The 120800-nt window shown below is 38.6% G+C and overlaps 5 protein-coding genes and 1 long non-coding RNA gene across 12 annotated transcripts; 3 read left to right on the forward strand and 3 right to left on the reverse strand.

Annotated features, from left to right (window-relative positions):
* The first annotated feature begins 497 nt into the window (after positions 1 to 497).
* LOC129363966 (uncharacterized) lies at positions 498 to 4381 on the forward strand. Its single transcript, XR_008606370.1, has 3 exons — positions 498 to 587; positions 4127 to 4177; positions 4255 to 4381. It is a non-coding gene; the product is annotated as an uncharacterized LOC129363966 (long non-coding RNA).
* A 9832-nt stretch (positions 4382 to 14213) lies between these two features.
* Positions 14214 to 35834, forward strand: hnf4b (hepatic nuclear factor 4, beta). 2 transcript variants are annotated; one of them, XM_055036626.1, is made up of 10 exons: positions 14214 to 14510; positions 16547 to 16712; positions 17601 to 17695; positions 19510 to 19616; positions 20893 to 21024; positions 21191 to 21278; positions 21355 to 21507; positions 22732 to 22992; positions 23101 to 23182; positions 23374 to 35834. In XM_055036626.1, the coding sequence occupies exons 1-10, from the start codon at positions 14423 to 14425 to the stop codon at positions 23411 to 23413; spliced, it is 1212 nt and encodes a 403-aa protein (XP_054892601.1). In that variant the 5' UTR covers positions 14214 to 14422; the 3' UTR covers positions 23414 to 35834. The 2 variants fall into 2 exon arrangements, with proteins under 2 accessions (XP_054892601.1, XP_054892602.1); XM_055036627.1 differs by having other exon boundaries at positions 22735 to 22992.
* Positions 35835 to 36338: 504 nt separating this feature from the next.
* On the reverse strand, positions 36339 to 51605 carry crispld2 (cysteine-rich secretory protein LCCL domain containing 2). The gene is made up of 15 exons (XM_055036955.1): positions 51493 to 51605; positions 48558 to 48879; positions 47491 to 47609; positions 45272 to 45404; positions 43364 to 43479; positions 43030 to 43130; positions 42230 to 42412; positions 42079 to 42139; positions 41928 to 41994; positions 41716 to 41846; positions 41397 to 41440; positions 41201 to 41273; positions 40873 to 40948; positions 40311 to 40441; positions 36339 to 37914 (listed from the first exon to the last, which is right to left on the reverse strand). The coding sequence occupies exons 2-15, from the start codon at positions 48825 to 48827 to the stop codon at positions 37863 to 37865; spliced, it is 1557 nt and encodes a 518-aa protein (XP_054892930.1). The 5' UTR covers positions 48828 to 48879; positions 51493 to 51605; the 3' UTR covers positions 36339 to 37862.
* A 3326-nt stretch (positions 51606 to 54931) lies between these two features.
* usp10 (ubiquitin specific peptidase 10) lies at positions 54932 to 77164 on the reverse strand. 4 transcript variants are annotated; one of them, XM_055036699.1, is made up of 15 exons: positions 76935 to 77164; positions 71439 to 71507; positions 71179 to 71224; positions 70760 to 70819; positions 67380 to 68603; positions 63931 to 64022; positions 63714 to 63823; positions 63559 to 63617; positions 63363 to 63466; positions 62940 to 63039; positions 61019 to 61199; positions 60187 to 60352; positions 59310 to 59454; positions 59089 to 59154; positions 54932 to 57947 (listed from the first exon to the last, which is right to left on the reverse strand). In XM_055036699.1, exons 1-15 carry the CDS (start codon positions 76953 to 76955, stop codon positions 57760 to 57762), a joined length of 2631 nt encoding a protein of 876 aa, XP_054892674.1. In that variant the 5' UTR covers positions 76956 to 77164; the 3' UTR covers positions 54932 to 57759. The 4 variants fall into 4 exon arrangements, with proteins under 4 accessions (XP_054892674.1, XP_054892673.1, XP_054892677.1 ...); XM_055036698.1 differs by having other exon boundaries at positions 67380 to 68606; XM_055036702.1 differs by lacking the exon at positions 70760 to 70819.
* Positions 77165 to 79052: 1888 nt separating this feature from the next.
* marveld3 (MARVEL domain containing 3) lies at positions 79053 to 82176 on the forward strand. 2 transcript variants are annotated; one of them, XM_055036341.1, is made up of 4 exons: positions 79053 to 79214; positions 80375 to 80617; positions 80711 to 80802; positions 81200 to 82176. In XM_055036341.1, the coding sequence occupies exons 1-4, from the start codon at positions 79060 to 79062 to the stop codon at positions 81808 to 81810; spliced, it is 1101 nt and encodes a 366-aa protein (XP_054892316.1). In that variant the 5' UTR covers positions 79053 to 79059; the 3' UTR covers positions 81811 to 82176. The 2 variants fall into 2 exon arrangements, with proteins under 2 accessions (XP_054892316.1, XP_054892317.1); XM_055036342.1 differs by having other exon boundaries at positions 80378 to 80617.
* Positions 82177 to 82834: 658 nt separating this feature from the next.
* phlpp2 (PH domain and leucine rich repeat protein phosphatase 2) lies at positions 82835 to 119055 on the reverse strand. 2 transcript variants are annotated; one of them, XM_055036338.1, is made up of 19 exons: positions 118641 to 119055; positions 116555 to 116835; positions 113559 to 113692; positions 105295 to 105485; positions 103696 to 103821; positions 100522 to 100676; positions 98828 to 98974; positions 97729 to 97959; positions 96056 to 96258; positions 95839 to 95899; positions 94095 to 94190; positions 93076 to 93231; positions 91314 to 91514; positions 91005 to 91167; positions 90774 to 90904; positions 90360 to 90473; positions 89325 to 89519; positions 89020 to 89251; positions 82835 to 88934 (listed from the first exon to the last, which is right to left on the reverse strand). In XM_055036338.1, the coding sequence occupies exons 1-19, from the start codon at positions 118854 to 118856 to the stop codon at positions 87663 to 87665; spliced, it is 4305 nt and encodes a 1434-aa protein (XP_054892313.1). In that variant the 5' UTR covers positions 118857 to 119055; the 3' UTR covers positions 82835 to 87662. The 2 variants fall into 2 exon arrangements, with proteins under 2 accessions (XP_054892313.1, XP_054892314.1); XM_055036339.1 differs by lacking the exons at positions 105295 to 105485; positions 113559 to 113692; positions 116555 to 116835; positions 118641 to 119055 and adding an exon at positions 103928 to 104001.
* Positions 119056 to 120800: the final 1745 nt, after the last annotated feature.

The following is a 120800-nucleotide window of genomic DNA, read 5'->3' on the forward strand; positions in this document are numbered from 1 at the left end:
TGCAAAAATAATGAGCACAAAACTCAAGAGAAAAACTAAAAGCATTTACTGAGGTCACTAAAACACCAAGGCAGTAAATCTACCTAATCAGACAGCATGATACCGAAGCTGTCGTCATAAAAAAGTAAATACACCATACACTTTTGGAAGACAAACGTTAACTCTTGGATTTTCTGCTGACACACGTGTAGCTTGCAAAATAACACTATAAATACATTTCTAGTCCACTGATATAGTTTGCTTTTGTTCATGACTAAAAGATAAACACTTATTTTAGAAGATTGTTGCTGACCTATTTATAAGGAGAGAAAAACATAAAAACATTTCCTGTTAAGAGAAAGAGAAGTAACATAATATGAAAGAAACAGAAAGGTGATGAAGTGGCAGACTTGTAGCTTAATTGTAGCCTGTACCGTGAATAATGACGTCAGCTTTCTGCGTCATTTTAGAATTGTAGTTTGTCTGTAGTTGAAGCAATGAGAGCGGAAGAGCCTCGTTTGGATCAGCATTTCTCTGTTCGCAGTGGACGGTGGTTGTTTGCAGCTTCCGGTAACCTTCATAGCATCAAACTAGCACGTTGCGTACCGGTATGTCATGACAACTCAATACCACGTCTTTATCGCTCTGTATCAGCGCAGCTACGGGCAGACTCGTCGCCATAGCAAGAACGCCACAAAAAAAAAAAACACTCAAATATTTCCCACACAAAGAGCAGAACATGCAGTCTGATGCAGTAGTATGGTTTTAGGCTGAATGGTTTTGTGATTATTAATAAATGATTGCTGTGGTAAAAGGAGAAAATACAAATATATCGCTGCACTTGACTTTACTGTATGGCTAGCTCCATGGCTAGCTCGCTGTTACTGTCTCTTGCTCTGCAGCTGTGGAGTCACAATGTCTGGGATCATGAGCGCCCCCTGCCATGATGCAAGAGAACTGCCCGTCCAGCTCGAATCGGTTCTTTCTGAACCCCCTTCAGTATAGAGGAGTATTTAAATAGGAAATTGCGAAAATTAAGCGATTTTGAAGAAACAAAATAATCAAAATTAGTTAAGCTAAATGAAAAATAAATGCTTCATAGCACAAACCACAAATATAGCAATATAAATTATTTTATTATTGTATATTATTTTTCCATGGCATGATGACACTTGCCTCCCCTGACCGCACATCACTGGTCATAACCAAATGTTAGCGATTGGGTAAAATTTAAAACTTCAACTTGATGCCTCCAGCAAGCAATCGTTTCTCTATAGCCGAGGATCCAGACGAAATAGCGTAGAACAAGGCTGGGTTTCACCAAAATAGCTTAATTGTGTTACTGATATGATTTTCAATATCAGCTTGTAATTCCAGATATTTTGTTATAGTTTTATTTGTGTAGTAATCTGTAATTCTGTGAAAAGTTTTACCTGAGATCAAGTATTTCAGTAGGCCTATATAAAAAAAAAACTTGCTTATTAAAATTGACTGAAATCTGTCTTCTTGAAGTCATGACTGCAGACTGTCTTGTCTGTGAATTTAGTTTATGTTCTCAGTACTTACGACTCACCAAAGCGACCAAAACTCAACCAAATATAATCATTTCTGTTTTCTTTGCCACAGCAGCAACAATGAGCCCATTCAATCCACAGAACACAGTGACTGAATATAACTGGGGGAAAAAAATGAATGAAAATGTGTCTCCGTTTACCCTGAATCGATATCTTGCAGACAATGCATCCCTTTCTTCTTTTCATAATTTTACATGGTAAATTTCCTGAAACACTAATGAGAAAGAATGGAAGAAAAGCGAAGCATGAAATAGCTTGTGGGTTTTGTCTCCTTCCTATTCTCCTCGCTCCGTGCTAGAAGATGGTATTTTTATTATTAATTTTATTTAATTATACCACGAAGCTCTATTTTTTTTTTTCTTTTAGACTCTCCCTGTGCCGTACTCCTGCTGCGTGAGTTTGTAATTTAATAAAGCTTCGTTTAAAAGAGAAGTTGATTAAAAAATTAAGCTCTGGTGATCACCACACCTTCAGCCCTCCCCAATTTAGGGAAAAGACCTGATATTTCCCATTATTAAAATGTCGGGCAGAAATTATCACCGCAGGACAAGTTAATGCTTTCAATACAATCATGTGACAATGACAGCAAAGCCCACTGAAGAGAGAGTGTCCCACTAAAACATTCAAAAAGATAGGAGATTAAACCATTTCCCTGAAGGTCAACCAGTTTTTTTCACCCACTCCCATCATGCCTGTCAACCAAGAGTTACTTTTATACGCAATTCCTTCTGCTTTTTCTGACAGCAGGTGACTGCCAAAAGTTGTCTTACATAGCTGTACAGGAGATTTTTTATACTTCTGCATTCTCATAGTGAATGATGACACAGTTTGCAATACTGGATGGAGATGAAGGGAAAAAGTCCAAGCAGCATACTGTCCTTTCCTTGGTTTCTCTGCAGAAAATTGCACCAACCGCCTTATAACTTCTATTTGGACAAACTCTTTGAAATACAATCTCCTTAAGTTTTCCCATCTGTTCACCACACTGTACACATGCACATAAATTTGTGCACAAAATGTGCAAGCTGTCAATTTTTATTTAAGGAGAAAATATATAAAAATAAATTTAATCTCCACACTGAAGCTTAAAGAGAAATACATTCTCGCTGCTGGAGAAACCTAATCCACACAATTAAAGTTGGAAAATTATACCCTGGATCTAATGGCAGTTTTGAAGCATAAGTTATTGATTTGGAAATGAAAACCTGTACTCTTCAAGGTTAAATCCAGTCCACCCTCATTATTACTCTGTCCTTGAGAGGCCCGCACCAGGGCTGCGGCAAAGAATCGAGAGGACTGCTTTAATGAAGGTGAATTTAATGGGATTTAATGTTGCTGGGGGCAATGGAGCAGCTGAGATATGGTTTTAACAAAGAGCAAGGGACCACAAGTAAAGGCAGGGGAGCAGCCATTTTCCCTTTCTTTTTATTTATTTCACATTTGGCTGAGCAGAGTAAAAGCACCACATTCTCTCCTCCAAGAGTCACTGCTTTCATTCCTGCAATCATCACAACCAAGGCCTCAAGCTCACAATCATAGCATTTACACTTACTGCAATAGAAACACCCAACTTAATTGGTAGCTTCATGGTGTTCAGGTCAGTGGCAAAAAAAAAAATATGACCTTTAAAAAATAAATGAGGGTCAAATATTGGGCCATCAGAACTGAAATGTGTGTTTTATCTTTGCAGAAGTAAAAGAGAAATGTTACAGACTGTGTACAGAGTACTGTCATTCAAGATAAATATCATGATGTACTCTACACTCTGCTTCATACTTAAAAAGATCCTAAAGAAATCTGGCATGAGAGGAGACTCAGTACTGCAGCAAGGCCTGCCTTCAACAGATTTGGACTTTCTGTACTTCAACAGTTTTTGTACAGTCCACTTTAAAATGTCCTAGAACCATTGATCCAGTCAAAACAGCTCTTATGCCAGCATCTGGTGGCCTGGAATGTAAAAAGTATGAGAAGCATATTTTTAGGGCAGCAGCTGTTAATTATTTTTGCCTACTCCATCAAATAATCATTCACTTAGCAGAAAAATGAAACATACAAATGCTACTCCAACCACACTTTTTTTGAAAAGCTTTTCTTGTCCCTGTCCCCCTGTCAAAAATGTGAATCCTCAACATTCAGTCAACTTGGTAATTTATTTTTTATATATCAGAAACAATTTCCAAAATATTTCTGTTAACACTCATCTCAACCTTTTAAGAGATGAGCTGTCAGGACCTCTGCAGCACCACAATAAACGCTTTTCTCTGTTTCCACACTATGCTGCAGTTTAGATCAGTGTAAAGAAAGAATAACCTTAAACTTTAATTTTCAAGCACATGTTTTGTTGATAGCCTAAAACTTTTGAATATGTTCTTAATAAAGCATTTCTTCAGAACTAAATCAAATAGGTGAGTGCCTCAGATAGTTTAGACTGAAAATGTGAAAATCCACCGTCTCATAAAACTAGACCAAATTGTCTGTAATTATTATTGTAAAGACCATTTAATCTGTGACACAAATTATTATAAGTCGTATTTTGACCCTGTCTGTACTTGAGATTCAGCATCATTTTTCAGAAAAACGCCTGCACCACTGAGTCCAAAACTGAAGCCTGATTGTGTCAGCAGGTAATGACTTTTCAAGAATCCCCAAAGTTGTTGTTGCCGAGTTTACTGTAGCGTATCAAAACTGGTCTGTTTCTTAGGTTTTCTCCGTATCATGTTCCATCTCCTTCAATTACACTCAACGTACACAGAAGCATGCAGGGTGACACATGGGTCCTAGAAGAAACCTGATCGCTGAACAATATGAAGTTATGCAAAGAATAAATCATAAAGGCAAGTGATTTTCGATCACATATTCTAAAATTAATCAAATGAGTCATAAGAAGTGCTGACGTTTTAGCACTTCTTATGATCTTGCTAAGCTGATACGATCAAGTTGTTTGTCTGAAAGCCAGATCAAAACTGTGAAAATTTCTTAAAAAGAAGAGACTGGCAAACTTTTTTATCTACTTTTATAAATACTAATTAACTAATAAACACCATTAATCAGTAATGGTGTTTGGTTTTTCATTAGTTAAGACAATTAAAAGCTTGAGAAAATTACCAATTTTAAAAATGGCCCTATCATGGTATTTTATTGAGATTATATCAAAATGTTTAGCTTGTGGACATTTTGGTGACTTTGAGAAGTCAAACATGATGTGTTAGTAAAGCAACAGAACCCTCTTCTATTTGGCGTCGTCAACTTTTGATTGATGACGCTCAATCAGTTCAGACATCTTCTGCACAGGAACAGAGTTCACACTTAGACCTAACCTTAGAATTGGCCAACTGGGTCAGGAAGAACTAATTGAACTTCCAAGACATTGCTGCGTCAGATGTCCTCTTATCTGACGCTGCATTAAACTAGGCTGTATTTATGTAAACCTGCATGAATCAAGTTTCTTTGGAGGTATGCAGAAACTGTTTTGGGGCTTTTCTTTTCAAAAGTGTGGCTAACAGAACCACTGTTTGAGTTCTAAAGTCAGGAAAGATGGAGGTGAAAACGACATGGGAAAAAATGCAAGTCAGTTCTGCGAAAGTTACCCATGTGAGCAACAAATGACAGCTCTCAGCAGGTGAAAGTCCAAAGAAAAACATGGATAAATTACACAAAATTAATGTATTGTGGTATAATTAATGAACCAAAGGGGAAACTTAAATACGGAAGAAAAACTTAAACCAATAAGCAAATCCCATTTTCTCTCCATGATTCTAAGATCATGGAGATTTGCAGGTACCCCTGTAAACCTGCTCCACCCCTTTTCCACTACCTTGTTCAGCCAAAGAACTGGAGCAGCTGGCAGTGCGGTAGCTCAGAAAACAAGTTTAAATCAAGCCAAACACCCGTAAGAGTGCAAACTAAAATATGTGCACTTACTTTAGGATACACTATCATATGATTTTGTAAATTAATTTTTTTTTACCAAAAATAGTCTTATTACTTGTAAATCAAATCCAACATTTAAAGAAACCAAAATAAAGATAATGAAATAAAAAGTTGTCTATTGTAGCTGCATAATAATTAATAGATATTACCCGATTTGTATGGATGTAACTGCAGCTGTCACAGCAATCCAGGAATCTCTCCTGATTGACTATAATTGCTTCCAAATCTCAGTTTCAATTCCCCTCTTCAGTTAAGATAAATTTAGGAATTTTTAGGTCTTCTGGGGGACTGATAAACACCTACAATATTTTTATATTACATGAATAATGTACATGTGTACATTTGCTGGGTAAGTCCATGTAATAATGACCTCAATATTGTGTGTGGCGCCGTCTTGACACGGTTGAGAATAAGTCACTTGGCTCTGTTGTTAACTGTGTGGAGATCTCATCAGCACAGAACCCCATTTGTCTCACGTAGTTTGATCTTTCAGCTTTTTTAAAGTTAATGGAAACAAGATGTGCTTTCTGTTTCTAACATTTAAAGTTCTGCTTCTTCTATAACGCCAGAAACTTGACAGGTTTAAACTTGTTTTGAAATTTTGTCTTTCTTCATTTTCCTCTTCCTCTTGGGGCACAAAAAACGCCTGTAAGGATGAATCTGGAAAGGAAGCGCCATGATTTCATGCATGAAGTTTTTCTTTTTTTTCTTTTTTTTTGTATTATGTAGTGTCTCTTAGAAACCCACAGCAGTTTCATAGATAAATGTTGCTCTGCCTCCATCTTTATTTCTTGTCAAGAAAAGGATGCTTAATTCCTTTTAAAAAAAAGCACTTTTTTTTCTGTCTCTGAGGAAGAAATGAATTTACCTGAGGAAAAGGTTAGGATCCCATGCCCCCTAATAGATATGTTTCATCTTTTGACTGGAATATCTTTAGTCAGACGCTTCATGCAGCCATCTACGAGTCTCTGACATCGTTCTGAAATACGTTTTTTCCCCTCTCCTCACTATCAGCTCTGGCGGTTTCTTACATGTACAGCTGGTTTCAAGCCACCCTGAAGCATCTCATTGAGATTAAGATCTAGGCTTTGACTTGACCCTATGATATTCTATTTTTCAGTTCTCAGCCAGTCCTTGGTGAATTTACTGGTATGTTTTGGATCTTTGTCAAGTTGCAGGATCCAGTTCAGTTACGGCTCAATTTCGTTTTCTCACATTTTCCTTAAGCAACCAATGATACAGAGTAGAATTTGTGTTGGATTTTATGATAGTGAGCTGTATTGTTTAAAATTAAAATAAAATTTATATTATTGTATTATGAAAGGCAGAAGTAGACAATTATTGGCTTAACGGGTATTGTTAAACATGTCTTGAGAATTTGGAAATCTTTGGTTTTGATTTTATTTTTCGCGTAAAGACAACCTTAGATTGAGACAAACAGCATTATAAAGATTGATGAGACTTAGACTGAAAATCACATATTTGCATATGACAGTTTTTTCATAAGAGTTTGGATTTCTATGTATTTGTGAGATTCTAGCTATTCTCCCAAAAAGCATTGCTGCAACTTTTTGTCAATTTTTTTGTCAGAACCAGCTACTGGTATCTTCCCCAAATTGGCCGTTCTCCATGAACTGCCCCTGCCTCAATCGGGTAACAGCGGCCCTTTTTCCCTTTTCTTTTCAAAACTACTAAGAAGAAACATTGACATGTGATAGACAGGAAAGCTAACCCCAAGTAGCTCAATAAAGACTCATGACACACAGTGAAGGACAATAAACCAAGGTTATTAGTGTTTGTTTACGACACAAAATTAGTTTCCTACCCAGATGAAGAAATCACAGTGCAAGGTGGATATCCACTGCAGTCATGATCAAGATGAGGCCCTATGAAAAGTGTACTTTTGTTTACTTGTCGTTTGAGCCTCAAGAAACTCATGGCATTTTTCATTAGTATGAAAAAAAAGAATACAGAACCACGTACGACTCTAATCACCACTGGCTTTGGGGTAGGTATATGTTTAAAATAGATATACTGTTATTTTCTGAGAAATCTTGTAACTTCCAAGAAGAAACTCTTTCCAGATTTTCTTCCTTTTCAGAAAAATGTCTTTTTAATTTATAAGTGGACTTTGGGAACCTTGTCAGTGCGAGTTAAGTTTTTGGAAATTGCTAAAAAGCTGTGATAGCTGTAAAACAAGCCCCGCTGTTCACACATCTGCATTTTCCATTTAATCTTTGACTTTCATTGGTGCAGTCTGTAATCCCTCAAATGTGACTAATGGGAAACATTAAGCACAGGTTTGGGAACAAGTGGATTTAATTATAAGACTGGCTCACAAAAGAGCATGGAAAAAGAACGTTTTTTAAATCATTCTTCACAGTGCTCTGTTTTCCTTTTGCTGGCAGCTGAGCACAGATCCACACATTAAAAATGCATCAAGCAGGAAAAAATTATCTAGATTTCTCCACGGTGTACCCATCCAACAGTCGTAACTGAGCATTTAAAGTCAGAAACAACAATAAGGTCGTAAACTAAAACCTAAAGCATTTTTCCACATTCATATTTTCATAAGGAGTTAAAAATCGTTTATTCCAGCAGTCAACTCAACCTACATCTTAACTTACCTAATTAACAGAGTCAGCCAAAGGGAAACGCATAGTTAGGGGCCATAAATTATCAGGGCCTCCAAAAACCTAAAGCTCTACTTAGGTCTAGATTTGTTCATAGAGAGTGAGCATTCGTAATACATTTGCCAAAGACTGAAACTGATTAAAATTAAAATGTTTAAAATTTAAAATGCCTCATAGATGTGTGTTGTACATGTGGAAAGAACTTGTTTTTAGGTCAGCTAGGTAATATATTGAATTTCATCCGTTTTTATTTATTTATTGTAATAGTGATGAAAGAAAACTGGAAGTTGTGAATCCAACTATAAATCTATATAAATTTGTATCCCCAAAAGAAACTTGTGTGGGCACCAAAATTGGTTTTACGTCTTGGGCACCCATCCTTGTAAATCGAACCCTACTGGTGATTTAAGATGACCTCTGCAGCGAAAATCAAGGAAACCATTGTGCAGAAACTCCATACAAAAAAACATTGACCAGTTATATTCCCCTTACAGTTATGACAGTTTGTAAAATCGATTCTTTCAACCCATAACCACTGGAATATCGACCAACACATTGATATGTATTGGTGATGCCACTTGATGAAATGTAATGTTTGTTGCTTCCTAATGGGTAAGTATATGATGTTTTTATGATGTAAAGCACTTTGAACGTCCTTGTTGTTGAAATATACTATACAATTAAACTTCATTGATTGATCCAGCAAGGCAGCTTACAGTAGGATGGTCTTGAATTCAAGGTAATCTACTGATTTAACTCCGACTTCTACTTTTTCCAACAAGGTAAAAATAGACTAGTTTTATGTTTATTGCCAATGATTTGGTGAAGCGTAGTTACAAAGAGCAGCTGGACATAAAATGAAAATGTGCTTTAAATATAATCAAAAGAGGTGACATCTGTGAGCTAGATCAAGTTGTCAGCTCAAGATGTGCTGGTGCTTCACATGTGATTTACCTGCTCCTCTTTCCAGCTTCTGCTTCATGTTTTTCCAGCCCCTCCATCACTTCAGCATGTCCCTTGGGCTCTGAGGTCAGAGACCCTCTCCTTAATTCCTTACATGCGGAAGAAATGTTCAAAAGGGGTTGAGATGTGTTCACCATGAGCATTATGACCACAGTGGGATGAGATTGGAGCACGAACACCAAAATGTACGCGATTTACCCGACTGGTCTACTGTTACCACTGCCCAAATGCTAAGCATTGGCATAACTGGAGCCAGTACAGCTAAGTCCAGAACTGTTGCAAATATTTACAGAATATTCACATTCCTGTTAAAAGTGGATCCTAATGGCAGCAATCTCACCCATTTGGCAAAAAACAGGAACGTTTTGGGAAATAAGTGCACAAAAACTGTCTGAACCCAATTTCATTTCATAGAGGTCCTTACTTAGATGTACGACTGAATCAAGGAGCAGTTAGCTTACTCTTTGTATTGCATCACTACCCAAGATTTAAAAGCATGAGGAAGCATTTAGTTTGAGGCAAGTTTTTAGTGGTCACTGAAGACCCACTCAAAGCTGGTCATTGGTGATTAGGCAATGAAAGATGTTTAATTAATGTGAAAGATACTCCCAAATCTGGAGAAAAAAGTGTTTCAGCAAAACACATTGATTAATTACATCTAGTAATTATTAGAATTAATTAAAATTAATTACACGCCGATGTCTATCCTCATCACTTCATTCAATTAAAACATGAATGAATTATGTGTCTACCTTATCACAATTAAAGAGGACAGGGAAATAGTGAACTTCCTTTCTCCCTTTTGGTCACCATAAGTGAATAGACTGCAGGTTTGATAAAAATATGTTGTGGAAACTTTAGCAGAGCGGAAACTTTAGCAGAGCGGATGCTGAAAGGAAACGAGATTTTTGAAGTTAGTGAAGTAAACTCCTCCACTTTGCAAACCACAAACCAAAGTGAAAATGTTCGACAATCCTGAAGTATTATGCTCCTAAAGAGACAAGAGATTGTGTCCTGTGGGATTTCCTAAACAGGTCATCCCTGAGATTCAGGACAGTCTGAGGTGTCTGACGGCATTGGATGGAAACAAAATGTTCCAGAGGGAAGAATGGAGGATCGGTCAACGCTATCAATACTTTCATTCTCCAGGAACTACCTGCATAGACTCATGACATGAGCCTGCAGTGCATTATCATGCACCAGGACGGATCTGGGACTCAAACCCACTAAATTTCTGTCTTGCTTACCATTTCATTGTTGTCCCTATAGTGCAGTTGTTGGTAATTTCATTAGTGCCATAACAGCCGACACTGACCAACCACAACTTCTGCTCCTGTCTAACTGACCGGATCAAAATCCCAGATGTTTATCTGACCTATTGCTATTCAGACTAAAAAATGATCGCATTCAGTGAATGCACCATCCAGCTTGACTGAAAAGTCCAAAATGTAGCTTGTAGTTCCCAGGAATCACCTCTGCAGACATTTGATATACAGCATCTTACATTTTGCACGCAAGCTCCACATATATCTCCAGCCAGAGACAGTTTAATGTGTTCAAGTAAGACTTTATGCAACTAGAATTGCAGATGTTTAAAATGAAAAACAAATGCATGAACCATATATTTTGTAAGTAATCCTAATCATTCAGAATGAGCAGAGAGAAAAATATGATATTTTTGGGTATGCTGGCGCACATACTTAATGTAAAGCTAAAGAGGAGCCTATCAGGTTCTTGTTCATTTAGGCTTCAAAAGATTTGGGCTTTTCCAGATTCTCACATTTTTTCAATCTAATTTTAAGTGTCAATAAATCCTACACTTTCATCATCAAATGACCATGCAAAGGTCAAACTCTCTTGATGTCAACATGATTCAAAAAGGAAAGTAGCAACTTGATGCTCCGAACGAAACAAATGAATGTCAAACCCTCCACAAAGACTTTAAACTCCTCATCAGTTGTGTTCAACATGTTTGTTTTGGTTTCTTTTGTTTCTATTGATTATAATTAACTCTTATTATTGTTATTGTTATTGTCAAATAAGTTGTTGGTTATTGCTATATGACTTTTATATTTTTGATTTCTGTTCTTTGTACATTTGGTGCCATTTCCCTTAGATCAGAGTTCATTCTTTTTCTATTGGTTAGAAGTGTCTTTGTGTCAAGTTCAGTTTTCTTTTTTGTTAATTAATCACCTTCATCCAATTTGTCTTTTCCCTTAATCAGGACTTTAAGGGAAATTTGTAGATGTGTTGGTCACCTTACAGCTCAGAGTCATTGTTTCAATTTTAGCCAAAACTTTATTTGCATAAACATGTGGGCTTCTCTTTTTCTTTATTCTTCTTTTTTTTTCTTTGTTGTTTCCTTATTAGTTTCCTCTTACAGTCCAAGGACTTGTGTGTGCAAGTGTGAGTAATTGGGTATTTTGGCTCTTTGCAAGAAATCAATGATGCCTTCTGCATTTTGGATCCTTTCTTACATCAATTTGCCATCTATTGCAACATTTTCATAACGTTACCCTGTTCTGTTTCCTCATTAATGCATGTTTTTTTTCCCGTCTTCTGTCCAACTTTGATGTTCTATCTTTTTGGCTGAGAGCCTTGAACTCTTAGCAACGATGTAAAATCCAAGTCAGGGAGTAACAAAGACGAAATTTATGTCGGCCATTTACGGCTTGCATGGGTCAATCTGGAAAAGACATAGGCACTTTCAAATTTTTATTTCCAGGTTAAATTAGTTACATGTATAACAATGTAATAAGAGCTTAAGAAGGAAAACACTTTTGAATGCTTTTGAATGTATTTTGGATTTGTTGAAATTAACATGAAGAGGACCTGGACAGGTTGCCCCAAGAACTTTGACATTATACAGCCTGTATGCAAAATTTTGGTTGGACATTTGATCACAGTTTGTTTGCATAATTGACCAAATTGTGAATCTTCTGGTAAGAAATCAACATTAGTTATTGTAAATATGCTTTCCAGAAGGACAGAGGTCACAAGCTCGAAATATCTTTTCTAAAAGATATTTTATTTGTTAGTTTCATTTTATATAAAAATGTTGGGAAGTTAGAATAAAATTCGGGAATTGTCTTCATTTATCAGCTCTATAGACCCAGTGGATTTTCATAAAAGCTGATGAGAATTTTTGTCCTATTTTACTGTGAAGTTCTACTTCTAATGACTTTTGGTTTCTGTACATGTTAGACAATTTTAATCTATCAACTTTTATCTGCAATTTCTTAGTTGATTATTTAATTTTGATTAAGTTTGTGCATCATGTAATCTGCTTCTTTGGAAATAAACTAATTTCCTTTTTCTCTGTTTTACTTTCTTTTGGAAATGATGAGCACACTGTTGATGTTAAATTGTTTTATAATCGCTCAGAGAAGCTTCAAGTTGAGATAGGAAACTTGGGGAGACATAAAACACTACTTCCTGTCTGGAGAAACATGTAGATCAAATCAAAAGGAGTCAAATCTCAATCAACTATGGGTATAAATAATTGTACCTCAGCTGTGTGTAGAGATAATAAACCCTAAATTCTTCAGATCAGATCAGAAAATAGTTGTAAAACAGAGACAAATTTGGATGCATAAAGTGTACTCTGTCTCCCCCTAGCGGACAAATTTAGACTTATTTTTTGCTTTTTGGGGAAATTAATTTGGAAAATTAGAAACTGGATGAAACAGAGCTCTTTTTGTTTTAAGTGAGGAGTGTTGAACTGAGTAAAAACAACTCAGACATTCAATCTGTAGGAGCTGAAAATATCTGTGTTTTGAACTCAGACTCCAGATATCACAATATAACGTACATTTTTAGTCTGGTGTGTTTTGGATGCTAAAAGCTAGACAATCAGTATTCATGGGTCACTTTATTTCTTCGTTGATAGAACCTCACAGACCAGAGGCTCCCATTTTGCGGCGCTCTTATGACTTGGTGGTTTTTACGATCTATCAATCACCTAAATAAAGCTCGACTGCCTGAGCCACTGCCAGGGGAGGTCTGACCTGCAGCCTAGCATGACATTGAAGGAAAGAGTACCACTCACCCAGGAAATCCTATTATACTAAAGTATGATGGATTTCATCACTTGGGAAGCTCATATGTGGAGTGACATATAATTTGTTATAATTTGTGAGGAAAAAAATCAAAATAAAAAAAAAAATAAAAGAGAGATCAGTCTGTTAAACTTTCTTGTTTTCATTTGCTTTTCACTAAATAAATGATATTTCTATTGATGCAATATTTTGGGTTTTGCCGAGCTTTTCATTTTTAAATGAATCTTAAAATTTGTTAATTCTTTGCTGAAGCTTAATGAAAATTATTTGACTGTTTTCATGCAATTAAAAAATTGTTTTTTATATAGCCAGTTTTTAAATGCCATAAAGATCCCTTCCATCACAGCAGCAAAAATAACTACAACTGCATTATATACACCTGTCTTAGCCTGCAATCTAAAGTATTTTTGTAGTTGTAATCATGCATCTCAAATTTGAGAAAAAAAGACGAGTTGCTTGAATCACAGCAGCCAGAGACTCCTGTGTTGATCAATTCGAGCAAAGATGTGCTTATGAGTCAAGATTAACAAAAGCTTTTCACTATCATGGAGCTAAAATACCTTTATCAGTGGAAGAAAAAGAGAAAGCTATCCACTTTAAACAAATGTCACGTGCACCCCCTGCAAGGAGGCATTTTGTCATTCCTCAGAGATAAAACAAAAAGGTTAATCAGACATCACAAACGCTCTTCTCAACAGTCTAATGCCATATTTGTTTGTTTGTGTAAAAAAAGCTCCTGAGTGTGATATTGATTGCTCAAGCGAAGAGAATCCCAGTAAGATTTTCAGCTAAAATTCAATAAAAGAAAACATCCCAGTAGGCAACCTTTGGATGCTTGTTTGACTCTATTGATGTTTTAAAATCCTACAGCAAAAAACAACAACAACAACAAAAAAGACCAAGAGTCGTCGAGTTGCCTCATACCACCGACGGCTCTTTGTCACATATGTTTATCTGCTCCTTGTCCTCATGGCAACTCTTATCTGTCTTCGAACTTTCCCCTTTATTTGTGCAACTGATGAGAAAAAAAGTAAACAGACCAAATTTCAGCACTAAGGTCAATGAAAGCAGGACATCGCAGAGGAAGCTTCTCAGTTCGGCAAAAGAACATTTGGAGTCGCACTATAGGTCGAGATGCTCCCTCAGAAGATTAAAAAAATAAAGGAAAGAGCCTGATTTGATGATTAAGACCTGTGAGAAAGAGGCACTGAACTGAGTGAATAACCTCTCTGACGCTGGTCGAGTTTTGCAGATCAGGCTTGAAACCCATCAAACCATCTGAACCATGAAGCTTCCTGGGACAGTCATTCTTGCAGCAGCCACTGAAGACTTTAACAGTTCCCTGCTGATTCCATTACCAGGAAATGCAACAGGTATGATCATTTATCTAGACAAACGTGTAAACTTCCTGAGTTTTCTCAGTTGGAGTTTCTACACAGAACCATGTTTACTATCAATATTCTTCGCTGCAATACACAATCGAGCCTAGAGCATTTCTACTCACAGGTAAAATCTAGTTTGTGCTTTTGCTTGAAATATGCAGAACACTTACAAATCAGTTGGTGACAAAATATTCAAACTTTTTTTTTTCAAATTTTCCTCACCTTGCAGCCACAAGCGATGCATTTTGTTAGAAATTTGTATTACAGACCAACGCAATGTAATTTATGATTACAAATTTGAGGTGAAAAGAATACATTGTTCAAAACAAATTGTTGCAGGTGTATTCAGACTAAAGCCTCCTCAGTCAAAACTTTGTAGAGCCTCACTTTGCAAGTACAGATGAAACTGTCTATTGGAAGGACTGCACCACCTTTGCACAACTAGAAAATGCACATTTTGCCAATACACCTTTGCAAAATAGATGACCGAGAAGTTAATTTTCAAATCTTTCCAGATATTCTCCTTTGAATTTGTGTCTGTTCATTGGGGTTTTTGAACACACTAATATGATTCAGTCTATCCCACTGTAGCGTCGGCTGTATGTTTAAAGCTTTTATCACAAATTTAACAAGTTCTCTTCAAATATTGTCTCATTTATCGCCCTGGCGTCTCAAAGCCGTTTCTCTGTCCTGCTGTTGAAAAGTATTTCTGCAAGTTTATGCTGCCAACACCGTGTTTCACGGTGGGGATGCTGTGTTCAGTGTGACGTGTTGTTTTCCTCACTGCTGCATTCTGCATGCATGAGCATGCCCATTTCATCTGACATGGCCTGCTTGCTGTGTTTCTGTGGTCTTCATGGAGTTTCCACAGAGAAGCTGTAAATGGTCTCGTAAAATTGCACACAAATGCGGATTTTATTCACTGATTAGGTGATGTATGAATGCAGTTAGTTGAGTGGCTAATTTCATATGCTAACAACACTCTTTAGCTGTGAAAAAAATAAATAAATAAAATTTTCCCCCACTGCAATTATACGCTAATTTGTGTTTGTCCATCATATAAAATAATAACAACCAAGTTTGAGACTGAGACGTGGCAAAAAGTTTCAGGTCTATGAATGTTTTGCAAGGCAAAATTCATTACACATCAACATGTGATTTCAAGTCAATATTAGTTTACATTTCATAAATCTTCAATGATCTGAAAATCCTTCTTCCAATTAAGCCTGTGCGGAGCTGAATCAGGCTCTTTCTCTTCTGTCTTAAGTGGAATGCTTTTATCACCAGGCTGCTCTTCAAATCCATATAACTGCGAGGCGAACGTATTCTAATCTCTTAATTCAATCTAACTGATCTTTGACCACAGAAAGCCTTTTCCTTGTTAAATCGTAATCCCCAGCTGCCTCATCTGCTTAAACGAAGTGTGCAATTTGCAGACATTATTGCCTGGGGTCTGTAAAGACTCCACAGCAGCAGTCAAACACTGGCAGCGTGCGCTTCAGAGCAACATGGAAGGGAGGTCTGCCTGCCCGTAGTAAAATTAGCCAAAGGAGAGTGCTGGACTTTGCTTCACATTGACCTCTAGCTGTTTTAATTAAATGGGGAGTTTCCTTCTCCTCCTGAGTAATAACTGGCAGAGCTCCTCAGAGGGCCCTTGGCATTCACACTGAAAGCAGTGAAAAGTCTTCAAACTGTATAACCCTGCTTTTAATATCATCACACTCAACCAAACTGGACGATAAAACAACGGCCAGGTGATTCTGGTGTCCTGCATACAGGTGTTGGTTTCCACAGAGGGGAGATCAGAAATAATGTGCCCTAATTGATGAGGGGGATTAAGAGATATTATCTCCATCCTGGAATTTGTTTGGTTTTAACACCAAACAGACTCCTGATGTTCTCAGGAGGTTGTGACAGAAATGCCTCTGGAGCAAAGTTGTTTTGTTTTTCTCCCTTAGGCATATTTACTATAAGTAGCTCAATCATTAGCTTGGAATTGTTTTTCTCTCTTATCTTATGATCTGCAGATACACCAGAGTCCCTATTGTCAGCTTCCCAGTCCTATGGTGGTGGGAGTCATTGCTTCATATGTGCAGACAGAGCCACGGGTAAACACTATGGTGCATCTAGCTGTGATGGCTGCAAGGGATTCTTCAGGAGGAGCATTCGCAGCAACCAAACTTACAACTGCAGGTAAGTTTCATCACACCAAAATGTTTGCTTTGCTGCAGAAAACCCAGAATATCCTCTGTGAAACCATGTCAAACTCTGATTGGAGGAGTCGGGGAGCCCCACTTCATATGCTATAAAAGTTTCATAAAGGCTTTAGTGGCTCCAGGAGGAAACTGGTTAAGTTTAATAAAGTGTCAAAGCTGATGTCACTGGAGTGAATGTTGGAGACTTTGAAAGTAAAAACTAAAGTGTCATTGTACAACATCCAAGCGGTCTCTATATTTTTAATGGAGCTGATTACATAAGTAGCCCTGAAAGAACAGAGGCATACATGAACCCTAGAGAAATTGTGAATAATTGAAAATATAAACCCATAAAATCAAATAAACTCATACTCTCCATGACCAAAGCTGCTTTAATATAACACTTGGAGAAATGGGAGATGGAACACACTATGTTTGAGCCATCCGTACACAGAAATAGCTCAGACATACGTACGTGTATATGTACGTATGTACGTGTAATAAACAGACAAAAGGGTTTATTTGCGTAGCTCAAATATCCAAACATAGATTTCATCTCATCCCAAACAAAGATTTCATCTTTTCAATGTAGTTGATATGGCCATCATGTAGAAGCAGTTACTGTTTTTCCTTGTGATCCTATAGTACAGCACAGGACTATCCAAAGCATGGGAAGTTGACAACTCAATGAAAGCTTTCTGATTTTCTTAAATCAAACTTTGTTTGTTTTTTTAACCAATTGATGCCACAATTGTTACCTTGATTAATTTATAAAGTGTCTTGTAAAATGAATCTGCTCTATATAAATTAACTGAATTGACATGAGAATGCCGTTGTCTTCACTTGTAACAACTCTAAATATGCACACATGTTTCAACAATTTCAGGTTCAACCGGCAGTGTGTTGTGGACAAAGACAAAAGGAACCAGTGTCGTTACTGCAGACTGCGGAAATGTTTCAAGGCGGGAATGAGAAAGGAAGGTCAGAACTTCTTTTTAAAAAAGAAAATAGACAAATTGCCTTCAGTATTCAGACAGCACATTTTAATTAAACCACAAAAGCTTGCATAATTGTTTCCTATTATAATTCCCTTGTTTAAATGTGTGTGTTTAAATCAATTAAGATTTGTTTCAACTGAACAAAAGGAAAACGTTTTGATCTTTAACATGTTATTGTTCATCTTTGTCAGTGTGCTTGTGCGCATTGCATATAATCAGCCTCGTCTTTCACCGACTGACACATATGCAGAGAGAAAAGGTCTATTCTCCACGCATGAATAATTAAAATTCCTTAGCATGGACTAATATTTGGTTTGCATTTTCCGGAATAATGTTTTCCCAGCACTCTGAAGTGAAGGCCAGAGGCAAAAATTTAAATCTGTACTTCTCTAATTTGCCTGATTTCCATAACATGCTGCAACATTACTTCTGAGTTAAGCTCGAAGCACAGCTGTGGTAAAAGCAATACACAAGTCTCCAGCATGGCGGAGTTTTATACTTCACCTCTGAGCATGTTGTAACCATTTGCTCAAAATCTGGACTTAACTGCTGACCCGCAAAAAATCCTTTAGAATTAAATAGAAACTGTCAGTAAGGCTCAAAGGTGGCCAACAGCTCATTTACTTTCACATGTAGCTTGATTAATGTGTTTTCTAAGCCTCTGATGAATGATTACTGTGGGATGACGTTGTGTGTTTGACTTTGTAGACTCACTGAAATCAGTCTGAGGCCATTCAGAGTGCTGTTTATAATGAACTGTACATAAAAAGTAATCAAGAAATATGATATTGCTTCAAGAGCAGCAGGAGCTTATGTAATTAGCTGTTGAAGACGACATGTTTAAAACAATTACACATCAGAACTTGATTCAAACACTATCCGCTACTATGTGAAGCATAATCATAACTGTTTAATATCTTACAGTTTCTATAAAAAGTATTCACCCCTTTACGTTGCATCATTTCAATAAACAATGTCAAAGTGAAATTTAATTCTAAAAAATAATAACAAAACAAAAACTATGTAATTGCATGTCTATTCACCACCTTTAAAGTGTCTGATGTAATTCAACAGACGTCCAGTCAACTGATCCCAAGAGTCTAGAAATCACCTGGCTAATTATACCAACTGAGTGACATTGCAGTTACAAATTTCTGTCAGTTTTCTGGAAGTGAACAGCTATTTGTCGATTCATCATTTATACCAGCTTACAATGGCAGGGTTGGGGTGGTGTCCATCTTTATCGCTTGTTGGATGAGAGGTAGAGTATCTGCTGGACATGCAGAGCAAAAATAAAATAAAAACATACACTACAAACAACAATGCACACACACAGACACTCATCCTATTAGAGATGTTATCCCAACATGCATATTTCTGAACTGGGGAAAGGCCAGAGTACTGCATTGGGAGAACATGCAAACTTGACTCCAGGTCTAGATTTGAACCCAAGACCTTGTTGCTGCAAGCAATGCTGTTGCCTGAGTTCACACATAGTAGTGATATCTGTTTTGTTCAAAAATAATGACAGCTGTCTCACACAAACCTGGCAGGCTGTAATAATGCACAACAGCGTATATATGACCTGCTAGAAGAAAAAATTGAGTAGTTTTATAAAAGGAAGAACTTTACTTTTGTGGTTTATGTTATTACCCAGAATCAACAGCATCTTAGTGTAACCTGAGGATAGACAAAGTTCAATAAGGAAGCTTCTTTTACAGGGTGTGGAAGACAGAGGCTATATATGAAGGAACTAATGAACTTTTCTTAAGAAACTCTCCTTGTTTTGATATCCAGCTGTTCAGAATGAGAGAGACTGCATCAACCCCCACAGAGTCAAGGGACAACCAGTAGGAACTCTGTCCATCAACGTGTTGCTGCAGGCGGAGAACAGCGTGCAACAGGTAACACACTGCTTAGGCTCTCAGATTATCTGTGATGAATACTGATACTTCCCTATTCGTGACTGCAAAATGATCCCTTTCTGTTTCTGAGAATAACTTAGGTGAAGGTCAGAGATGAAAAAATCTTGGATTACATTTTAGACAGACTCTCCTCGGGTTGGATTTAGTTACTCCTAATTGAACTAAAGGACAAAATTGCACAGGGACCTCTTCTAATCATGGCCCATTTGATGTACCAAGAGGTCTGGCATTGAGATCTTTTGCCTTCAAGTACATAATAACAACCAGATATGTGTTTTTAACATTCAAAAGGAATGCATAGGGGGGGGAAAACAACTAGAAACCCTGAAGGTTGATTTTGAAGAATACAAGCAGTTTTCTTAAATACCAAATATCATTTGAGGAATGCAACATTTTTAACAAAAATCTACATGTAAAGCAAACACTTTCTTTTATTGTCATTATTATCAATGTATGTGTGAAAGGAGCTTATGGTGTGAAAGACGATCTTTGTTTTCTGTCTCTCTGTTCTGGGTTACTGTAGGAAGATGACAATGTAGCATGACATGCTAAGAGAAACACCAGTCAGCTCATGGTCAAACTTTTTCCCACTTAGACCAGGTTAAACTGATTCTTCTGCAGGCTTGTTTGCCCACTGACAGAACAAAAAAAGAAATCACTGAAATATTTCTATCAACTCAACAAAAGCTCATTTTAATTAGATAACTTGTATTGTAGGTTATTCTAAATCCATATTTACCATTGGAATTGAAGCACTTGCAAATGGTAGCTCGTCCCATTTGTAAGTAAAGCCTGGATTTGACTATTTTTATATCCTAAAATCTCCTGCCGTCACAGTTCTCCTACTCAAACCAATTAAATCAATGCTCAACTCAATCCAAATAGGGAATGAATGGAAATAAATGGCACTGAATCAAGCAAACCTTAATTAACTTTAAAGTGATTTAATTTAATAAGAACAATTCATTGGGCATTAGATGGCAATTTAAAAGATTGTATTGTACAATGTGTTCAATTGAAAAACTATGTGGATTTTGCCGTGTTTTTAATGAGAAAAAGTTTAAAGGAAGTTGACATTCTCTGGCGTCTGTTTTTATTTTCTACTTGAGCAAGAAAGCAGATTTTGAAAAGATTGAAATAAAATTATATTAAAAATAAAGCTGCTGTACTTGCGTAAGTGTTAGACCCCTTGACCACTGTTGCATTGTGCAGGGCTGCTTTTTGTTCTTAGCTTCTAGTTCTGTTCTCACCTCAGAGTCATAATATCAGCCCCAAGAAAACAGCCTGTGTGGGAGACGTGTTTGAATCAATGAAGCAACAGCTCCTCCTGCTGGTGGAATGGGCCAAACATATCCCAGAGTTTTGCAGCCTTCACATAGATGACAGGGTGAGAAGAGCTTTCGTTTATTCAAAGTGCTTTGATACTAAAAGATGCTGTACATATATATGAAGCAGAATCAATAAACAATGGCTTCGCTTACAGGCTCAGTGAATCACCAAATTACAGCAGCTTCCATTTAAGATATAAAACCTACATATATGTCCATTTGTAGGTAACTCTTCTACGAACCCATTCTGCTGAACATCTGATTCTGGGGGCAGCAAGACGATCGCTACCTTATAGTGACGTCATTCTTTTAGGTAAAATAACCTGTTTGAACACCATCCATTTCTGCAAAAATTGTTCCAATTATGCATGTTTTGTTTTCTTAATCAGGCAACGACTTTGTGATTCCCCTGAGAAGAGCTGAGTTGGAAATGTCCAGAGTGGCTATCAGAATCCAGGAGGAGCTCGTCAAGCCTCTCAGGGAACTGGACATCACAGACAAAGAGTTTGCTTGCCTCAGAGCCATAGTTTTCTTTGCCCCAGGTCAGGCCATACCTCTCTAAATCTGTGTTATAATTTATCTACCAAAACTTTCTGTGGCATCACAAGAACTGAATTCATTATCAGTTCAGGTCTATTTATATTCTTGCCATTTTTCCCCAGATATCCTTCTGAGTGGTGTGGCTAAACTGGATTTTAGGAGTAAAACATTTGGGTATATTGAAGTTCTTGACTTTCAGGCAGATTTGGCTGCCTGCTGAGATTAATGACATGCTGATCTGAGGTCCTTGGGGTAGAAGCAGAGTGAAGACCCAAAGAACGACGAACGAATTGCCACAAAGATTTCTCTTTGTTCAACAAAGTTCTTCTGTGGCAATGATTTAAACATATCATCCCTTAATTCATAAACCTCACAGCAGGATAACACTAAACTGTGTGTGTAGATTTACTGATAAGCTTTTAGAAAATCTTTTAACATTGTTCACAAATATAAAATATATTCCACTGATTTGCAACTGGAGACAGTTTTGATCTTTCTATTGAACAATCTTTTCCATTTATATCAAAGTAAAGGACACTTTTGTGTAATTCTCGGGATTTGGATTTATTTATGTGCAACACAACTATATTTAGAGATAATTGAAAATTTAGCAGAAAATAGTGACTATAAGTAATAAATGCATTGTTCAATAAGATGAGATCCACCACTTATTAACAGTCAATTAAATACTGCTAATAAGTATCTGACACACATTAATTCTACTGATTATTGAGAATGTATTAAAAATTGGGCATGACCTTTTAATAAAATACAAATAAAACCACTCTATCAAATTACTGCTCCTTTAAGATTGTTTCATTATATTTTAAGAGATTGTCTGTTTCTTGGTTGGTCTTAAATGTAAGCATCTTATGAAGCTGGGTCTGTTATCACTTTCAATCATTCTATTGAATAAAATCTCAAGATTTGACAAAAATAAAATTGGATTCATTTACAACTTTCTGATATTCTCAATCTGTGAAAGCACTTGGATGTTAAGATAATATTTACATCTTGAATCAACTGGATCATGATGTTATTTTGACTGGTCTGACATTTTAAGGAGACCTGTAGAAAAAGCTCTCAAAGTTGAATTCTCAAATTACATGTTTGTGTGAACCTTAGCAAGTTAAACTTTTAAAGTAGTTCTATAAAAATCATTTTTTTTCTTTTTTGCTTAAATCTCTTATTACACCTAAGTTTAACTATCCTGGTATTTTCTCCAGCAGACTGTCCAAGCCTGGAGAACCCTCAGGTGGTCCGATACTTGCGTCTCCAGGCCCACGTTCTACTAGAGGAAGTGACATGTGATCAGAGAGGAAGGCTAGGAGAACTTCTGCTGACTCTTCCTGCTCTGCAGAGTGTTTCCTGGCAGATGGTGGAAACGCTCCATTTGGCGAAGCTGCTCGGTGAAGCCAGACTGGACAGCCTGCTGCAGGAGATGCTGCTTGGAGAGGGAACGGCAACAAACCAAGGGCAGAGTGCCGGTAGGAAAAAAAGCACTATAATTATAAAATTAATACTAAAATTTCTCAAATGAACGGAGGTCTTCACTTACAGTTGGATTTGTTACGAATGTTTCCTTCGACTTTTAGGCAGCATCCTGAACTGTGAGCGTCAGAATGACCTCAGAGCTTCTCCTGCCACCTTCACCTCTGAGCTCCCGTGCTTCAACTTGTAAGTATCTCTTAGCAATTAAATGGAAACAATAGGTGATAATTTTATTTTGTCCAATAGTCTAGTTAAATTCACCGTTTAAATATCAACATAACAAATATGCCTTCTTCTATATAAGTATTTTCTGACATTTGTGGTTACTTAACACTGAACTCAACACTAAAAGCTGTGACTGATGATTTTTCTGTCAGGTCTTGCCGTCGTCCTGCTGCCCACACAGACTGGCACTGAGGTGTACAGACATGGAGAGGCTGCCAATGTGCCCACATTGTACCAGAGGTCCATGTCCGCTACAAGTAAACACCTAAAGGAGCAACAATTCAACTGAAGGATGAGAGGAGTCGTGCAAGGCTTTCAGAGGAACACAAGCAGGCATATAGAGACTCAACCACAAACTCAATAATGAAACGAAAACACCTAGAAATAAACAAGTTGCTTACTCCAGCTAGCATTTATTGAACTAAAGTTCTAAATATATATACATATATTACTGTTTTGAATACATTTGAAAAGTGAAGTTTCAATCAAACAAGTGAACTGATAAGAATAGAGAGGAAAAGAGTATTTCTGATATTGGAGTCACTGAACTGAAGTGAAGTGTGGTGTCCAGCAGAGGGCACTAAATGCTATTATTTGACATTTTCAAAAGATTGATTTTATAAATGAACACAACAAGGAAATAGTTTACTTTTAAATTCCCTTAACTACCTCTTTATGTACCCAAAACTGACAACACAACTTCTCTTTATTCAAAGATAATTCTCTTGGTCCAGAAATTGAAGAAATCTGAGTCTTCAGACCAAATGCTAGCAAATCCCACTCTGCACTGAGGAGCAGAGTGGGAAGGGGTGCTCTGCGAGGTGGGAAGTAGGCTGGCGAATGTAGCTTTGTGGAAATAGGCTGATGAGAACAAGCATTTAGGCACCCTTGAATGGTTTCCATAGGATATTCAGGAATTTGTCAAACATGCATGAAAGAATCAAAGCAACACTCCAGGTATGTTTTTGATAAAGGAATAACATAGTAGCATAATATAAAGCTCTAAAAAGTCAATTTTAAAGAGGAACAAACATCTATGGTAATCATAATACATAATTTGAGAGTTTGAGCTCAGGGCGCTAGCAGTTTTAGTTTGTAGTCATTATTCTAGAAGAAAAAAGCTCCTTTAAAGTAAAATGAGCCTTTTAAAGTTTATATAAATTGCATTGAGACAGAGAAATATGACCAGATAAGATCTGTGATCATTCAGCAGCAATGCAAAAGAGCAGGCACTGGAGCTATTTAAGCTTTAAAAGAAGAGCCACACGTGAATAAGAAAACAACATACCAAATCTTTCTTTTAGGAGTGCTGTAAAAAGTGCTTTACTGTCAAATAAATGTTGTTCCATTCAACTAAAGAAGACTGAAAAAAGCTTAAATGTCACTTCAACTTCAAACTAGTTATAAAGTGAAGACACAAACATCATCCTGTTTAGGGTTACTGCATCCTTTTTGGGGTTTAAACAGCATTACTACAAGATGTCTGCAAATTGGAAAAGTTCCCATTAGAGGGTCAGGCTTGTTGATTCATCTCTTAAAGCAAAACTAACTGAGGAAGTATGGCTTTTATTTTGAAGAAACATACAAAATGACTCCCCGTCTTTTATTAAAAATTTGATTGGACTAACTCTTTTAGATTGTTATTCTGGTAAAAGATCCAATGGGGACCTAATTTCAGTTTTACAGTACAGTGCACCAAATTTCTTATTTAAAATTGTATGGTGGTCATGCACTCTAACAAGCCACAGCTGTTTGTCGTGCAGGCATTTAAAAGATTAATGCAAGTTAATCTTCAGCCTGTCCAAGGTCAGCTTGGCCCCTCAATGTTACTCCACCCCAATAAAAATTGTGTGAATAGTTTGTGCTAGTTTGCCTCGCAAACATTTTTGTCAGTATGACAAACATGACAAACAAATAGGGAATGAATTTTTATTCATTCCCTATTTGGATTGAGTTGAAGTAGCTATTGTCTACTTCAATAGTCATATGTAAGCTACAGCCCCATCTGGTGGTCAATAATTTTAGAATTTCTTCTTTTATATTTTAAAAACATTTAAGATTACATTTGCATGAACACAGAAGTTTACAGCTGTTAAATTGGAAGAATATGGGAGGGCAAGCTTCACTCAATTAGTTTAGATTGTAAACTCATCTCTGTGAAATAATTATATTATGGTATTTTCCAGTTGGCCGTAGTGAAGAATGACTGCAGCCACAATTTATACACTTGTAAACGTCGGCTGACATTTTTACAGGCAGGGGATTTTGATTAAAATACATCAACATCAGAGTTCACAGACAACAACGCCAACCAGAGCAATCTTTGAGCTCCAAATCAGTGCTTGGATTGCAGAGTTTAACATAAACTGACCACTGCACTGACCTGCTGGGTTTGTTTGACCAAGAGAGTTCAGACAGAGGAGTGATGTAGGCATGGTGAAACAGCTGTGTTTGCTGAGACAAGGCAGAGATGTGTGTGTTGATTTTCTCTTCTGTAGCCTTCCAAGAGTTTCACAGTGCAGAATTTGGGTCAAAATCCAAACAATATAATGAGTAGTTGTGGTGTTTTAGAGCAACATAATGATATATGTGCATTAGAAAGCTTTACAGTTGTGTGACGAGTGTCAGCAAAGAGTGAAAGGACGGAAAGCACCTGTGTACACCAACGCAAAGACACGTCACTGGGACAAAACTGCAACCCAACCACTGTTTGAGTTCTACCATTGCAGACAAGCAGAATGAAAAACACAAGGATGCATAACAAATTTCAAATAATCAACTAGTAGATAATCATTTTGCAAAGCATAATATCTTCAAAATGCACAGTTGTGTCCTCATGACAATTATTCATAGATCAAGACAAACAGTTTCTCAGTGTATTGAGAAACTAATGGTGAATTTCCTGTTACAGAATGGGTTCCATGGGAAAACAGGCATAGAGTCAAACTGGTTTCATTTTTTCCCCAATGGAAGATACCTGATCCTGTGGAGAGGAAAGGAGCATCAGTATCTCAGTTTGTCATACAGCTAAGCAGAATTTTTACAGGATTGAATCGTTTTTGTTCTCACTTAAAACTTCTGCCTGATACAAGATAAAGACCCAGAGCAACTTTAGTTGAACCTGGCTTTCCTCTGATAATATTGCCCCTAAGCAAATATGCACAGCGTACTTTTGATGGCCAGCCCTATTTCAACACTAATAGATGCCAATGTTAGATGACTACCAGTGAGTTTTGGACACCTACCAAGAAAACAAAAAGAAAACCCAGGCTTGGAAACACTTTTGCCTTTAATATAACATTGTCCAAAAAAAACAAAAAAGACAGAAACATGTGTTTGACAGAGTGCAAGTTTTTCCATAACACTCAGCTGTAATTAAAAAAAATGTCCCTTCAATATATTTAGCACATCTCACATTTTCTACACTTCCACATTAGATTGTAGGATCTACCAGAGGCTGCATTGCAGATGGTGAAACTGCACTGAGGGCAGCATCTGCCTTGTATATAAACTGATTGGACAATTAGTCTCCAGCGTGGAGAGAAAAAAAAAACTTTCCACAAACTTGAATCTTTGTCAATTAGACATTTTTCCATGAGAGCCTCAAAGCTACAGGGAGCACCTCAGAGCTTTTGTTGTCAACATGAGTCTTCTATATCACATCGTCTGAAATGCATGTGTTCAAATCATTTTGTTGCTGGGTTTTCAGTTTCAGTTTATTCTGCTTGGTTGAAGTATTGTTCACTTCAATTCCTCTTTTATTTTAGGAGTGTTTCTTTTCTCCTATTTTAGTACCTGGGCTTTTCAGTTCTTGCAGTATTATTCATTGTTTCCACCTGCGTCTTGTCACCTGGACAGTGTATGCATAACCTTGTCTTTCCCTCTCTCTTTTTTTTCCATCTATACACTTTGTCTTTCAGTCTAATCTCAAGTGATGTTATTTTGGCTGTTTTAAAAAGTTTCTATTGTCTGTCTGGGTTCTGCAGCACATTCAGTTCTTCTATGTTGATAAAAGCCTCTTGAATCCATCAGTCACCTGTCTCCCATGTTTGGACTTTTTATAATTTCTCCACGCATCAGTTTCACGATTGACAAAACTGCGTCAGTAAAAAATAAACTGCATGTCAAACTGCGTCCATAAGAAAGTTAAGGGATTAAATAAATAATACATTTTAAAAGTTTGTCATCAAGAGGTTTACCTTTGTATCAACTTGCAAAAGCAGCCATGCCAACAAATCCATGACTCTTATGTCTTTAGTGAACGTCTGTTATGCTTATTGTTCAAATATTTGCTGTCGAGGACCACTGCAAAAAAAATCAAACAGAAGTTTTCAAGAAATGCAGAAAGGTGTTAAATAGTTGATTGTCAAGCTGAACTTGTTACAGTTATATTGTTGTGTTTTGCAAGAAACTGAAAGCAGGTGATAGATTGGCCTCCATCAGGGCACATCAGAACAGAAAAACCCACAAAAGCACCACAGCTGTCATCGCAAAGCAACAGCTGGGACCAACAGAAACTGCTAGAAACAGACAGACACTGATAAACAACGTGCTTTAGACTTAAAATGTGTTGACTTTTTCTTATTTATTGGTGCATATTAGATAAAGAACATAAATTATATTCTTTGCCAATGAAAAAATATATTAGCAATAGAGCAACTATTTCTAAGAAAGAGAAATCTCACAAATATCTTAAAATACCACAACTTTCTTTCCATTGAGAAAAACTGCACAACACCCTCACACCCACAGCACCTAGAGACTTGTTTCTCACTCAACAGAGCTCACTGGTTCCAGGAAAGCATCCCAACTAAAGTAGCATTTTCAGGTCAACTTGAAGATGTATTGCGTCAGCAGGCCTGTTAGGAGAGTCTGTTGGTCAGCAGTTTTATCTCCCTTCACTCCCTACAACAGGAAAACACCACACTGAGTAACTGAGACAGTTTGCTAAGACGTCAAGCTGCAGCCACCACTCCCAAAATATGAATTATGGTTTGTGGAGAGACAGGTTTTTTTGTTTTTAGTTTGGTTTTGCTACTCCCCTTTTTGAGCAGAGACTAAACCTAGCTTTAAATATAGGTTTTATTACAAACACAACTATCCTTTAACCCTTTACTATTATTGTCGGTAAACTATATTTCTGGAGTGCGTTTTATGCAGTCCTAACAAATTAATGGGCCGTCTTGACAAGAAACAGGCCATGTTGAATAAAGTCCAGATACACAAAGAGAAACATTCCTATAGAGTGAAAACATTTTTGCACAATTACACAGAAAAAGCAAATATACATTTATCATAGCTGTCTAGAATTGTAATTTGTCTACATAAAAACAATGCCAGCATGAGCCAAAAATAGAAATAATGTTAGGTGTTTAACAATAACTAACAAGGTATGGTCTTGTGTTCAAATAAATAATGAGGAAATGAATCTAGCTAAAAGAATGTGTCTTTTCTTTTGTAAAACCTACCAAAACGCTTAAAGAGGGCACCAACACTCAACTTATCTGGGAAGCAAACCTTTCCCAGACCCCATTCATTCCCACTGTGTGAGAAGAAGCTCAGAGGGAGTTTCCAGGCCCTACTACAACAAACTCACCGTCACCAGCTTGAACTTGGGCTGTGATGCTCAGTCTGACATTTGTCTTGGCAGGAGGAGTCAGTGCCAGCATGACAGCAGATGACATTTAAAGCATGGGAAAGGCAGTCTCGGGGTATTAAGAATTCGAATTGGCAACACAGAAATAGCAATGGTTGGCCATGAAGTGGTTAGTGAGGGACCAAAGTGAAGAAAAACCAACAGCGGCATAAAAAAAATAAATAAATAACGAGTTCTTTGATAATGAACAATATGGAGAACTTTGAGGTTCAGGAAAATCACAGGAGGAGTAGGTCATGGAGAGCATAGGCTGCGTAATGGAAGAATCCAGCAAGAAACAATGACAACCAAAAGCTTAAATATTAAGACAGGGCTGGAAAATGACAACTGAACCAGATGAACTAATCAGAGGAAATGAGAGACTTGGGGCAAAATGAAAACTTAGCAAGAGAGACTAGCATAAAATGGGCTTCCAAATCAATCTGAAACTATGAGAAATCGAATCCAAAATATAAAACTTTAGTAGCAATAATAACTGAATATGGCTATTAGTAATGTCAGATCATTATTTCCAGCCCAAAACTCATTTAAAAGGTGCGACAACAAGCAAAATGCCATTCAATAGTGCTACATGGAGCATGAAGCACAAAATGACTATATTTCAAGAAATTTAACATCACCTTTAAAAAGAAATACAACAAACCAACAACCAGCAACCACAGGAAGATTAGAGCCAGTAAAGGTGAAATGTCAAACAGCCTCCAAAAACATATTTCCAGATAGGCTCCATAACAACTCTATTTATCACAATCGGTGAGCACACACACTTATAAAAAGCTACTTCTACATAACTACGCTTGAATTTTAGTGCAAACATTGATGCAGAGTAGACTGTAGGCTGGAATGCACAACTTTAGTCCTTTCCTGAACTAAAACATCAGTACATGGTTCTGTCAAATTTCTATAAAAACTGAAGTTCATCTATTGATTGATTGATCCTGAATGCACGTCCATCAAACTTGACAGGAGCGGCAGGCCAACAGGGTTTCTAGGGCCATTGAAAGAAGCTCTTTCAATCCGTGCATTAGTTGCAGAAAGGTTGCGCACTTTGATAGCACCAAGTGTTAAATTCCAAAAGCAGTCTTATATTTTTGCCCACTTCAGCATTTTAAGTCCAGATCTATCACTGCACTTTCACTAAGTTGCTACTAAAACTAGCATAATTCCGGCGTCCACACGTTCTTCGTTGTCAACACAGGTAATAACAAATCAGTCAGTGATGATGGATACAGGTCATTGGTTGAAAATGGTTCCAAAAGTTTAACTCAACATGGAAAAGCATCTGATCCATACCCTAATTTAGAAGGTGGCAGTGATGCACCTAAAAGTTGTTTGCCAAACCCCATAAAGAAGAAAAGAAGAAGAAGAGAAACTCTACATTGAATTCAACCATGCCCAACATCAAAATTGGGCATGGTTGGGCATAACATCTGTGCAGAAACCGTGAATCTTGCAATCTTACAACTCTGGCAGCAAGACCATTCTAACCATAGACTCGAACAATAATAAACTGTGACATAATTAGAGAATCATGTAAGGATTACAAAAGAACCATAAGTGCTAACAATTAATCGTCTCTGTATGAAGAGAAGAAAAATAATGGCACCTGCCTGCAGTTACAGCCCCTTAATGAACTATGTTAAATCAGAAAACTCTAAAAGAAAATAGTGAGTTATGTATTCACAAACTGAAGAGAAATTACAACATCACTCAATGATTGAAGACTTAAAGGAGAGGTAAATGTTTTCTTACAATCGCAGACAAGACATGAATCAAGTAGAAATATTTCCAAAGTATGCACTCCTTCTTAGAGTCACCTAGTCAAAACCCTTCAGCACTAGAGAAATAAATACACCAAACACTAAATTTATTACTTTTTCTCAGAAAATATACTGTAATTCTAATGCTTTAACAAAAGGTAAAAGCTGTTTTAATTCTCTTTCTTCAAGTCAGACTGATGCTTCACATCTGCCCTGCATACTGTTTTCAGTTCTTTATAATAAATGGCTGCCACGCAAAGTTGAGGTTAGTAGCTATAGGTGGGGAATCTCTTTTTCTCAGAAACAAGAATTGTCAAGTTAATGTGAAGAGAGTATTCCAGAGTCATTGGAAACAGAAATTCTTGAGCTCTTTAATGTTTACTTTCCACCCTCCAAAAAAGGGAGAAGAAGTTCGTAGTAAGCTTTTTTTTATTTCTTTTCTTCCCCCATTTGCTTACTACACTGGAGTTGTATTGCAAATATGCATTCACTGTCACTAGAGCTCACATAACATCTGGCAGAAGATGGCAAAATGCACAAAAGTCTAACCAGGTCAATCAGAATTACTTAATCATAAAGTGAAAATATTAGGAGCAAATGATACCATTTTCTTATTTATTCCTTGACAGTATCCATTACAACTTTGGGACTGCAGATAAAAATCCATCTAAAACATGTATTAATGTTACTGTTTTTTTCTTCATCAAGTATTCTTCAGAGTAAAAGTCCAACACAGGAGATTGAAATGCGTTAGAAAACCTACTATTCCCTATTTGTGCAGAGTTTTGTCTAAAGTGCAAGTAGTAAAAACTGACAGCAGAAAGATTCCAATGAAGTTCTGCGAAGGAAACCTCTGCAGTAATAAATCATACTTCTCCATTAATTAGTGTTGGGTTTTGTTTTGTTTTTTATTGTATAGTTGTGAAAAGGAAGTACGCATTTGCCTTGTAACCTTAATACATCAAATGTTCTCCAGCGGCTCCAGAGTTTCTCCTGGTTTAGCTCTTACACAAGCCGTCTGTCGGCAGAGCTTTTTAAACAGACAATACCACTGGCACTCAGGCTTTGTTTACTTCTTCTGAACTTTCCGCTTCTCTTGCTGTTCCACTTGGAACAAAGTGCCGACAAACTCTTGTGCTACTTATTGGTCTCATCTTTTTATCATGGAGGACAGAAAAGGCACAAAAGAAGCAACCATCCATTACTGGTGTGTGATTTTGTGCCATCTTCACCGTGTGATGACAGATTCCCAAACTGGGCTATGAGTGAGGCCTTTGTTACAGCACCTATAATGAGCTTCTCCATCTTTACACTTTGCTTCTGACAGCCGGTTTATGTAGCAGTGCAGCATTTTATGAACTTATCGCCAGACAAATACTAGGCTAATGAGGCAGCTTTGCGAAAGAGAGCTATTTCTGACTTCAAGGAATCCCAAAGCGTTCAGTGGAAAAGTTTAGCTAGTTGTATATTGTGGAGAAAAAAAAAACAAAAAAGTAAAGACTGGAGAATTGCTACCCATGGTTGAGCATTTCTGTGCAGAGCTAAATTTATGATTAATTTCTCAATCAAAGTGTTTTAGTGCAACCCCAGTATTCATATAATTAACAGTTATTTTTCCAAATTGCCGACTTTGTACTCAAAACTGAACCCTATCCTTCAAATACTTGGTTGAGTGTTAGGAATGTGCTAAATTATTGTGACCCTCTGTGAGGATCAATGTTGAAAATCACAATAGATTACAAGACTTGCAGCTTTTCGTTACTTTTTTCACATTAGCACAAGTTTAAATATATTTGAACACGGAGAAGAGAATGTCTTCTAAACTAAGGACTGTTTTATACCACGGTACACGGTTCTGATCAAATAAATCTGCAGGCATTCAACATGTGGATCATGAAATGCTTTTCCGAGAAGCATAGTGCATCTCAAGAAAGAAAGAAAAACTTTCTGCGGGACCATACCCTCAACTGCTATATGACACGTTTATATTTCCAGTGTCAGGAAGCGTTTCTGTGTCCCACTTGGCTGAATACACTCCATCAACAAAGATTACTCATCATTTCCCTGAAGAAGACTCCTTGCTTTCCCTGTCTGCTTTCTTTTTCCAGGAATAAAACTAATTCCCAAGGAGGAAACCAGCCCGTGACAAACTCTGGGGGATCTAAGACTGACGACAATATGCAGATTATCTATCAAAATTAAAAAATGTAAACATCAATAGGGATGGACTCCTTTCTTGGAGGATTGTTAGAAAAACATCCATGAATGCTTTGACTATCTCATTTAATCATTTGTTCAATGATTTTAGAGATTTTTAGCTGTCAAAGGAAGATTTCTCATTTTGTGCTTAATGGGAATAAGACATTCATTAGTCATAACTCTTGTAAAAGTAGCATCATTTTCTACCAAAGACTGGTTGATCTTGGAGACGTTTTTGTGGTTATGTTAGAGCAGAAAATTTATTTTTTTTAAACTGGACAGAAAAGATGTTGCAATAGAAGGGAAGAATGCTGTGTCAACAACGTTTTGGCATGGAAATTTTGTTCAAGTGATCCAGAGATGATAAAAAACACAATAATCAACTACTTTATGAGACACACTCACTTTCCTTTTCCATCTTGGGACTTCTGTCTTTATTGATCCCATATCCCTTTGGCTTTGACCCTGGACGAAATCGGTCAGCAAAGCTTGGTCAAGAAACAATCCTTAAAATAAACATAAATGTGAACAGTACTGTAAATGTTCTCATCAGACAAACAGCATTGTGAAACGTTTGTCTTTTTTCAATCTATGCATTCTGTTCCTTCTACTTTTACAACAATTGTTTGATTAACAAGCAGCTCAAAACTCGTTACTATCAACAACATTTTTACTCTGTTGGTCCAGGATCAATTTTATTTTAAAAAATCAGAAATTCCTCCACTTGGACTGTCTTTCCTGAACATGCTCTTCTATTTTATTTTATTTTTTTCATCACTTCCTTATTGCGTGAATTCTGCTCCGTATGTCTTACAAGTGACCCAGATCTTGGCTGTAGATCCCGTTTGCAAACTGCACACAAACACCACATGGCTTTTCCGCAATAACAATGGAAAACTCCACATCAAAGCTCAGCAGAGGAGAATTTAGGCTTGATTTATTTAGTCTTCATGAAAATCCATTTCAGTCACAGAAAAACTGTGTTGAAAAATTAAGTTATTGTAAAACACAGCGAGATTAAATGACTATAAATCCTCATTTTTTCCCTGTCTTCTTTGTTTGGGATTTTAATTTGTACTAAACAGAGTCAATATGCCAGAAGACCATTAGTCAGCTTTTTAGCGGTCTAGACCCATTAATTCTGAGAAAGTATTTCCAACTAATCAGCCATATTTTAACTGTGATTCAAAAACAAAACATTAAAACATGAAAAAATTTGGGCATCAAAGTCTGTATTTAGCTTAACAAACATTGGTTTCTGTTTGGAGAGGTTTTAGTTGGTAACAGATTATTCTTGTTATCTGTTGTACCTCTGTGAGATGTTCGTCTGCAGAATAATTACTCTGTAGATGAAAACACAGAATTTGTCGATCTCAGACTGTCCTACAAGGTTTAGAGAGAATAAATCGGTATTTTCAGACATAAATCCTTTTCACGTCCTAAATTCTGTGGAGGACCTCCCAAGATCAACAAAAGATCTTAGCAAATAAATGTTTTCTGCAAACTCAAAGCAATATAATTTCTATTTAAACTAAAATTGGCTCTATAGTGTCAGCCAAGATAAAAAGTCAACGATTTGCTTCTGTCAAAATAAATAACAAATGGTTAATCAAAAATATTTTCTACGTTCATTAAAGTCTAACTTATCAAAAGCTTCTGACCTTGTCTTGATTTATGCTAGTTTGAGGAGTAAAGTTTGGGAAAAGAAAAAAAAGTTTTCAAATCTGACATTTGAATGGGTCAGATCCTCAGCTCAGAACCGCCTTCGCTGAAAGATCAGAAAACTTCACTAAGGCTCAGATCTCACCGCCTCCCAGTGATAGAAATCCAAGCGTGAACGCTGTTTTCTGGCTTGAAACCCATTCTGTAGTCAGAAGGGAGTGGCTGGTTTACATGACCCGTTTAGTCAATGTTGGGTAATTTACCACTCTAGATCTTTCCAGAACCAGAAACTGTACGAAGGGGTCTTTTCATGCTTAACCCCTTCTTAGTTCAAGTCAACAACTTCTCTACTGTGCAGCTGAACAACTAATCATGGAATATTTCAGAAAAATGTTCCTTAATTTCAGTGGTAGAAGAAAGTATATACTTTGAACAAAACATTCCAGTGTCAAAGTATTATTCCTGCATTATGAACAAACAGGGATTTAACCAGTCTTACCACTACAATGGTTTTAGTCACAAGAGTCGAGTAGGAAGTTTTTCAAAGTAGGTAGACACAGCTAAAAAGTCAGATTTGATAATTAAATGAATTTATCGGAAACTTCAATGACCAGACCAGCTTACTTAGTTTCATGTGGTGTCTGGGTGTTTCAGACATGAAAGTGTGCTGATTCATACGGTCAAGAATAATGACTAAATCTTTTAAAGTTTTTATTGGGATTTGGACAGTTGTGTTGTTCAGTAACTTTCCAAATTTGAACACAAGCCTTGATTGGCAATGTGTGTCTTCAGAAACAATCCAAAAGACACTGAAAAACTCAACTTAATACAGCTGAAACAGTATAAGCTAGGACAATATTCAAATATGTAAACAAAAGATTGCGTAAGCAAAAGTCCAATATTTCGCAACTTTTGCCTCCACTAAAACACTGTAATAAAAAGCACATTTTGAGACAGAAGAAACTAAGGCTGGAAAAAAAGTTTTTTTCATCAAAGCTATTTGGGGATTTACATGGGAATACAAATCTTTATTTTCTCTGACAATGGGAGTAAAACAGTCATTCCACAGCTGTTTATCAGCAACATGTCAAGGGTCCTGTCCAACCAGGGCTTAACTGAATCTGAACATCTGCCTTTGTCAAAAGCCCTGCAGTAAGAGGGGTTACTAGAGTATAACTCGACTCTTTCCCAGTAAGCTGTAAATGAAGCAACAGCATGTACATATACTGTATTCTACAGTTCACTGCTGAATAGAAACTGTATGTTGGCATATGAAATTGACAATAAAGATGATTCTTTCTGTCTCCACTCCTTTTAAGGAGTTGCTGACTGAAATATCTGCTGGCAGATTGTGTACTGTTTGTGGTTTCTGAAAAGTGATCGCTATAGCTTGCTGATCCCGTCCTCTTGGATCTGTGCGACACGAATGTGGTCAGTGATACCGCTCCAAAGACAACAATCAGATCCTGGGTGGCCTTCATCTCAATTTCATTCAGATTTCATGTTAAACAGAAATTGGCGAAATACTCTGGACAAAGTACATTTAATAATCTTATGAATGAAACGCGCCACTCTTTGGCTGATGAAAGCTTGAGTTCTAGAGCACCGTTGTAGAAAACTACATCTACAGTACAGTGAAACAAATACATTTCAACTGCTTCAGCTCAAAAATTGTATCTTTACAAAGGTTTTCAATATCGGAAACATTAATTCCCATTTAGTCCTGGAAACCTGGAGGAAATAAATCAATAAAAATAATAATCAATAAATCAATTTCAGTTTTAAAAATGTATCTTGAAACATCTTTAATAAAAGCATAAAAACATACTGATCCTTTTGTATTTGTAGAACATATTTTATTTTCATATTGTGCAAAAAAATTATAGGACATCTGTTAAAAAACAGCACAGAAAACAAACAAATATACATGTTTTAATCATAGTTTTAGAGGATAAAATTTAAAAACAAGGATCATATTATTTACAGTTGCCGTATTTTACAAAACTTTCATTAATACAAAATCTCCCTTCCAAAAAAACTGCTGAGCAAAGCAAAAGGACTGAGGTAGAATAAAGAGATAGAAAGACATGGCATACATGGCTGCAGTTTTTCCAGATTCTCACTCTGACTATAAATACAAAAGCTTTTCATCTACATTTAAAAAAACAGGAGGCACAACAAAGCTTAAAAGTGCTTTAACATGTCTACTGTGCTTTAGGACCGTAACTGAAAGCAAAAGGCCTACAAAACAAAATGTATTTGTTTTAGCAGTAATTTGAACAAAGACGCGTGTCCTTTTCTAGGATAAAACAAATCAGCACAGTAGGTATCTTCTCTAATTGTGCTGCATAGCACTAGTTGTTCCTGCAGTTCAATGTCACAAACTGTTACGCGTCCTCATACCATTAACATACAAACGTCTCTGTACCTGAACCATGCAACACATTCAATTGTCATAAGTGGGGGCAGGGACAGCGAAACATTTTCATAAATACATCAAGAGGCATCATAAAGGCATCAAGAAATAATCAGAGAAATAAGCAAGCACTAAACAAGACAGAGATATTGGAGCTCATCTTATAAAAATGTATCTGGTGTTTGATATATTCCCACAACTTTATTCTTCAGAAGCTCTCCTTTCCTGTGACTAGCTCCCACACACAGTCTCAACTTTTAAATGTAATTTATACTTGACGTGACGCGACGGCAAGAGTTTTAAGATTGTGGTTTGAGCCTCTAACCCGGCTAATGGGGTACAGCTTGGGCCTTAAGAATTTTCATTAAATATTTAATCTAACTTGGAAAAAAAAACATAAAAAAGAAATTCTTGTGGATCAGAAATCTCTGTTTCTGTTATTTGTTGGTCAGAAACTAAAATGTTTGGCAGCTTGTCCTCTAAATGCTCAGCAGTAGAAAATTATAACCCAGTTAACCAATAAAAAAAATAACTAATAAAGCATTAACAATTTAATATATTGTAAAAAATCATTATGTATTCTGGACAGGATTAAATACAGTGTGATCAGTATACATTCTTGTGTATGAAAACCAACATATATATTTAATATGAACATTATTGTAAACTATTTCTGTGTACCTACAATATTTCAGCACCAGCTGTTCAATTCATAATAAAATCTTCTGTATTCACAGATTATGTAAAAATAAGGACCATCAAAATACAATATGCCCAGATGGTGAAGAAGCATTTCTACTGGAGATTACAGTGATAAATGGTGGGACAAAGGAAATGTACATATTTTCAGACTCCACTGCACAAGAGTCATTGTATCCAACCTGTGGGCACTTTCTGCGTTTCCAGACCAGCTGAGCAAACTCTGTTGGTCCTCAGACTTCAAAAGTGTCACACCTTCACGGCAAAGAGTCTAAAAGAGCCTCCGTCTGTGTTGCTTTGGCTGAAAATGGACAAAAAAGATGTGTTATCTTTCCTGTTAAGTAAATAATGCAATCGTTAATTAGCTAGCGAAAGTGTCCATGCCTTTATACCCACAAATTTGTATTTTACAGAGATCAGATGAGATACATTTTCTTTACAAGTAAAAATCTGTGGTGTTGTGTTTGTATTCAGTCGACACGCTTCCTTAGTTTGTAGAAACATCTTTTGGCTGCAAGTGGAGAAGTTTCTCAAGTTTTCTTTTTGAACAGCTTTGCATAGTTACAGACTGGAAATTTTGCCAAATTCTTTTACAAAATTACCCCAAGTTCAGTCAAAGCTGTGAATATTAATTTTCAGACTCCCCACAGATTGATAAATCAGCCACATGTGATGAGTTTTGGTCTTTTTAATACATGAGGCTGACTTGATCTCAGCCTTTCCATTGTGGCTCTGACTGTACAGTATGTGGTTCTGATTAATGTTGTTGCCTCAATGAGTTGAAGTCATTATTAATGCATATGTTGTATTTTAATCTAACTTCAGGTATGAATACAACAGTCAGAGGTGAAGTGGATTTTTCCCTCATGGTTCAAATGATCTCAACAGCAAAATCCATCAAGGAATAAATCACGAGTTGATATTTTTGGTTGAAACCGCCACGAAACCTGCTGTTTCCAGAATGACTCACTGCCCCAGTATTTCTAAATACGAGGGGGTTTTCTTTTGGCTCCCACATGTGCTCAACTCATTGATATTAATTAGTTCATTAGCAGAAAGACCTTGAAGCTGTGCCACGATCAATAACCACGATAGGCTAGAACTACTGGAGTCCTGTAACAGATAATTGTTCGTACGGGGAAGCTGGCAGATTGGCTGACAGCGTCTCCATTCTGCAGTAATTGGATAGGCTGTAATTACATTCACAGCAGCACAGAGCAATCTAAACTGCCCACGCTGCCATGATGTTGGCACATGGCATTAACTCCTCCTCAGGCACTTACTGACCTCCTGTCCCAATGCCCCAAGTGCGGCCTTCACAGCTCTGCATCGGGTTTCAAACAGCCAGACTTGGATTGTTATTACCAATTCAGCACTTTGCTCAGTCAGTTGAAATCTATGGGTAAAGTAAGCAAAGAGGCAGTGTGTGGCCTAACCACACACCAAACCACACCATCACTCTTGCATCCCACATATGCCAGCAGCGCTGACCACGAGGACTTTCTTACCTGAGTTAGTCCACTGGAGCTAACCAAAGACATGAAAGTGATTTGTGAAGCATAGCGTGCAAGCAGAGAACCCACGACATTGGCTATTGCAGCGGACATCAATCACCCAGCTTCCTCGGACATGGTCTGCTTTGTCTTGTTAAATGTGCTTGTTGGTTTCAATAATCATACGAAAAACCTAAGCGAATTAAATTTAATTTCAAATCTTGCTAAGCATTGAACAAGATCCTGAAATACTTTATTCATCTACTAATGCAATTTCAAAGTGTTCAATCTCATTTATGAGGAAAAAACTAACATGTCCAAAGTGGGGCTATACCTTTGCTTGAAAGGGGACAATTCTGTGGATATCATGCAAAACATCGTCACCTTCCTAAAGCACTGGCTTCCTCTTTCAGCAAGAAGAAGTGACTTTTTTTTCCAAAATCTCTAGGATTGTGACTATATTTATTTTCTAGAAGGAGTTGCAAAGTGAAGCATTTACAGTTTGGCTTTGCAGCAAGAAACTCCTGGGTTCAAAACCCAGCCAGGACCGTTCCAGTGTTTAGTTTGGATGTTCTCTCTGGGTATGTCGGCTTCCTCCCACAGTTCAAAGACGTTCATGTTAGAAGAACTGACATTCCTGATCACTCATTAGTGTGAGTGTGTGATTGAATTATTGTGTTGCTCTATGATGGACTGGTAACCTTTCGTCCTGTGGAGACTGGAACAAACCAGACAGTAACCCTTCAAGAACTGAGCAGGTGTGAAAAATGGATTGACAGACGAACGTTTTCTACCAGAAGTTGAAGAAGGATTCAGAAGTAGGGATTTGGGATTTTAATGAGAACATGGGAGTATTTTTTATCTTTTTTATTGTTATTTGTATTCATTTTATATTCATTACAATACAAAGAACAGAGAAGAAACCCATGACAGGAGTTATTTTTAATAAATTAACTTTAGTTTAAAACTTCTCTGAATGTTTTCACAGCCAAGGAGGGCCTATAAGTTCTCAGTATGAGTGTTTTAGCTATTGTGTTTTTTAAAATTCAAACTAAATTCTTTATTGTTTGATTTAAATTGCAACTAATGAAACATGATGCAAATTTTTTAAAACCTTTGTACCTTTCAGAAATGAATAATGAACCTCAATGGGGTAAATATATAACTACAATTAGTCTAGTAAACACCAAAACAGCGAGGTTACCTTTCAGACTGGATGCCATTTTTTAGGACTCCAGTGTAACTCTTTCTTCTTTCCAGTGGCAGAACATCAACAAAACCTCCTTCTGCTTTGATTGCCCCTGCATGGATGGCCGATTTGCAAATGCTAGAGCTCTGTGAAGAGCAGAAAAAAAGTGGAAAAACCTTGGCACTTCAAAAAAAAAATACTCATACACACAGAAGGAGTGTGCAGAAGTCTGGCATTAGCGTAACAAGCCATAAGTTCTTATCAGGAGAGAGTAATTATTCAATTCCAATCTAAACACAGATCACGCTCTCCACTCATGCAATGATTCTAACCAGAGGTTTTATATTCCATGTTTAACCAACATTTAGTCTCCTTACCACTGCAGAAACATATCTGAGTGTCCTGTTTTGCAAAACATACTTTAACCCTTTGTTTAGTTTTGACCTGGAGCTCTTACTAAGTCTCAGAAGGACCAAGAATATACAAACAGCCCACAGTAAAACTAAAAAACTAGCAAACTTTTGGAGCTCTTTCAGCTGAGTTTATGACCACTTTGTAAATATTTATTAATACTCACATCTGCATAGATGTTGTTTCCGACGACAGGCGACCAATAGGATGGCTGAGTCTTACAGCTGGCTGGACAGATGATTCTGAGGACCCCAGAAGTACATAAACGTTATGGATTATGTTGCATTTAAGAGGAATAAGTGGCCACATTAGGATTTACGATCACATCACACATTCAGTAACGTAAGGAAAACTTCTCTTCAATCTTATAATTTAGTTGTATAATGTGTAAATATTTGCAACAACATAGGTTTTCAAAATATCTGTTAGAGGGCGTTAGACCATTTTTAAAAAATCAGTTCAGTAAAACAGCTAAAGCCAGCAAATGGAGGCACCTGGGACAGTGTGAGAATGGTCGTCTATAAGGGCAGATTTCCCTCACTGTGGTGTAGCAATCAGCATTATATTCTGTCAACCAGAGAGAAAAGATTAATGATAACACGGTATTAATACACTCTACAATATGCGCCATACTTGATCAATTGTTCTGACTCTACACGATTCTTTCCTAAAAAATATCGATTTACTCACCTTCCACTTTGACCACCGTGAAGGAGTTGCCAGGTTTATATTTGCTGCATAACAAAAAGAAAGATGCATTAAAACACTTTCAGTTCATGAAGTACAAAAGCAATGAAAAAAAAAATAAGTTAGCAAGACAGATCTGTACAATAAATTGTTTTCCTAGTAGTTATTTGAGTGCTTCTCTCAAGTTCATCAATGGTTGATGGTGATTCGGTCCATCCTATTTTGTTGGTGCTACTCATTTTACTCCTCATTTATTTTTTCTTCAATTATACACATCTGTATTTAATTTAAAAAAGAAACTAGAAAGAGCAGGTGTGTCTACCTGAGAGACTCGACTCCATTTTTTGTGGATCTGACGAAAAAAGGCAACTTGTCCGTCCTCGTTATGTCAACCAGCCCTCCATTGTTGTCGATGACCCCAGAATGGATAGCAGCTCGGCAAATACTTGATTGCTGGAACAGTGAGAAGCGGACTTTAAGAATGCCTTAATGTTAGAAATTGTTTAGAGATGTTTCCAGTTTTGAGAGACTCACCACATCATAAGAAACAGTCCCCCAAACTTTCCCTTTTGTATTAAGACAATTTGCTGGACAATTGTGTCTGCAGAGGAAGAACACCGGCTCATATCAGAGAGGAAGTGTGCGATAAGGGAATAAATAAGTAATTATCGACTAATATCCTGACCTGTTGCAGGTTGCTCCTTTACACTTATCCCGCAGTCTAGTCTCGCACTTAATGTTGTGAGCTGCAATAATGAGTCAACACATTCAGATTAATGAATGTGTTGGTTATTAATACAAAATGGTTATTAATATACAATAATTCCTGTGTCTACCGAGGTATGGATTGTTGGGAGTCTTTGGTGAGGACGTCCTTGGGGTGGCGGTTTTGGGAGAGGAGGGTTTGGGTGCAGGTTTCCTAGGGGTTCTGGGGGTGGGTTTGGAGGTGGTCCGAGGTGACAGTGGTACCTGAGGCTTTTCCACCTCGTTCATGTCCTCCGTCTCCGAGCGCTGAGAGTCTGGCAGCGATCAAATACGTAGATGTTAGGTTGAGGCATTCATTACAGAGAAAATATGCTGGGAATTAAATTTAAGAGTTTTCCTAGTTTGGGTTTTAATTGCTTAGTGTTTTTCTTCCTGCTCTGTTTATCGGTACCTGTACGTCAAATATCTACGTGTCTAAATATCAAATACAATTTAGTACAGAGTTGTGAAGTGGAAGGAAAATGATACATGGTTTTCGAAACTATTTTATGAACAAAGATTGTCAAATTTATGCACAAATAGGTTTTTACTTCAAGCCAGTGTCTTTTAGAAAACCAGGAGGTATTGGACATTACAGATGGAAAACATTTTGGGCTTTTCTCTAACAGATTTGATCATCTGGAGCCCAACATCAGTCAAATTAGACTTATGTTAGTGTAGCACCTATAGACATTTATTTTGAAGTCTAGCAAGCAAATTTCAATTAAATGTAGGTCTTGGATGGTTAAGTGCTCAAGTCTTGCCCTTCTCAACTCCTACAGCGACAACATCTTTGGTGTGGACTTTGAGTTTACTTGGCAGAACACCAACAAAGTAGCTCATAATACCATTTTTAAAAGTCGTTTTCCAAAATTGCAGAGAAACGTCTCACCTTTGTAGCACAGATTATTTCTACATCCTCCTCCAAAACTTGGAGGACACTGAGAACAAGGGCGACCATGTTGATATGGTGCCTCTCCGATCCAGTTTCCCCTGCGCAGAACCAGATAATTAATTATCAAAGTGTGGTGGCTTTGTCATTACTCCAGGAAACTCCCAACAAAGACAATCACTCTAGTAATTTTGCTCCTAAATTTAGATACTTTTTAATCCACACCAATATCAAAACATAATATATTTAACATTTGCTAACCATGTACAGGGCAATGCAAGCAAGTCTAGAGGTTGTTGACGAACAGCGGACTGTGGAGGAATACTGATCTTACTTTGGGGAATAGTTGCAAACAAGGTAAACAGCGTTCTCCCATATTTCTCCCCACACGTTCATCCTTGGACACACGTGTACAGCACAGCCCACTCGGTTCGTGGTTGCCCAGACCAGCTGAAATGAGGGAAAACAAATACGCAGCCAAAGTTAGCACTGGCATTCTCTGAATGAAAAGACTATATTTCTAGACTGACATTTCTCACACTCATTAATTCAAGAGGAAACACTTAAATTGACTGTTTTAATTAACGGGGCCACAGGGACCTGCTAGGGCCTCTGATTCTGCCTTAGGTTGGTGTGAAGTTTGCGTTAGGCTGTGAAAAAGGAAACAAATGTATATTTTTAATATCTCAAATATGGTTTTAAAATGGTCTGCTGAAGTTTCAATTTCAGAAGATATATGAAAAGAGCAGCTGTAGAGGTGTTACGGATAAATCACGTCCCATCAGAGGGAAATAAAAAAGCTGCATATTCTAAAACTTCTCCTAACACCTCCCTCTCAAACATGTGCTCCCCTTCCTCAGGAATGTTGGTCCTTTTTTTTTCTTCTTCTTCTTATATGCTTAGGAGCTGCTGGAAGCAGTGAGTTAGCACACAGACTGACGTGTGTCTCCAACGCAGCACAATGCAATCAAAAGGTAGCACTGGAGTGCAACAGCCTGGACGGCAGATACGTCAACCAACAGCAGACAGACAGTTAGGTGATGGCTCAGCTCCTCCTGCTTCTGTCAGCAGCATCTTCAAAGGAGCCCAGGTCAGGCAGTGCAGGATGTCTGCTGGGTTTGGAAATGACTGCCAGATGAAAGTGATCAAGTTTCAGGGTGAAAGCAAAGAAGAGAGACTGAGCCTGTTTCCGTAAAGTCAACCCGACATCTGTGAGGCTGACTCGGCCAGCTCTTCTGTCTATGCGTCCTGATTCAGTTTTAAATTTTCTCATTTAGACATTCTTTTTTCTTTAGGGTCTCACATTTTGTTCAGTGTTAATCAGGAAATGCTGGTCCAGATAAGCACGTGGTTATACGACGCTGCTAAGAGATTTCCTATCAAATTGTTATGTTCACAGGAAACACTGACAATATGAGTCTTCGCTGTGACAGGGCGTGGCATTATTTAGTTTCTGCCCCAAACGAGTTGTTAAGAGCTTATTTTGATTGCTTATACTCGTTAGGGAGCAGGTGCAGCCTCTTTCAGGCGCCATCTGTCCCACTGCACCCTGCTGATGGTGCTAAAGTTGGGAACTGCTGCAAAGCTTTAAGACTTTTGATAATATGCAGTCTAAAACCTAAAACGCCTGGAGAACTTAAATCGCTATACTGAAAGGTTTTTTAAACACAGTCAATGATTCATGGAAAGCATTATTCTGGACTGAAACAAGAGTGATTACCACAATATGCGGACCAGTAAATTGAGGACTAAGTAATTCTATATAGACAAAGATTCTTTAAAATACCATAATTTTTATTAAACATGTGGAGTTTGTTTTAAAAAAAAAAGTTATAAAAAAGAGCACAGCTAAAAGTTAAAAGAAGTTGGCATATTCTCAGGTTAAGACGGAAGGAGCCAGCATGGATAATATTTATATTGTTATCATCTAAAGTTCAGGCCAAAAGATCCACAGAGCACTACAAATATTTTCAAACAACTCCTGTCATAAAGGGTTAAACACATCAATAGTGCTTTAGTTCCTATTAGTAATTCTATATATGTTTTTTTTCTAGCATAACCACAACAGAAGAAACTAATGATGAATAGATCCATCCCAGTTCTTGAGTTGTTTTCCTGTAAATCATCAGGAAGGTCACAGACTTTTTGTACTTAGCACATCTCACCCTCGAGCCGGGAAGCCAGCTCATTCCATCCCGTCAAGGCAATAAGTTATTTGTTAAGAGACAAATTACTCATCTACCTGGGTGTAGTGGGTGCACATTGGCCCTGAGCAGCGGTCAGGGCACCACGGGTTGCACTCTTGAGGGTAAGGGTAGGTGTAGTCCTTTACTTCGTCGTACCACGCCTGGACATGGAAGGCAGGTGAGCGGTATCTGTAGGGCCAATGCACACACACACACACACACACACCCACACACATACGCACACACGCACACACACACACACACAAACACATTTAGAAAAACAGTAGGCTTAGTCACAGCCGGTCCAGCTTCCTGGGGCAAAAGGGAAATATCTGAGAGAGCTGCCAGGTGCTTTGGCTCAGACTTGAGAAACACTGCATAAATCTCTCCTCCTTACCTCCCATTACTCCGCAGAAGATGAGTCCGAATTTGACCTGGCGCAAAGAACTGCAGACTGGTCCCACATAACAAGGGGAAATTGAATCAAGTTGGGGGGGGAAAAAATCAACGAGAAGTAAACTTAAACATGGCACCATCGCCTAACCAATCAGTTAAATTCTTATAAACAACTCTTGAAAAGTGCTGATGGAGGCGAGGAGGAGAAAAAAAATTACTTTGTTGGCAATGAAAGAAAAAAAAAGGGGGATATGGGCTTGAGAGAATCAGAGCAGATTCCTGGAAAGGCACCTGCTGCGATATCCATGTGTTGTCACACAGAGGCCAACTGTGTCGGGCCATTCAAAGACACACTTCCTTGCCATCGCTTTGGTCTTCCACAGATCTTGGATGGATTTCAGGTCTGAACTCAGCCTGGGCCAGTCATAAATGTTGTTATTGTTCACGATCCAACATTTCAAGACCACTTTAGTGATATGTTTCAGATCACTGCCATGTTAGAGGGCCCAAAGGTCACCAACAGAGGATTTTTGCAGATGTTTAACTCGGTTGGGCATATTCATTTGGTCCTCACGCAGAGCCACATAAAAAATGCCAATTCCTGATAGCAGCAAGGTAGATAACCAAGACTGGTGTCCATGCCACCGTTTCCCCCTAATAGATATGTGCAAAGTGGCTTAATATTTCCTTCTGCTCACCTGGAGGATATTCAGAGTGTTCTGTAGTTAAACATGCGAATATGTAGCTGAAATATTTTTGGTTTACTGCACTATTAACTTTGCATATGCTCATAGACCTTGGATATGTATTGTTTGGTTTTGTGACTGTCATTTTCCTCTTCCCCATTCTGAATGTTTGTAGCTTTTAGGAGGTTCTGGCCAAATTTTAGACCTGAATCAAATCAGTTAGTGACGAGACCTAAAGACAAACGTTTGGCAACAAAACCTTCCAGGCTCGATACCTGCTCACCATCACAAAATGGTAGCAGTCATAACGCCAGTGGAAACTTGTAGCAACGCTGATGTATTTACACGCTGATGTATTTACACAGATTGTTTTGGTTACTTTGCAGGAAAAATAAAGGCTCTGCCTGTGATTACTGAGAAAAATTATGGATCATTTTTAAATATGACATTATGATTTTCATTTTTTCCACCATCATGTCATAAAAGTTTTTATTTTTAAATCTGTACTGTCCTTACCGAGGTTACGTTTACTAAAATATTTATGTCTGGACAAAGACTCAAGAATCGTTGGCCAGGAAAGTGACATTTCCATCACTGCCCAGTTAAATGTTCTCTTGACTAATCACTAGAACCAAAATGAACTACGATACAGATGAAATCAGAAATTATATGAAACGCGGTGCCATGCTTAAAAAGTAATGACAACTGTTCACACAACTCTCTTTGTCTTAGTAATGAATTCAACATCAGGGAATTACCAAATAATCAATAACATGCTGTATCAGCTGTTATTTCTTAATATTAAAACCTTTTGAGACATTGTAAAAGCAACTTTTATACAACATAAACTCCAAAAAAGCCATTTAAACAATCCATAAATCCAGATTAGCTATGGATCTCTTATTTACAGTTTTATCATAACTGCAATTTTATGAGTAAAATTATTCATCTATCATTTAGTATTATTATTAGATATAGCTGCAGTCAGAAGACTAAACATATGCATTGTGACTAATTCAGGAAGTTTAATGCTTCATATAAACTTTTACCAGGATGGAATGATTACAGAAATGACAAACCAAAAAGAGTCAAGTCAACTGAGTCAGAATTAGGTGATATGAGTTGCATAGCCTGCATGAACAACAACCCAAAATGAATAGGACATTCATCCAGATGACAGGTTTGAATCTCACCTCCCCCAGTGTACTGCCAGGTTTTGTCCAATCGACATGAGGAGGTCTTGAGGTCCATGGTCCCACTGACACTCTTCAGCCCAGTGAGTGGCTGACCTCTCCAGCTCATCGTCCCAAACCTGCATGCATGAGACACAACGCAATTTGTTTCACAGATGGACAGATTTTCCATAATAATATGTTCTGATTTTGCAAGATTTCAGCCTAAATCTTTTCCAAGACCTTTACCAATGCACTTCCTTGAGAGATGACTGAGCTGGACACAGTTTAAATGTCAACCTGTAAAAATGTTTGACTTCAGCTCCAATAGAGTCACAGCTGAATTAGTGAAAGGGAGGAGAGAAAAACAGACAACACCTGACTCCAACAGTGAAAAGCAGTGAGGGCTCCCAGCTGCCTGGGCCCTCAAAGGACATCCCCTCAGTAAATTTCCAGGCTTTTGGTGGTCACTAAAGCATGCATACACCGAACCCCCAAGAAGCCCTTTACCAATGCAAACACACACTGCTTGTTCCCTGGAGTACGAGAGAGCAGAGAGGCTCTACAGACACTTGCCTCCACACCATGACCACATTCCCAAGACACACAGCTGCTGCTGCTGCTGCTGCTGCTGCTGCTGCTGCTGCTGCTTCTCCCAACCTCAAACAGCACCGACTTCTGAGTAATCCTCTGTATGTCGCAACAATAATCCCTCTCCTGCTTTACCCAGAAATGTTCCACGAGTCCCTGAATTTCACCGTCGGCCTCTTCCTCTCTCCCTCGCCCTCCCGTGTTCTTCACAGCTGAGCTGTTTTCAGGTAAGACGCAGTCAGCATTAAAGCGCTCCCTGTAAAAGACTGGCACAGCAGGCTGGCAGCGGGTCAGCCTTTATGACTCCATGTTTCCAGCAGAGAGAAAAGATTGTTTTTACACCACCTCCATTCTTTCTGGACAATTTAAAGCCTTTTAAACCCCTAATTACGAGCCTTGTTATGGTGTTTGTTTCTGCTGACGCTTCAATTTCCAGGAAATTAAACTTTTGATCCTTTTTTTTTCTGCTTAATTGGCATTTATGTGTCACATCTCACCATGTACTCCATGTTTGAGGCGGTGGGATAAACGCTGCCCCTCAGCTTGTTGTGCAGCTGGAGGATCTCCTCCCGGTCCGACCAGAGGATGGCTCGCCTCGTCCTGTTGCCAGCTGTGGAGCTAACGCCGTTACGGTCCGCTTCTTGCTCGTAGCGGCTCAGCAGGTGCCGCAGTTCCTTGGAATCCGGCAGGAAGAGCGAAGACGAGTCAGTGACGCAGCTCATCAGGAGGGAGAGGAAGAGGAGGCAAGGCGAAGCAGAGTGGGTCATTCTGATACGCAAGCTGTCTGGAGTGATAAACCTCCTCAGGAGCCCAAATAACCTGGAGAGTTGACAGAGACGTGGCACATGTTACAACATATGTTTAGACATGTCATAAACTCTACCAAGAAACTGTGAAAACTAAATCTTCTCTAACATCAACTTCTCTCCATGAGTGGATGAAGCCAGTGCTTACTCTTTCTCTATAGTTTCCTCAGTGGTGCTTAGTTAAAGTGAAAAAGAGAGCATTTAGAAAACAATGGGCATTTTTTACTCCCTCCATGGATTCTTTGTGGGATTTAGGTCAGTGGGTTGATGGTAAATCAAGTGCAATGATAGTACAACCATCATTAAAGCAGATATTTGTGCTTTTCCTGACTAAATGTAACCAGCATCTCTGTTATAAGAGAGAATGTGAAGCTCTAATATTTGCTGACAAACATTCATGACACCTTTGGACTTGTTAAAACACACCGACCATCTCAAGCTGGTGCAACAGCCTCCCAAGTCATCTCTGATTAGGGAACTTCACTCTCTACACCTCAAGCAACCCTCTTGATTCTGTGCCTCTCGTTTCTTCCTCCAGAGTTGATTTTCAAATGAAATGCAAAATTAACTACAATCTGAAAACTGATTTAGTGAGTCAGTAAGCAACCGACCCATCTAATGGAATTTGCTTTACAGTCATCTGAAGGCTGCAGCTTTCTCTGGAGATTGTCCACCAATGTCTTAACCGAATTTTTTTTCTTCCATTCAATTTTCTATCAATATTCTTTGCCATCTTATTCGACAATGAGCAAAGTGGCTTGCCCTCTTCCTACGTAACACTCAAGTTTTGTGGACAAACAAAATCTGGGATTTTGAACACATGTGAGCCACAATTATTAAAGTGACCAGATAAAAACTCTTAGAATATATCACTTCGTGTGAAATGAATCACTATGCAATATCAGGCTCATGTATTGGAGTCAATTCAAAAATGCTTTATTTATCCTAAAGGGCAACTAAATGTTGCCATAAGTCGTTTGAGTATCTCTGAAGAGTCATTGTGGGTGGAGTTGTTGTGGGAAGGATTTCCAGTAACAGCCAGTCTTGCAATAAATCTAAAGAGGCTTCTGACTGAGGACTGCTGCTGTATGACTGTCGTGACAATCTAACAGCTCAACATGCAGGCAGCAGAGACAACATTCCTCAGCAACATGTTGGCGCCAATTGGATGACACCCATCAATTGTTGTCGAGCACTGCTAATCCACCTCATTTGCTTTTGCTGTTCCTCGTCAAATCTCTGTCTGGCTGCATGGTTAGAAAACCTGACAGAGTCAGCTAGTAAAATAAATTTTATATGATACTGTATTCTTAATAAAGTGACTGCATTAAGTTTAGTCCATCTAGAGAAGATCAAACTGAACACGCTTTAAATAGAGCTGGATTCTTTCATAAAAATGGAGGCATACTCTGTTTTAAACAAGGCAGTTTCATGCATGAATGACTGTATTAATGCACATGCATGAATGACTGTATTAATGCACAAAACTGTAGTGATCAGACGCAATATTTCTACAAAATTTGATGTTCACAAACAGCTTATCTCTGAGTTTAAAAGCCTTCAACAGAGTTGCACTTAAAGCAGCGTAATATGACTTTCTGTTGCTAATAAAGTTTAAAAAAATGATGATGACAGGATGGATTTGTGGCAATCAGAGAAGTGCTCTGACTCCGGGGAGAACAACCTGAGATTAGGTTCACAAGTTTTAACCTGAGTGAACCGTGTTTGGGCAGAAGATGAAATTCTCCCGCCAGGCTGCAGCCACACAGGAGGACGTCCAAAGACTAAAAACTAAAGCAAACATCACAAAGTTTCGTAGAGAGGGGAGGTAGTCAGGCGGTGACCAGAGAAGAACAAAAACAAATAAATAAACTAAGTTTCAGCTTGCACTGGTTGCTCTTATCCTTGAATCCCTTCACCCTTTTCCCTGTGGCTGAAAAGGCAGCTTGAGGTCTGGCGCCGGCTCTGTGTCAACACGCCGTGCCAGCTCTGGGCACTGAGACCAAGCCAACGGGCAGCCCGGGCACCACACCCTTCTCCTCAGCCTGTGCCATGTCTTCCTCCCACTGAAGCCCCACCAGCTTCTCTGTCTGGGCCCTTCTCATGGCCTTCATGAATTTTATACCACAGTGACAGACAGAGCAGGGGACTCAGAAGAGAAGTGTGCACAACTCTGTTATGGGAGCCACTTCTGGGCTGATCCAAGGAGGGAAGCCTGCCTTAAGAACAGCTGATTCAGCAGGGAAATTTAATACAAATGCATGTTTATTTTTGCATTTTCCACTCATTTCATATACTTTTTAAACGTGTAAATCAGTTTCATTTGATGCTTTTCCTTAAAACAAAAGTTCACTCATCTTTTGGAAAATTAACTTAATTTACAGCTTTAGTCAGCAGCAACTGCATGGCATTTTTCAACATCCTACAGAAACATTGAAATTCTCCATACAATTTCCACCTGGTGGCAACAGAAAGCGGCAGTCCGTGTCCAACAGCTTTCATTTGCGCACACGCCAAAAAATACAAAAGTTGGTGTTTCCAAACTTAAGCGCATCTCTCATTCAACAGCACTGCAGGCACGACGCCAAACGTGAGCAGACATTGAAAGCATAAAACCCTCACTCACCTCTGTCTCTCTGCAGCTGCTGGAAGATATCGCTCAGTCTGCGCTGGAGAGTTTCCTTATTAGAGGAGCGGGGCTGCGCTGGCTGCTGTTGCTATTTGGCGACTTTCCTGAGGCTCGTTGGAAACTGTGTTGCCTCTGTGAAACCGAGCGCCTTATATAGCTAGAGACGGAGACCCCTGATGAGCAGAGAGAGAAAAAAATGACTGTGTCTCCTCTGCGCCCTCCCCAGCCTCCCCCTTGTTCTTGGCACACAGTTCACTAGTGTCTGGGGAGAAAAAGGAAAAGAATCAGAATCTGTGAGTGAGCATGCTGTCTAACAAATCAGCAGCGGGCAGTTCTATTCCCCATCACTAAAACTTGATTGCAATTGAAAATTAAAAGGATTTATAATACAGGAATATTGACCCACATACTCAGATACTTGTGTGAACTGCTGCATTGTTTTGTGGGATGGCAGCAGGCAGCATGTGGTTGTGTTAAAGTCCTCCAGGTTGCTTCAGGTCTTCTTGCTTTGTTGGCTCTGGTTTCCTATGGCCCTCTTGACAGTGCGCCATAGATTCTCTGAGGGATTCATGTCAAATAAAGCAGTGATGCCATTACCATTAAACGCAAGAGATGCAGTGGTTGTAGCCCATGTCTGGGATACATTTTTGCACCATAAAGCACCTACTTGAATCCATGTCCTGAACTCATGAATAGATTTCATCCATTTGGCTATGCCTGCTGCTTACGCACTTTTGTTTTTTTTTGCTATATTTTTTCCTACCACTCCTGTATAATTTGCTGCCCAAGAGAATCAAATAGCCAAAGAATAATAAACTTCTATAGTTTGGTTTTCACGTAAAAAACTAAAAACGGAGAGTAATTTGTTATGTTGCTTTTGAATTATTTTCTGACACTTCCATAAATGTTTGCAATATTGGGGGGGAATCATATCTGCAACTGATTTGACTGTATTCCTCTACAGTCAAACTCATTGGAGGGATGCAAGAAGGGAAAGCAATCTTGGCAAGAAAATAAAAAAGACAAACTCTTTATATGGCTCACAGAGACGAGAGTTGGGCAGAATAATAAAAAAGGGAGATGACCCAGTTTCGTATCACTCCCTGCATAAGGCTAGTAGATGTGTGACCCAAACGGTTCATATTTTTCCTCTGACATCTGTTTGCTTTCCTTTTAAAACAGACTTTTATAGTAGCGTGTCCTGTCCTGGTGATTGCCATTGAACTGAAGCCTAACCTTTCCTTTCAATACAGACTCGGCCAAATTGTGGCGCATCAGTTCTTTTAAACATCATTTGGAGACGGTAGCAGGCAGCGGTGGGATAATTTGTTGGTCAAGTAACCACAACTAGATGGTTCATTTCAAGAAATCTAGTTAAACATGGCTCTGACTGCGCAGTGTGCAGTTGCTAGTAGCAGCAAGACGGTCCTGGGTGTTTGCCTGTGCGTGTGATTTCACCACAATCCAAAAGCTTGGCTGCTAGATCTGTCTAATTTGTCCTTAACTGTCTGTGTCTGTTGTCTCGTGATGGACTGGTGACCAGACAGGGTGTAACCAGCCTGTTGCCCAATGGCTGCTGCAAATGAGCACCAGCATCTCCCCTGACAATGGATGTTCAAAGCATTTTAAATGGGACCATGTGCACCATTTTATAAGCTTTCTTTCCAATGTTTATCGTCTCATTGAAAAAATATGTTAAATGCTTTTGTCCTCTTTTGTGACACCATCTTTTGAAAGCCAGTTCTCGTCAGAACCGCATTTGGTCTTTAAAGCATCCTGGCTGGATACAAACCAAAATGTGCTCTGAAGTAACCAAACGCATATGAGCTGGACGGGCTTAACACTTGCGAAAGAGCCTGGTGACAGAAAAATGTCACGCATACCTGTAACTGACAAGAGGACGCGACTGAAAATGACCAGACCATGCAGAGGAAGAAACCCAAGAAAAATCACTTCAGTAACATGTTAACAGTTTAGATATTTGGTTAACATATCTTAACAACTAGACCTATTTAGTTGTTGAGTCCTGAGTTAGCAGGTTTTGACAGCTGTTCAAAATTCTGTTGAAAAACTTTATTTTATGGTGCTTTTTTTTTCCCTCAGAGCAGTTATTCATTTCTCAGCTCCATCAGACCCGATAAATAATTCAATCCAGGCCAAATGGAAACTTACAACTTTGCCCTGAAGACACTAGAGAGGTTACGCAACTGAAGCTTCGTCTTGTTTATGTAGCATTTCATAGTAACCTGGGATCCAGAATCCTGTTTTATAGATCCATTAATGGCACTACGGTCATGCAGGTTTGTAAATCAAATGTTTAAAAACTTTGGAAAGAGATTGGATCAGCGAAATGAGTGGTTTTATGATAAAGGGCCGTTAGGGGTTTGATTCCAGTTTAGCCAAAAGGTGGAAAAAAAGCATGTTGGACTTCTTTAGCAACTCTGTAAGTGAATGACCCCTAAGCCAGAGATCTAGTCCTGTATTTTTAAGTCCTGTAGGTTTGAGATACATCTGTGATCCAGCACCTCTGAATCAAATGATTGAATTACCTTTTCAGTGTACCACCAAGTTTGACCAAGGCCTGTTAACGAGGTGTTCATTAGAAAATGTTCAACACAACCACATTTGAGTTTAGATCAGTGTTCCCCAACCCTGGACGCACACTGCCCTGCTAGTTTTAGGCTTTTCTTTGCTTCAACCAGCTGATTTCAATTGATGGCCATGAACAATTACACAGTTATCCCTGGTCTAATATAAGGCATATTAGACCAGGGAAACGTCTAAAACGTTCAGGACGGTGTACTTTGAGTACCAGGTTGGAAAACACTGGTTTAGATATCTATATAATGGTTTACCAAAAAAAGTTTCTAATCAAACGTACTGAATTATGCCTGTATGTTAATAGTTCCTCATAACTGGAACAGTCCAACCATCAGAAGTGATGCATTTGTTTAAAGTCCCAGTGGACGTTTCATTGGTCAAGGGAAAAAATAAACAAGTATGAAATGAGCCTGAAGGAAAGAACATCCAACAATGCTTGGACATTAACACAGGTAGGAGTCCAACATGAAATTTTCTTCCCAAGCCTGTAGGCTCAAAAAAAAAAAAAAGAGTACTTTTTTTATTTAAGTTAAAAATGATAGAATTGGTTAACGTTTTAGGCAGAAGCTAGAGCTAAACGAAGGGGACACCTATAGTAAGGAAGTAATACCACCATGGAATATAGCGGCACAGAAATGCCTTGCTTTGCAAATTTTTCAGGCACGGGTCTGCTTCCCATTACAGCAAAGCGAGCCGAGCTCAGCCACAACCTCAACAAATACTGCGGGCCGAGAGGCAGCCAGATCAACTTCAGGAGGAGAAGGTATAACAAAGGACAATTACACACAGACATACAGGAGGAAGGTAATTAAAGATGTGCGGTAGACCAAGAATCTACAACATTTTGGTTTATTGTGCACATTGTGTTGGTCAGTCCAAGGTCTAGAAGCTGCAGAAGGGTTTCTGTCGTAAGAAAGCCAGGTACTCGTCAGACTACACTTGATTAGCTTACTGCTTTTTGCACAATCCTTTATTGAACAATAAACAAAATAGAATGCTGAAGGCTTCAAATTAATGGACAGCGTTTGTTTCTGGATGAAGATCCCAACAGTTCCCAGCAGACTAAAGTGTTCAGAGCAGACATTGAAAAGGAAAGAAAACAAAAACAAAAAAAAAGACGCTTTTCTCCAGCACATTTCTTAACCAGCCAACAAGACACCAAGATACAAGTGTACAACAAAAAAATTCAAGGTGTCCAATTCAAGTTCCCAGAGACACATTCTTTTAATAAAAGAGGGGGTTAATACACAAAACAGTGTCGATTTTCAGCCAAATAAAAGCCAGCAGCACAACTGAACTATGTGAAAGATGGATCGACCGTTTACAGAGCATTCCACTTCCTGTGTGCAATTAAGACTAGACAGAACCTCGAATGGACAAGGCAAATGAAAGGACTTCAGAGTACAAAGTTGATGAAAGGCAATAGGGGCAGTATAATGTTGTCCTTTGGTTTACCTGGAAAGTTTTGACTTCATAACCTACAACGTAACATTGAGCAGAGCAGACATAAAATCCAATAAACAGTTTTTGGAAATATTAAAATTTAGTCAACCTAAAGTGTGTGATATTTAAATGAAAGGGCATGGTAAATCATTTCAAACACGCGCATCTCTGCAAGACTCAAAATGTATGCTACCCTGCAGCAAAGGTTCTGAAAAACATCAAAACAGTCTGACTCGTATACCTTTCATAAGCAGGCTGATGGACGTCCAAAACTAAGTCCAGATGAAAAAGGAGAAACGTTTAGACTCCAGAATCATGAAAAAAATATTTGATGTGTTGGTCTGTGAAGATGGCACTTGTGGCTGGAATGAAATGGGTTTGGAGTGAAAATAATAATAAAAAAAAAAATAGACAAAAAAGGAAATAAATATCAAGCAAAGAACTATTATCTTTTATTTGCTGTGCTTTAGACTTTAATTTCTCTGAAAACACCAATTCCAATGCAAGCATTTTTTTTTCTAAAGGGAGCAAGAGCAGTACAACATCTAATTCATGACACAAATGAAAGACAAAAAAAAAAAAACATTTTAGTAAAGCCAAAATGGAGAAAAAAAAATCAGTTAAATGAGTCAGAGCCAAAAATATTTAAAACAAACAAACAAAAAAAAACATGATCTCCATTTGTGCGCATGTCCAAGGTTTCTATTCAGAACTTAGCACTGATGTAGTCCTAAATTTCCCAACGCGACTCACTGATTCTCTGGAGATTACAACCCCCCACCCCTGAAAAACCTCAAATTTCTTTGACTCTCAGAGATGTGATGTTAAGAGTTGCACATGGAAATGGGAAAAACGCCACTGAGCCCCGACTTACAACACAGTTGAGGGGGAAGAAGCATTTGTGTGGCTCAAAACTACACGTTTAAACCAAGCACACAAGTGGATACCTGACAAGCAAATAAAAATAACCCATAAGGAATTTATTTAAAAAAATGTCAGCAGGGCAGGTTTTGCAGTGGAATCTGTCTTGATCATTTTGCTTCTTGTCCAGAACAGGAACTGCGTTTAAAAACTGGGAACAGTCCTTGAAAACCTGAACTGTTTTCTGTCAACCAGATCAGTTTTTCCGTCTTTTTTAAATTTGCTCTTTTTAATACATCTCAGTCTAAATATTTGTAAAATATGCATTTGCCTGTCACATTGTAGTCATCAGTTTATTCTCTGTGCACAGAAGCTTGTTATTAAATTCTAAAGCGCATTAATAAATTCTTTTCAACAATATTCTAAATCTAAACCCAAATCCCATAACAAGGATCGTTCAAAAACAAGGAAGCCGTTTCCATCCATAGCACCACCTCTCTCTTTTTTTTTTTCTTTCTGCTTTTTATGGCTCAAGTTGTACCTAGGTTTAAAAGCATCATAAAAGTGAGAACATGGAAGAGGAGGAAGAGGTGGTGGCTGAAGAAGAACACAATCTGGTTGTTGGGGGAATGAGACTGGTGATACTGCTGGTGCTGGGCCTTTTCGAAGCACGGGGGCAAACAGCAAGCTTTGAAACTGCTGCAAAACCATTAGGCCGACAGTTCTCCTTTGCTAAAAGGCAAACACTGATATTTTAGGTAATTTTCTTTAAAAAAAAAACAAACAAAAAAAATTATTTGAAGAGAATTTCTCCTGCAGTCCACTCGCAGCGTATTGGTTGATAGTTCCTCCTGTGTGAGTTCACTGTTCGCCATCAGAGCCAAGCTGTGGGCTTAGTCCAAGGAGAGTCTCAGGTCCCAACCTGCACCTCTGACCCCCACCTGTCTGTCTGTTCAACAGTCCTTCCTTGTTGCTTTAAAAGTGAAACATAAGATGACAAAAAAAAGAAAGAAAAACAAACAGCAGTGGTGAACAGAAAAGAGAGAGCAGTCACAGGGAAATCTTTGTGAATGCAGCTTGCTTCTCTTCTTCTGAAAATTTAAAAAAAAAAAAGAAAGGTGACAAGGAAAAAGGCGTTGGAAAAGCTGGTTCTCTGGAAAGCGGGGACAGGAGGGAAGAAGAGGAAAATCTTGCAAGAGAACAAGTCGGGCAGTGTTCCTGTTCATTAGTTTGGTGTGTTTTTGTGTTGTATGCAGAAGCACTTTATTGTCAGCAAGTGCATTTTGAGCATGTTTGCGGTGTGTGTGTGGGTGGGTGTGTAGGTGTTGTGTGTGTGTGTGGAGGGGTGTGAATGGGTGTCTACAGCAGGTCGACGCGGCGGTAGTACAGCAGGTAGGCGGTGCGCTCGGCCGTCTGTTTCAACACCTGGTACTGGTTGATGACCTTCACTGCCTGGTCGTCGATGCGCAGCCAGCCGTTAAGACCAATGTGGAAGACATCAGTGGTGTAATGGCCGCCTGTCGCACTGTTTCCATGGTGGTAAACAACTGCGGGAAACATCAGGATCCAAGTTTGAGTTGGTTAGTTCAGATGTTTTTTTGTTTTTTGTAAACAGAAAAAAATGTTTTGTTAGCAGATGTCGTCCAATTACATCACTTAACTCCTAATATTTTGCATTACTAACGATGTAATTGTGAGTCTTATAAAGATTAGAAATGATCAAACATGCTAATTTTTAAACCTCTTCAGTTTATTTTTCATAGAAACAAAATATCTTTTAATAGGGTTGCACAATTTTTTATCAATTTCAATATCTAATCCTAAATTTCCACTAATTTTCATTTAAAGGGGTAGTATGTGTTTTGCAGCTACCTAGTATAACTTTGTAGCACAATCTAGAAATTGCATCAGCTTCAATTGCTATATAAATGCTTTAAAACTTGAAATTAGGCCTCTGTCTCTTTAAGAAGTTTCTGCTCTTTCCAGCACATAATCCTATCAACATTTCTCTATATTTATTTGTCAGACTGACCAATAGCTTTATATAATGAGCACAGCAGATTCGCAGTTCCACTAAGTGTTTTGCTGCTGCTGCTAGTCTGAAGGAGTTCTGTGGGGAGGGGGTCTCTGTGTGGCAGAACCTGGGCTCAGAAACTGTAGCTCGAGGGATGATCTTTGTCCAATGGTGGTGCTATGTCCATCCAGGAGTTTTACAAAGCAATGATTGCCCCGGGAGATTGAAGAATTTCTCAAAGGTGCAGCCATAATGAAGGCAACACTTCAAGTACGTTTTGATGAAAGAATACCGTTATAACATGATGTATGGCTCATAAAAGCTGATTTTATGGAGTACTGCTCCTTTAACATTGTGCTTGACCTTTCCCATTATATTCCTAAAGTTAGACTTGTTCACATGCAAAGTGAATTCATAACAATTGGACGGTAGTGGCCAGAAAATATTGAATTCCAGAAGGTCCCTTGTGATTCACACTGATACAAAGATATCTCTTAATGATGAGCTTGTCAGGATTTGTTGTTTGAAAGATTCCAAACAAGTTTTATGGGGGCTGAAAATGCTTAAACATTGTTAATATAGAGTGGAAGTAAATATTGCTACCAGTAGTGACTTACAGAAAAACATTTTGCAAATAATACAGCAATGTGATCTAAACAATAAAACCAACAAACCTGCAAAGAGCCTGTAAGTTCTTTGGCCTTTCAAAACTTTGCTCCGCACTCCAGAGGATAAGAGATCTGAAAGCAAAGTTAACATAGGCATATTTACAGATAAGACCAAGATGCTTAAACATTTGCATAAACCTCAATTAAGTACGGAGTATTATCCTTATGGCTCAAGTTGAAAAGTTTAATTCAGCAGAAACTTTTGCAGAGTATGGGTCCATTCATACCTTTGCTGATTTCCAGGTCAACGGGGTAATCAATGTTCTTTGTGAGTTTCTGGCAACCTCCAGTCTTTTCAAAGACAAATCGCTTGAGGTGGAGCACAAGCACAGGTGGCAGCTCTTCCAAAGTTACCCTCCGACTGATCTCAATCTGACACAAAGAAAGAGAAGGAGTTACGTGATGTACAACACAAAAACCATATCCTAGAGTTTTATAGGTACTCTAGGACACCTAGCTTAAGACAATAAGATGATTTTTTTAGAGAAACGATTCAAGTACAGAATAAGAGGAAGGAGTCAGAAATCACTCAATGCTGTTTTTTTAAGTACCAATACAAACAAGTTGTGGATCAAAGTTATTTAAGCACAGAAGGACCAAAAAGTTTATTATTTGGTGCTTACAACGTTAAATAAACCAATAAAGATGCCTGTGGTGCAGTGAACAGATGTGATGCACATGTTCACTCCATCAGTTAGTTAAGCAGTAATGTTTTTCAGGTTTTCATTTTTAGCAGTACTTGTGACGTCCATAAAGGCCTAAAGCAACTAGAAAATATGTAAAAGAAAACTTTTTCTCCTCCAACAAATTACAAAGTTTTTTTTCTTAGTTTGGGAATGTCACTTTTTATTGAATGCATGAGACTTCAAGCACAAAAACTCACCATATGCTGTTAGATTTTTCAACAAATATATCACTAAATTCAACGCAATCCATGTGAGCCTATTAGAAAAAAAACTTTCCAAAACAACAGCAGCAGCAAATGTTTTTGTTCCCTTTATCTGTAACACCTATTACTGTGAGATTCCATGTCACTGAAGTAGAACTGCAGTCATATATAATGTTCAAGTGAGAGCTTCATAAGCCACAGTATTATGGATCTACCTCTTGCTTGGTTTTGGAGGTGTAGCCTTGGACCGACTCCCGGGCCACCAATGTTTCAAGAGCTTCCTGAACTGTGCGGATCTTCTCAGACTGGATGTCAAGCTGCAGGGTGAAGAAAGGCTGCAGAGTAGCCGACTCTTTAGAGTTTTGCTGATACACCACAGATCTGTAAAGAAAATGCCAAAAGGCACATTACATCAAAATAACTACAAAGTTTAATTGTAGAAAATGTTCAGGCCAGGATATTCTTGAAAACTACAAATGCTTCCTGTAATACTGATATTTATAAGGTACAACATAATTGTTTAATGGCAGCTTAAACATTTTGTGGGTAGTAGTTTAATAATAAGTGTTGTAGCAACTCAAGACCAATCAATTACTCTCACTGATGCATTAAAGAATCCGTTGATTACAGCCAAGCTGCGTTGGTGTGCAAAGTACGTCTAATAAAAACCCTCCTGAATTCTGTCTCTCTTTGGCCACACAACCATTTCTGAGAAAATAATCTTTTCAGACGTAGTAAAACAGTGTAAAAAAATGTGTTAGACCAGAACTATACAGAACATATCATTTGGGTGGCCAAAAGTGATAGTTTCACGTTCCAATTTGTCCAAAAGTTAAGACTTTTGTTTTGTGGAGGGCAGCTTAACGTCTTGCTGTCGAGACTTCTCACCACAACGAACTTCGGAGGATTTAAAGTAAAGCCTGGAGATGCCAAAGCAATTTGTAGCGCCACCCTGAGTGTTGGTGAAAACCAACATGATTGCTACAGATCCAGACCACGGATCAGAAGTTTGAGGCATTAGAAAAGCTTCTGAACATGTTCATGTACCTGATGTGTCCACCAAAAATATCAGTGATGGGTGTGCGGACGAAGTCAGCTTGACGTGTGACTGAAGTCTTGTTTCTGGGACCCACTTGTTCCCACTCGTCCTCACTCCCTTCTTCCTCCTTTTCGGCTCCATCTTCCTCACCACCTGGCTGCGACTCCGGGCCGTTGGGTGTAGGGGCTTCTGGAAGAAAACAATGCAAAAGCAAATAATAAATTAATAAGAGATGCTTTATTAATTCTCACAGGGGAATTCTAAATATTACAAACGAGGCACCTGATTAAATGTAAAAAGTAAAAAAAAACAAGTTGCCCTGAACTTTTTATAATGTCCAACCCAGTGTTAACTTACTAGTTTTTATCTTTTTATCGGAAGATAAAAACCCCAAAAACTAGACGAAAAATTTCTAAGAAGTTTAACGTAGAACCATAAACCTTGCCTGGACGCTCCATGAGAGAACTCTAGCTCACTTTTTACTTATTCTTACTTCCTTTTTTCATTCCAGTTTTCTTTCAAATGAATACAGCCCCGCAAAGGATGTCCTGATCTGACCCCAGGCATAAACTTTGGGTACTCATGAAGTATTTTTAAAATGATCAATATTCAAATCCATGACATAAGCCCCAATATACCTTTAATTTGCTTATAATCTATGATTATGCCAAACGAGCAATCTGTGACGCCCTGTTAAGAAAACCAGTCCTTAGTAATTATAGCCTCCAGAACTGTTTGATTGATCTCATGAACGTAGGTTTTCTTTTACAGTCCAAGCATTGTTTAGCCTTGAAATGACAAAGAGAGAGATTAATTTTACAATGTCCTCTCTCCTGCCTGTGCTCAGATACAGAAGAGGGACACAGAGACCAGCTGGAACATGCAACATGTTCAAAGTGAAGTGCTGAAGTAGGAGAGCCTTTTCAAGAAACATTGTTCACAGATGAATAACTGGAACTTCACTGAAACTGAATTATCAATGAATAAACAGAGTAAAAATGGTAATAACTGCTAATAACCGAGCACTTGTGAAGCTTGCTGTGCCAGACTGCAGCTGAATCGGCATAGTATTTTTCTAACCTCCATGTTGGAGCAGCATAATGAAGCTGAAGTTCAGAAACCTGGGTTGGAAGAAAATTTCTCAATTTCAAGAGAAAAGGGGGAAATTGGATAAGTTATGCAATTTTCCAATTGGTTGTTGGCTGGTGTAAGAAACCATTTAACTTTTTTCTATTTTGGAAGGTGGAGGTATTTGGATGAAATTTTATTGGAACCATTTTAAAATTTGCAAAACTTACAGAAACCTTTAAAAATGTTTACACCAAAAAGGTATAAACCATTTATTAGATTTTTTTTATTTGTGCGGATTTTTACGTATGTCCGGTCAGTTATAAACAGAAAATGTAACATGGCAAAACAAAGCTAAAAATCTATGACAACTTGTAATTTTTCATAAAATTAGAATAATATTACCAAATAATAAAATATACATCAAATTCTATTCAAGCATTTTTTTTATCCTGCCCCACATTACTTGAGACTAGGAAAACTTGAAAAATCCATTATATTCGTTAACTAACTTTTCAAGACGATGCAAGAAAATCAGTGCAGTTTCTGAAACTTTGCAACCTTTCATTGCTAAAAAACTCAGACATGTGTTTTACATTTAATATTTTGTAGCGAGAACACAATTAAGTTACAAACAAATCATTTATATGAATCCTGCTTTGTTTTTTTTAAATACACCATCAAACTAACAGATCAGTAACATTTTATGCACCTCATGCAGAATATTAAAAGTTATACAGCTTTCAGCTGGACACTCAAACTGGTAATGATGTTTCAAGAATGAGCTCAATAAACCACAACTGTTTAATTTCTCCAAACTTGTGATCCAACTTCAAAAGTTAGGCTCCAAAAGTTGCTTACTCTCTTCCTGAGGCAAGATTAGCTTTTTCAATGCCAGCATCTCCTCGTGAAGTCCATTGAGGGTAAACCCAAGATACTCCTCCGCGTCTTCTTGTCGGCCCTAAAAAATAAAAAAGGCAATAAAGAACTCCATCATTAATTAAAAAGAAAAAAAACACTGAAAATACCTGCTGGTAGATTTCAATAAAAACCACAATGTGCGCACATTAATTTGTTGAGGTAAACGGACAGGAGGTGGACATAGGATGAGTCGTTAAACATCAAAAGATCATTTTGAGTCAGCTTGTGTAACGAAGACTATTTTCAAGAGTTATTTGATTACAAAAAACTGTCTCTGCAGTACTGCCTGTTCCAGACAAAATGTAATCATTGACATCAAACTTTGACACATTGCTTCGCAGAGCCAAATCCAGCACATCTCACCTTCTCAGAGAGGCTTGACTTGATGAGAGTGAGGAGTTTGTAGATATACGTTGGCTCAAAAGGTACACCAGGCCGAACATCTTTTACAACCTTATCACCGACAGCTGTAAATACAACAAATAGAGGAAGAAAACATCAGCAATTCTGAATGCAAAATGATACCTAACCATTACGTTTGCACTGGTTAAAATCTTACTTTGCTGTTTGGTTTTCGATGGCACAGGCATGTTGTTGAACTCATTCACCAACCTAACACTGTCAGAGACGTTAAAATGAAAGAAAAACAATGAAACTTCAAGGAAGATGACATTTAAAACCATAGAAAACTCAATTTGCAGAAGACTGTCTTACAAGTTGTCTATCATGGGTGTGGAGGTGCATGTTCTCTGTGCTTCATTGTGCAGAGGAATGGACTTCATCAGGTGATACATGGGCGGGCAGGCGATCAGGGCCTGAAGGGTCTGAGAGCTCAAAGTCAGGGAGATAAACAGACTGAAGAGCAAGACACAGAAAACAATACTGCCAATAGAAAACTATGGACGTTAAAAAAAAAGTAGAGAAAGGATACGGCATTGATATAGCACCAGTTCCCCTTGTTGATCAGCCCCCTCGGCTGCAAAGACACTGGTTTATGTATCAACTTCACATTCTCAATAATTTCTGGGGATTCAAACAGAGACAATATTCTTCAACAAGCAGTTTCATAAAACTACAACCAACCTAAAACATACAGCTTCATGTTATCAGAGCAAGGGGTAAAGTTACAATTAAATAATAACAATGGAATAATGTTTTCATTTCTAAACAAATGTTTCCCTTCTTATTCCCGTCTCTGGTGACAGCATCAGGAGAGACCATCTGAATAAGAGCAGGAGTTTTCTGTTCCACGCCTAGGAAGGAGGACTGTCATTGAAAAAAAAATACAGCCTCCATGGTAACGTGGATGGACTTTACAACAAATGTACAAAATAAAATCAGCAATGGTTTAGGTAAAATTAGTGATAAACACACCAGACAGATATAAAAAGGAAAAATATTATTTTCTAAATCAGGGTCCGCAAGCAGTGGCACTTTAAAAATTTTGGCTAAAAAATAATTGGTGTTTTTCAAAATAGATATATTAACAAATGCATATTTTTGTAGTTTTCTCAGTTTTCCAAAGGAATTGCACTGAACATCGACAACAGAATGACAAAGTACCAGTTATGTTTTTAAATCTATTTTTCTTGTCATAAGTTTGTTTAGTTATATTTTTTGAAATTACTTGAAATTTCCTGTAGTAAAATAATTATTAAAAAAGAAAGCAGTCTTTTCAAAACTTAAGTTTGACATTTGTGGCTCCCTTTGGATTGTTAACATTTCAGTCACCTATTAAAACTTGTGATTTGTAAGTATTTACTTTAGTGGTGCATAGTGTTAGAAACATGTTGGGTTTGATTAACTATTTTAAACTGACCCATACAAGTAGTTTCATTAATTAGGGATGCCCTGATATAAAAGTTTGGACACATCTCACCATCTTGTAATGTTGTACCTGATAACCAACATTTCCTGATATTACATGTATGCATTACCACCCCATTTTGACAGGATCAAGAAACCAATAGGTCGACTTTGCTTCTCTGCTTCAATTAAGACACCCAACAATCCTGTGCTGCATCGTCAGCTCCTTCCTCCTCCCAAAACGCACACAGCAACAAAATGGAAATAAAACATCAGTAAAGAATTTCACTTATGGAACAAGTACAGATATGTACAGATACCAGTGCTAATATATTGTGCACAATTAATCTGTTATAACTTAAGCTCTACAAACTGGCAAAGTGAATGTAACTATGTCCGACAGCGGAGTAAGACATATCTTTTAATCTTTGCTGAATCACCCTGAAGTTGTAGTCCTTGCTGAAAAAACTAAATTGTGGATTTATGTAACATTTAAACCAGCTGCATCGAGTCTACAAACAGCTGGTCTGTGGCTACATGTTGGTGAATTACAAGCAGATTTGCCTCCCTCTCCAGAGTAAAAAAAACAACAACAAAAAACACAAAAAGACAAAGTAATAAAAACGAACAGACTAAAACGAACTTTATGCAAGGGGTTCCAGCTGCCTATAATCCCATTAGGGGCAACAACATGCCTGCAAAAATTTTACCCTGAAAAATACAACATGAACTCATTATCGACCTTATGTAACACGTCTCCAGTGTTTTAAAACGCTTTGCTGTAGACCGATGACTGCAAAGCAAAGATAATCCCACTCTGCATAAATAAAAAGATGTGACGGCAATACATCCACTTATAAAACATTTCCACGTTAAACGTATTGTTACTATAAGTAGGAGTTGCGAGACACTCAAAATCTCTGTTGTAGTTATGCTGCTCCAGCAATTAATCAAATCCTATTGCAACCTAACATCCAGACTGGTTGATCTTCAACAAGGGAGACATTTAACAGAAGTGTTGCAAGATATATTTGCACTGACCAGATCTTTGTCTACACTGCTAGAGTGAATTTCTCCAGATACCTGTTCAACTAAATTCCAGGGTCAAACTTCAAGAATATTAACTCTGCGTTCCAAAATAACTAGATAACAGTTAAGTTTCCCATAATTAGTTTAAGACAATGTAGATATTTCCATAGTGCAATTGCTTATTATTGACTTTCGTAAGAGAAAATCTTTTAAAAAAATAAAAAAATAAATCTAAAAAATCTGTGGCATTAAAAGTGGTATGGATTATTTTTCCTTAGATTGGTAGAGTTGGAAATTTTGTAGAGTTTACACTTCCATTCTAATAAGAACAATCTTTTTATCGAAGATTTGCTATTTTATAAACTCTGCAATTAAAAAGGAGCTGAAACCACTTCAGATGCAACTTGCAACACTTGTAATTTGAAGACAGTCGTTGTTGAGCCACTATAACTCAATCCAAATACTCAGCATTCTAAAAATGTGAAGATTCAGCTGGCCGTGTAAGGCCTGAGGTCAAGTTTCCCTTAAGAACCTTTATAAGTAAAAATGTTTTCATGTTCAAAGGTAATTTGTTTCTATTTTAAAACCAAAAATGGCAGAACAGTGTCATTAAATGTGTTTCTATTAAGTGAACTGGATTGTTGTCTGAAAAGCCAACATTCCTATTTGGATCAATAAAGCTTACTACAGACCAGATTACTTTGCTACAAGAGATACACAAAATACTGGCACCAGTTTCTGTATTGACCAATGTTAAGCTATTCTTTGACAAATCGTTATTGATACGGTCCCATGTTAATAATCGATTTTTTATGTCCACCTTGCTGCTGTTTGTGTTTCAGGAGGGGATCGGCCCTGTATGTGTCCGATAGTGAAGCCATGCATGATTGCGGAGAGCTTAACTGAAACAAATAAGCAATTTTAGCATTGTGGTTGTATTTTTAAAGTGTTAGAAAAATAGAAAAATACACATAATATAAATACTGGTAAATATCAGCCATAAAGGAATATTGATATTGTTTCAGAAATTATTTTTAACCCATTTATCACACCCAATTGCATCTAAAGAACCTGAAACTAATCTATATTTTAGTGCTAGAATAAAGACAGTTTTTAAAAAAGTGTTTGGAGATAACAGAACAAAATGCTACCAGACCACAGAGAATTTATCCACCTTTGCCAACTCAGTGTGGAAGCTCTCCTATGCTCACAGGGTGAGGCCCAAAAGGCACTCCTGACTACTTCTAATGACCAAACTGGGTTACAACTATAACTCATGACTTATCTAAAAAACATGTAGCTGACAGTGCTGCCATCTAGCGTTCATTTCTTTAGTTGTGGCAAAGTAATTTCATCTCAGATTTAAATTAAAACGCACATTTTGAAAGAAACCAGTTAGTATCCTCATCTACAGTCAGATTTTACATCATTTCAAAGAAGCTAGGGAAGAACTACAGCAAATATGTAGAATATTAAGATAAAAGATACGAAACAATATGAGAACTGGGTTTTTCTCTCTTTTTTTCCCCCCCTTACACAAAATACCTGCGAGTTTTGGGGCCATTGGATCTTCCGAAACATGGACAGGACCTTCTTTAATCTCCCCAACCTTTTCAGGTTGCTCTGGCATTGCAGGGGAGGGGGAAGCAGCTTCCACAACATTTTTCACCTCTACAAAGGCCTGAGGGCTGCCAGGCAGAGGCTTTGAGTTGTGGAACAGGCTAGCCCAGGATTTGGGAAGATTGGCAGTGGGTGCAGCAGCAACTGCAGGAGAGCTCGCCTGCTCTGTTACTAAAGGCTGGGTCACAGAGTCTGGGCTGAGAGGCTGGCCCTGCTCCCCACTGTCACAGTCTTCTTTGTGTCCATCTGAACTGACAGGAGTACTGGGCTCTTCTAGCCCATTGGCCACTCCGGTGTCTGCTGCCCGAGTTCCCCCTAGTTCAGTAGTCGTAGTGGAAGTCAAGGCGGAGGGGGCGTCTGCAAGAGCTGAGGGAGGAAGAGGAGATTTGGAGTGGGGGCTGTGTGGGGCGTCTGACAGTTCAGGGCTCTGTGGAGCTAAATGATCCAGCTGCTGATCTGCAGTCCTTGATCCCTCTGTCATCTCTCTGCTTTGAGAGGAGGATGAAGAGGAGGAAGTTGCATTTTTAGCGTCGGATAAAGAGGCAGCTCCACCTGTTAAGTCTAAAGAAGAGTCCTCAGGGCTATCACAAGTCCTCTGATTGGCAGTGGATGTGGGGGCAAACACAGATGCTGTTGATGTTGCATTGGAAGCAGGTCCAGGGGTGCCAAGTTCATCTGCTGACAATGCTTTACTGTCCACATCCTCAGAACTGTGGTGTGAGCCTCCAAGTGCGTGTCCATTCACCAGTGCTGTTACCGGAGCACCATCAGCTGCAACACCGCTGCTGGCGCTTTCACCAGCTGATGGGTCCAGGTAGTTGTAGTACCCAGGCGGTCGCTTTTTCTTTTTCTTTCTCTCTCTCTGTCCCAGGCTGCCGGGGAGTCCGTCCATGTCCTGGCAGGACTGGTGATTGTCCAGGGCCGATGCCTCAGAGTCCGGCCCGTCCAGCGAGTTGAAGTGGCTTCCGTCAGGGACGTCAGCCACCGGAGGGGCTGCCTGCTGAGCCTTCGGAGCCGCCTGGCAGCCCAGGATGAACTCCGGGGCCTGTGGGTTGAGGTTGCTCGACACCCTGTAGAGAGGATCGCTTGCTCTAACCGGCTTGGAATCCATCACCTCGTCAACCCCAAACTCAATGTGCTGATAGTCTTCTGCTGCAGGAATCAAGTAAGAATACAAATCACCATTATTAGTTTGTCAAAAAATTACTTTGCATATTGCTATTTAAAATATATATACATATATATATACGTATATTTCTTCAACAACCCCTAACTCAAATTAAGGCTGGACAATAAATCAATAACGACATATATGTAGCAATGGACACCTGATCAATATCAATCAATAATACATCTGATAGACTATTCAATATGTAGGCAGAGGAAAGTCTTTAGCTGCTCAACCTCTCAGCTAATCCATGTTGGTGGAATCAACAAACTCACTCACTCTGTGGTTACCTAGCAACTCACTCACTCTGTGGTTACCTAGCAACTCACTCACTCTTTGGTTACCTAGCAACTCACTCACTCTTTGGTTACCTAGCAACTCACTCACTCTTTGGTTACCTAGCAACTCACTCACTCTGTGGTTACCCAGCAACAACTTATTGAGTAACTTACGCAGCAGCCGTTTAAAGTTTTGCCACCGTAACTCAAAACTGCTTCAAAATAAAACAGCAGCATGGAGTGAAAACTGTGGATAAAACAGGAGAAGTCGTGCCACGACAGGCACAGGACATGTGCCTATTTGTTTAGATATTTGGTCTATTAAGACATTTAAAAAACAAAATGTTTTTGTTAATTAAAATCAAAAATATTTTATGTCGGTCATTATCGATGGACTGATATGAATTACTTATATTGTGATACGTTTTTCAACCATATTGTCCAGCCCTGTCTCCAGTATTTTAGAATGGTCCGTTACAATGACTTGCTACTAAAATGTTTCACTGTCACTTTAAACATCTATCTGTTGTCTTCCAGTTTATTTTGATATTGCATTAGCTCTTGCTAATGGTGTTGGCTCCAGCTACCATAAAAAACATTTTTGTTTGCTTCAATAGATATGTCGACACATGCAAACGTTAAACCAGCTTGCCTAAATCCAGACGTTTTGAGGGTCTCCCTCATTCGAGTTTACAGGTATTCACCATTGTGGGACAATAAATGGATATTTCTATCGATTCTTGTGTTTTGTTTTTAGACTCATCCTCTATAACCTACTAACATCCGAGGCTCACCATGCATTGGAAAAGTTAAAAAAAAGAGGAAAAACATCAACCTCAGGAACTGGAAAATATAATAAAGATATACAATTTCTGAAGTAATTATAAAATGTTACATATCACAACAACTTTAAGGTTAATTGGAAACTTACAAACTATTTAGGGATAACATGTTCATCTATGTGTGGATTCCTTATATGTTCCATAGATGCAGTACCCTCCACAATTAGTGGCAACCCTTGTAAAATTGTGTACAAAAGTTATTATGGGTACTTAGTGACCTTATTGTTTGCTTAATTTAAACGTAGTGAAATTATGCTGGAGTAATTCTTTCAATATCTAACTTGTTGGCTGCAGAAAGAAAAAATATATATATAAAAAAGCTCATTTAAAAAAGTACATTGAATCTTTAAATATTTCTAAACAGCATTTTCAAACACAAACTCAAGCAGCAATGTAAAAAAGTATTTAACTGTACATAATGCACAAACAACTTTCCTGCAAATAAGAATCATTGTGCAGCAAGAGGTGCAAAGGTGAATATAAACAGGAAAAATTAGTAAAAGCAAATCAGAAACTCATTCAAGTGACTTATCAGCTTGTAGGTCACTAAATATAAATTAATATTTTGCAAGCGTTAAGAGGGCATTAAAGAGCAGATACCTTCTCTGTAAGGATTAGAGGATATTCAGTTAGTGTTGAATCATTCTTCATTAGAGTAAACTGCACTTAGTTGTAAAACTGTAAGAATTCAGGGATTCCTTTAGAGACGAATGTTAGCATCGCCAGAAACCATCACTATGCCCTTAGTAAGTAAGCTGTGATTGTTAAATTTGATCAAACTTCAATTTCATTTCAGTTAATCTGGAGCCCTGTTGCGGTGCAAAAATGCATTAAATGCAACAGAAGATACTTTAGGTATCTTGAGCATGCAAAGCTCTACAGAGTTTACCAACAGGCAAGAGAAAGGATAAAGATGCAGTTTAGAAAGCCACCAGTTTTTGAAACGTGGACTTTTAGTTCTTACAGACAACGTACAACAACCAGTCAAGCCACAGGGTGTGAGCCCTTTTAACTCACCGCAAACCTGCAGTCCCATAGACTCCATAATAAATGGCACAGCAGGAGTGCAGTAACTTCCTAAATAATCAATACAAATCAAGATGAGGCAAATGTTATGTGCAAATGGTCAGCGCTGAAATAAAGGTGGCTGCTGTAACATTTTTAATTTGGTGCTCCAAAACATCAAGAAATAAACTGTGTATGCTAAAAATTATGGAAAGATTATTATTTCCAACTGTTGACAATCTACTCCATGAGTATTGGATGTATAAAATCAAGAAATGAATTATGAAGCCTGAGCTTCAATCTTAAACAATTTAAAACATACATTTGAAGCTAAAAGAAGGAAAACTTTTGACTACGGAGTAAATATTTAGATCCTGCAACTTCCAAGAAAAATATATATAAACATCATGTATTACATGAAAAGTACATACCTGAAGACTGACTAACACACTGAACTTTGTCATTGAATGGAGGAAGCTGTAAAAAGTAAAGTAAAAAGTGAATTAAAAGGAAATCAAAGACATTCCAAGAATATTTTGCACATGACAGAAAAAACTAATAGCAAATAAGAACATGCTAATTATAAATTACATCAACAGTTATTACAATCTTTGCAATTTAATTAGATAGTTTTCATTTTTAAATTGTGCACAATTTAAACATTAAATTAAAACAAGTTATTTGTTCTTACCTCAACATAAAATCGAGGAGTCACAAAAAACTGATTGATCTCATCAGGGCTGAACTCCCCAAAGATATACTGTGGGAGACAAATCAATAGAACTATTAGATAAGATTTATATCCCATCATCTAAACATATTTGCAACAAAAAGCAAAACTGCCTAATAATTTTAAAAAAAGTTTCTTTAATTCTTAAAACAGGACAGGAAGGATGTTTAACATATCAGTTAACGGAAAATGCTAATAATTTGCAGACCATCTGATAATTTCAGCCTCGTTAATAGGAGTCAAGTTTGAATTGTTATTGCTTAATATCAGGTAATTAGATTGTTACATAATCTGTCATCATTCAGCAAAACCTGTAGTTGTTTCTTGCGCAAAGGTAAATCAAATAATAAAATGCTGAGTCACAGTCTTCTACATAAACCATGAACCCAGATCAAACGGACTCCAGATGAGCCACCATAACAAACTCGTCTCTTACACAGGCGAAAGATGGGACTCTTCGTCAATTCATCGTCTTATTGCTGAAAAATTTTCAGACAAATTTCTTCGGACGCAAAATGTGTTCGACTGAATATAACAAAGGATAATTCACCAAATACTTTACAACAGCAACACACTGTCAATAATTACTAGATGAATCAGCACTCAGTAAAGATAACAGTAGGGCTGTTTGCTTGTAAATGAAGAACTCGTGCTTTTCTCAGAAATGCACAAGATTTGAGTCCAATTACTTTACAAACCTTGAAAGTATCATCAATGACACTATTGAAAAGGATGACAAAAATTATGTGGTGGTTTTCAGCAGTTGCATGGGAGACTGATTACCCTAATACTGAAACCACCTTTAACCCAGTTACGCTTCAGGCACAACTACAAGATGCACAAGATAAAGTTCTGTTGAATACGCTGATATTAAGTGATAGCGTTTAAGCATTTAATGTTCCGCTTTAGAGGAATATCAACAGTATTTCAGGCCATATAGTGTATAAAAGCATACATTTCTCATTAATTAAATTTAGTTTCTTGTCATCTAGAATAGTTGCATGGTACTTAGCGACATGTGCTAACTTTTACCAACTATAGACAGCTTCTCACAAAAAAATATAATAAAGATATAGCATGCAAACAGTCACTCCAGCATGGATCAACCAATAAACAAATATACAAACATACTTTAAGTTTAGGTGACCATATTATTCTGGTTTATATCAACTTTGTCACTGTATTTAATACCAATAACATTACAGCCAAGATAGTGTAGGTAATCAGATTTACTGCTGACTATTTTCAAGAGATTTCGCAATAATGTGAAATTGGGAAATGTGAAGCACCTTTTAAGCAAATAATGTTTCAACTTAAGTGCCTGTCTGAAAAACAGTTCAAACAAGCAAATCAAATAAGATTTGGTGCTTTAGAGCAACAAACCTCTAGACATGTTGCAACACAACCACTCTTCTAAGAAATTTTCATTGTATAATGTCAGTTTCATGTTGTCCTGAATTGGGTTCTATAATTAAAGTATACTATGACGTAATTGTTTCTAAACAGAAAAATAACAATTATTGCTTTTGCTGCAAAAAGCATAAAGTAACCAAATGACACACTAAGAAGCACAATGTCTATTTTTGATATTTATACATAAAATCAATAAAACTGAATACCCATTTTACATAGAGAGGTATTTTCTAATTGTAAAATTATACCTTTTTTTTGCTGTTTTGCTCCAATATCAGCTTACGTTAATTCATCAGACACTTTTTGGGTTGCCAGCATCCTTAAAAAATACGGCTTGTAAACTTCAGCTTTAAAATAGTGTGACCTTAATTAAGAGAGAAGGTAGTCGTCTTAATTTATAAACCATGACCATTGTTCTAAATTTAAATACTTCCAGATGACTGAAAGTTCATAGCAACATGTGGGGGAGGGGCAGCACTTTTTGGTGTATACAACCAGAGAAAACTTTGGTCACTCTGACTAGCATCTTCAAACTACATGAAAAAGAAGAGTATGATTGACATTTTAATAGATTTGGCCTAATTTTAGAACTGTGTTGAGCATGAAATACTTTAACAAGATTCAACCAGTTTTCTGCAAACAGAATCCAAACCACTAAAGGTGAGAGATAAGCACTAAGATTATTGCATAAGAAAAAAAAGTCTATATTTAAAAAAAAAAAAAGCTTTGAAAGTTCAGCCATAAAGCTTTAGGAAGCTACAGATTAAGAAGAAAAATAAAATCCTACCCAACAGAATCCTTTGACTATACCATTTTCTATTATTGTGACATGAGCATTTTAATCAAATCATTTATTACACAGGTATTTAACTTGTGTCAGTTCCTTTACAGATCATCCCCATAACTTTAAGAGGAAACAGCCCAATGTGGTAATTCAAATGACCAAGTGGACATGGGGAAACAAAACAACTAAGTACAGGTGAACTCACTAACCATGCCCTTAATCCTCCCACAGCAATAAACTGTGAAACGTGAAAAGGGGAGGCACAGAGAAAAGAAAGTGCAGCTCAAGCATATGTAACTCTTTGCAAAACACACCCCCCATGCGAGGGCCCACATTGCTGAAATGGCAGTCCAAGTGACAAACATCCAGCTGTAATCCAACGGCCTCAGGACGGCTCATTCGCTCACAACAGAAAGAATGTTGCTTTGCTTCTTTCAGTAAACGAGCCATTAACTGTGGCTTACAACATTTCAATCTCTATCATTTTAGCAGCACAAATAATGACGGGTTTATACGAGTATGTAACATACAGAAAACTATGTTCTGCTCTGTGTTGACACTTGGTGAAACTGGTTTAAAAAAAACAGAAGGATGGCAAAAAGATTTTTGGTAGGAAATAAATTTCATTGCTAAAACAGAGTCAAACTTGCTTCCAGTAGAACTGAAATGTTTTCCTCCAACAACCAAATACTTGAGTGACAACAGAACAATAATGTATCAAATATTTAATCCACAACCACTGATAATGCTTGTTCAGTACAACTATTACAGAACTGACCAGTCTGAGCTTTTTGCACGATTATGTCTCCTCTCACCAGTGAAATATTCCTGATTACACTCAATTACCTACACACCAAGTAAGAAATTTGGTTTTACATAAGCTTGCAAAGCTATTAGAAAAGCCCACTATTTCTTTCAAGATTAATTTCATTTCAATCTGAAACACAAAAAATCGCTAAATCTTTTAAATCTATAGTGTAAAATGTGAATACTTTGATTTGTTGAGACAAAACTAATGGTTACCTTTCAGACAACATACAAATACATAACTAATCTTTAAAACTTGACCATCTGAAAAAGATCTGAAGACTAAGAGTTGAAGATGATTAATTGAAGCTCATTTTGTGTTGCACATAATGTGATTAGCGTTGGAAAACATACTGATGCAGTGAGTTATCATCAAGGAAAAATATCTAAAAGAAAAACAAACTACTTCAAATGCTATTTTGTGTTGATTAGCGGATGAAAATAAGCCTCAGCTATGTGTCACCGTATTGGAATCCATAGTTTTTAAAGAAAGGAAGCACAAAACCACATGTTGTAACTGCAGAGAGAGTAAATGCTGAGCTGTCTACAAGCTAAAGCTAAACCAATAAGCTTTAAAGGTAATGAGATGTTAGGCTTTTTCCACTAGAGACAATTTTAGAAAGAAAACAAAAACTAATTAATTATTCAACATAACATGTCATAAATGGTTGTCACGAATAATTAAGATTTTGAACCTTTGTCTAGCTCTTGTTTGCAAGACAATCCATAAAGATAAATTTAAGTAAACTTAAGTAAATCTGCTTTTAATCAACTGGAGGTAACATGTAGTGTTCAGACTTTCCAGCATGACCTGTTTGCTGCTGGTGCAGTAGATCTTGTTCTGCCTCTCGTTTGGTTGCTTGTAAACGAGTGCGTTTACCTTTTCCCCACAGGACACAAAAAAAAGCAAAACGTCCTCAACAATCCCTTCCAAATCTAAAACCATCAAACTTCCAACATCTCTTTAGGTAACCTTCTAACTGTTTTTATTTGTTCACAAAGAAATGTGAGGTTTTCAAATCATTTAGTCAGAAAAATGTCTCTCAATTTATGTTTACTAATAATTAAACAGAGCAATGAAACCATAGACTTGTGGTTGCCAATTAATTAGAGGGAATGAGATGGCTCATATTTGCTGCCGAATTTTAATAATTTAAACACTTCTGTTAGGCAATCCATGTCATTCCCGTGAGGCAATAAATTTGCATTCTGTGAGTATCAGAGTGTGCAAGATTGGCAAATAATTTTACAGAGCAACTACACAAAAGCAGAAAGGAGAGTTTACGTTTAACTTTCACTTCACTAAACAGCTATCCAATAGAAAGCTTTAGTTTTGGGGGAAGGAAAAGAAGTCTCAGCATGCACAAATCCAGTCTGCAATGAAGTTTTTTTTTCTTCCTTCGCTCCATAATGTTGTTGAAAATACAACAGAAAAACTTAGCTTTTTAATGTACATCGCTGTCAGAACAACAAAATATTCAATAGAAACACAAACTTCAGACTCTGCAAGTAACTGACTGCATTCCTCAAAATGGGCCTTCTCACATGACTACTAGCTTCCACAGTCATATCTCCAAACTTGCCAAGTCACTATCTAAGACAGATCACTTAAAGAGTGTTTGCTTTGCGACACAGACAGATGCGCACAAGTTTGATCTAGTTTCAGAATATTTCCCTCCAGGACAAATAGCAGAGAAGGCGAAGCCTTAGGTCAATGCTGTCGCACAGCATTGACCTAAGGAGCTGACAGCACACCACCTGTGCAAATATGTTAGCCAGCTAACAGCTAAATCTGACCGAAAATGTTTCATCACGCTTACGATAAAGAAACGGCAACCACTGGCATGCAGCGTAGTATGCGAAAAGGCTATTTAACTGAAGTAAACTAAATATATCTAAAATTTATTAAGTGTGAATGTTTAGAAAAATAAAACACAGAACAAGGCCCGTGTCACTACTGAGCAGGTGGGCCATGCAAACACGCAGCAATTTTCGGCCACTTTTCTCCTAATAAATAAATGCTGACACTTACACGGTTTAACAATAAAATAACTCTGCGTTGAGATTGCACGCGTTTGTGTCCCATTCGGTTAAAAAAGGATGTCAAATCTTTTAAAGCGACAGCCAAGACCGCCGCTGGCTCATTTGAATGGAGGAACATGGGGCCTGTTAGCCAGCGTTGCCATGCTGCTTGTGTTTCAATGAGGCTGGAGTGGGTTTGGGGGGCATTAGCAAGCACTTTTCTGTACTCACAATTTCAATGACACGACTACTTTAATGTTTTAAATGACAACACCAAACTAACTACAAAAATAACATCCCCTCCTAAAGCATTTGTTCCGAATCCAATACAAACGAAATACATCTGTAAGGCTCTATATAACGGTAAACGCTAAATCCATCTGGAGTTGTTGTTGTTGCACTGGCTAACGTGAGCTAACTAGCTTAGCTACCTGAGTGCTGGAAGAAGCCATGCTCCCGGTGAGATTTTCACTCCTCCGCCGACGAGATGAAAACTTCCCCGGGAAGGTTTTATGAGTTTGTAATGACAACTACAAACGGTGCTCTACTTCGACGTCATTGTCAGTTGTCCAACAATATACTGGCGGTCGGAGTTTTTCGATCCATGTAATGCATCAGCACTTCACGCTGCTCTCCTGGCCGTCACCGCCATTTCCGTCGGTTGTAGTGGCAGCGTGAGCCCGAGAGTAACGCAAAAATACTTCCGGTGATGGTTCACTCCAACTTTCAAAATAAAAGCGTCTGTGTTTTGTCACTGACATCCATAACTGACGACTAGTGTTAGGGATAGTATAAAGTTGAAAAAATTAAAATAAAAACACAGGTTGGTGTAATTAGATTTAGAAAACAATAAGGAAGTTTTGAAAACAAAATAAGAGCTGATTTTACTTTGTGTACTCACTGCATTCACCAAATACAAGCAAAAATGTCATCCTGACGTTGACAAGTCAGCATTTTACATTCACCCACGATCAGGCCTGGATTTAGAAAGATGTGGGCCCCTTGGACAGAGCCGGTTTGGATACCCTTTTACTCTCGCACAAACTGTTTAGACTAATAGTTAGATGCAAACTTAAAGTTTTTTAGTTCTTGTTCACATAAAAACATATCTTTATAATTATCCCTTCAAGGCTGTTTACAATACATGATGCATCATTCATAGATGAGTAAACGTTAACTTCATCCATAGAAAAAGCAGTTGCGTTAAAGTTACTATCTGAGATCGCACATGGAGATTTAACACAGTCACTGAAATTCAGCAAAACAAAAGAAAGGAGTGGAGCTGAAGTCTGATTTAGGTATTTGTCACATAATAGTTTTTAAATGGTTTCAGATGAGTAAACTCCTCAAAAATCAAACAAGTAAAACACACCCCACTGATATAGGTCTACAACATTCTTCATGAATGTTGTATTTCAACATCCAACCATTAAAATAATAACTCCTTGGATGCCATTGCTGTTGCCCAAAGTCTGCAATTTGTGCCAAAAGGACCCGCAAACTTTTAAAAAGACATATTATTTGTCACTAAAACATTGAAAATCCTCATGTAGAAACTCAACAGGCCATCTAATTCTCTTAGTGTTCTCTTTACTGTTTTAAAACTGCAATTAGCAAGGTGCAAGAGGCTTGTAGCACCAAAACACAGGCTCCTTTTTTGTCAAATAAGCTGGATTTCTGTTATAAATCTTGTTTTAAAACTGATCTTGCAAAGACATCGATGTTATCATGTCAGGAGCGATCATTTTTTTAAAGTCTTTAAGTCTTAACCGTCCCCTTTCCACCCTGGACAACTGCCTATATGGGTCATATTATAAACTATTAACTTCTTGCTTATGGTGGAGAATGGGTATTCCAATTGATTTGGAAAAAGCAGAAGTTCCAAATGTTTCAAGTCACTTTTGGTGTGTGAGAAAAAAAATCAGGAGACACAGGGACAGTGTGGTAGACTAAGAAAATCTCTTTGAAATGACTACAAGTCATTCTGAAGATGGTTTCTCGAACTATATTTGTAAAACAACATAATCAGTTTTAGGACACCACGATTAGACACAGAACTCAAGCTGTTTTTATGGTGCTGATTCATGCAAATACGTCCAAACAAACCTGTTAAGAATTGGTTCATTATTTGAATAAAATAGGAAATAAATGACATCATTGTGACATTTATATTGAAAGGGATCCTTTCCCATGCGGAAGTGCTTTGAGTAACACGATCACACTCACTGGCACGACGCTTGACCTCGCGCTCTGTGTCCGGGTTGTGGCGTGAATCGCAAATCTTTGCACTTCGTCAAGTCAAGTCAACCAAAAATAAGTTGGTTTAAATCACCATTCCCAGTGTGTGCATAAGTCTTCTCGTGGGGTTCAAACAAAGTGGAGACGATACAATGAAAAATAAAAGTGATTTAACTCATTTCTGCTCTGATTTCCTTATTTAGTAAAATTCAACCTGATGGGGAGGAGGGGACTGTTTTTGGTGATCCTGTCTGGATCAACAAATGAATGCATTCATGCTTCACGTGTGGAAGTACTGGCCCTGACTGAGTCCCACCCATGATTCAGTCAGTGGAGATGAAGTTACACACCAAACACAAAGAAGTCTCCCATCGAGTGGGCGTGGCCGCTGAACAGGTGAGCGGAGAAGATCTCCAACAGGAAGTCGCCACAGGTGGATTGCGCTGCTTTGCTCAAAACGAAAACAAGCTGAGGTAAGGACGGGACTTAGGGAAAATACAAACTGGGTTTCAGGTTCTGGATAAAAACACAATCATGTCAGTTTTAGAGCGAAAAGATAATTAATCTGACCGGATTGTTCCCGCGTTTCTGCGCGCTGTAATAACAGTATCACTATGCTAAAGTCATACTGATTGAAATCGTCCAGTATGCTTTTCTCCCCGCAGATTAGACATAGAAAAATATACCAATACTCTAAGCAACATTTAAAAAAAAATTAAACCAGATTGCATTTTAAAAATGCACTCAAGGAGAAATGCATTGAACCTGGGGACATGTTTTGTGGTTTGATTAAAGTAAAATTTTGGCTTTTCAGTATAATGAAAGAGGAGTTCCAAGCCTGACAATCCCATCTCAGTTGTGACGTACAACAAACCGGTACATTCCAGAAAAGCAACATCTCCGGATATCAGAGAAGTAGTTAAAGTTACATCACAATTACCAATGAGGAACATATCAGCAAATTCATCGCAAAGTGGATTAAGGTCAACAAAATCAGTGTTTTGGGATGTCTATCACAAAACCTTATCTGTGTAGACCTGAAAAGAACTATGTGAGCAAAGTGGTCTACAACACTGACTCAGTTTCTTTATTTCTGTAAGAAAGAAGAGGTCAACAATCCACCAAACTGGAACTATCCACCAAACTGTAAATAGGGGAGCATTGACTTTACACCTTATAAATTTTAAAGTCAATGCTCCCCTGTTTGTTTCACAAAATCCAGGGATATCTCTTTTCATTATGCTGGCATTAGGCAAATAAATCTAATTTGGTAATTCTATCTGGCCTGAACCAGAAAACATTTAGACTTATTGTGGAATAGTGAGGAAAAAAATGTTAAAGTTTTCATACATTTGGTTTTAACTGTAGATCCATCCACGCATTTTTTGTGCTCCCTTGTCCCCTGTGGGGTCAGCAGGGGTGCTGCTGCCTGTCTCCAGGGAGGCATTTTGGACGAGAGGCGGTGTACACCCTGGACAGGTCGCCAGTCTGTCGCAGGGTTTTAACTGTAGATATTCCACCTCACTGCTTTGCTGCTTGTTGTGTCTCGTAAGCTTCTTGGTTGTGCACAAGCCAACCATCCACTCTGTTTATTGGAGTCTGTAATAGGATTCATGTCCGTAATCTTCTTCAGCAGCTACAGGGAGATGCCAGACAGGGGGAGACACCATCAGAGGAGTGATGTGTCCGCAGAGTACAAGAGCAGGGGACAGCACTCTCTGTATGATAACCAGAGACACAGCCGAAACCCCGGAGGTGCAGAGGAGCGATTCAGCAGTGGCAGAAGAACTAAAGAGAACAGAAAGAGAGAAGTGACAAGTCCTCCTTTTCATAAGGGGTCAGCTGCATACATTGCTCATGAAAGGCCCTCGGCCCTGTAAGGAAACTTGATGAAGGCTTGATATTTGTTGTTTTATGTTGCAATGAAGGTCATGTTACACCTCTAAATAAAATGGTGTTGTCTTTGAAGGGCCAGAGAAACATCAGTGTCTAACCATGAGGTTTATCAACAACAGCACAGAGAAGCCCTGTACAATTTAAGATACATCCTAACCTCTAGAGGTAAGTATATTCCCTTTGAGGTTCTTCTGTGAAGCTCAAACTTCAATATTTCTGTTTATTACCATGTAGCAACAGATCTGTAACGACAGGTGCGACATTTCATCCAGGGGGTTTTGTCGTCCGTTATTGTGACGTTTAGCTTTTTTACTTTTCAGTATATTTACATTTAATATTTGCTGTTCTTAAATGCATACTCCTAAACTGCATCAAACCTGATTTAATTTTCAATGAATTTGGACTTCTCTAAGACAAAGTAAAAATTTCCAGTGAAGCAAATATCTTTTGTCAGAGAAAAGATCTGGAAATCTGACATTTTTGCTGTAAATGTACTATAGAAGCCGCACCGAGGTCGGTGTTAAAGCTATGATCTCGCTGCTCTCTGTTGCATGTCTCTCAGGTATCTGCCAGCTCTTGGAGATCTCTGTGAATCTTCTTATCATAATCTGTGCTGGAGTGCCGTACAGCAACAACGGGGGTTACCGGGACCTGGCCAGCCTCGGAGGAATTTACGCTTATTACTTTGGAGGTGCCAGCGCCTTTACTGGAGCTGATGCCGACAGAGTCAAGGAGCTGGACCGCCTCTTCCACCAGCTCAAGCGTCCTCCATATGTCTTTACAATGGCCTGCGGTGGGATTTTGATGATATATGCCTGTGTCATGTTTGGCCTGGGGGTCTTCAGGGTCTCCTACCGCTGGCCCATTGTGCTGCTTGTGGAAGCTGTTGTGAATTTTCTGATTGGCTTAGGTTACATCGCTGGGTTGGTTTTCTACTTTATTAACATACAGGAAACCTACCAAAACCCCATCTGTCAGGAGAGGGAGCAGATGTACAAGAGCAAAGGACACAAAGGCTTTGAGTGCAGCTTTAATGGTGCAGATATCGCAGGAGGATTGTTTGGAGTGGCAGGGATTTGTGTTTTCATCTTTGGTGGGGTGCTGGCAGTCAGAGCCTTCAAATCAATGCGAGAGCAGAAGAATGAAAGAACAAATGAGGACAATTATTTTTAAACATGCTTTTCTTACTTACATTAGAGAAAACATTTAACAGATTGGAAGGGATTTCCATGAAGTATTTTTCTGTTCTAAATTTCTTTCTGTAAGTTGGAATACATATTTTTTTAAATTCTTTCTTCTGTTTCACTTTTGTACTGAGCTCTATATATTTTTTTGTAAATGTCATAATAAACAGCCAGATGAGTGCACATACAATTTCATTTTTTGGCTTGTAAAATGAGGCAATTGAAAAACAACTTTTATTTCCACTTGTGAGATTATGATAGAACATTTGACATCCTGGAAATAAAATCATAAGCTGTTCTTAATATGGGATGTGTTAGGCAGAGGAGGAGTTGGTGAAATAAATTCAAAACTCATCTTGTGATCGCTTTATTTCTTGCATGAGATTTGGATAAATGACAGAATCTTGACCACCACAATTAAGTATGAGGGACATTAATGTAGTTGTGTGTCAGGGTTAGAGCGGACCCTGACAAAAATACTTTATTATAACTATTAGGATCGCTTCTCTTTTAACATAAAACAATCCTTTTAACCTTATCTTGAAATCTAACAATGCAAGAGCTACTCCGGTGGTTTGAATATATTTACACAAGAAGTTGTTATGTGTGGTTTTGTTGATTTGATGCACATTTATAATAGTGAGTCTTTCAATCTTTGCCAGACTGCAGGGTGCATTTCTAAGCTTCTCCAGTAGGTGGCATCTACTTTATTCAGCAATGAACCTAAACAATAAAAACATGCAGAAGTCTAAAGCCTAATTGCATGTGGCATGTAGAGACAAAAGCCTTTAACTTAAACTAACAGATACATTAGATGTGGGAGGTTAAACTGCTAAACCACTGTAAATATATAGGCACAAGAAAACATATACAAACCATCCTGCCCTTTTATTCCTTATGTTTTAGACATTTGATATTTGTCTTCAAACATACATTTTTAACTGACCCATGTGTACCGAGCAACTAAAAAATGATCATCAACATGGTCACTGAAATGAAGCTGGACAAAACCATTCACAGTAAAAAGTTTTATTGCTACTTGGCTTAAAGTTAATTTGAAAAAAAAAATCATTAAAAACTGAAAATAATAATAGCAGCATCTGAAATAAAAAAATGATTATCTTTTATTTCACAGAAGGTTCATATGAGCATAAGTCTCTGAAAAACAGCAAAAGTGCTCTTTGTTAGCTCCATTCCTAAACAATGTTATTGTTTATTACTCAACATAAAGTTTAGCAGCAATCAGCATGCTAGAAAAAAATATATTGGATATGCTTCATTTTATACAAATAAACTATATTTTATATATACGTTTCTCAGTTGACTTGTATTTAGCACATGCTTCCAGTATGAAATACAGTTACAGTTAGTACCTTCAATGGTGCCCTAATGAGTGGCAGTTTTCTAAGGAATCCCTATAGTTTTCAATTCTGTAGCAAGAGGGTGATAGAAATGTGCATGATACAATAAAGTACAAAAATAAACATCAAGCTTCTTGGCATCGAGGAGGAAAAAAAAAAAAGTCAAGCATTTTTTAAGAAAATAATCTGCAGAAAGAAAACATGACATTAGACAGTGGCTACTTTGGTCACGTGTTATACAGTTGGAGCGCCTCTGATCGGTTTCGTTCACAGCTCAGAGTTACAGTCAAACCATTGGTCACACAGGCATGCATGCACTTCACACTACACAGAAACACAGATACTTCTGCAAGCTTGTTTAGATGTGCAAAGAGGAAGTACTACTCCAAAGTTTAAAAAAAACAAATCACGAGAAAAACAATGTCTGCTTTAATGTGAATTCCCTCTTCTTAAAAATATTTAAGGAGTTTTGTGCTAAGTATTTTCTTTTGAACCAAAGCACATTCTTCACACCTCCCTGTTTCTGTGCATGCAGTTCCAGGCAGATTTCAGTGCACAATGACTGCCTCATCAAAAATAAGTCATACTTGAAGCTGGAAAAAATATAGCAGAGGATAAAATGGCATCAGACAGGAGACGGCAACAGTTTAAGAAAGTCAAATGATGTCAAAAATGGATTTAGCTAGTTTGGAGAGGAAATGTCATATTCATTTTGGACTAGCAACAAAGCACAAAGACAGCAGGTTAAAAAAAAAACAGCTCAGTGAAACATAAGCACAACCCCGACTACATCATACATACACACAGCACTCAATTTTAAGACATTTTAAGTGACAGGACTTATGTGGTTTCGGGTGCTAAAGTGACACGCTCATCACATTTATATTTACACTTGACATGTTGCATATTTTACAAGAGAACTCAAAAGATCACACCATTTTGTGAGACCTGTGGGAAAGTTCAAGCTCTCCTCTGTTGACTCGCACAATCATAATCTGTCTCAGAATGTCTGCAGTGTCCGTGAATGTCTCGCTGACTTCGGGCCGGACGCCAGACGCATTGAGCGGATCATGGACGTCAGAACCTCAGAGTCCCACGTGTTCGGCATCTCAGACATGGGTCGATAAAGTGACAAGAATTAATTATTCGCTTTAGCAAAGTGCTTTGTAGGTAAAATCTGTACTTTTATAACTAGAAAAATAATTCAAGGGCTTTGATGATATGCATGATACAATGTGAAGCAATACTTTTTTGTGTGTTATTTTTAGGGAGATTTTGAGAAAGAGAAAACAATTAAGCACAATATTTTTGACCAAGACTGAGCCATGAATATAAGCAACAGAATATGTTCAGTCTGATTTGTGTAAATGATAAAAATAAGTTAAAGACAGCATTAAAATGACATGATTACAAGAAAACAGACACAAACAAGCTATAAATAAATGTTGTGGCAAATACAACAAAAACTACCCTTTGTTTAGTGATATTTCTGCCAACTACCTTCCACATTACTGTCAGTGGTTTCCTTTACAAATGTTGTGTGTGACTGAGAAACCTGTTGTTAAACTGCTAAACATTAAGTGAAACACACGTGATCGCAGATTTAACTCTTTTTTTGTACAAAGTGCTCATAGCATTTAGTTGAAGGTACAACAACTTGGCAAGCAAAAAACTGAGGATTCCTCACACTTAAGGCTTACACATGCTCTGCAAAAACAGAAAAAAATATTCACCTCAGAACAGATGTTCTTGTAGTTTGTTCTTAAAATAGTATCTGGCAAGAACTTCTTTTCTTACATATGCAAAAGAAACAAATTTGTCCAATTTTTTATAGTATGTGCTGGCCTTTAAAGATTATTCCTGGGAAAACAGAATAGAGATGGACAACTCAAAGGACTTCTCTGAATTTAGGATCAAAGTAGAAGGAAAATTGTAAAACTAACATCATAATAAGCGACAACAGCAAACATTGGACAACTTCTAACCACAGAAGTCCAGCTAAAAAAGTTGGAGGCATTCGGAGCTGGACAAAGTGAGGTTTCTAGGGCAGTACGATACTGAGTTTCCCCTAATAATTTAGGCATCATAAATACAATTATAGTTCATAACCATGGGTACAGAAACCTCAGGATTTACTGGCACTGAAAGTAAATATCATTATAAAAAAATCTTTTATTCCACCAGCATAATATCAAACAGAAACCAGAGAAATCCAACCTCTAGCTTAGTGCATGTATCCTGTGGAGTCAAATACCGTAAGAAATAATTGCTTTATGCAGAACTGCCACGGCAACATTTAATGGAAATTTCTTATAGCTAACTGAGACTTATTAAATCTATACATAGCTTTTTGTTTACAAGTAGATCAGAGTTACTAGTTCTAACTAGTAATTTTTACTTCTTAAGTAATAATATTTTGAAATCAGGCTACTACTGAACGTAGTGTGAAGTCAGTACTTTGGTTCTCTGGACTCGATAAAGGTCCATTTATCATTAAAGATAGTGGGTGCAAATAATGGCTGAGGGCTCTGTGTTATCATGTAACATGATGCCAAAGCTTTGAAGGGGGGAAGAAATTGTTGCATACTCTGAGTGACTTACTTAGTAAGAAAGTCCTTCTGGTGTCAAATACCGCATACGTCATATCTTTTTATTTTGTTTGCTGAAATCTGAAGAAGCATTCACCAATGATTTAAAAAAGCAATACAGCACATAAACGTATATAGAAAAGAAAAAAAAAACAACTTCAAAATGACATCAGGACAAGCCTCTATTTCTAAGATTTAATCTTCAAAAATTTCTGAACGTTTGGAATGAATACTTTGTAATAGTTTGAACATTGTTTAAATTTTGTTCACCTAAGATATTTGTTCAGATTCATTTCCATGTTGTTCAGGTCAAGTCAAGTGATTGAGCTGTAAGTTTTCCACTCAGCTATGACTGATTTCTTGCCAGTCAAACATTCATCTTGCCCTGACAAATCCCATTTCCTCTAACCGCAGTTTGGCAAAGCAGCTTCTAAGTCCAACATTTGACAGAACAAGCAGAAAAATAGAGGGGAAAAAAAAAATAAAATCCATGGAGTAAAAGTGAGAAAATGACAAGTAGATGACAAGTTTGTTCATAGCATCGCTGTATAATATAACTACTATCAGCAGCCTCAAATGTTAATAAATAAGAATAATCTGTCTACACATAAAAAGAGATTTTAAATAAGAAGATAGATAAAACATCATTTTACACTTGCACTGACTGTCTGGCTGATTTGTTCAAATGAATAAGTCAGAATGTGTTCAAAATGCTTAAACTCAAAATATTTATTCTTCTTTTATGGGGATTCATCTTCACTGATCATTCTACTGTCACAATCACTAAAGCTGAATATCTTCACTGTCAAACAACCCATAAAAGGTCTGCAGTGCACTTGAAGCTAATCCCTCAGTGGCTGCAGAGAGTGATTTCTACAACGATTGATCCAGTTTGTAAGATTCTATAAAATAAAACCCAAATTAATAATTTGAACAACATAAAGGCAGTTATTCTTGACTTTTATGTTGGTGACATCTTAAGTCTTTTCAGTTCTTTATTTTTTTTTGTAAAGTTGACATGTGACCTTTGGGTCAGGATTGAGATTTCTCTTTGAAAGTAAAACAAAATACAATGCTGATATTCTTTTGAACGTACCATTTGGGTTAAGAGATTATCTCCAGTTCTCTTTGTGTGAGCCACTAAGAGACGAGAGTTGTATCTGCACCCACTAGACAATTTTCACTGAAGAGACATGGAAACTATAGCATCATTTTCTGTTGGAACATCATGAAGCGAAAAGTTACTGGTGAAAAGACGTCCACTTAAAAATATTTGAATGTAGTTGAAAGTTGTTTGGGGTTGAGCAAAGCTCAACTTTATTTAGGCTGAATTCTGATGGGATTATGAGACAAAAACTCAAGTTTTCAACATATTTTTCTGCACTAAACAAAGACAGCAATGGACCGAGCTTCAATAGCCATAGAAAGGTGTCCAGGGACATCGAGTGTTCGTACAGACCGTGTTCTGTCTGACTATCGCTAAAACAAACTCTCATCCCAACTCTTAACCTGGATGCGTTGAGCTCTCTGATGTGTCGTCCATATTAGGCACTTTTTCAAGCTTCAGTCTCTGCAGGACCTGAGACACCTTTGGGTTCCTGGTGGGGAGACCAACCACAATCTTTTCTGCATCCATCAGATTGCTTAACTTTCCAAGTAAAGGGAAATGCTGTTGATATATTGGACGTGTGGAAACCTTGTTCAGCCCTATATTCTGCTTATCTCTCTTTAATGGCACAGTATCAGTTTTTAACAGAGTTCTAAAGGCTTTTCTTGTCTTCTTAAAATGTTTTCAAATGGCAACTTCTTCCAACTAAACCAGCTGTAGGAGATAGTCCTACATCTCTAGAATGGCACAATCCACACTGGAGCCAAATGGCTGTCTCAGTGTCCTAGAGGGCGGTATCGTAGACTTCCTGCTGCAGGACGGTAGCGAGGCCTGGTCCTGGAACTAAGGTGGAGGCAAATGCAGGAGGGTGTGGTTGGTCCCATAGTGGATCTTTTACGCAAGTGGGTGTTGGCAGTGTGGAGATGCCCGAGACATGAAGGCTCTGGCCTTTCAGCTGCTCTCTGACCTCCTGCTCAAGACCAGGAGGCACAATTAGCTGGTCCTCTGGGTCCTGCTGAGCTGGGGCGGTGAAGTACCCAGATTTTTTCTTAGGCGCCTCCAGGGCAACCTCAATGATATTATGACTGTCTTCTGGGGCCACCACAGAACCATTGGACAGTTTCTTACCGAATAGGCTGGATGTGGAAGGTGACTTCTTGAGGTCTCCATTCTCTCTACCACATACAGCCAGCAGACAACCATTTGTAGCAGAAACCACCACGCTATTCTGTCTGCGCATTTTGCCGTTGCGATTTTCAAGATTCAGCTCCTTCGGGCTCTCAGGGGCCCCTGGCCGGAGCTGGAAAGCACAGCAGTGAATGTCTACCTCCACCTCTAACTTACTACCATTAGAGATGACCCCTTCAAGTGGAGCTTCATCATCGCTGTCCAAGCCGTTGTCAGACTGGTTGCTTGAGAAAGTAGCACTAGAGGGCTGGCGCTGGAAAACACCGGGGTGAGTTCTTGTTGGAGCTGGACCTGGGACCATGATCCCGCAGACTGCAGGAGCAGGGTGGAGGCTGCAGCGCCTCTCTGGGCGAGACGCAGGGCCAGAGGATGGGTGCTCATCCGAAGCGGTGGACCCTGCCTCACTGCCCACCTCCGAGGCTGATGTCTCACTGCTGAACTCGGTACCAATGCCACTGCTAGACGAGATGTTTCCTGAATCACTGGGGCATGGAGTCACAGACACTGGCATAGGGGCCGGGGTTGGACCCCGCAGTTCATCGTTCAACACCGACGGCTCACAAGTACAGCTGTCCTCACCAACATGCAGTGACACCACCACGGCTCCGATGTTGTCCTTGCAGCCATAGCTCTGGGCAAGGGAGCACAGTTTCTTGGCGGCCGCATGTGGATCCCGCATGGCCTGTACAGTATACACAGCCTCCTGATAGGACACATGCTCAAAAAGGACCCGGTTCCCTAGGATCAGGAACTCATCCTTGGCACAGAGTGGCTCAGTGTGCACCCAGGGCTTTGGAAGCACCCAGGGAGACAGATATGAACAGCCCAACAAGCGAGAGCAGCACGTCACTCCACTCACTTTGTTATCCTAGAAAAGAGATAGTGCCAAAGAAACATTGCATCATATCATTACGAACAGATTCTACGTCTATCACATTTAGAGTGAGTATTACCTCTGTTATAATGGCTTTATTGACTTTAACCCTCTCCATCTCCTCGGTGGAGTTCTCCAAGCTGAAAACCTTTGAGAGCTGTACAGGCCGTCCATCACGGCACAGAATGGCCTGGCATGTTCCAACGTTAGCCACAGTTAGGCTAAAGCAGCTCCCGGGCTCCGACGTCTCACGGTGAATGTAGCACAACAAGGCTGATGCACCGAGTTTCTGTCCAGCCATGCCAAGTTTTCTGTTCAGCAGGAAAGAAACTAGAAATAAAATATTCTGATAAACAGCAAACAGAATAAACAGACTTGTCTTACCTGTGTGAGGTGAGAAATGTGTTGCACATGTACATTGTGTCAACACAGGAGTGCTGGAGTTCTTCGCAAAGCACATCTCCCATGGTGCACTGCAGGAGGCGTGGCACCTCCTCGTTGCGGTCGCCATCAAAGATCCCGTAACAACCTTCGCCACCGTCTCCAAAACGGTCCACGGCAAGCACGGAAACACACAACCTGTTCCACACAAGCAGATTCATCTCGTCAAAAGAACGATACAGTAACTTTCAGACATTTGGCAGTAACTCTCCTTGCACGCACTGTTTCACCTCTTTCCCACGCTCTCCTTTGCTTTGGACAGTTTCTGCTACTTGTAGTGTCCCTGTTCCACTTCAGCCCCTCTCATTTATACTCGTATATTCTTTCTTGCTACAACTAGATTCCACCATCATAACTCCACCTTTCCAGCTTTTTTCTCTAACTGCATCCTATTCTCACTGCCGATCACAATATCATCTGCAAACATCATAATCCTTGGAGACTCCAGTCTAACCTCATCTGTCCAAAGCAAACAGGGAACCTAAAAGGCTTAAACTGGACAAAAAGAAAAACAAAATACAAAAGCTGTGGGGAACTGTTTTGTTTATCATAATGCACTGGTCTGTACTTGTATTCCTTTTCTCAAGCACTGAAGTTGCCATTGTGTTGAGACTAAATGTTTTGTCAAATTTGCTTACTTGAGAATCAATACAGGTAAAAATTCCCAAAAAAAGGAGTGACTCCTTGATAAAAAGAAAAACTTATTTTATAAATTTTGTTCAGTGTCGTACGTTACATGCAATGCACCAAAGAAGAATGATATTTTGGTGTTTCACAAGAAAAAAATAAGAAAGCTTGGCATATGCAGACTTAATGAGGCGCAACAATATTTGCATCTGCATTCGCGTCCTTCACTAAAGCAGATTTAGTGGTATAATTTATTTAGTTTCTGTTATGATAAAGGAAGTCTACAAAAAGTAATTACCAATCCTTCCCTGTAAATAAAACAAATCTTGGAAAAGCAAAAGAAGAACACACTTATTCCTTTGGCCTCTCATCTCGGAGTAACCGTGCTTCCAGAGAGTCGAGGAGCCCAGGGAGTCTCCGGGTGTCGGGGCAGATTTCTGGTCTAATTTCAGCGTGGTAATGTGGCTGCAGGGGAGGAACAGGAGAAAATAACAGGAAACACTGCAGAACAAGGTGTGTAATGAATGCATAAAAAACTTGTTTGGTAAAATGCTGCCGTGTTTCGTTTTATTTCTTTGTGTTTCTTTTTTGTTTTATTGTTCAAATGTGTGTTTTCCGAGAAATGTCCCTTCCTCACTTTTCATTTTCCAGAACCATTATTGGTTTTATGTTTTTGCGCCTCAAGGCCGCAGAATCCAAAATGTTTAATTTCAGGCTTTTAAAACGGGCAAAATGCTGCGGGCGGCTCTGCATGCCGTGACTCACCTGAACAGATTGAGGGTTTTGTGTTCCAGCGTCAGGCTGCGGTTGCCCGTCAAGTCCAGCTCTTGCAGTGTGGCAGGCAAGGAGTCAGGTAGTTGAATCTCAGTCAGCTCATTGCAGCTTAGATCTACAAGCTGCGTGTAGAAACATTCAAAGCACATGTAAGCTGGAGAACGCTGAGGACAACCGTCTGAAATTTGAAATGGCACAAACAAGAGAGGAAACAAGTCTGACCTTGATCTCAGGCAGGTTGAGGATTTCTGGGAAGACGGTTATTTGATTCGAGTGTGCTATGAGAGTGTGCAGCCGCTTGCAGCTGGACACCGTGGAGGGGATCGTCTTTAGCTTGTTCCCACTTAAATTTAGCTCCTCCAGCAGTTCCAGTTTACTCAGCTTACTGGAAACAGGAGAATACACATTCAAATATAAACCATTGGCTGATCACAATTAATGATAAATCTATTTCCTTAAGACTTTAAGTACTAGTAACAAAAATGACAGCCATTTGTGAGCTCAGTTAGCTGTGATAGATGGGAAACTCACCTGGCTGGGAAGGAGAGCAGCTGGTTGTAAGCGATGTGAAGGATCCGCAGGTTCTGGTGTCCGACCAACAGAGCGCCGCAGTTCTCGTTCAGATTGTTCCCGGTCAGGTAGAGCTCCTGGAGAGTGCTGAGGCTCTCTTCTGATTGGCTACTGGGGGGAATACTTTGCAGGGCGTTGGCTGACACGTTTAAGTATTTCAGGCTGGGAAGACAAAAAACAAAGTAAGAAAAACAGAACAAAGTCAGGAGTTAGCCTAATCCGGATCTGGTCTGATACGTCTTCCACTGATATTTCACTGCAATCCAGAACTCTGCAAACATAACATCATTTATTCAGATGCTACAAGAAAAGGCCATTTTAATACTTTAAATACTTTAACACATTAAGTATGTGTGTGTGTATTTATTTAATTGACTAACAAAAATTTGCAGTATATTTATTCTTCTGACCGGAAGCGATATTAATATTTTGGAGTAACTCAGCAGGAGTCAAAACTCGAATCTGATACAGAATCTGTGGATGGAGCCAAACATTAGGGCGATGGTCAGGAGGCCAACTGACCTGAAAGACTCAGAGCTCATTACCAAAGATTAACTAGTGGAAACATACAAAAAAAAACTGATCAATAATTGTGAGACGTGAACAGCAAAAATTTGTGTTACTGTCTTTTGATTTATGCTTTTCTTTTTCTAATTTCATATCAGAAACTAACTTGGTTCAATAAAATCTTTCTAAATCAAAATCTGCAGTGGCTCTGAATAAATCAGGACTTATCTTTGCATTTATATCATGTAGTATATGCTTTAATATTTTTATTCGCGGCAGTATAGTAAATCATTTAACAGATAATAAAAGTTATGACCAAGGTTTCTTGTACTCAGTACAAACTCCAGCAAAATAAAAGGAGAGTTTAGAAAGAAACGCCAAACTAGTCCCAGAACGGACCGTGACAGATGTGTAAATGGCTGCCAGGTTCGGTAATTTCCTTTTTATTTTCCTAAATGTGCTGCAGAAGATATAGTTAATCACAGAGGTAAACATCCTCGCGAGTGGAGGACTGATTTGAATATTCATTAAGCTGCATAGTAAAGGGTGGCAGTAATTTGAACTGCAGTAGATCTTACGTAACCGGCGTAATTAAGTCATTACTGGTGTGTATCACACACTGGGCAGTAATAAAACTTGATGCAGTAAAATGTGAATCCTGTCATGTTTTTAAACAGTCTTTGCTGAGGAGTAGCTCATAAACACTGAAAGCCTGTTAGGATCTCGCTGCTTGTGTGGCTTTTTACTACACAAAGGAAAGCAGGTAAAACAAAACTCCAACAATCCTCTCAGTTTCTGTTGCATGTTAGTCAGTCCTGAATGCAGCTGTGGTTAACTGCATGTTTTGCAGTTCTCGACAACATGTCAGGAGATCCATTTCTTTTCAGAAGTCACTGCCATAACATCTCCGCATCAGAGACAGCAAAGTGCTTCAGGACAACTCAACAGCTAATGGGTGTTAAGTGGTTTACCACATCGGAAATAAGGAAGCAAAAAATGCTCTAGTTATGGTTGGGAAAGCTGCATTGATCTTGACCACATTTGCTCCAACAAATCTATATGGTGCTGCGTTACAGTAACCGTTCACAGAAACAGAGCAGGACTCAGACTGCCGGTAAGAAGTTGTAAAGCAGAGAAACCTGTGGATGAAGGATCTTAAAGCCATCAAATAAAGAGTTAAGGGCAATCACCCTCTTTAAAAGGTAAGAAGACTAACTTTAAGGCCTTGTAAAAGAGACTCTCTGGAAGTTCGCTCAGCTTGTTATGCTGCAGGTCAAGGGCTTCCAGAGGAATATGGTCAAGTAGGTCAGGCACTCTCTGCAAACGATTGTTCCCCGTCAGCAGTTTCCTCAAACTTAAGCTGTTCAGCAACCTGTTGGAGACATTACAGAGAGAAATCAGGACAAATCCATATCCAGCTGCAGACACCAAACGTTTATTCTCCTCTGAGCATCGTCACAGAATTCACAGCCGGGCATGTCGGTCATGATTCTGCTTTTTCTACGCTAGAATGGTCAACAATTGCAATTGCGGCGCTCCATAAAGAATTTAGAAGTAAATACAGTGCCTTGAAAAATTTCTAACACTTTGTCACATCTTAATTTATGACCTGTCTGCTGTGTGTTCATGGTGCTGTTTGTTCTCTAATGTTCCCTGACAAAAATTTGAGGCTTTCACACAACATCTACATGTATACTGATGTTCAACAACACAGAGGTGGACTTTATTGACTAGGTGACTTCTGAAAGCATTGGTGGCACTGGGGTTTTATTTTGCAAAGAGTTATCAGATTAAAATAAGCTAAAATGCCACATGTTTGAGAATTTTACATGATGAAAAAATAACTAACATATCCCTGTCCATCCACTTCACTATTATGCACTATTTTATGCTGGTCTTTCACATGTGCATTTCACATTGCACATGTGAAATGTAACATGTTACATGTAAATGTAACATGTAACATGAATGTAACATGAAGAAAATGTGAACAAAGTCTCACGGCATGAATACTTTTGCAAGTATTCAAAAGTTGCAAAAGTTTTGAATACTTGTTGAATATTAACACACTATATTTATCCAAGTTAAATATACAAGGAAAAAAACAGAAATATAAGCAACGTAGCACCTGATGTACATATGAATTCCAGTTGTGTGTTAAATTATATACAAAAAGTAAATGAATAAAATTGTGAAATGATTTGATTTGAAAAAAAAAAAAAAACAAGTTCAAACCTGGAAGGAAGTTCAAACAGCAGGTTGTGTTGAAGCTCCAGCATCTCAATTTTTCGACAGTCACACACCCAGGCTGGAAGGTATTCCAACAGGTTCCTGTCTCAACACACATAAACCAGAAAGAAAAACACTCAGACTGAGCAAAGCTGGTGTTTTGATTTTTTCCACCTGTATTGTTTTGGGATTATCTGACTGTCCCTTTTTATAGCTTTATATAGCTTTAACCTCCAATATCTGGAAATTATTCAGCATTACTGTGTTTCTGATACTGCAGTAATTCTTTAATTAATTCATGTCAATTGACTTCTGAATTATTAAGGTGGAAAAAAACACGTAAACAATTCAACATCTTGCAAAGCAATGTAGTAACAATAAGTAATTTTTAGCTCAATGAATAAAATTTAAATCAAAGCTGAAAAGAAAAACAAAACTTTTTCTTTTGCAAAAACGTTTAAGCACAAGTTTAAACAATTTTTTTTACTTGTCTTAATTTCATACTTAAATTGGAAATAAATTGGAAGCGCATTTCTATCACTTAAAAAAAGCATATGAAGCGGCTATGTCATAATAATGAGTTTCAAAGTTCTAATGTTCACTTTTCATAAATATGAGCTGTAAAGTTGGTGGTTTTGTGTTACGGCAAGTTAAGTTTATCTGTGGAAACGAGATATTTAAGGTGCTTTACATGTTGAAAACACAAAGGGAGTTTATTACACTGGCATAAGAAATGAAGGTAAAGAAAGTCAGAATAATGATACACTAAGTGAACATTGTGATCGTCACACATTTAATTCTTCCACACGCTCAGTAAATCAAATATATAACTTTCTGTCTCATAAGAATAAGGTCTGGCTTCTTTTTTTCTTTCAAGAGGCAAAAATGAGCTTTCATACATGTCACTTGTATTTTTAATACTTTTTTCTTTGTGAATCCGATTTACTTTGCACATTTTGCTCTACATCCTCATACCTAAAAGTATGTAGGGCTCTGTAATAACTGGAACAGATTTTTTTTCCATAAATAAAAGTTTACAAGACACCCTTCAAATGTTTTTCTAGTCAGACAAGCATTTATCCTCACTGGCAGTGTATAGTTATAATATTACTTTATGTATCAGTTTTGAGCTGTGCAAAAACGTTGAAAATATTAACCTGCTTGAAAAAAAAACACACACAGTGGTTATTCCAAAGAGGAATAATCATTTATTCTGCTCGTAATATTGTTATGTAAGCATAATATGCTGTTCATGCCAATGGGCTTCATGTATTTAGCAGAATACAATAATGTGAATAGTTACATAGTTTCATGTTAAAGGCTGTTAAAGACAGACCCTATGAACTGCTAACATCCAGTCATGATGACACATTGTGTTGGTGTCAATTATATTTAGGTCTCAATTATTCTAGTAGACCCAAATTTCAAAACACAAACAAATAAGACATTATTAAAGTCTATGAAAGTAGAAAAAGCAAGTGAAACTTAATTAGTCAGTTTTTTAAAAAGTACTAAAAGTAAATACTAGTGCACCTGTAAATAAGCCTGAGTAATATTTCAAAAGTGGGATTTTTTTTTTAAGTGAAACTATAGATTCAAAATATTCACTGATTTTCAGCAACATAATTTTGCCCACACATGCTGCGGTATTCAGCATGAACTAAAAGCATAAGAAAATAACTTCTTTTTATGGAATGTAAGAAAATCTCTGTGACTCCACATCCACCTCTTGTTCCTGTGCAGAACTCACTGTGAAAGGTCCATGTGTGTGAGCTGGTTCGGGACTGGATAGACGTTGACTGTTGTGAGGCCTGCAGGAAGACAAAGGCACCGATCATCATCAGTGAAACATCTGCATCGTTTCTGTCTCTTGTGGGTTGGTAAGTTGAATGCATCGTCACAGCAAAGGGCCACACGGGGAGGGGGGAGGTAATAATAGCAGCCAGTTGACGCTCCGTTTCACTCACGGTTGCTGCCGGCATGAAGCATGCGCAGTGAGAAACCGCTGAGCGTGAGTGTCCCCAGCTGGTTCCGCTGGCAGTGCAGAGTCTCCAGGTTGCAGACGGAGCTCAGGTCGAGCGAGTCCAAGCAATTATCGCGCAAGTCCAGCTGGGTTACGTGGCTCACTAGATCTGGAGTCTCACATTTAACACACCTGAGTCCGTTCAACCTGAAAATAATAGAGCAAACTGGATGAAGCCTTAACATGTCTGCAGGAACACAGCAGAGAAGCAAAATCTGACAATTATTTGTGAAATAGCACAACCACTTTGCAAAAAGGAGTTGAATAACAGCAGCAAATGAACCACAACACTGTGACTTCTGCAAAGCTGTTTTGGTGGTCACAATGTTATGACTTTTTCGGTCTAGATAAACAGGTAGGAGAGTTTCAGGAGACATGACTGCCAGGTGATGCACTGTGATTAAGGCTCTCGGTCACATGTGTCAAACTCGAGGCTTGGGGGCCAAATCTGGCCCACCGTAGGTTTTAATGTGGCCTTTTAGACTCCAGATTACATCAACTAGTCCCTCCAGTTTTTCACAAATCTGCAAAATTCATACAAAATCAGCAGATCCTCGCATTTTGTTTTTTCAGATTTTTACTGCAAATTTATCTTAAAATTGGCCAAAAACATTTAAGTGACTTCTGCCTCATCCTTAGTTGATGTTAACCAATAGTCCGTGATCAATATGGCGAGTAATAAAACGTTACATTATCATCATACATTAGTGAAAATATCATAAAAATTATTTACAAATATTTCTAAATTAGCGCCACAAAATGTGTGATTTTGATTGCAAAAAGAAATCCTGGATGGACCGAGCAATGTGAAAAGATGTTCAGTACTATTTAATTTTAAGAAATTCCTGTTGAATACTGTCAGAAAGAGCTATTTATTGATATTTTAACAGTTTAGTGGGTTTTATCAATGCATTTTGGCTCAACCCACCTTTTAAGAACATTCAGATTTTTGATATGGCCCAAAATAAAAATGAGTTTGACATCCCTGCTCACGTTAACTCATATTCATAAACAGTAACTTCTCTTTGATAAGAACTGCAAGCCAACTAATCCATCACAGATGCACCTTTGTCCTTATAAATGCAGCCTGCTGGGGTCGAGCCACACCTCAAGCCCCAAGGTTAGGTCATTATCTGGCTGCTGCTGGAGTACAAGTTGCTGGTTCAATCCCCAGGGCTGCAGGATATTCATTGAGAACAGCTTTCATCTCCTTTATTACCTGCCTCAGAGGTCCTGGTGAGCAAAGTGCTTAGTGTCCCACGGTTTATGTGCAGAACAGCAGGATGCTGAATTGCAGCAGCAAAAAAAAAAAAAAATGACTGTGGTTGGCAGCTCCCAGGTGTGAATGTAGGCGTGAAATAGGGCAATGCAGTAAAAGGCATTCGTTCACAGCACATCTGGCATCTATAAATAAATATTAGTTAAAAAAGAGGCTTGGAAGAGCACTGGAGCAGCTGAAGTTCAGGCTGGAGTTTGTGACAGAATATTTCTTTTTCTATCCACAATTTGAAAAGACAATTAAAAAGAAGCAAAAACTACAACTATCTGAAAACACACAGAGATTCCCTCTGTTGACAGAGAAAAGAGGAAGCTAGAGAGCTACAGAAAACGACCTACCGCAGATCGATGTTCCTCAGGTGGATCATTCGAGCCAGAGTGGTCAGCTCCAAGCTCTCCACTCTGTTCCCGGCCATGGCCAGCTTGTCCACTGCACACAGTTTCTCCAGGACCGTTGGGATGTGAGAGAAGTTGTTGAAGGAGAGACCCAAGCTGTTGAGCTGAGACAGATCACCAAGCTCTTCAGGTAGTGAGCTTAGGTGGTTCCCATCCAAACAAAGAGTCTGCAGGCTAAGGGATGGGGAAAAAAAGGATTGTTTGTTTATCAGCCTTTGGGGTAAATGGTTACTGAGCAACTTCCAATGCTGAGCAGATATAGTAGTCCATAATTTAACCAAATATGTCATTCAATTCAGCTCAGATTATTTAAAATGATATTACCAATAATAACAAACTTTAGACTAATTTCACCAGAGCATAGATCTATATTTAGTTGGTTTAAAAGTGGAGCAGAAGAGAGAGAGCATTGATAACAAATCAGTGTTCAAGAGCCATAACTCTTGATCATGGAACAGCGATTACACTTTGAAACAAGATCTGAATCATTGCAAAGCCAGAAGAAATTTATAACATTTACAGAAGCTCTCTAGCTTCCTCTTATAACATTTGACAAATGAAAGCTTGTCCCATTTTAGCATAAGCACTCAAAGGGATCAGCTTTTGTGTAACTTTAATATTTAACATATGCTAGTCCAGGAAAATACAGAGAGTTGTGATTGTAATTTGGATGCTAGAACATAAACCCTGTAAATCATTACTGCTTAAATAAATAAAAAAATGAATTTGATGAGAGTTTTTACTCATCCTCACTACATTTTATTAGTTTAATCAATATTTCCTTTGAGGTTAGATGACTTTTTTATTATCATATTTGAACATAAGTTCACTATTCAATGCGACTGCCTGGTAACTGCGAACATATTTTCATACCTTATACATATCTATATATATTACACATATATATATATAGATATATGTACTATATAATAGTTTATCCTATTTGCTGTATTTTTGTGCTACGACTAACCATGCGAATCATCCTCTGTGTTTTGTATATAATCTCTGTCTATGTCATGTGTGCTGCAGATGTGCCTCTGACCTCTGCAGGTTGCCAATCTGAACAGGGACGGTGTGCAGATTGTTGCAGGACAGGTTCAGCTCGGTCAGAGAGAGAATCTCACCCACACACTCAGGGAACACACCCAGACGGTTGTGAGATATGTTCAGACTCTTCAGCTGGGAAAACCTAAAGAGAAAGGGAAAAATGCTTGTTTAGCCTTTAGAACATTTTTTGTTATTGCTTCATCCTCTATCTGTATTATGAGCTCTTTTGCAAAAATATCATTCATATGTACTGGGAGAAAGATAATGTGGTCCAAAAGCTACGTGACTAAGATTGTCTAAAAAGCTTTTAAGAAGTTATTATAACAGGAAATTAATCAAAAATAACTTGTGATGAACAACAAACAGAGGCTCTGTGGTTTAAAGTTACTTTAGAACCAGCTAAAGAACTGATCATAAAGCATCAAGAGCACTGGAAGGTCAGATGTTTGCATGTTTAATGGGACAGGATTTTTTTTTTTTACAGTGAAATCTAAATGTCTAAGTGTTGTTCTCAGCAAGTATCTCATCAGATTCTCATCAGTGGCAATATCTACAAACAAAAGGCTGCCTAGTGATGCTGTAGGCAGATGAGGATGTAAAATGGATGATAGTCATTCACTACAGCCGCTCTAATGACACATCACTTAAGAACAACCAGAGCAGAAATGAAAAGCAGCTAAATTCCTGTCCCTGGTAATGGACAACACGCAGATAAAAAGATTTTCACATTCCTGTTATAGACCAGAGGTAGTTTATGCTCTGTATTGGTTCACATGCAAATGACAAGAAACATATAAAGAGCAATGCTAGACGAGCTGAGTGTTTAAGAAATGAATGACGTAGTGATTGTGTGTGATTTTACACACAGTAAAATTAAAGATTATTTTTGTGATGGAACAAATTTAAACTGCTTCTGTAATTTTAACCAAGTAAACTGTTTTTTATGATGATGATGATAATCGCTGGTTAATGGTGTGTTGTGTTAAAACTGGGTTTCCAAACTGTGGTGGAAGTCAGCGATCTTATCTGCCTTCAGTCGTTGGAACAATCAATTTTCAGGTCAATAACATTTTGAACTGTGATGTGAAGCAACTGAGCAGCAAAAGCCAAAAAGGTGAGTTGGTGGTGATTATGTTTGCTAATGAAATTCCCAAATAAACTAAGGCAGAGGGCTACCTGGAACATGCAATCTCTATTTACTTCTAAAGTGGGAACATGGATGTGAGAATGGCTTCAAAGCCCAGTGCAACCATTTTCAGGTTCCAAGTGTGACAACCATTTGTAGCGACCAGGCTCACGTTAGCAACATCTTACTAAATGAGATTATACAGTTCAGACCATGAGAAAATAATCATCCAGCAGGCAAATAAACTGCTTTTTGCTTGGCTTTTGCTAAGTTATATGCAAGGCAGCCGAATCAGATTTTGAAATCAGGGTTGATTTGAATCTGCAACGCTCACTGTTAGCTTTTCAAGCTTAAAAAGTAAAAGAAGAGAGTTTAGATACAGTACATTCTTCAACCAATATACCTAGCTAGCCTTGCTATGACAGATAACTTGTTTTCTTTGGTGCAACTGCTCAAAATAAATCCAATGAAGTCAATTCTGACATTTTGAGTGGAGTTGATTCCCGGCTGTAGGAGCCACCACACAGTGTTAATCCAGAGAAAATGTGTGAATCTCCAGGTACCTGGGGAGGTTCAGCAGGCTTCCAGGTCCCTGCAGCCTCATGAAGTTGTGCCGCAGGTTGAGGTGGGTGAGATCTTGACAGTAAAACAGATATTCAGGCACCGTCTCCAGGCTGTAGCAGGACAGGTCCACAACACTCACCGTCTGAGAAACCACCTGCTCACACACGCACATGCACACACACACACACACACACACACGCACACACACATGCACACACACACACACACACACACACAAGAGAGATGGGAATAAGTGAAATACTTAAGCTAATGTCTAACGTGTCTTGTCGCGTTCCAGCAACATACACTGATGCTCTGCTGCAGTTTTAGACAAAGGCCAAATTACAGGGTTCTTTACACTTTATTCTTCTCCACATCTCATCTGAGGTAAATGTAAAATTGCAGCAAGATATGTGATATTTTTGTTACTTGCTACAGTGATAATCAGTCTAAAACTTCTTTGGGCCTTTTTGATTTCTACTGGATCCATTAAGTGAACGCAAATCAATCAAACCAACTTTACTTTGATGTTCGCTTTTCATATGTTCAATTGTAGCATGAAGTATTTTTGCAGAAACTAAATCAAGACTCAAATAACATTTCTCTAGAGCCACAAAAACCCTTGATGGTAAAAGCTCATCAAGTTTTGTGGATATAGTACGTATCACTGTTTATTTTTTCCTTTTGAGAAAAACTAAACATTATTTGAAAACATCAAAAGTTACAATGAGAATATAAAGCAACAGAGGAGTTCTCACTTCGAAAATAAACTAAATTTAATTAAAACATTCAAATGGAAGACCCCTAGAGCGATTCCTTTTTAGGGTCTTTACATACAAATTCTGTTTGCATTGTAAATAAGCAAATTCTTTTGGGAGTCTTTAGAAAGATGTTGCTCATGTTGCAGAAACCCTGAGTTAGGGAAATAAAAGAGCATAAAAGCAAGAGAGTCATCATATGTGTGATTGGTCCGAGTTTTGTTTGAACAAGAGAGAAGCCAAATACATTCGGTCCACACAAATAAAACTAGACCTCTCACGCATTCTCTGTTTCCCAGGCTGAGAAGGATGTCCTTAATCTGGAGCAAGGACAACATGATAAATGTTAGTCACTGAATAATCTGTTACACAGCTAGTGTTACCTCGTGAATGTCATTTTTACATCAAGCCATGATAAATCACAAACTAATCTAAAGGGTGAAAGATAAGAGACTCGTGATGTTTTTGCCTCGTGTGAAACATTGACCGTCATGGCGCTAAAGACTTTGATAATTATTTCTCTTTGGTTTTAGGGTTCTGCGCCATACTGGGTTAATTTTGCGTAGTAGATTTTGGTGATCATTTTAACGTCTTCATTCTGCTCAGTTGTTTGTTGTACTTTCTTTGCTTATTAATAAGCAAAGCGCCTCAGTTCAGACTCCCCACATCAGATTCCCCTGGTCCCTGTCGTTTACGTCACCTCCCTTGTTTTTACACCCCTGGTTTCCTGAAAGCCATCGTCTCTGATCTTTTTTTGTTTCTTCTTTATTTCTAGCATTTTTCCCTGCTTATTTAAAACAGGGACAATGTGCGCAAGATATTAATAAAATATGCTTTGAACCAGATTTATCTTAATCTGGTTTCCATCTTTAATAAAATAGTCTAATATCATAAAGCATACATTGAAAGTCTCCATATACCCAATATACAATCACTATACGAATCCATGCAGCCAATGCAGACAGCGCTGATTTTCAATCAGCCATTACAAGAAAAGTCTCTCAGGTTGGAGGAAAGTTTAAGACTTTTTGGTAGTTTGTTACTCTCTGTAATGCTTTGAGTGAGAAGGCTGTCTGTGCAAAGGCAGAGCTAAGATATTGATTTCTGAACTCTTCCTGAGTTAAACCATTAGTATTGTCGTTAATGAATTACTGCAATATGAACTTGTTTTCTTTGCATTATTTGAGGTCTGAAAGCTCTGCATCTTTTTGCTATTTTGACCATTTCTCATTTTCTGCAAATAAATACTAAAGTTTTGCTTGGAATCTCAGAAACATGTTGTCAGTTGTTCATAGAATAAAAGAACAATGTTCATTTTACTCAAACATGTAACTATAAAAAGTAAAATCAGAGAAATCGATCATTTTAAGCGGTCTCTTAATTTTTTCCAGAGCTGTATACAACTTAGGGAAGAGTGAAAAAGTGACAAGTCGGATGGAAATTAAACCCATATGTCCAGTTCTGCATTTTTAATACTCTAACCTAGACGTTTTCATGGGAACTTTGTTACCTGTTTTTTACTCACCCTTGCATTCACAGTGACCCTCCTGGGAGATCCTTGTGACGAGACAAATGCACACACTGACTTTCTCTCTCTATATATACATACACAGACTTAATGGTTTAGATAATTTATGCAGGGTTGCATAAAAACTGTCCACAAAGCTTCCATCAGTCATGATCTGTAGCTACAAAAACCCTTTGGTCTTCATGTCTGTCTAACTACAGTGCATTAAAAGGCCTTTTCTAAGCAAATACTCCATACCACAGGAGGCAGAGAGAAGTTGTGGATTTACCATGAATCTGTAGTTAATTGCGTACTTTTTATGACTTCCTATTCCTGATCTCCTCCTTTTGCAAACTGCTTCCTGGCTCTGGCTCAGCTCAGACTCTCGCATCATTCAGCTCCAGAAAGGAGCCGTAACAACATCACCCCGTAATTATTATATTATGCGCAAAGCAAACCGAGCAGAGCAGAACTTCAAGAAGAGAAACAGCTGTAAGCAGTTGACGTCATTCTCTGAAAAACAGAGCAAGACCCAAATACAGAAATATATTGATGCTAAAGTAGCATTTGCTAATCCACAGTGACTCACAAGATAAAACGCTCCCCTGCCGAGAGACGCTGGACGAAAAACAAAAACAGATGTATCCACGAACGGAGGTAAGTACAATCTGAGGAGACCTGTGGGCTTGAATTAATAAACATCTCATTTGTGTAGCCAGTGAGATGTCTGGGAGCCACCTCGACATCAAATCTCTGATGAATGCGCAAACCCAGCAGGGCCAGCTGGGAACAAACATCCGCTGGCTGAAAGGAAACCATTCCAGGAATACTGTGCGACGCATGCACATGCACATGCACATGCATATGCACATGCACATGCCGCCACACGCTCTGGGTTCCCTGCTTACTTTTGACGCCTGCCGGTGCCATCGCTGGTAGTCGGCGAGCGTGTCGAAATTGACAAAGTAAGTTTGTGCCTGCGATCCGGCGGAGCTCAACATCAGACAGTGCTGCCTCCGCTTCACCTCCTCAACCTGGACGCAGTGAAAACAGAAAGAAAGTGAAGACGCTTTGTCTCCATTAAGTTGGTGAAATTTATGTCGAAAACCTCAAACTTTGCATATGATTACTGTTCATTACCAATATTAGCTGGATCACAGGACATATTATGGTGCTTCACACACAATGAGCAGTTAAAACAACCAATCAAGGTGCCGGTCTGACCGATTTGAAGCCATTCCCACTGCCTTTCTTCCTGAGACGCTAAGATTTGTTTTCAGTTTTATAGATTGCGATGGTTTCGAGTCAATGCTGACTGAAGTCATACAGCAGAAGTTTAATGATCCAACTCGTCTTTGGTTACACACAATCTGCTGAGGGAAAATGTGAGAGCAAATCAGCAAAATAAATAAATAAAAAATTAAACTCTTGGCATGTCATAAGTTAGACCATTTGTTTATCTACATCTATCATGAGTAAAATTCAATTAGACCAACGAAGCGCTGTTTGTGCAACCAGATGGCAAATCAAATGATCAGTGAAGAGAAACATCATTTACACCAAGGCAAAGGCTCAATGTTGGTCTTTAATAATAAAAAGCTGATATATATGTTGGAGGGGAAACTGCAGACCCACACTAAAGAGACTGTCAGGAAGTAGAAGAAGAGCTTTGAGGATCTTCTGAATCAACTCAGCACCTTCCTGCTTTGTGGAAGAGGCAGAGCTGGAGAAATTGGGGTCAGGAGTATTGGAGATGCTGAAAACTCTTGACATGTTTGGTCATGTTTGACAACACCTGTGGAGTGGCAGACTGTCATGGTGGAATAAGAAAATGAAATGAAAAGGCTTTTCAAGCTATGTGGGATCATGTTTCTCAACTTCCTTGGGAAAGTTTATTTCAGGTTATTGAAAAGGATCCAAGAGGAATCATGTAGCCTCTGTCCAAGCCAGTGGACCTGACCTTTACCCTTCTGGAGTATCTGAACCAGTCGTGTGGCTTTGTTATCCAGGCTATGTAGTTTTGTGGATCTTGACAATGTGGTGACAGAGATGCATGGTCAAATAATCAAGAGTTTTCTTTCGAATGAGAGTTGGAGCACTGCATGAGTTAGCAGCCAATTCTGTTTTTAATAACACTTGATCTTCAACGGTGTGATATTGTGTAATTTCAATGCACATAATGTCATTTTAAAGCCCAGTCACTTAGCTAGGTCACCATTTTCTCTTCTAAAAATAATGTCTAACATGACTCAAAGGAAGTCTGATGTCATTTGATGCCTTCAAATTGGGTCCCTGTCTCTTTAAAAAGCTCCTGTTCTTTCCGTTTACAATTGCTGGACTGAGATAAGTCTGTGTTTTTCATATCAAAGCATTTGATGAAGCTTACAGCTGCATTTTAATGTTTTTACTTGGTGAAAATATGTAAGTGTGGATTGGGTTGTAGCCTCTATCCTGTGGAGAACAAGATGTCAATGCAAATTCAGATCATGAAACTCATGAACTCTCACCTTTCCGCCCACCAGGGGCAGGATATGCATCTTCCCCGCCAGACTGTCTTTCACAGAGGCCACTATTAAACACGTGCCGCACAGAATAACCTGCCGCTCTGCCCACTTGTGCAGCTGCGTCTTGCCTTTTCGGACGCTGAACACACCCTTCAACAAGGTCCGCTCCTGCTGGTCTGCATTCACTGGCCTCTCTAGAGGGAAACAGACCCACACAAAGGTTAATATGGGCCCACAGGCATTTATCTAACACACAAGACCCCCTAATTCTTAGAACCAATTCAGTTTCGGAGAAACAGAAACAGCTAATTACTGGCACGTGTTCAGGCTCTACAGAGATTAGATGCTTCCAGAAAATGAAGTCATATAGAAAGTCATGGATCAGTCATGATCCGTCTGATATCACCTGTTTATTAGACGCCGCAATGTTCCAGGAAATGATGTTACATCACTACTTAGGATAGAAACAGCTTCTTTACCTTAGCCTACATCAATAAAACATGATTCTGCACAGCAAAAATTATGAAACAATTTCTTGGTTTTTTTGCTACCACCAAGTGCTAGATGTATGGATAAATGAATCGGCTTTTGTCACATTAAAAGTCATTCTGCCCAGTTTATTTCTGCCAGCTTGCACAGTGGGAAACCCAGTGGCCACCATAGCAGGACTTCAGAGCTGCTGTCTCTGCCAGCTTTCAAGAACACTCAGTTAGGAGACAAGCCAATTAAGCTCAAAGGAGAAAGAGCCCACCTCAGACTCCTGTCCTCTGTTTTTAAATTCCCCTCAAACCAACTCATGCTTCCTCCCACTCTGATGCTCTTTTTGAGAATCTGCTTACTCTAGCGCATTTTGTCCGGCTCATTCTTTTTCTCCGTGTCCCTTTCACTTTGCAAGGGCATTGAGACACAGAGAAATACTCCTGCTGCTATTCCTCAGCAGACAAGCGATCACGAAGAAGTTAAGTGTGCTTGACAACAAACTGCTTAGCTGCAAATTTTTTGTTGTCTTTTGAAAATTAGAGACACGATACGTTATTTTACTGAAATGAAGTTTAATAAAAGAGAACAACTATAGCTTCCTTGTTAGTACATATTAAAAAAGTACTAAATAACTTCACCCAGGCTAAATGGGTGTTCTTACTAACTAAACCATAGGGTCTCTTCAATCTGGTGTTCAGATATAAATAAAAGAAATACATTGTATTATTTCTCCACCTCCGTGACATGTAGCTGTTTTAACTCAAAACAAAAATAAACTGTTTTGGGAAAAGTGTTCACATGTTTTCAGTATCAAACTACATATTGCAGGTATTTAACGGTGCGGAGGAGAATTGAAGGATCCAGAGGTGGAGTCTTCTGTGGGTGTAAATAATTTCTTCTTGTAGATCCATCTTTTAACTTTGTACATATTTTCTATGCAAAGAAGATAAAGTAACACAAAAAATAAACAATAAGAAATAACAATAAACATAAATGTGGGGTCAAAAGAAAATGACAGACAGTCTTTGTGATTTTTTTTTTTACTCCTTAACAAAAGCAAGAACAACAAAAACCTCACAAGCCATATAACATATGCAAGCATATGCGAGAAGACAGTGTGGTCAGACGAGACCAAACTTTGTCTTTTCAAAGTTTTACATGCAAAATGCAATGTGTGCAGGAAAAGCAACACGGCACATCCCCCTGAACGCAGCATCTCTTCAACATAACCCGGTGGTGGCTGCATTATGCTGTGGGGATCCTTTTGTCCAGCAGGGACAGGGAAGGTTGTCATGGAAAGAATCACCTAAAAGGAAAGTTCAGACCTAAATGCAACTGGTTAAAAATTCATGTTCCCAGTCACTTTCCTTCCATTCTGCCTGAGCTTGAGCTGCAAGAATCAGCAAAACTTTATGTCTCTGAAAAGCTGGAAGAGGCAAACCAAAATGACTACAACTACAGGAGCACTGACAGGCAGTTCCTCAAAGTATCAACTTAAAAAAGGTTTAATACAAATCCAATGTATACTTCTGACATTTTTGTTTGGGGAGAAAAATGGATGCATATATAATTTCCTGTTAATTTACCATCATTCCAACTGTGATCTGAAAACATTACAGTAATAAATATTTTTGCAAGTAAATAAACCATCTATGCACTACAACTACCTGTGTGAAAACCAGAGTCCCATTTACGCAACACCAACGCAAAAGCCCCAGCTTTCAGGAGCCAACTTTTAAAGCAAACACACATGCAATCCCTCACTGTCGGCAGGGTTATTAGTTGCCAGGGAAACATGTTGCTCACAAAACCAAAGTCCAATCTGAGTTGGAAAATCTCCATACTGTCTCCTGCAACCTCTCGTAGCTCTGCAGAGAGCCAGCCAAATCCACTTCATCCAGCTGATGACAAATTGTGTTGACCATTCCCAGCAGCTCCATGGGGGCTTGGTGACACGGTCAGAGCATGTTGTGTAACACGGTTTCCTCAAGACGCCGCGCTGCTTCCACTCAGCTAATGATCAACTGGGGTCAGACGTCGTATAAGTGGAGGCTGCTAAAAAAAAAAAAACCCGGGGATGGGGAGGCGAGAAACCAATCAGTCAAATGTGCGTCTTCTTATCTGTTCACTCAAGTGTGTCTGTGACCTTCACAAGACGTTTCTGGGACATCTGGCTTCACGTGACACGGCAGACTAGACACAGAGGGGTGAATTCTGATCACTAGAGAGAGAAAAAAAAACAGGAAAACAGCAAAGAGAGCGGAAGCAGGTGAGGAAAGAAAGACCTGAGGGTGATATGAAAAAGTAAACTGAGATCAGAGAACCTGAATCCGCAATTGATCCCTAAAACAAATTATTTTTATGTGCTTTCATAAAATCATTATGAACTGACATAATGTTATATAACTTACGTTTTAAATATATTCCTATTTCAGAACAAAGCAAGATGTTGTATGATTCAAGCAATGCAAATATAGCATTATATGCAACCTGCAGGACGTATCGATATGAGATAATAAACTATTTTTGTGCATTTTTAGAAGAACAGCTAAATAACAGTGCGGATAATTTAGAGAGCCGAGACAAATGTTGCTGTCTCCGAGTTAGCTTTTTTAATCCTGAAATGGTTTTACCTGCACATTTACCCCCCACAGCTGGGATTTTGCAAACCAAAACAAAAATAGTTTTTTAATATGAGCTTGCATTTTCTCTGCCTCTTTCTGTTAATAACTTGAGGGGAGAGGACTTTGATCATCATTGTCAAAATATTTTGATAACATTGTTGGGTACAACTGGATTACTGCTTTAAAATATCCTGCCACTAAGCATTTTCTGAAACTGTAAAGGTTGAATAAAACTTTTATAACGCCACAATAAAAGCAGTAAAACTAAAGTGATAGCATGTAGAGAATCTCTAAAGACATTTAAACATATACAATGCATATAAAAAGTGTATACTTGTTGAAATGTCAGGATGTTGTGATGAAATAAAAATACTTTTTAAGAAAATAGTCCAGCTTTAATGTGACTTGTACCTATATCCTGTACAACTCAACTGGAAAACAAACAAATCTGGTTGCAGTAAACTAATATTTTGTTGATTCATTTCCACCATTTAGTCTTCTTTGGTAGGAGTCTATCAGCACCTCAATATTTGCAAAAATATTGTCCAAATCTCAGATCGTGTGGACATATATATATTTTTCATGTTACCTCACAGACATGTTTGTCAGATTTACTTTTGAACTCTGGCTTGGCCTACAAAATAAAATATTAGATATGGCCATACATTTGTTGATTTGGATGTATGTTCTTCAAAAATTGCATCTCTCATCCACCTTGATTTTTAAAAATGTATGTCTAAAAACTGTCCATCACATGTCCACCGTCATGTTTCACTAAGTACATGGTTACTTTTGTTTTTAGTTAAATCATCCATATGTCACAGAGGTGGAGAAATACTGCAATGCTTTTTTTTATTTACATGTGTTACATCACAAAAACCTGGCATCTTAACAAGACTGTGTAGGCCTTTTAGATCCACTGTTAAACACCCTCACAATGAACACAAAGAAACATAAATAAAAGCCCAAAATATGAAACTGGTATGTTTGTTTTCTACTTTGGCATCCAGTGGCAGAATAGGAAAGGCTTCTTCTCTTTTATGGAGCTGTTTAAGGCTGCAGCACTTGGTAAGAAGGGCTTCCATAGTTTCTAAACTCATTTTTTATTCCTATATTGGATTACTTCAAGCCATTTCTCAAGCACTTAGATGAATACAATACTCTCTGTTTCCCAGAGCCTTTTTGTCTTACTCAAGATTGCATTAGCATGCAGTAGGGGGTCGGTGGAGGCGGAAACAGTCTGATTTGACTCAGAACAGAAAGCTCTTTTCGACAGCAAACTCTGATTCTACCCACAGCACAGATGCCTCTTGTTGGCGGGTTTCAACCACCTATATTTAAAAGATAAACCAACAGACAAATTTTCGGTGTAAAATAAATAAATCTAAATCCTGGCATGCCGATCTCATGAGGCACAGTTGCTCACTGCATTTGAATACAGATGACATGAAAACAGGCCATTTGTATGGGGGCTACTTAGCAGCAGAAATAAAACGTGCCATCTATAAACTGGGCATCGGCACCGAATGAAAAACTGACAGCGGGTCTAAAAAGGGGGTAAGAGGAAATCCTTGGGAGAAACGAACTTGATCGCAGAGACAGAACAGGACGAGGAGCTGGCAGGAAACCACTGAGAGCCTGCTCTCCGCACAGCTCTGTTGCCCAGAGCAATACTGCGGGAGATCGGATCTGAACAGAATTTAATTTTTACTCTCTTGTGTTTTTGCCACAAAAACTCGCTCCTTTAAATATTAGCATGAAGAAGAAGAAGGGCCAACATGGGAGTTATTAGTCACTTTGAGGACATGATTTCTGGATATTGTGGTCCAACAGTTGGAAAGAGAGTCACAAGCATAAACTGCGCGGGACATCAAAAGCCTCAACAAATCAACACCTCTCAGTTTAATAAAGCATAAAGTGATCTCACTCAGTTTCTGATGATGCACTTCCCTCCGATCCAACCCTGACAGAAGACCTTATGATCTCCACACAGCCGCTTTCCGTCGATGACCTCAAAGATCTGAGACATCACCAAGCCAGAGGTGGAACGTGGCCCGGTGGGGACCAGCGCCAGAACCGACAACCGGCTTCATCTGATCCACAGCTGCATGAGCTGACAAACAGGACCACCGGAACTCCGGCTGTTTTCACTAGGAGTGTCCTCATTAAGTCACAGCCCTGAAATGTTTACTCCTGCGTTTGTTTGTTTTAATTTCATCTGTGCGCCACAGCATCAGGGTGTGTGTGCGGGCGTGTGTGTGTCAGAGGGCTTTCCTGGATAAATAGGATGTAATGGTGAAACTCCGCAGGTCACCTGCTGCTCTGAACTTTGAAGCACAACAGCTGGAGAAAATAAGGCAGAAAAATAATGTGCTCCGAAATTAAACAGAAGACATGTGTGCACCAATGCACATCATGACCACAAAGCAGACAGATGTGAGTTTTCTGGTGAAAAGAGGATGATCTGATTGATTTTTAGATGAAGATTTTCACAAACATGATCTTTAGAGATTTCTTGAAAGTCAAATGCATGGTCCAGTAATCCAAATTTAAAAACTTTATTGTTTCAATCACTGTTTGAACAATGAGCAGACATCATTTTCTCTTAACTTTCCATATAAAAGTGTTCAGACTCGTTGAAATTCTCCCTTTTTATCCCATTGCAGCAGCAAACTTCAATGTATTATGCAGAGATTTTGTTTGCTACGCTAACAAAAACTACCCAAAAAATAAAAACAAAACAAAAATACAGAGCTAAATACAAAAAAGACACAATTCCTCCAATTTTCACAGAAAATGAATATCAAAATTTTAATTTGCAGCTCTGCTACGTCACCAATTATGCATCACTTTGTGTTGTTGTGTCATATAAAATCCATATAAGGTCAACTAAATCAAGTTATGTGAATACTTAACTTGGAACCTGTAACTAACCTCCACAAATCAAATACATTTTCAGGGAACTGTTCCCCAATTTGAATGGACAAAACAAGCTGAGATCTGGAAAACGATGTAAACTTTTACATCAAATCAAAACTTGTTCCACTGAAAAGTCACATCTGCACGAATACAAACGTCATTTCAGAGAAAACTGTTCTCGCATCTTTGCACAAAATTCTTAATCGGTTGTGTCACTATGCATATCCTGACGAAACCTGATGTTTCACTTCTGCAGATTGGCCCTCCAGGGAAAAACGTGAAGAAATAAATATTCAACACAGCATAATAAACTGGACACTTTAAATTGCAGAATGAGTATAAATATATTACTATCCCAAATTAGATTGTTATCCAACAGATGTTGTCCTTAGGGACGGACGAAAGTGTTCTTTATTTTACAATCTGATAAATAGCACAACATAAAACCTATTTGGATCACTGGATGAACAGAACTTGTTCATCCAATGCTGGATGTGCTGATGCTATGAAGTTAGTCAAAAGAAAGACGATGCAATCAGAGCTTAAAAGCTGATAAGAACTCAGAAATATGCAATTTCAAACTATTATTTCCTGATACAAATCCTGCACACAGTGTAGAGCTATGAATATGAGTGAGGCGGATGAGAGGACAGACTGTTAGTATTTATCATAAATACAGCAAACTACAAACTCTACTGAAGTATTTCTTCATCAGTTCACAGACACAAGGAGGAAGTTTTTCTCTCCGCCTCAGCTGGGCATTAAGGGTCTGAATTGCATCCCATGCCTGGACCTTGAAGCGTTTTCCCATGAGATAACAAATAAAGACAGGAAGTCTCCAAGGGGCCCCGGCTTAACTTGGACCAATGTGGTTCGATAGTCGCCAAATTAGGCTAGTTCTCATGTTGGCAAGAGGGGAAAAAACAGAAAGCTGCTGGACACGTGGAGGCCAAGACGAACTGGCACAGTAAACTAAATCAGTTCAAGAGAAAATGCTGAAAAAAATCATCTTTGGGACTGATTTCATAGAAACTTTTAAATAGAGACTAAGGGTGACTAAGGGGGACCGAGTATGCTTCCTTGAACAGTTTAGGGTAGATCTACGCACTAAACAAAAACATATTCAATACATTGTTTTTGCTCAGAATTATTGTCAGATAATGAGATTTCTGCCTATTCTGAGCTCCTTTCAGAACCAGATGTTTAAGTGCTTGTTGTCACTTTAAACCAAATAAACTGCTGCTAACTCTACATTTACACTCGCACCTGAAAATGGCTCCAAACAGGTGAGCAGTTATACAAGCGTAAATCTTTGACCCTGAATCAGACCCAAAAGCAGAAGTAGAGCCTCCTGCACGACCAACAAGAATCCAGCAAATGGTTTCTGAATAGTAAGTCAACAACAACACTTATCTTTTCCAGCAGCCGTTGTACAGAGCATACAGCAGTAAAACCAGCTGCCCAAATGTGCTGGCACTCCGCTTGGGTTGTTAGGTGATAACCAGGGCGTGGCTCGGGTTGCTAGGTAGGGGGCAACCCGAGCCCAATCGAGGTCACCCCAATCGTAACCTCGATTGGGGTTGCTGGGTAACACCTCAGTGCCCATCGATTGTGTCTTAACAATCAAAGAACATCAATTTATTGCCAAAAAAAAAAAAGCTGGGTGGTTTTTAAAGTATTTATAGGCTGTTTTTAAAAGCAGTTGAGACCCAAATGGAAACACAAAAATGTTGAATTTTGGAATCATTTCAAAGATTCAACATTCTCTATTTGTTTTAATTGGCGACTGCAGTAAAAGTTGGTGATTTTCAAGTATTTGGTCTAATTTCATAATGTACTTCAATTAAAACACAGTCAAAGAATTAACAAATTAGAAATGTACTTAAGGGCTGGAAAACAGCTTATTTAATTGCTTCAATATGCATCAAAATAGCCCATTAATTGTTTGTATAAGCCAGATTTATTTAGTAAAGTCAAGTAAAGTTCAAGTATTGGTAATATTGGAATGATTGATGGTCGGCCAACAAGCCTCATGCCAAGTGTTTGTCTGTTTCATTAAAGCATTAAAGACAGAGTTAAAAGATTACTCCAGTGTTGCAGGTATATATTTACATTTTGAACGTGTAACCCACTCCCGAGTGTTTTTAGCTTGTTTCAAACCAGTTTTACAAAAACAAAAAGGCAACACTGTAAAGCAGGCTGTAGGAAATGATGAAAAAGTCGTCTTCCTGCCAGAGAACTCACCGCTGTAGAAACGGATCATGCAGCTGAGGTCAGAGTTGGCCGCTTCATGCTGCACTCGCACCGGGTCTGCGTAACCCATCGATGTCAGGTAATCGTAAACCATCTGGAGGGGACGCTCGCTGGGGTCCAGCCTCCTGCAGGATCGAAACATATATCTAGAGGAGGACCTGACCACAGATTTGAATAATGAAGCAATGATCTGTGGAGCCACCAACAAATGCTCAGAGAAATCCTTTGCCCTGTGGAAAGTTGAATTGCCTGGAAGAGCAACGCAACCCGAGTTGACCATGAATCCCTGAAGAAAACTCAAAAAATAAGAACATTGTTTAATTTATGCGTTTCAAAAGTAGGAATTCGTTTTTCATCTTTCATTATAACATAATAATTTATAAATGTTTCATCTTTTTGGAATGACCCCGTTCCATTTGGTATAAATATATTTTTTCCTTGCTATTCGTCAGGGATTCAAATCTCTAGAACTTTATTACATTTTTGTCACATTCAAAGCACAATCTTTGGTGCAGCTAGTCGAGAGTTATTGGGACAGACAAGCTCAAAATATGGTATTATGGTGAAGTGGAAGGAAAATATACATGGTCTTAAAAAAATGGTTTTGCAAAACAGCTGAATGTTCCTGTATTTAGTTCTAACTACATCAGTGTGACGTCACTTTTAGACAGAGTTTGAATTGAGGAAATGACATTCGATCAGAGCTCCTACTTCCAAATATTTGCTGTGTCTCCAAACTACAAACAGAACTTCCTGCTTCTCTCCATTCATATGCAAAGTCCAGATTTGCACACCTGAAAGACATCATGTTTATAGATACTGATACCAGAGTTTCAATGGGCCTTTTGGCTACATCAGTGATTCATGCTCTCTTTTCTCTTCCTGTTATGTAGACGGCCATATCTTCGCTACACGCTTCCCATTTCCAGATGATGAATTGAACAGCGCTTGGCTTTTTACGACGGTTAGGGTTCCTGTTATGCCTGCACAACACAAAGGTGTGTTGGCACTTTCTTTGAATCCTTACGGTTTTTCCAACTCCTTGGATTTTTTTTCCCCCAGGCCTCTAACTGCTCATCTTATCAGAGGTGACCTCATAAAATCATAACTCTGCAAGGCTTTTTTTAATATCTGACTGGATGAGCTTCAAGAGCCAACTAAGTTTATATTTACATTGAAAGGTAAAGCGATTTAAAAGGCCCCTGATATCAAACTGCATTCTCCTCCAGGGAAAAACCATTTAAAACCATGTGTGGGTCTGGGAGTCTCCTTCAGGACATTTCCAATGGATGACTGTAGCTGGGAGGAAACTCCAGGAATACCCGCATCGTGTTGGAGGGATTACATGCCGAGTCTGTCCTGAAAAAGCAATTAATGGATCCCTGAGGAGGAGTGAGCTGCTGGGAAAACAGAACCTTGGGCCGGCTCGGTAACCCTCTTGGAATGGGATACCCACCAGGACAGGGATAGGTGGTCCAAAAATGGAAAGCACGGATCGACACGATTCATCTTATTGTCTTATTATGTTTTGGTGCAAAAGCAGAATTGGTTATAAAGGATTAGAGATTGTCTGAAAGCAGCACGTTATCACAAACTGTCAAAGGAAATCAAAGGCAAAGAGGAAAAACTTCTCTTTCAAAGAAAAATAATCGACAAAAACTTTTGGGTTCAAATATCTTATAGGTTCAAGAGACCAATATACTCTTTTAGTGATCCAAAGTATTCGTATTGGACAAACATTTTTTGCCTCCTTAGCAAAAATATTCTTTAGTTGCTATAAAGACATCCACTTCTAAGTCACTCCTGGTCAGCTCTTTCCATTCGCCTCCAGTTTCACTCCTGGTATTGTCTTGTAGATTGCAAAACTGCAAACTGTGACTCACTAACCTACTAAACCGTGAGGTTTTTAAAGACAAATGGTCATAAATCTCTCTCTCTCTTTGTATGAGTCAACCTAGGAAAATTCTGCTTTATTGTCAAAATGAGGCTTTACGAAGTGCAGTTGAAGCCTCACTGGTTTTTGCTCCAGTGATCTAAAAAAAAAAAAAAAAAACCATCTTTAACATCGTTCGTTTTCTCCACAAGCAAAAGTACAGAAATTAGTGGAGGGGGGTTAAACTTTTAAGTGTGAATTTATTAAAGTCTATTCTACACATATATGGCAGGTATGCTGATAACTTTAGAAAACATTGCCGCACAACGACAGCCAAAAGTTTCACTGACAGTCCATGAGTAAACTGAGTGAACTGTCACACACCACGCTAGATAAGGCGCTGAGATTTAAGCTGAAGCCGAGCGCTTATTTTCTACAATACTATATTCCCGCTTTGGGTTTTCCAAGAAAGAGCAAAAGAACAAATTCCTTCCTGGTCACGGATCAGTGAGCCAGACAGTCAGGGGGTCAGTTGCTGTTTTCCAGAGGGCCTGCGGTGGATCTGAAGGGGTGTATGCACCTGGAGGGTAAAACTGGTGAGGTGCTGTGGGAGTTTGGGATCAAACGGTATGTTTTGTATTCACTCAGGCTAGTTCGCTGTGACATTCTGCTTAAACAATAAAAATGATGAATGTCTGTTTCGGTAAAAATTCTTCTGCATCGCCTACGTCTTAATGCAAGTCGATACACTTATAGCTGCAGTGTCTCTAATGGAAGAGACGAGCTTCCATATCATCTCACGTTTCACTTCCAGTTCTGCTGCGCAGCTGAGATGCGAGGCGTTTCTGATCCTCCAGAAATGTTTTTCTTTCTCTTATACATGATTTCACATCAGACTGTGGTTGGTTCCTTTGGAGCGCGCGAGGATTTTGTTTGGAGCAGATCCACAGAAGACGTTTCAGCAGGACTGCAGCTGCTCGATCTTGATGTCAGCAAAGTAATTGCCGTTGTTTAGTTCTGATTTTGAGGACATTGCCAAGAAAAAGACCCACCCTACAACATCAGCCTCATGCAACTGCTTTCAGCACTTCATGTTACTGTACAGTGCATTTACCTGAGAAGGTCTCCATGCAGCTGAACGTAGAGTCCCTGTCCGTTTCTCTGAGCACAGAGCTCCTCCACGGTGGTGCTGGTGGAGCAGAGCACCAACTGCAGGTCTGTCTGAGGGGTGGAGGAGGCCTGTGGGCCTGAAGCAGGCGGCTGGGGATCTGTGGTGCCGCCGTAGAGGCACACACAGCCTCGTTGGGTGTCCCCCTTCAGCCAGTCCCGCTCTCGTGACCCGAATCTGGTTTTCCTCGTCACGCAGCTCCGGCTCCCGTTCCTCTTCATGTTGCGCTGCGGAAAACAGGGAGGTCTCTTCAAAACATGTTGCAAAAGAGTTTGAAGGAGGTTCAAAATCCAGCAACGACAAAAACACGAGTTACCGCTCAATAGCTGGATGATTTGTTTGATTCATTTTCATAAATATAGTTTAACAGTTTTTTGAATGAAATTAAAGAGGCAACAAATGAAAAGGAAAACTTAAAAAGTATGTAAAAAGCCTTATTTACATGTATTTGCTGTAGCAAAGAAATATTGAAAACAAGTAATTTTTCCCCCCCTCAATGTTGTTGTAAAACAGTAACAAGAGTGGCATCTTGGTGTCACATGTTTGATGCGCTAATTTTGCAGGAGGAAAACCTACAAAAAAAAAAACATACTCTGTCCTACCATCACAAACAGTAAAACTGTTTTTTAGCTGTACATGAATCATGCATTTGTAATAAATGAGATTATGCTTGAGAATATAGGCAGAAATGCTTCCACTCAGTTTGTTTTAGAAGAATGGATGAATATGTGGAGAAGAACCTCATCTGTGAGCGTCAACTATACAAACACTTCATACGTTCATGTTTTATTTGGTTGAAACAAAGGTCTATCTATATATCTATCTATCTACCTATATATATATATATAGAAACATGGCTTCTTGCCCAGAGTGCCCTTTCACCAATGGGAACCAAAAATATAAAAAATAGGAAAGATTACTTTTTAGTTGCACCCTGATCACATCTTCTAACACTAATGGAAGCCCAGTCAACAGCGGATGGGCCGTAATGACACATTAGGCTGAGCGCTGCAGGAAAATGTGACTATGCACTACAGATGGTTAATGGTTAAAGTTTGCACAACTAAAGGGACATTTCACTGTTTTTCAGGGAATCTGAAGTCTAGTTCCAGCTCAAAATCTGAAATGCTCAACCAGGTCAAACCTAAACTCTATACAATGCGACAATCCTTTGGCCTTTCTTTCCTCATCAGGGAAAAAAAAACACTAAAATGAGTTAGTTTGAGATTTTGGTAAACATCCTGATTGTTCAAACGGGGAAAAAATAGCAGTTTATATGTTTGCTTTCCCGCTTTGTGGGCCTTGGATTAACAAAAGCATGCAAACGACAACATAATAAAAGATTGATCCGAGCAGCTTTGATTTTTGAAACACCTCCAACATATAAATATAAATACTTTTAAAAAATCTAATTTTGTTCATTCCGATTTTTCCAGCCAACTATGTGCTGAAAATCAAAAATGAAAAGCAACATGGAGAGTAGTCATCTTAAATGATCAACCCAATTTCGAGGTGAACGAAGACGCTGACTAGAAATTCAAAACGTGTCCATTTTTCCTCAACACAGCTGAATTTGAAACAATTACTACACAGCCTCAGAACTGAACAGACATGTCTGATTGTCCACATCTGAATAAGAGATATTGGTGGAGCAGAGCATTTGGGCTTCTTTCACTGAACATTGAAACTGGTTTAATAAAAATAACACAGCAGGGAGGACTGACTCCCTGCAGATGCACGTCAAACATCATTTTAACATCACCAGAAGCCTGGGCAGGACGAGGCCTTCCTGTGACACATCTAAACACCCCTGTGTGTTTGTGCTGGTATTAATTGGATTTTTTGGTGCGCTCCTCCCTGAATGACAACCATCACTTATGATAACAGGTTACGCAACGCGGCCAGGACGCGTTGGAAATCATGCACTTTGCCCCCCGGCTCGGTGATCCGCTGCAGCGGGACTGCGAGGCGAATCTCTCCCCGTCACCGGCGCTCTGTCACCCGGTGTGCCGCCCTGCCCGTCATGACCTGCCTTCAGCACGCGGATCCCGGTCGCGGAGTGAGCTCCGGGTCCGCTGCGGCTGCCGCGACCCGCGGTCCGGCTCAGCCCCGCTTGGTGGACCGCCGTGTCCGGCTGCCTGTCGATACAAGCCCCGTTGTCTCCGGCATCGCCTCCCTTCTTGGTGTCGGCTCGGATGTTGATGGCAGGGACCGCTGGGCTGTTTTCCTCCTCCTCCTCCATCGCCATGTATGTCCAGCACACCCCCCGGTGTCAGCAGCCTCAAAAGGCAGGAGCGTCCCCGGAACACGGCTGGAAAATTCCCACAGAGAGAGGAAAATTCATCCCGTGTCGGCGCTGCGACGCCATATCCAAGACTAATCTGACCGCTGTCACACAGGCCCGCCTGCCTGCCGGGGAGCTGATCAATAAACATTACAGGGGCGGGTTCAGGCTTTCCTTTAACTCCCACTGGCGCTGTCAGAGGGGAGAGGCTTCAAATGAATAGTAATGAGTTGGACAAAAAAAATAAAAAAAAAAGGCTTCAGTGGAGGTACAGTTTAAGATCTGACTGTATTGACTTAAATGTAAAACGTTATTTTAAAGCAGAGCATGCCAACTTCCTATTGCGCATGCATTAAAAACCACCAGTGAAGTTCTTCTGGACTCAGGTTACATCCAAGTTCTTTTTTTCTTTTTTTTTTTTCTCCATCCGATGCTCGTGTGTCTTCCTGTTCTCACGCTGTCTGTCCTGCTGGAGGAGTTTGATTGTCACAGCAGGGATTCCTCAGGGTGAAAATAAACACACGGTTTCTGATGGCATGTCAGCCGCACAGCTCGACAGCAAACAAAAACAAATCAGGTGAAGCAAACATGCTGCTCTGGAGAAGTGGCGACTTAAATTTGTGCCGTGCTTTGCACAATGATTCAGGTGATGTGCAGTAAAAGTTTATAAAAAATATGCACTGTTTAAAAAAATAAATAAATGTATGAATACAAGTGTGAAGATTATGGAGTGCATTTGTGTTCAGCCCTGCTGGATGAACACTTTGCAGATCTAACTTTGCAACTCATCAGCCACATGTCTTTGGCAAGTCATTAGACTTTGGTGAGTTATATTATATTAGCACTATTGAGAAAAATACTCAGATTACACTTTGAGATGTTTACTAACTGGTACAAAAGTAAATTATTTCCTTTATATTGAGATGTGAGGATGTGCCACATCCTGTAAAATGATTTATAAAGATGGAACAAATGAATGTGCAAGTACATTAGCGATCAATACTTAATTATTGATTAATTCTGGATTTTCAAATCGATTAAAAGAACAACTAATTTCAGACTCTACGTCTGAGGAAAAGTTACTCATCATTTTACTGATCACTGATAATAGTGCATTCAAATGGGAATCCTAATTATAATAAAAGTGCTTTCTGTTAGTCCTACATTTCAGTTGCTCATTATGATTTCCCCATCCAATAACTTCAGAACTGAAATGTGCCTTCAGTTCTGTGGCAAAGCTTCATCGTCTGCCTGCAAAGCTGAACATGTTCATGGATCCCATGTTGTGGCCTTGCTGCCTCAGATGACAGATTCCTGCTGCAGTCACGGTTCACGTCTCTTCCTCATGACCGCATATGCTCTTCCCACTAAAACAAACTCCTTCCATTTGGTGACGACAGACGGCCGCCCGTTCTCAGTCCGGTTCTGCTGGAGTTCTGGGCTCCACTGGTGCAGTTGGGATCCCCTCGGTGAGACGCGTTTCAATGTTTAACAATACTCGACGTGTCTGAGAAGTTTGTGTGTCCCATTTGTGGTATTTCTTGCAAGTCCAGTTGCATCAGACACTCTGAAATCACAGCACTTTTTTGTTTAAATCTACTGACTTTCTCACCCACAACAACTTGGGTTTTAAGTAGGCTTTGAAACTGGATAGTAATCTTAAATGGCAGCCAAATAGACAAGACTGTAACAAAACCAACGAACTCGAGTTATAGATCAGGTAAGCAGAGAAGATTGGTTCTCAATGGGGAATTAGTGATATTTTACCCCCCTAATGTGGGACTTTTTAAATCTAGCTCTTATTTGCATTTAAAGGTAAAGATTTGATCCATTTGGTTCAAGGCTTATCAAGCTTTAAACAGGGTGACGATAAGTGCAGATGACACTGTACAAGTAAAAATCAGTGAT

This window comes from Poeciliopsis prolifica, unplaced genomic scaffold (assembly GCF_027474105.1).
Source record: "Poeciliopsis prolifica strain line A6 unplaced genomic scaffold, Auburn_PproV2 SCAFFOLD011, whole genome shotgun sequence".
In the NCBI taxonomy this organism is placed as follows: domain Eukaryota; kingdom Metazoa; phylum Chordata; class Actinopteri; order Cyprinodontiformes; family Poeciliidae; genus Poeciliopsis; species Poeciliopsis prolifica.

Excerpts from the sequence above, each read along its gene's own strand:
- usp10 (XM_055036698.1), bottom strand. The coding sequence starts at position 76,955 with ATGGCTTCTTCCAGCACTCAG. Across the intron at positions 71,508-76,934 it reads TGGCTTCTTCCAGCACTCAG|TATATCTTTGGGGAGTTCAG; the intron begins GTAGCTAAGCTA and ends TGTCTCCCACAG. Across the intron at positions 71,225-71,438 it reads CTCCTCGATTTTATGTTGAG|CTTCCTCCATTCAATGACAA; the intron begins GTAAGAACAAAT and ends TACTTTTTACAG.
- phlpp2 (XM_055036338.1), bottom strand. The coding sequence starts at position 118,856 with ATGGCGATGGAGGAGGAGGAGGAAAACAGCCCAGCGGTCCCTGCCATC. Across the intron at positions 89,520-90,359 it reads ATGAGAGGCCAAAGGAATAA|GTTGTGTGTTTCCGTGCTTG; the intron begins GTGTGTTCTTCT and ends TGTGTGGAACAG. Across the intron at positions 88,935-89,019 it reads ATAAAGCCATTATAACAGAG|GATAACAAAGTGAGTGGAGT; the intron begins GTAATACTCACT and ends TCTCTTTTCTAG.
- hnf4b (XM_055036626.1), top strand. The coding sequence starts at position 14,423 with ATGAAGCTTCCTGGGACAGTCATTCTTGCAGCAGCCACTGAAGACTTT. Across the intron at positions 16,713-17,600 it reads AACCAAACTTACAACTGCAG|GTTCAACCGGCAGTGTGTTG; the intron begins GTAAGTTTCATC and ends CAACAATTTCAG. Across the intron at positions 19,617-20,892 it reads CGGAGAACAGCGTGCAACAG|AGTCATAATATCAGCCCCAA; the intron begins GTAACACACTGC and ends TTCTCACCTCAG.
- crispld2 (XM_055036955.1), bottom strand. The coding sequence starts at position 48,827 with ATGACCCACTCTGCTTCGCCTTGCCTCCTCTTCCTCTCCCTCCTGATG. Across the intron at positions 41,441-41,715 it reads AATGGAGTCGAGTCTCTCAG|CAAATATAAACCTGGCAACT; the intron begins GTAGACACACCT and ends TTTGTTATGCAG. Across the intron at positions 37,915-40,310 it reads AATGGCATCCAGTCTGAAAG|CCAAAGCAACACAGACGGAG; the intron begins GTAACCTCGCTG and ends GTCCATTTTCAG.
- marveld3 (XM_055036341.1), top strand. The coding sequence starts at position 79,060 with ATGATTCAGTCAGTGGAGATGAAGTTACACACCAAACACAAAGAAGTC. Across the intron at positions 79,215-80,374 it reads CAAAACGAAAACAAGCTGAG|CAGCTACAGGGAGATGCCAG; the intron begins GTAAGGACGGGA and ends AATCTTCTTCAG. Across the intron at positions 80,618-80,710 it reads CATGAAAGGCCCTCGGCCCT|GGCCAGAGAAACATCAGTGT; the intron begins GTAAGGAAACTT and ends TTGTCTTTGAAG.